General features: G+C 39.6%; 2 protein-coding genes and 1 long non-coding RNA gene across 4 annotated transcripts; 2 read left to right on the top strand and 1 right to left on the bottom strand.

Moving 5' to 3' along the window:
• The first annotated feature begins 68,261 nt into the window (after positions 1 to 68,261).
• Positions 68,262 to 76,784, top strand: tbx3a (T-box transcription factor 3a). Of its 2 annotated transcripts, none has more exons than XM_079364236.1 (7): positions 68,262 to 69,283; positions 70,465 to 70,732; positions 71,229 to 71,375; positions 72,273 to 72,349; positions 72,887 to 73,044; positions 73,411 to 74,054; positions 74,965 to 76,784. In XM_079364236.1, exons 1-7 carry the CDS (start codon positions 68,892 to 68,894, stop codon positions 75,412 to 75,414), a joined length of 2,136 nt encoding a protein of 711 aa, XP_079220362.1. In that variant the 5' UTR covers positions 68,262 to 68,891; the 3' UTR covers positions 75,415 to 76,784. The 2 variants fall into 2 exon arrangements, with proteins under 2 accessions (XP_079220362.1, XP_079220361.1); XM_079364235.1 differs by having other exon boundaries at positions 70,465 to 70,747.
• A 13,173-nt stretch (positions 76,785 to 89,957) lies between these two features.
• tbx5a (T-box transcription factor 5a) lies at positions 89,958 to 111,034 on the top strand (the record flags this gene model as incomplete). The annotated part of the gene is made up of 9 exons (XM_079364239.1): positions 89,958 to 90,020; positions 95,021 to 95,193; positions 95,967 to 96,061; positions 97,240 to 97,359; positions 98,341 to 98,488; positions 104,409 to 104,561; positions 107,480 to 107,571; positions 108,905 to 109,137; positions 110,442 to 111,034. The coding sequence occupies exons 2-9, from the start codon at positions 95,050 to 95,052 to the stop codon at positions 111,032 to 111,034; spliced, it is 1,578 nt and encodes a 525-aa protein (XP_079220365.1). The 5' UTR covers positions 89,958 to 90,020; positions 95,021 to 95,049.
• On the bottom strand, positions 109,047 to 143,664 carry LOC306836890. The gene is made up of 3 exons (XR_013780824.1): positions 143,437 to 143,664; positions 134,798 to 134,875; positions 109,047 to 109,120 (listed from the first exon to the last, which is right to left on the bottom strand). It is a non-coding gene; the product is annotated as an uncharacterized lncRNA (long non-coding RNA).
• Between the last annotated feature and the right edge of the window lie 515 nt (positions 143,665 to 144,179).

Here is a 144,179-nt window from a genome sequence, read left to right as displayed (position 1 = left end):
GTGTGTGACAACAGTCTCTGGATGTGAATTGGCTGGTCCATTTTAATTCAGCAAGTTTCACATTTCATTTCTGACCGTGCAGGTTACAGAGGCCAATGAGATTGGTGGTAAACAGCTTTTGATCCGACACTTTTCTGATTGAACTGGACCTGGACACTTGCCAGTTTATAAAATGTTAGCATGAAAAGCCATAAATGTCGTCACTTTTTCAAATTGACTTCTCAATCTTTTTCAATTCTCTTTTTCTTGTTCTTCAGCAAATTATGATAAGACAGTGGAAATGTGCAGTTGAGGACAATACAGGACAAGGACTGCTACTAGGGCTGGACTGGACGTACTGATTAGCCGGTGGGCCATTTTTTTAGACAGGGCAGGTGGTTTTTGAGTAGGGTGGGTATGTCTTTGTTTTTGTGTGCGTGCACTAGCAATTAGCATAGTGAGTGGTGTGCCTGTTGCAAAGACCTACGTTACTATTGAGCCCCTTTGCTGACTTTGCTTACAAGCCAATAGTGACACTTAAGATTCCGTTGGCAAGACCCCCTACTCACAACACACAACATAGTAACATTTACAAAATAAAATCTTAAAAACTTGGCATATCCTGTTGTGATGTGAAGAAGTGAAGATGGAACACTCAATATGGCCTCCCTCTCATTTCCACCTTTGCCCACCAACAGATTACAGGGCCAGAGTCTCTTGTTCAAAAATTTGTTTCAGAGTCATATTGAATGTTTATTCCCAAACAGAACCTAATCTGATCAAACCAAACCTAATCTCATCGACAGTGATCACTGACAGGAGGATCGGCTCACTACAACCTCACTCAGCATTATACCTAGGCTTAGAAAGGGATCATTGTTGACTTTTTCTTTTTTATTATTGCTTAGCGAAAGTTTGGTCTGAATAGAAAAACACATTCTGATTTTCAAAATGTAAGGTGCTATTCTAAATTCTGTAAAATAACATTTTTTATTTTTTTTTAGAGAATTACCAGTTATCCATTATTTGAAACATGGATTTACTTCTGATTAAAATATATACACAAATGTCTTCTTAGCAATGCGGGAGATTGGAATGTCAGTATAATCTAATTTGCACAGATTTGGGGGCAGAAAAGATTGTTGCCTTGATATCAAATCCTTGAATATCCCCAGCAGAAAATGATCATTTTCAGTCCCCTTTGCACCCTGATCTCCCCTTTCTTATTTTGAAAAATCCAATCAGACTTGTACTTTTTGTGTGATACAGTATGTATAGTTGTTGAAGCTGGTGCACATCAATTTTGATTCCCAGATCCAATCCAAACAGCTTAGCAGTGATGAGATGCTATTCATCGCAGATGTAGCCACTCCAGGTCACAAAGATGATCAACTTGGGATCCTGATATCTGAGACAGTCCACTCCTCCTAAAACCCACTTTAAAGCAGTGGTACAGCTTGTGGCTGTGATTGGATTGGTACTTATTACAATTTCCAAAATAGTAAATTGAAAGCTTTCTGAAATATCAACACTAAGCGTCTTTTAGTTGACAAGCAAGGTATACCTATAATCCATTCATGCATGTCTGGAGATTTTTCTGACCAAAATTAAAATTGTATGTGTAGTTTGGCATTGGCTGGCATTAAGGGTTTAGTATTTTGATCTTTTTAGGGGTTTTTTTCCACTTGAACAATGTTTCACTTCTGCCTGGCTTGAGACATGGCAGTTTGAGTTTCAGTTGCTCAACCAGGCACTTGGTCCTAACAGAAATCTCAACTTCAGGATTAATTGCTATAAAATTGTGTACAGATTTTCATAGTTTCTAGAGGAGTAACCTTGCAGCCATTGAGAATCATCTGTCCTTTCTGGAGCACAGTATTGATGTAGTCATATTTGTAGTTTATTGCAAAAACGTATCTCAACAATTAATTATGGATCATCTTAAAACTTGGTACAGTCTTTCATGTCCCCCATAGGAGGAATTTTGAGAACTTGGGTGACATCCTGACCCAGCATTTTGTTTAACAGTAAACTCAAGATGTAACTATGGGGAAAACATTCATTGTCCTGCAGTGCCAACTGAATGGCCAACATTTGTGGCTCTGAGAGAAGCTGTAAGTGTGGGCTAAATTTGATCATTTGGATTTGAAACAAACAATACAAGCCAAATCCAACCTGTACTCACTGCACTATTGCTGGTTGTTAACATCAGCAGAATTCAACCACTCTAGAATGTACTGTATACCTCTGAATGATCCAGATAGACTTTCTGTACTCTGTTCAACTTTTTTCACTTGTAAGGCCCTTTAACCTACAATGACTTATACCCCTCTTTTTACTTCTCTACTATCTCTGTTTCAAACACTAAATAAAAAGAAGTCCTTAAAACTCCAAACAGCCCAACTCCATCCCCTCTGAACCTGATCTTTGACCTTTAGGAAAGTCTGAACTCCCTTGAACTCACTAATAACTCCTTCCTCTTAGAACCTGTGTCCACCTACCCCCCCCCCCCCCCCCCCCCAAGACAGAACCTATTTCGTTTCTTCCTGCTGCTTTGAAACGCCTGCCTGTACACGCAGAGATGACTGTAAAAGAGGAAAAAGTGCATATAAAAATAATTTTTACGAGATGAAAGAAGGAAGAGGAAGCGTTGTCATGTATGAATCTGACCTTATTGTACCTCCTTATTTTCTGCTAAGATGCTTTTCTGAGTAAAGAAGACTTGCTCAGAAATCTTATTCGACACCGGGCCAGAAGAGTCAAAGTTATAAAGTCATCTGCACCAAAAACAGTAGACACATCCCCCTATGATTAAAACAATAAATTTGATTAGCCTCCTCCTTCTTCCTTTTACAAGTACTCTACGATGTGTGGGAGTTTTGTAACCCAGTTTATTTCATTCCCTCCCCACAGGTGTGCCCGTGCTTAACGTGAAACCTGAGAGTGGATTAAAGTGCCAGCCCCAGAGAGCAAAAATGCTTTTAGAAACTTTTAACTGTGTTTAACAGTGTGTTTTTAGTGCCCACTAAAACCAACACGTTGCAACACATGGCCAAGATGGAGGGATGCAGCATCCTGAAGTGTGCAGGAGAGGAAGGGAGGGAGATAAAGAAAGGGGGGAGGGACTTTGTTGCTCTTCATCAGGAAATAGCTTCATTCTGCTGCCCTTTTCTTGACACTAGGACTGTGTTGTCTTGGTTTTAATCAAAGACAAGCACTGTTGTCTCATCCAATGCTGGGTGGTTATTCTGTCTATGTATTTTTTTTACAAACCTCTGGTCTAGACTTCCAACAGATCTTTCTATCGAATCTGCACTCCAGTGGTGATTTTGAACATTTGATGCTTCAAAAATGTATCACATTTTATTAATATTCTTGTCTTCCTTGAAGCCTTTCGTAACAGTCATCATTTTTGTGAAGTCAGCTTTATTTATATAGCACTACAAGACCACAACTGTAGTTTAAATTTGAGTCAGTTCTAATATTGTCTTTCTTTTACTGACATGAAGGAATTTCATAATATGTTGTCTGAGGAACATGTTCATCATAGTCTGCCTAATAATATGAGAATGAAACACTACCTGGTTTTATTCAGTGGCATGACCATTAAAATGTAACTACAAAGAAAACGTATTAGATGAGTTATTTTATTTCAATACTTTCTTGTAATGGCGGGGGTTTATGCCTTCATTTTAGACACAGTACAATGGATAAGGTCGAAACCTAGCGAGAGAAAGAGTGTGAGGTGGGACATGGGAAAGAAACCATAGGTTGGTTTAAACCTAGGCCGCCCGCATTATCCACTTATCATAATAAAGCAATGCTTTGGCAACTTAAAACACTTCCAAATGCATCCCTGTGAGATTTTTCTGATGATCTGATATTCATCTCAATCAATCTGGTTTTATAACCAAAAAGGTATGGAAATTGTGTACATTTTAGTGAATTCATGAGTAATTTGGATTTTTTTAATGGATTCAAAACCTTTCATTAAATTGGATGCATTACATCAAGAGTATCCTCCTCTCGTCTACTCTCAGTCCAGTCAACTGACAAGGTTTTGCTCCTGACCTCTTCATACCTGTGCTTTTAAAAGCAGCCACAGGGGTCCCCAACAAGTGAAGAAATGGAAGCCATGTGACACAAGACAGTGCCTATAAATATGGCCAAGATCACAGAGGCACTTAATGCCGGGGTGGGCAGACTGCTTTTTTTACCAGCGCGTCTACAACATCTTAAAAAGGTTCTGTCGTGTCATATGAAACCAATAAAATCCAAACACTTCCTCCCGGCAGGGAAAGGTCTCCTAACCTACCACAACTCACCGTCTGCTGTCCTGCCAGAGCACCCTCTTTCTTTCAAGTCATGTTCAGTCTTGCATGCTTATTTTGGTTTAATTGTCTTTATTTGGTGCAATTGTTTATCATGGCTTGAAAGTGTTATTTTTCGTCTTTTCTCTGGCCATTTGAATTGTTTTTATTCTTTCTCTCAATCTTACTGCTTTGATTGCAAGCAAAAGAGAATATTCTACATTGGTGACAGGAAATGGGTCTGAATACATGACTCGAGAGGATTACAGTAAAAATGATAGGTCAGCTCTCCTTTGAAAAATTACGGAAAGAAAAAGCAGAAGATATAACCCTTCCTTGTTAGGATGACTTGGAAAAGAAAGAAACAAAAAAACACATAATACACATGTGTGTGCTATAAGAAACATTATTTTAGTTCAAGCCCTGTGAAGTCAATTGAAAAAACAGTGTAGCAGTATATATGCTGTTGTATTTTTACATTGCTTAGTAAATCACTGGTTGCAATGTCTTAAAAAATCAGAAAACCTCACAGCTCTTCAAAGGTGCTTGTAATGACTAATGTAACTCTGAACTATTTCCTATATTAAAAAAAACAAAACTGTTTTAATTAAAAAAAAAAAATAAAAAAAAAAAGAATAATCACATGTCATGTTTTCATAATGATAGGCCTCCACACAGGAGCATGTAAGTAGACATATTACTCATCTATCATAATTATAAATTATTTTATTTCCATGAATCAACAAAAAGACCTTCAGAATGTATTTACATTTATGACATTGACATTATTATATATAAATAACACCTCCTCTAACAGTAACAATATAACGGAGGGGAGAGTTTACTGAATGTGACTATCACATAAAAACACAAACAGTGCTGCTTGTTTGTGGAATGCATGTCATGCTGTTGAGATCATACTCGTTTCTGGATCTGTACTCTCTCACCATTTCGGTCTGACACATGATAACATGCTTGTAAAATGAAGATATTGTTACACCTGCAATTCATGCTAATTATTGTTTGAATACATTTGCATATTAATGTTAACACAATCCAAAATACTGTCTCAAAAAAAAATGTGTACATTAAATAAATCGGGCAATCCGCTTTGGTTTGTTGACACATGCTTATGGCTGTACAAACTTCTCGCCTGAAATAAAAACAAAGCAGGGCCTGGACTGTGTCGTGTGGATGCAAGCCGCACCTGATGCACCGCTTACAATGAGAGAGGAGGATTACAGATCTTTTATCATGAGCCTTTAGAACAATGACTATCTTTAATCAGACTGCCTTAATGACAAGAAGCAAGTTCACATCCAGAGAGAGAGGAAAGTAATTTCTGGAAATTATTACAGACTCATTTCCTTGTTTATCCTTCCTTTTGAAAAGGGAAAGAGAGAACCCCCCCCCATCCTACCCTCCACCGCTTTAGGTCCTCCACTTATTGAGTCACAACTGTTGAACCTTCCTCCCCCCATCCTCTTCTAGCACCAGTCTAAGGCCCTCATTGGTTCGTCCTTAATCACTCTCACTCTGTACTCTTTCACTTTTGCTCCAGTGCTTTGGCAGATTTGTTTCACTCTTTCAATGAACTATTTCCTCCGTTCCTCAGTCCTCTCTCTCCGTCCGTCTTTCCTGTGCTTGGCTCTATTGTGGAATCGAGAGTGCCCACTTGTAAACAATTTCCCCCATACGAGATCAAGCTGGGTCCTGTCCCCCTTTTCATATCCAAGCTCCAGCCTGCCCCGGTCCCCCTTGTCTGTTTCAAGTGGGTGAGCTGGCTCTGGCTGAAGTTAATGGCTGAAAATCTCTAACTACCCTCTCCAACAGCTGTCTCCGGAGTCCCCTCTTTCTCTTCCTCTTCTTTTAACCATGTTCCTCTTGCTTTTCTTCCCCTCCCTCACTCTTTTGCCCTGTACTTTGCTGATTGGGATTAAAAAAAGAAACTTCAGGAATGTCTCCGACATTTGCCTTTTCCTCTAACAAGTGGCTCAAGCCCGGAAGGAAACTAAATAGGCAGAACAGGAGTGAAAATTAGGCTCTGAGGCTGCTTTTTCCCCCTCTATATCTCCCTCTCTCTCTCCATTCCTTTCAAGCAAAAGAAGAATAAGAAAAGACCCTCCAAGGGACATGTCTTTCATTTTAAAACAGGTTCAAAAGCACAGAGAGATCTGGATTCTTTGTCAGGGTTTAAGGGTAATGACGAGAGGGGGGAAACAATGTCCAATTCCAAACAGCTTCCTGGCCTATTCTGAACACAGTCTCTCCAAACCCTCGGCTGCAGAGCTGAGGCCCTAATCCACACAAATCTACACGAGCTGGAGAAAAGCTGTTTCCAGTCTTCAAGTGGCTGAAAGTAATGCTGGAGTGGAAGCCGCTGGCTGACTGCTGAATCCTGCCTGTTTAGCTTTCAAGCAAACACATAAAAGGAAGGTCAACAGCCCCTTTGGATTTATAAAATAAGTTGTATAATCGTGAAGGCAACAATGAGTGATGAAAGACGATTAATAGCTGGAGGGATAAGACATGAAGTTTTCATGTTTTCAAAACAGATTTTGAAAATGCTCCTCTTTGAAGAAGTTAGATTAATAATTCTTTTTCACTTCCTATTTCCAAAAGAAATTGAGAAAGATGTCTATGAACACTAGACATCGACGAGCAGTTCATGGTCTAATGAATTCAAAATGAATTACATAGACGTCTTTATTTTGATTATTCCAGTTTCATTCAGAACTGAATGTCCATCCATCCATGTGTATAGTGTTTATCCTGTTTCGGGTCAAGAGGGGGTGGAGCTCATCCCAGCTGTCACTGAGTGAACGGTGGAACACACTCTGGACAGGTTTCGAGTCACATTGCTGATGTATCGCGACACGACTCCACAGAGAGCGCTCGCTGTCTGTGCAACAATGCTAACAACTGAGCCACTTTGCAGCCCTAAAAATATCAAATATGCTTGAGATGTAGAGATAATAATAACATTTTATATAACACGAGCAAGGCCAATACTGATAGCAAACAGGTACTTTTTGCCATTATTATCTATTGATTTCTGAATTATATGAAAAAAAAATCAGAACATCTTTAATTTGAAATAAATGTATAGAGTTGTTGATCTAATATTTCTGTTTTGCTAATACATTTGATAAACTGCAGAAAACAAAACCAATAGTTTATTAATGACATGATCTAATGTATTGATATCAAAATAATAACTAATTAACAGCACACAATTTAGGCTATTCTTCTAAGGGAACTCTGTGTTTCAGGGTGCATGTATTTTGTTTTGTCTCGTTTCGGTTATGAGACAATTTATTTATCTCCTCCCTGTGTGATGCGAGTGGACTCTGCCTTCCTCAGACACACAGATGCCCTAAAGAGACAGGTGACAACCGCCCATCATGCCACATCACGCCCTCTCTGCGCTGGTGACACGCTTAATTTGGCCTGGCAAGTAAGCGTTTAACCTAATCTTACTTTAACAAACATTCAGAGTGGGCCAACTGGCACACAAAGACGACTTAAGCACCCACATGCTGTCAAAGCTGAGCACGGAAACAAATGAGAGAAATACAAACACAAGGGTATGTGAGAAAAGATTATGTCATGTTTCTACATTTATCATATAAATATGTATTTTTTCTTTATTTTTCAATTTTATTTATGATGTATGTTTCCACTAAATTCGGCATAGGATCACACTTGCACATGTCCAAGCATGTGGCATGTAGCAACTACTTACTTAATATCAAAAATAACAAATCACGCCTTCCATTAAAATGTATTAATACACACAGACACAGAAACACATGCATGCACACTCACACAAAACACACACCCTGTTTTGTCAGGCCAATGGTGGTCACAGGCCATGAGCACTGATGAGCAAGATCTTGGCCGACATGCCCTAAAAGAAAGGATTTTTTGTCCTCCTCCCTCACACCTACCTGTTTTTTCACACTGGGCTTCCTCATCCATTCTCTTTCTCTCTCTGACTCCTTCAATCTATTTATTTTTTTTCGCTTGCAGAGCAGATATTTCGTTGCCACAGGACCCCCACCCCCACCCCCCCACCCCCACCCGTCCTTCATCAAACACACGGGCACCAGCTCACACTGCCACCCTCATTCCACCTGCAAAATAAAAACAAACCCTCCTCCACCACCTCCTCCTTCATCTGTCCTCAAACAAAGCCCCCCCCCCCCCACATCTTTTTTTCCCCCTGCACTGTCAGGGCTGTCCAGCTTTTCACTTACAATTAGCCGCGGCGGCCTTCGTATTCATCAACTGTCGTGAGTTTAGCACCCAGTCATGAGGGGGGCATTGACAGATCAAGCTAAGGCACCCTGACACCACTGGTGTGAAAGAAGATTCTAATTCTGGATAATTAGCTGACGAGAGCATGTTAGAGTGGAGGGAAGGAGGGGTAATGGGGGAGGGATGGGGGGAGCTGAGGCAAAGTGGCAGTGCGTCGTAAGCACTTTCTGTCAACTTACTGTTGATCTCTATTCTCTCTCGCTGTCTCTCTCATCCGTCCGTCCGTCCATTCATTTCCCTGTCTGTCTCGCTCTCTCCTTTACCTGACCTCATTTACACTTCTCTCTCTGGGAGCAAAAGATGACATAGCCCAGATAGGCTATAGGTCATTTTAAATAATACAACTTTTCAAACTGCTTTATATCCATGTTCAGAACCCATACTGAGCATCACCTGTTTCTATATTTAGTCTAATGTCTGAGTACTGTTTTTGATTATTCTGTTTGTACATTTTCATACAGAATACATCTATATCAAAGAACAACACAGTACAATTAGACATTATTTAAGGAGCAGAACTGCAACAATCAGCATCCATTCATTCATCTAAGGTAACCTCAGAGAGGTTAACCAAGAATTTGACAAGAGTCCGTTCAGAAACTTGTAATTGAATACCAGGTTCCTGAGAAAAAATAATCTAAACTCAGGATTTGGAGTGCTTCCGATTTTTTGGGAAACACTGTTGCTAGTTCTATTAAGCAAAACATATTCTAAATAACCAAAAAGTGCAGACCTTATTATATATTATGAATGATTTTCAAATTGAACCTCATATTGTAGTAGAATTTACAATACATTATTTTGCACTACAATATTAAGCAAGCAACTGAAGCAGGGTTCCCGTCCCAGCAATTTCTTTCTTCCAAAATGAGTTGGAAAAATTAATTTGTTCTATACCAAAGAGACGAGACGTGTTGGTGCGTATGTGTAATCAAGCACAGCGTAACACTGGATACTCTCATCAAAATCTAGGCACTCAACTCATGAATGACCTTTTTATTTGCTTGTGGCATACTGTCACTTGGCAATTCTGCAAGCAGAGGGTGTCATGTGCTGTTTGGATGCCCTAGATTTGCTTGTAAAGCTAACAAATAGAACAGATGATGCTGGTGAAATAGAGTGATCCATCAGGGTCACAAACACAAGCTACAAGAGACTTGTCAAAGGTTGGCTCTATGTGTATGGTATATACAGTGTGGAAAAATAAAAGTAGCTTAAATATAGCTGTGCATGATAGAACCAGGCTGCAAAAGAGGAGAAGAGAACAAGCAGACAACATTCGTGATTCCTCAGATAGAAAAAGGGTAAGTAAAGATGTTAAAAAGCTACACTGTATACATTTTGATATGCATGCACACAAACACACACACACACAGTGGCAGAGTGCCACGCTGTCTTGGAGGGAGTCTTGACGTAATGATGGCCTAATGCAGAGTGACACTTGTGATGTCAGATTCTTTGCACCACCGGCTTGGTAGTTAATAGCCATTAGTGGCTGAACAGAGGCTCTGATTGGTGTAGGAGGACAGTGTGACCCTGTTTGTGTGTGCATCAATGACACCTCCATGTGCTGGCCTGCTGAAACAGCGACCCGACGAATCAAGACACGGACCATATAAGATGTCAGTGTGTTTATCCCTAAATCTCCGAAATCTCTTGCACACATGTAGACCCCCCCTCACATGGGTTAGACCTTGTGCCTGAACATATTCTCAAACATCCACTCAACGCAGCTCTATGGCCATATCAACACATTTACAGAGTTAACCATCCATGAATGTCTACATATCAGACCATGACCCAACAGTTAAGCCCGGCGCCGAGGCCCCTGTGTGCTGCACGCAGAGTACAGGCCCATCCAACCGTGGCCAAGGTGGGCCCCAGCCACTGGCTGGAGCCAGACACAATGGGCAGGACGGATGGTTTTTGAAATGATATCTATTACTGTTAGTGACAGCAGTCCCAGACAAGCGCACTTTGATGCTCCTTCAGACTGACAAGCCAAGCAGAGTGACGCTGATGGCTGTGGGCACAAATCAGAATCGCTTTACTGCATCACCGCTATGCTATCCCCTAACCCCAGCCCCAAACCTCTGCTTTGCTCTGCTCTGCTCCAACGTCCCCCATAAACTGAGGGTGAGAAGGAAAAAGGATCAGGAAGCAAGAGAAAGTACCCAAGCCCCAAATCTCTGTTCTGCTCCGCTCCAATGTCCTCTCCAAACTGAGGATGAGAAGGAAGAAGGATCATAGAGTGCTAGGAACAGAAAGTACAGGGAAAAAACTTCAATTTTTGTATATTTAGAAAGAGGAGTGACAAACTTCTCAGCACCCTTTAGAATGATTATTTTATTATCTGTCTTTTAATAAACTTTGACCCACACCCCCACTCATCTCAACACCCTTTTATTCTTTTTACTGTAAGAAACACATTTCCATATGTTATGTGAGGGATAGAGATTTAGCAGGAAGGTAAAGGAATAAAGAAATGAAAAGCAGACATTTTGTCAAGATGTTGAGAGCATCTCTTTTCAAGAGAGGAATAAGTACTGAGTGCTACAGGGATGGATTCCTCTGTGGATAAAAGTTTATCCAACATGTGTAAAATGTATGAAACAATCACCTCAAACAATCATGTTCAAGCCACAAAAGCATCAGTTCTTTACAAAATGAAACGACTTAAGCATTCACTAAAGTTAAATATGAGAAAGCAGATTAACTGTACCTATAAGGAACGATTCGCCTTGTTCTCACAGAGATTTTACAACAGTGCCGTGAATTACACTGAACCATGCCACATAATCCATCATTTGGTTGCAACACTGTGAGATTTTACACTGTGAAAGAGTGTTGAGGAGATAAGACATGCCAGAGGCGTAGACACAGAAGCTCTGATTGCGCGCACACGCGCACACGCGCGCGCGCGCGCACACACACACACACACACACACACACACACACACACACACACACACACACGGGTAACAGTTCAATCTTGAACTTGCTGTAAAGAAGGTTTTACTAAAACAAAATTCTTGCTAGCTAGCAGCTACCTGCAAGCCAAAACTAAATCCTATGACAGAAGTATCTTACTGTCAGTTAAAGATGCAAATTTGAAACAGGAATAGATTCTCTATACCTTCCTTTTCCTCTTCATAGTCGTACATCTGTAGCAAAAAAAAAAAAAAAAATCGCCACAATGTTAGCCTCCACTTTGGTTGAAATATTCTGATGTGATTTCTGCAATTTGTCAGAAATAGTAAAATGGCTCATACTTGTATAATTATTACAAACCAAATGCGGAAATGGCTCGACAAGGGAATTAACTTAAACAAGAAACTGTTGGAGTCATGTATGTTACTGTTGTCCTTTATAACAAAAAAAAATTTATACAGTTTTATTTTATTTTATATATATAAATGCAAGCCACATAGCTGTTGTAATCTGTGTATTACAATGTACAGTTTTAAATGTGTATATTCCAAATCCCGCTGCCTTTATGTTTGCTATTTCTCTATATACTGTGGTGCGCCTACTTCCAACATACGCTCTTTATTTATAGCTACACACACTGTTTATCCTACCTGTCATGTATCATGGACAGTCTGCCCTCTGGCACCCTAAGAAATCTCATCAGTTAAGTGAAACTGTTGTCCCAAGATCTAAGCACTGATCAGAGGTAACATAATAAACAATGAAAACACACAAGCGAAAGACCAGACATAAATATGTATCAGTGATTCAAACACAAGCAGTGGCACACACAGCTGGAGATAAACACGGTGGAAAGTGAATGCAGGCGGCTATGACTGTGTGTATGTGTCTACATCTGAGCACCAGCTTGCAGCTCCGAAGAGGAGAGACAAGGAGAGGTGGTTGTGCCCGCTCAGCTGAAAGGCCTCTGGCCACCATGCCAGCACAATCTCTTCAGCACTTCGGGACCCCCGTCGCTCGCTGCGTCTCCTTTTCCTTCTCTGCCTCTCGCCTCTCCCCCAACCCACATTTATTTCTGTCAGCTTCCATATTCTTGTCTTCATAGCGTGTTTGCCCAGACTCACAAGACATTTCTAGTCCGTGTAGACGACTGCGGGGACCCCTGGTAAGATGGTAAACAGGCACACCAGCTTCTGCAGGCTGGCTCCCCAGTTGTGCTCAGGGCCCTGGGGACACATTGGAGTCAGACCTTCCCCTTCTCCTTATTCTCTACAGGGACGATCAGCAGGCCTGTTAGGGCCCTGGTGTGACACCGCCTGTCCCATACAATACACCAACGCGGCACCCAACTCTCCCCTGCAGTCGTACGGCCTCCATATGCACACATCACTACAATGAGGGTTCTTCAGTGAAGGCCCCAGCTTTCCCGATATCGCGGATATTATCTGAAAGATTAGCCATTGGACAGCAACAAAAGGTCAGAGGCTCAACCGCTGATCTTGACCATGATAAACACAATGGAACACAAAGAGAGAGAAGCCTTTGCAGTATTAATGCTGCAATTTACTTCAAAAGGAAAAGTGGTTCAACCTGTAAAGGATTCTCATCAGACGTATTCTATGGTATGTTGATGAAGAGGTAAACATGCAGACATGAACCTCTTGTCATTCAAGAGAGTAGTTTGTCTCTTTTTGTATCCAGAGAATGAAGGAAAAGGAATTAATGCAGAATTTGAAAAGGCAGTTCTAACAATACAAATAGCCTTCTTTACATTAACGTTTTTTTAACTACTTTGACTAGAAAATTAACATTGTTTATAAAAAAAGACTGACAAGTCTGTATAACTTTTTGAATTGTATGCATTGAATTTCCTTGTTTTACTCTCCAAGAAGGCAACCTCTGTTGTCTTGCAGTGTAATACAGAAACTCCAAAACCAATGGAAACTGAGCAACCTCAGCTTGTGGTTGTCCCGATCTATAGAGGCTTGCTGTTAATTTCAGGACACCTGACTTTAATCCTACAACAAATAACCGTGGTCAATGCAGTAACAGACTGTAAGCATCATTCGTGTTAAAACCATATGGGGGTGTGATGAGGAGGGAATAGTGCAGGTATAAGAAAAAGAAAAGACGATCATGATTCAAAAAAGTGGTGGTGACCGAAGCAAGAAAGCTGGATTGCATGAAAAGGTTAACAAATTAAAGAGACACATTCAACATATTTTTGTCTTATCTTGCAGTACAGTGGGTTTTAACCAACCTGACTTAGTCTGTGTAGTTTCCTGTTTGTCCCTCTCTGATGGCCATGCTGGGGCCATCAGGGTTGTTTATCTGCCTTGTAATGAGATGAGCAGGAGGGCGGGATCAGGGATTGATCGCTGACATTCTTGTAGGTCCCCTCCTGTACAACAGTTAGGGGAGGGAAAGACTGTATTTAATGACCAACCCCAGTGTACTGATTTACAGCACTGACCCTTACAGCAGAGACGATCGTCTCTACACAAGGAGATGAAGGAGCATAGAACAGATCCACGCGACTGGCTGTTACCAGCGCTCATTAGGTTTAAAGTAGGGAAGTAGCCATGTCCGTGTGATGGCTGAGGGATAAGATAGGATGCAGACATCAAGAGATTTAACTGGTTGTTACATCTCTTGAAGTCTTTAAAGGCTAATTCAATATGTCTGAATATCTGAAAAGCCTTTATCTGAATAGAAAGTCTGAAAAAAAACTGAAATGTTTCCTGAAATGTGTATGCCAACAAACCCTTGAAATGGGTCAGCTATGAAATTTTTGAAGGTCTATTGGCTCTTCTTTTAGTATCTTCATACTGCCGACTTGTACCATATCTCCAAACCACCATACAGACAATACAATGAAGGACAAACAAAGGCATATGACAAAAACCCCATTGAAGAGGTGTAGACACCACTCTGCTTTTCTGAGAATATCTAATACTTTAAAAATAATTGTATAATTATAATAATAATTAATAATAATAATAGTAATTTGATCTAGGATGTATATAATAATTAATAATAATTTTTACACCACATTTGGATCGAAACGCTACTGATCAGAGCTGATGTGTTCAGATGTGAATTTCCATTAGCTCTTATACTGTTACATTTAAAATAAAATAAAATGTAAATAATAACTGTGTTTCAGTACAGTGAGTCCACAGAGTCACTGCTCAGGTTAACTTTAGAAATACAGTAGGTGAAAGAAACAATCAGTAAAATAGTAATCAAACACGAAAGCTAAAAAGTTACATAGTAATGTCAAATCTAAAGATGTTGACTAATTTTTTATTTTATTTTTTTCCCTGCTCTGGCCAGTTGGAGCCACTCAGGAGACAACTTGTGTTCCTCTGCTAGATGTGGACCTCCTCAGCCTCCCCACAGCCAGTGTTTTCTGGCAGGTCGTAAAAGATAATTGCGTTGCCTGGGCTTTTTAAGAGTTAGCCAACGAGTCCACCAGGGTGGTCAGGGGGACTTAGGGTGTGTTTACCACAACACAGAGACAGTGAGACTGCACCTAACTGACCGCTAGACGGGAGATAAGACATCAATCTGCCCCACCTCTCCAATTTAGGGAAGAAGGAAAGGAGGGAAGGCAGGAGAGGAGGGACTGGTTGAAGGATAAGTAGTGCTCCTTGAAGTAGCCACTAAACTTTCGTGTGAGTGTATAACCGTGTGTAACCGTCTGCATGCAAGTGTTCCTGTGCGTGTGTGTGTGTGTGTGTGTGTGTGTGTGTGTGTGTGTGTGTGTGTGGCCCAGACCTCGCAATCTGCAGGGAGTCATTGCCCTATAGCCCCACTCCTGCTATAACTTCATTAGGTGTGTGCGGAGGTAATGGCACCGTGGTCCAGGAGCTCGTAATGTGGAGCCAGAGGCCCGCCACCCATCCGCCAGCCTGGCCCACACAGATACTCCATTGCTTTGTTTTTTTATAGAAGCTCCAAGATTAGTAAGGCACTATAAAATAATATTATACGGTATATACAAGTGGTAATCATTGCAATGTTGCTGGGTAATGTGAAGAAAAACTTAAGACAAGTATAGAAAAGGTAGAGTAATTGATTCCAAACCCCATCAATCCATACCGTTCACACCACTGATGTAATAAAACTGTTCAAGAGCAGTCCAAATATTGCTGACAGACACATTGTACTTACTGTGTTGTTGGAGTCAATGAGAAAATGAGCAAAAATATTGCTGCATCTTCAAAAACATTATATTAAACTTCCAGATAAAGCAACCTAATCTTAAAATGTTGCACCCTCAGGTGTAACAATCGATTCCAAGTGGAAAGGATTAAATTGCATCATGTCATTATCTGTAGCACAATGTTTTGTTGGGTGTCACTCAGAGTTGGCAGTGGGCCAGCTGAACACAAAGTCAGAGGATAAGAAAGTGTTTCTGTACACCAGGTAGATATTTATAGAAGGTGTAGCCGCAGATACATCCTAGATCAAACCAACATAAAGCTGTTGGTAACACATTTTATGAAACTTTTTTTTTTTGGCATCAAACACACATTAAACGTTGTTTAGCAGAAAGCCCAGTTATTGTATGAAATTGATTTTTTTGATTTTTAAAGTTCAACTTCAAAATATCGTCAAACTTTTTTTCACGATATCTTCTTTAGTTCAATGCTACTAAAAATTCTGACCTGCTTTGGAACTACTGCAGCAACTAACGCAAAACGTGAAAAGAAAAACTATCTCTCATCTAACCTCTTTAGATTTGGTTTGCTTCTAAAAATAGAATATTCAACGTAGATTGAGGTCTGACATGGCCCATTCACCTTGAAATACTTTTGATATTTCTGGTTTCTTTTGTACAGCTCATTTAAATAATTGTCCTGGTCTTACGCAGACACACTTATACGTGCACTGATAAAGTTGCACCTCCCTTTACTGGAGGAAGCCTGCCTATTTATGTGCGATATGTCTGAACTTGCCCGTCATGATACTGTTGGTTATAAGCCAGTCAGAAAGGGGCCCCCTTATTAAATCACTGGGCTCTCCTGCTGCAATGAGACCATCCCACAGATCTGTGGTAACACAGAGCCTGGGGTGGAGGACAATTCCATTAGTGATGGACTGGGGTTGCATGGAGCTGATGGCGCTGCAGATAGTCTACTCCTTTCAATAATGTCTCTTGGATGAGTAGCTGTCTACTTGTTTAGCCTGAAGTTTAATAGAGCTGATTACTACTATTTGCACAAGCCTGAAAAAATCTATTTCTTGTTCCTAAGATAAAGAGATGTACAACACAATGTAACTGCTTTGATCTAAGTATGTATAGTTAAAAGGAATTGCAAACATGCAGAGAGTGATGCAGCATGTTAGCTGCTTTTCTACAGTTTAAGATATAAGCCTTATTGATAATAATGACACTGTGCTCACAAGATGAACTAAATCTGAAAATGTGTTGAGATCAGTCAATGGCAAAACAATTTAAACTGTCAAATTTGAAATAATCTTTAAGTTTAGCCAACCTTACAGGGAAGCGTAAAACATGGTTGGAGTTGATATTTGTACCAAGAGCACAATTTTAGCCATCATTATCATGCATTTCAACAAAAAGAGCAAACATTTGAAACCTGGCCAATGGAATTGGCTATTATACCCCTCTCTGCACTAACCAACCAAATAAATGCTTAACATATGATCTAAACTGACATTGAGCAGTTATTCCAAATGCCTACATTTGGAAACTTATCCTTTAGCTGAACTAAGATGTATGGTATTTTAAACAATCATCTTTTTCCTGATCTACTATTGACTTAATAATGTTCTGAAGCTTTTATTGTTGACTTGTGACCAATAGTATTTTTTGTATTATTGAACTAAGCAACATTGCCACATTGTCAGATCAAAGCAGTCATATTGATAAAGGAAGTACACCAGAAAATTAGAGGTGAAACGATGACAATAAAGCCCCAAAACAGAGTTATTTATAAGTAATACAGAACACAATCAATGCTGCGTATGTTTTTGAAATCACTGTGAGCAAAAAGCTAAGTTGATGTTTTCCTTTCAACCTATACACAGTAAGGCCAAATGAGTGAGCATGAACAGGCCAGGCTTTGGTAAAGCCCGTGATGAAAGCCCACCACTCTTGTTTTTATTGTCCACTCTCCACCAGGCGGAGTGTTGTGGGAACTCTGGAGACCTGTGGCTGCTGTTTGATCACACCACGGGAGTCTGACCTGTCACTAAGTGGTGGCAAACATGGCCCACACACAGAGCACTGAGTCACTATGCATGTACATGGGTGTATGTGTTTCCCACACACGGCGCCACATACCTCACCAGTGGAGGCAGGTCACAACGTGTCAGAGTGTTGAGGATCCATAATGGCCATTTAGCCTTCAACAGCTAATATCAGCACTGCTGATTTACAAGCAATCAGACTGTTTGGTCGCTGGACTGAGGAGCTGCCTTTATCAAACCTGTTGAAGATTAGTGTGAACACAATGCTGAAACATCATATGCATATACATGTTTTTATGTATTATAAAAAGATGTAAATATATATATATATATATACACACACACACACAATAATACATAAAAAGATGTATAGTAGTGGTATATGCCTAACCAGTTCTCAGTACTGGACGTCACACCAGCATGTACCATACATCTATCTCTGCTAACCAGCTGTTTCCAGCCAGGCAGAGTGACAGGGGGACCCGAGGGAGCCACAGAAACTCTGCAGGAGTCTGACAGAAGCGTGGTGACAAGTGACGACAACGCCCTCCCTCATGCATGTGCATAGGACAGCACCCTCAGCAACGAGACAAGACGGAGATCACGCACCATGCTAGGCTAATAGCCACGATACGCTCCGCTGAAGTCAACTCAGATCGAGGGCCAACGCTGTGATCACTGCTGATAGGGGGAACAATGTGACTCGTACATGTCAGATTACATATATAGAGAGTGCAACTTCACTTGTCTTGTGAAGAGTTCCCGTGTCCAACTTTTGATAATAATTTGAAAAACTACAGAGTTAGATAGAGCAAACTCGCTTGAGAATGATTATCTGCAATATATGACCTCAGATTCACATTCGCCTTTAAGTGTTTGAAAATATCACCCTCTTATTAATGGAGACTGTGTTTGTTGGATCTATTTGTTGCAGAGGCAGGATGAAAACAACACGTGCATGAAGCTTAGACACAATTTGGCTCCTTAAGCCTCAACTCTTTGCACACAAACATAAACAAACTCTGTTTACCCCATGACCAACTGGAGACCAGAGAGACATTGACATGACCCAGATAAAAGGCCTTAAGTCTTGCCTCCACAATTTGATCAATTTGCAGTTTTCTTCACAATCGGAGCCACTGTGCTGTCCCCTGCAGCTAGCTAGCATGTAGCCACCCCCTTCCTCCTCCTCCACACCCAGGTCATGTAAGACGCTCTGCTCGCCACGGTAAGATGCTCTGCCTTTCACCCCTTTTCCCCCCAAATCATCACTAAGCCTGCCTGATGCCTGCTGCTGGGACACTAACATGCTCTTGCTCCTGTCATCTCTAAGCAAGCACAGACAGGAGGAAAAAAGGCTGACAGTTTGTCTTGTACCATATGCCACGTGGCAGCAAAGCCAAACTGATACGGCCGGAGTTTGGGCCACAGCCAAAGGCTCTTTTTTTTTTTTCATCATTTCTATTCTCTTCTTGCCTTGCATGTGCCTGAGTCTTGGGCGGAAATGTGAAACAAAATCACTGTCTGGCCCTCACCAGGCTGGATTTACGGTCTGGGCTGAGCCAGAGCAGGGAGCTACTTTGATCGTTATTTGTGCCATATTTCAGACAGTACTCACGAAAAGGTCTCCTCGGCTCATGTGAGATCTGCTGTGCTGAGGAGACTCCAAGAAAATACAACCCCTTTTTTTCCAAAGAGGAAAAAAAATTAAAGTAAGGAAGTAACCATCCCCTCCCTCTCTTTGCCTGAAGACATGTTAGTCCTCACTTAAGCTCCTCAATCATGGCTTCACCTGTGGGGTCTTTCCACAGACATGGTGCAGGACTGGAATTCTAGTAAGGTTGTCAATAGCTTAGAATTTACTCGTGTGGTAAGCTTAGTGAAGGGCAAATTTGTTGCTGGTGATGTGTTTAACCCTTGAGGTGGTGCATTGCTTTGATCATTACTTGGAGTAGAAAGACAGAGCCCCTCAGGCCACCAACACATTTCAGAGAAAAATTAGGTGTTTGTTTTCAGCTGACAGGGCTGTGGGTTAAGAGTTATGTGTGAGAAAGCGTTGGTCTTCTGAAATTTTGGGAAATGATAAGCGTCAACCTTAGATGCTGCTTTGTGATCAGGAAAAGAGAAAAATGTTTTAATCATTGTGAAAGCTTATATGAAATTGAATCAGAGGGACAAATATGTGTTTTTAATATTCTTAAAGTTCACATATTATCCTCTTTTTGAACCAGTTTATATTAGTCTCAGTGCTCCTCAAAACCTGCCTGGGAAGTTTCTTGTATTTTTCTGTATTTTATCATAAAGCCCTCTAGTCTAGCCCTCCACAGAACAGGCTGTTTCTGTGACTATAGCTTTAAATTAAAGTAAGCTGTGTCTGACCACACCCCTCTTGATGGTCTTGGGTGGCTCTGACTTTCTTGCACCATGCTCAATTGTTTACCATGAGAAGGCAGACTCAGAGGGCAGAACAAACACCTAGCTGTAGGAGTGTCATCCACCCTGGGGAGGGCCCTCTTTTAATTATTTTTTATTTCAACAATGTCAGTGATTTATACATTTTCTATTTCAATGTTTCTTTTTCCTCTGTCATGGTGTTGTAAAATGAAACAATGCAAATATCTCATTGGACCAAGTGAATAAAATAGCAAGCGTTAAGAATATAAATGTAGACTTCATATTTTTTATATTTAGCTTTCTTTTACATTGTCAGATTCTTCTGGTCTGCAATGTCTTGAACTCCAAAGACAGTGATGGGGCTGTCAGTCAACACCTCCTCAATGTGTCATCCTCTGCCGTGGCTAAACCTGGAACTGGGACAAAATGGTCACCATTTTCGCTTCGATGGTTCTCTTCCCGCCTCGGACATGGCTGCGGAAGGAAGGTTTAGAAGAAAGCCAGGAGTTGATGAAATAAGTGACAGGTGAGTGACAGATGCCTAGAGGAACAGGAGGTGGGAGGGGTGGGGGAGGGTAAAAGCGTGCGAGCCAACAAGGTGAAGTGTGGTGCCACAGGTAAAGAGATGCCAGGGCGAAAGATTGACGCACCTTGATGGCACTGGCAGGCAGATGTGACACAGGTGAGGGGCAGAGTTGGGGGACCTTCCAGGCTCCTCACAGCTGCTTCTTTGCTCCTCTGCGACAGATGCACATCAAGGCGGCCTCACACCGGAGACGACGCAATCATGTGTGTTCATTTGCACAAGCACGCTCACACTCACAGACTTTTATAACACAATGTGGAATAACAAGTTTCATTTTGCTTTTCTGCTGCTTTTTCTTCTTTCCAAATGCTTATAAAGTTTGCCTTTTTGTTCCTATTACAGCTTAATTATGAGTAATATTTATGTATACACATTGAATTTTAGAGTTTCAAATGGGTTTATTGCCAATTGACCAGCACTCAACCTTCTTTTTCCTCTTTATATCCTACTTACTTCCTCTCCCGTTTTGGAGCATCAACAGGTGCCATTGACCATACAACCCCTCCCACACTAAAACTCTATTTGTTTCTCCTTCTACACCCATTTTGATTACATTTTATCTTAATTTAATTCCAGATAACCGTAACATTTGTACTGGTTTCTTCCCTTCTACTTCGGCCTTAACTGTGTTTACTGTTAATTCACTGGGGAGCCATTAAAATCATCTGTGAGCTGATGTCTGTGTTGTTGGATAAAGTTGTTCCTCTGGTGCCATTAAGTTTTGTCCAGTGGAATCAAATGTGTTTTTTAATTTCTTATTTAAAATGATTCCATTTGCTTTATCACAACACTAAGGCAATTAAAGTTATATTTGTTTGAACTCAAGAACATTAAAATAGGAAAACAAAGGTTTTTCAATGCAGGAGAATTTGACCAACATGTTTTGGGAAATTAAGGTATTTATTTTGTTGGTATGTTAAAAAATAAAGCAAAAGGCCAGCATTAGACTTAGCTTGGCCTGTTGTAAAGTCTTGAAATGGAGGAAATAGCAATAGGCAGAAAATTAGATGACCATAAGTATTAACTAAGTAGATTGACAACATGTTCTTGTCAGTTAGCTAAAAATAAAAAAAGAAGAAGCCAAAGCCATGTTAGACTTAGCATTTCATAAAGTTGAATTAGGGGGATTAGCCAGAATATCTGTGACTGAAAGGTAAGAAAATCCACCTAGTTTAGTGTGTAAAAAATGTATTGCAAGAACAGCAATTTATTTGTGGTTTCAGACAGGTATCAGTTTGGAAATATGTTTGGAGTGACTCCCTGCTGTAACACAGACAAGCCAACAGTGATTATACTCCAAGAGGTAACCACCCCTGGCCAACAAACAGTAGCAAGATCATATTTAACTTAGAACTACAGATGTATTGATCTTTTTGTCTAACTCTGGGCAAAATATCAAATGTTCACCCCAAGATCTACTTCAGTTCGAAGCCTCAATAGTATGAGGAACACAAAATATCTGAAAATCTTATCATTAGACATCATGTTTTCTCACTCCTATACTTGATTGATCTTATTAATTTAAATTATTTATTGGGTGACTGTACCAGCCAAAATTGATAAAAAAAATTATTGATTCAATAATGTATTATTTTAGCACAATTCTCTGAATGACTGAATCAACAACATATGCCATCTGAGGAACATCTAAAAACAATCATACTTTCTTCCAATGCAGATGATGTATGAATTAATCAGAAGTGTGATATTTTATTCAGAGGGCCTCAGTAGCAAGCGGGGAACCCATCTGTCTCTCATCTCTCTAGTCAGCCATGTCATGTGGGACTGAAGTGAAAGAGAAAAGAGAGCCTCTCTGATTGCTCGCCACCCAGCTCTTTGCTGCTGCTCAGTGTCACTGCCACTCACGCGCTATTCTGATGTGTGCGTTCCTCTCCCCCTCCATTAACATCACTCTTGGTATACACGCTTGCAAATGGAAAAGCGTAGAGGCTTCCAAAAAGGGGAAAAGGAAAACACTTCATTTATGTTTTAGGTGTACATGGACACTTGAAAGGCAGAACAAGAGTGATATATCTATTCATTTTCTTAAGTAGGCTTGCATTAAGAAAAATGTCTTTGAATTTCAGCTCTAAAATGTTAGTCTCGTACCCCGAGGAGATGGTCTTCAAAAAGAACCCTCCAGTTGTTATCCTAGCAGGCTAGCTTAGGTCCTGTTGTCGGTGAATGGAGATGTTTCAAGCAGACTGAGTGATGAGGTGCATAAGAGGTCAGCATTCTAAAGGGGCTACCAATTGGATCATGACCCATGAGGGACAGATATGGGCAGAGGATTTAGCCTGAAAGGTCGCACTGGGGTCAAGGAGTGTCTTGCATTCCAGACTCCTAATCCTCTCCCTGCAAGTCTGGAACGCCAGCCTTCGCTGCTGCACACATACATGCCCACACACAAATAAACACATACGACTCTTTACATACTCTGTGTTAAGGCCCTTAGAGCTCTTTGCACCAACAAGCAGAGGATGTGCTGAAAGATTGGATAAAGAGACTTAAAATAAATGTATGTGTCTTGTGTAGAGAAAGTGTGGACTTCGGGTGCCCTCTCTGCTCTACTCCCTGACCTTCCACTTATCCACCCAACCTCCTACTGAGCCAGCGAGTTCCCCCCATGCTGAGACCCTAGAGTGCCGGGGATGTGGGTAATTTGTAAAGGCAACCCCCCAACACACACACACACACAAACCCTTTACATGCTTACGTGTGTCAGCATGCAGGCATGTGCATGCACCAGGAGCTTTCTCCGGGAAGCTCTAAGACTGTGTCGCCAGTTCAGGCTGTCCCAGACGAGTCAGTGTCAGTGTAAGCAATGCTAATGCTAGTAGTGCGTTCTCTAGAAGCTGGGGCGTCCTGGTGACGGCAATCTGAGCCATCCATCAGCCCAAATGGGACGTGCATGCCATCCAACACCATGCAGCATTTGTTGAAGACATGGTATACAATGAAGACTGTAGACCCTGGATGATTATGGAACCTGAACCGGTTGACATTTGTGCTGCAAATCCCACCACACTCTCAAAACACACCAACTCTCACAGTGACAAAATGACTCTGTCCAAGGCCATGGGGCTGCACGTAGTACAGCAGTTTGTGTGCAGCGAAGCACCCCAGGCATCAGCCTCCTACTGTTTGTGTTGGAGTGGCCCTCCTTCTGGTCCTTCAATTGTGCCCCCCCTCATCCCCCTCACTTCCTATGCCACTACTCTATACCAAACAGAGCCAAATAAAACACAGGCTAACATAATGTAGCAGCATGTCAGTGGTTGGCCCTGGAGCAAATCTGAAACATGAGCCGCTCTGTACCAGCCATTAGGACAAGACGAAACTCAGCTATGGTTTCTTGCTAGCTATCCAGCCCTTATGCTGCCCAGTGTTGAGCCTCTGTGCGTGTGTGTGTGTGTATGCATGTTTGTGTGTGTGCCAGCAGCCGATTGAGTGATGTATCCTGTGTGGTTGTGGTGTGCTCAGTGGGCCAGAGAGAACTCCCAGCAGGGGACTACTTCTCCCTTGGCCCTCGGGGCACTGCACTTCATCAATCTCTCTACTGGGAAGGGCCTGCCACCGGATCGCAGGAGTTTCACACACAAAAACACGATTGCGCTCACATGGAGAGAGGAAGCATCATGCAGACGAACCAAACAGAATCAAGGGAACATGACCAAAGTGTTTAGTATAGTTAAGAAAACACTAGGGAGGAATTTGTTTTTGTATTTCTAACCTTCCTTCTTCCTTTACTTTTTTCATGAATTTGTTGTTTTTTCATTGTCTGCCTAATTGTTTTTTTCTTAATTAACCTCTCTTTAGATAATTGTTAGATTTTTTTGGTTCAATTTTGAAAAAAATAAATCATGTTAAAATGTGATGATTTCCTGACGTACAATCAGAATATTACATATTACACTGTTGTCCACAAATAATTGTCTCAGATATTTTTTATTTCTCATCTACTTGACGTAAAAATTAAAAATCCAGAAGTCCTTTAGACGAAGTCCTTAGCTCATATTTTGACAAAATAGCATGACAAAGACCATTTGATTTCACGTGTTTCTTTATACTGCTGATGTGGTGTAATTTCCCACTCAGTTGGTCAGTCGGCCTATGTTTTGAGTGTTTGGGGTCAATCCAGGCTCTGGATGCTATAATCGGCTGTAATGCCATTGATGAGGTGAGAGCTATTAGCTGCTGCGTTCAAGCCAAAATCTTTTCAGAGTCATAAAATACCCTTCTGTCTACTTGTGGCTCTGACAATGATCTTTCCATGATTTGATTTATTTTCGATTTATGTGCCACAAGATCCAAAGGCATTAAATGTAAAAGAAAGGAACAAAGGTAAAGGAAGGTCTGGTTTACTTGTCACCATGTGTGTAGCTGCAGCTAGAGGACTCCTAAAGATTTCAAGGAGAAAGTTGAATTGAAGCACCACAACACACGGGCACATGAAAATACACAGACTCTGGCCTTTGATGAGGGCTTGGTGGACAGATTCAGCCAAGGTGAGAAATAGCTTGGCTCCTCTCTTGAGTTGATGATTACTTCAAAACATGAGAAACATGCAGGGAATTTCTCCTGGCTCAGTGTCACTTGTTTGTGGGGCCTTTTGCATTCTAGTTTTAGAAGTCTAGATATACCATTGACAAACTTCAGAGTCTGAATCTGATTTATAGTTTGTATTTTTATAGCCTACAGTTGACATGATATGATACTCACATGCATAAGGAAAAGGTGGATATCAAAAATAGAACAGGAACCTATGGGACTTTTTCAGTCATCCATTCCTGCTGATCAGCTTTAAGGAGATGATTCATTGCTTTGTCAAGTTCAGAGGAAGCTGTGGAATGAAAAAAAGAAAGCCTGAACAAGCTAAACGGAAAACAGCCAGAGTGGGTGAGGAGAGTTGGTTTACAGTGCAATCAGCATTAAGGAAATTGGTTTGCACTAGCACCGTGAGTGGAGAGAGGTGATTGATGCTAAGCTAGGCTAGCAGGAAGGAAGTGGAGAAATTAGCAGCAGGCCAGGGCACTGAAATCTGTCAACTACTTCCTGGTCCATCTGGGGTGTGAAGTGTGCTTTCAGTGCCAGTCCTCACGTGCCACTGACGCTAGTGCAGATTTGCACACAGGCAAACACACAATGTAAAGTGAGTATTCAAGCAAAAAAAATAGGAATTTTTAATTTAGTTTGAACTGTGCATTTGGAGCAATAAAGGGTCATGAAATCTGGAACTTGACAGCTAAGCATTATGGAGACAACAGCAAACTATGTCACAGTTGTGCAGTTACACAACAGTTGTACACATTTTGATACTGCTCCAAGTGTAGACCACATAATGTGCAATTTATTTCAGATTGAAACTCTTATCAAGCATTCTAAGTTCGGGCCAGTTATGGGACCTGTTTGTTTGTGTAATGGCAACTTCCAGTGTAAAGGAACACCAAATATTTGGAGAGACACCACTACCATTCCAATTCCGGATTGTACAAAATCTTGGGGAAAAAATCCAAATAAAACTCTTTTCTTTATTCTCACCAAATTTAAGTACATTGGATGAAATGCCTAATATAAGCATATCCACTGCAAATTACGAAAATGTGTCTTAAAGTTCAGGGAATTGCCTATATCTTTTTTTTTTTTTAATCGGTCTTGATTCTACCTACCACATTTCACAAATTTAAGTTACACTTACAGCTACTTAGATGAAATAATATTTCTTCCTTTTTTCAATTGCAACGTCTTTCGTGAACTCTGCCCTCTTGCCTCTGCACACAAGCCTTCAACAGCACATCAAAACAACACAGTGTAGTCTCCAGGGCATGGTGTCAAAACTTGGCTCCTTGCATGCCAACAGTGCAGCCACGTCAAGCTCTTGACAATTGTAGTAGTAGTGTATAAGTGTAATTAAGCAAGGCAACAGAGGACAGGCACAGAGGAGGAGAAACAAAGATGCCCTTGATACTCGGGTGTCGACGCTGACAGCATTCCCTCTGACAGCTTCATCTCGTCGGCCAACACAGAAGCCCCTTACGTCTCCTGACATGTGCTTTACTCATCCCTGCCTTTCTACACTGATGTCTCAACATGACAGGAAAAGAAAGGATGGTAGGAGGAGAGTTGGACAAGGATGGAGGGAATATGATGGATAGTGGTTTGGTTGGTTTCAGCGGTCAAAAGTGAGTCCGTGGATATGCTTGTCATTGGACTATATTGGGTCTGAGAGATGATATTTGCTACTTGTATTAAATATTGGCATAAACCTTTTGTTAATTTTACTGTAAACTTCTGTGCGCAAGTTCCTTAAGTTTTGAAAAAGAGTATTATTATATGTGGTTTTTTATATTAATCTTTTATCTATAAATCCAGTAAAACAGAAAATGGAAAATGATGGAACAATAACACAGGTTTACCATTACTATATGGTATCAAATGTGCAAACAGAAAATCCAATTTAAAAAAGGAAGAAAAAAACACAGCTTTTGAAGTAGCCACTTCAGATCTGCTCAGAACTAAAATTGTTCCAATACTACTGGTATGGCATAAAATACAGTATTAGGTATCTGTAAATATGCCAATTTACTAATCCAAAACCAAAATAAATAAATAAATATAAGCCACACCCAAAATTTCATTCTTCCAAATTATTATGTCACACCATGAAGAATAACAGTGCAGTACAGGTGAGGAATATAAGGTTTGTCAAAGCTAGTAAATGTTAGCAGTAAGTGTTTTTAATCGTCGGCGCACTCAGTTTCTGCTGATTTTGAAGTCTCAGTATATCTGAAGAAAAATGGTACCAACATTTCTCCTTTGAACTTACAGGATGCCTCTTATTTGGGGGGAATTATTTTAAAAGAAAGTCAGCGGAGAGAGACAGACTGAGAAGAAGACTGCTTCATCTGAGAAGAGATGGCCATTTTACGGAGACCCATCCTTTACAAAGCACTTCATTCCTCTCAGCCGTGCAGGATTGAGTTAACGTCCCTTTCCTCCCTCCCCCAACCCTCCCGTTTCGCAGTGACTTGCTGTCTTGATTTATCTGATGGAAGGAATTCTGCAGAGGGCTCTGGCTCTGGTGGTATTCCTATACTGTAACCTTTTCCCCCCACCAGATGTTCCTCTCTCAAAACATGGTAATGTTCTCCCCCAAAAACCCCCGTACAAACATATCAAGTGGTCGCAACATGTTTACGTGGGACAGGGCCGACAGAAGTGACAGGGACAGTGACATGAGTTTTGGGTGTTTGAAGAGCAGGCAAGAAGGATGAGGAAATAGAAGACAGACAGACAGAAAGACAGAGGTGTTGGACATATGCTCCCACAGTTGATGACACCAGTATGACCCTGAGCAGTCAAGACAGACTGGGGGAAGAAAAGAAGTTGATAGCTCCCACAAATGTTGTAATAGTGGATACGTTCAGTTCAATGGTTTGCCTTGATCTGAGTTTGTGCGCTGATTTATTGTATCCTACCTTTCTTTATTATAAAGAACTGAAGGTGGCCTTATGGAACTGCTGTATAACTCTGTTTATACCATGGCAAGAACTTGACATACTAAATAGCTGTGGTTGTAGATATTTAAAATAGAGGGGGAGAAAATGTATAACCCATTTAAGCAAACTTTAGTTTTGAATATGTGTTTCCTCTGAAAGTAAAAGCAAGGTAAAAACAAAAACAACAAAAAAACATTTGTCCTTTTCTTTTTTTGATAGGCTATAAAGTATGTGATCCAATTTCATGTCACTAAACCAGAAATAGGATCCATGGGATTTTCATATTAGTGAGACATATAACATGTTGTCTACTTCAGTGTCATAAAGTAACTATGTCTCCAACGATAGTAGAAAGTTAATGTGTTTCATTTGCTTGCATTATAATCATCAGCGTTAGATTTTATATTTGTGTGTTTATTTTATCTGTACACTTTTATCAGGAGACTGGCAAAGAAAAAAAGAGAAAGACAAATGAAGATGATGACAATTTTGATGATGATGATTGAGAGTAAGCTCTGTCAAGGCTGCTGACAGCTTTGACCGCCTTCGCCAATATTTGTCACTTTCAGCGTACATGAATTCTTGATTTGATGTGCCTTAATTGATTCAGCTCTGCCTGGCACAGTCTGTCTGTCTGTCTGTCGGCTTGCTCCCCACCCCCTTTCTCTGTCCTCTGCCATCTACCTTTCTATTTAATTTTCTATTTCTCTCTCTCTCCGTTTATTATAGTGTAAGGAGACCAGGCAGGCTAAGATGAATGTATCGGAGGATTAAGTGTGAGCAAGTCTGCCCTGTCGGTGACCTCCTCCATGACACAAGGAGCCCCAAATGGCAGACATGACGGAGGATCAAGTGCTTCAAAGTAAGCCAGGCAGAGATAAAAACCCAACAGGCCCCCTTTGGATGATGAACGAGGTTTGTAGCAGGAAAGAGCCATCATGTAGCTAGCATGACACCTGGTCTTTGGTGCACAGGCCCAACACATGTCACATCATGTAGCTTACAGGAAGAACAGAAAGCAAAGGGTCCTCCATGAGCTTAGTTGTTAACATTGAAAGCATTGAAGTGTATTGTATAACAGGATTAAATGTACAGGAAGTTTTAAGATGTCAACAATACATGTACAATACATGTACTTCACAAAATAATTGTGCAATAAAGGGTGAGCCTTCAGGGGTTTTCTTTGATTTCCCCCCCCCCCCCTCATTTAATAACCAATTTTCAGGTCTTCGCTTCTTAGATTAGATTTGAAATATCACTATCAGCTCTAAGTGCCCTGTTTCCATGGTGTTCAGACCAAGGTTAGCCATTCTACATTCTTCTGTTTCACAATGTGTGTCTGTTTTTGCAGGCTTGAATTGTTGCGGAGGGCATTTACCTTGGTTGTTCTCAAATAATCTCTGCACACCACAAAAAGAAGCATGGCCAAAATTGATTTCCTCTTCCTTTATTGTAATGGCTGAAGCATGCAGGGGTTTGAGTGGTTTCCCACTAGAAGTGATGTCCTCATGCTCTTAGCCTTGGAAGAAAAAAATGGATTAATGGTGTGTTTGTGTGTGGTACGTAAACACCCATGGGTGTATGTGCGTGTGACTGTTACAATGGCAACTAAGAAAATATTCAATTTTACTTATTGATCATATTGGACTGAATTATTGTACAAAACACCTTTTATTTCCTGTTAGAATGACTGTGGGCACAAGCTACTTCAAGGGACATTGTGTGTAAGCAGTGCCTGTGGCAGTAATTTGCCACAAGTCCTTCGTGAACTGACCAACAAAAAAGGCTCAAGCTGCCGAGACAAGAACTGATTAATGTGAAGATGCTCGCACGCATCTCACAGAAAAACATAATTCAGCTTTATCTCCTGTTTCATGTTGGGTCCATTTAAGTAAAGTGAGATGCCTTTAATCTCAAGCCAGGGTGCCCCATTTTATGATGAGTTGTGGATAACACTCGAGTGGAGAAACATAGGGAGCACTGCTTTCTTCACAATAAAAGCACAGAGGGACTTTGCTGAACCTGTCAGCTTGAAATTTTAACGCACACTTGATTTCTCTTAAAGTGGGTGCCAGCTGATTTCCTGCCACAATGTTAAGGCTTCATTTGAAGAGTGGTAAAAGGTTGTGAAGAACGTATTTCAGGCAAATGTCAGGAATCAGAAAGAAACAAGTTGTGGTTCTATTAAAGAGAGCATCTTGTGATCCCACCCCACTCCGCTGCAACCCCCGTGCATTATGTTGCTGTGCTGATGTCACATTGATTATGCTGATCGTAAACTGCCTTTGTTTGTCCCTCGCTCCCTCCCGTCAGTCATCCATCTGCAGGGATGAGCAGAAGTCACACTAAAAGCCATCTTTTGCATGTTTTCTGCATTTTTTAGGTCGTGCTGCAGATAACGCCGGTCCCACTGGAGACCCAGGCGACTCTTCTTTCTTTCGCACTCTGGTTATATTAATTGCTTTTTAATGTTTCCCTTCTCTCCTGAAAGTTGTTGCATACTAACAATCAACAACAATAAGGTTCTTTTTAATGTTGCGGGCCACAGCCAGGACTAAAAGGGTGCAGTCACTGAATAATCCATGCAGGGCACACTGGAATGAAGGCTTCAAGCTGGAGTTTGAGCAGGGGCCATTTGGCTTTTCTTTCTGTTCCGTCCCAAGTGTCCTCCACTCCCAGCTGTGCGAATGTTGCAGGATGAGAGTTTGGTGCGAGCGAGGACGTGGAGATGTAATACTGATCCAACTTATCTAGCTAACCCGATGAAGCATTGTGACATGCCCCCTCTCTTTGGAGCCACAACTTGAGGAAAAAAATGAGTTTTTAGCATCCATTTTTAATCTGTGGAGTTATAAAGAATAAGCTCCTTGTTCTGAAGAGCCTTTTAGATAAAGTGTAACAATATATTATGCTGAATTTCAGGGAAATAGATGGAAGCATATGCTGGTACACATTATATTTTAAGTAGAAAGGGGAAATGGCCTTATTTTGCAAGAGTCCCTTTATGTATGAAATGATTGATATGCTTGCTTTAACATTATATATTTAATTTTTTTATTATTATTGCTGTACATCATACAGAAGAAATTGCTTTTAGTTTTATATTTTCAATGTGACAAATTACATTATGAAGAGATGGCTAGTGTTCACTATTCTGTAATAAACAGTCAAAGTATGTATGGGTTTGTTTGCTATACATCATAAAATAAATGCTACATAAACGTTAGTTGTCATTATCATCCCTAGATTGTATTTGATGGGACTTTTTTGTTGTTATGTTTTTAAAGGGATTAATTCATTATTTTGAAATGGCTCAAGACACATATCGAAAAGAGGAGAGATTATTCAGTTACACGAAGTAGCTGCAAAATAGTAGGAGTTAACTTTCAGATTTTATTTAATTTTATGTTTTCTTACAAAACAACTCTTACCACACGTCAACTTTTTCCAATAATGCACCAGCTCTCCCTTATAAGGGAAACTCCTGCAAGAACATGTCTGCTTACGAACTATGGGATTTAGATAGTCATCTATTCACGTGATAAATGAATTTGTTGTAGGCTTAAGCTGCCCTTTGATTTATCCTACAGATACAGTCTGCAGCAGAAATAAGAGGTCCCTCTGCTTAAGCTGCTAAACTACGACTTGCCACTGCCTGTAACATGATTCTTGCTCGTAATATACTAATGAAAGAAGGCAGAGGTAACCAAAGGGGCTTAACATTTTGTATTCTAAAAGATCATAACCTAACTACATGCTATACATCAAAATATATTTTTCAAATGCATGTCATCATTTTCCATTAAACGGCATCTACTGTAGTGACTGCAATCTATACATAGGTATAGTTTAGGGGGTTTATATCATTATTTTTCCATGGCAGAAACAGAATATAAAAAAGTGGAATGATGATTAAAAAAACACGAAGTAAACTTGTGAGAGATAAACCTTAAAATAAAAATAAAAAGCTTTAATCCATGTTTATCAATATGAGGGCTTAAAATGAGTGTAGTGTAGCCTACTATTCCTGACTGTCTTTTTTGTGTATTGTATATGTAACTTTTTCTTTCACTATTCAGAAAGTATGAGTACTAGTAATCTTGAAAATATCAGTTTGGCAGTGCACACTGTAGCAGCAACATTGCATTGAGTGAGGAACGCGAAGGGTGCAACGGGGGTCATCAGCGAGTGTTTGGAGCTTGAGTTACAGGGCCAGCATCTGCCATCCGGCCATCAGGCCCTCATATCCATCACTGGCCGATGGCGTGGTGCAGCCCGGCGTTTGTAAAAACACCCAGAGGAAATGGAGTCTCTGGGCCAGACAAGAATAAAATTAGCTTGATGACTAAGTTCCTCCTCAGGTCCCAGCGGGAATAGAACTCTGCCATTTGTTTTCATTACTTCCCCTGGCTGTAGATGGGAGGACGTGTGTGAGTGTGACTATCTTAGTGTGTATGTTTGTTTAAAGAAGAGAGTCTGTGTTTATGCCTGCATTATTTAAAAAAAAACAAAAAAAAACACAAAACAGACATTTTGTCATTTCCAGTACTGTATGGGTTTAATCAAACATATTCACTCATAAACAAAACTCTTGGATTGCAAACCTCATTCCATGTATGATATTAACTTGGTCTGTGGAGGTGACATTACTGTTTGGATCTGTTCCACCAACCTTCATGGCACACAGTATTGGCTTTGGCCACTTTACTGCATTAGCCTCAGAATATCTAATAAACACGCAAAGGTTATAAAAATTGATTTGCTCGCAAATGTGTTTTCATTTCTTCTCAGTGCAATGACCTAAGCCAAGTTTTGCTGAAATAAATGTGCAACCAGTAGGTTTTTGGTAGCTGATATGAATGCTAACACTCTCTGTAACATCAAACCATAGACATCCTTAAGAAAGAAAAAGAACAAGAATAAATGAGAGATGAAGAAAAATACAAAGAATGTATAATAAAACATGTGAAACGTAACATCTTTAGACCTGTTGATGCATACAGTGTATATACACCATGAAATTTCTGCTGGAAAACATTTTTATTAAAACAAGAAATGCAAATAAATTGCAGCAAAAACCAGAAAGAGGATGCTCTGCTTTTGCAATTGTAAACAAAAGGACACACATCTTATCTTAAGCTGTACAACTTCACCATCCTACTTTGAATATTGTTTTGTCTTGTTCCACGCCCTCTCTTGCACACCCTTAAACACACACCTCTAAGATTATTTCCAGCTTTTACCCAGGCTGCCTTTTAGAGCTGAAGTTAAGACATCTTGTACTTAAAGCATGAAGCATTAACACCTTTGCCCCCTGTGTAAACCCCAAGTAGTGACCCACAGCAGAGAGAGAAAGTCGCACAGCTCTTTGGGAAGCAGCAGTAAATATGTGTGTGAAATGAAATCGTAGCACAATTCAGTTAACGCTCTGTAGCAAAGGAAGGAATCAGGAAGGATAATGTTGAAGGTGATATTCGAAAAAGAAAGTGTGTGTATGTGTGTGTTCTGTGGGAGCCATGCTGACTAAATAAGCCAAGAGGCTACAGAGGCCTTGAACCAGAGGTGTGAACAGAAAGATCCGCTTCCAACTGCCATAAAACTAGTTCACCTATTTGTAGTTGGTTTCGTCTGCTCACATGTAATTAGTTTGTTTTGAAAAAAATAATTGAAGGTTTAGTTCATCAGAATTTTCAGAAAAAGATAAGATGATATCTTTGCGCCATTAAGCTATACACTTTTTTTCCTAGGTTCTTTAGACGGATGCACACCCCACCAAAATACCAACAGAAGTTTGAAATGACTGAAAACTATGCAGGAAAATCAAAGGCTTGGACAGAGAATTACATCATGCACAATGACATGGACCTTTGGGCTGCTCTCAAACTGAAGCTACTTGCTCTGTACATGGCTATTTATTATAATGATTTGTTTTCTGGGGGGAGGTGAGAATTCATATAGTGCTGAATTATGGTAAAGAGCTAATTTGCTACAAAGCTAACATCAAGTTAGTGTTGTTATGTTAAAGGCAGAAGTGTATAGTGTGACTGACTGTGTGGAAAAAGTTGATCACACATGAAATGTGTGCTTAAACATTTGTCATACAGCCAAATTAAATACTGACTTTGACTGGGTACTTTCTCGAGTAATCTGTGTAAACAAGCAAACCGTTACTGTGGTAATAACAACCTCATGACACGGTAACATTAACGTATTACCCGCTTTGTCGGACGCATATGTGGGCGGAAACCACAGGTGTGGAAAAATATAGCAACAATACAACAACATTCTGCCAAAGCAACAATCGTTAATTTTAAAATCTTGTGAGAACTATCTTTCCAAAGTTCACCAAAATAATGCCTCGTTTTAGCTTTTGAATTTGCAATACAAAAAAATAATAATAATACCACATACATACTGCTTGATTTCTTTATCTGTAATTGTTACTGGTGCAAGCAGCATAAAGGAGCAGCATGAAGGATTGTAAGTCAAAAGCGGAAACACTTTTGGTCTACATAAGAACAAAACAAGCAGTTTGTAATTGGTTTAAAGTCACTGGTCATCTGTTTTAATGTGGAGGGTCCCATCTAAAGTAAATATAAGTAAAAAAGAAAATAGTGTCAAAATTGTAGATTTTGCTAACCAACACTGCATCTCAATTCTTAATAGAAACAGACACATTCGCAGACTCACACAGCACAAAGTATGTTGTGATCACATGTAAACCAGCCATAACATAATGAATTTAAATCTGTGTTTATAGGAGGAACAGAGACGGACGGAAGCATTACAAGACTTCCCAGAACCATCGCTTGCTGAAAGGGGGAAGTGATTTCCTCTAATGTATCTCTGTGTTGTGTCCTTTGTCCTCCCACGTCTGCTCTGCAAATCAGTTGGGGGGGTCATTCAAAACTAAACGTGGGTCAAGGCCAGTGTGCGCATGTCTGTGTTTTTGTTGTTTGTGTGTGTGTGTGCGTGTGTGTGTGTGTGTGTGTAGGTGTGTGTGTGTGTGTGTGTGTGTGTGTGTGTGTGTGTGTGTGTGTGTGTGTGTGTGTGTGTGTGCGTGCGTGCGTGCATGTGTGTATCACAGATCAAGAGAAAAAGAGAGCGAGGGAGGATAGAGAGTTTGCCAGTGACAGGGAAGTCAAATAAAGGGAAGAAAAGCTCCATTTCCCCAGCTAAATGTCCCCTAGGGAGGAATAAGGGAGGGAAAAGGGAGAGCAAGAAAGAGAGAGAGGTTATGAACCGACAATACTCCTGCAAGGCTCCAGATTTACAGCCACCAAGACCTGAGAGCTCTGCCATGCTTATTTCTATAGCCAGTTAAAACTAATTGCAGCCATGTTTCAATCACCCACAACTACTTATTTTGCTCATCTGCTGTATTATTTCTCTCTCAATTACTCCTAAATAAATGCTTTCCCCCCGATAGTGAGGCCTTCATCATATGCTGGAAAGTCCCCACATGCCGTAAGCACACTCTAAATGCTCTCTGCTCACTTCTTTTCTTCTCAATTTTTTTATTTGGAGTGACTTAAGATGGAAATCAACACTGTTTGGAAAAACTGTCCACACTTCTGATTGTGTTTGCTTGCATTTTGTCATCAGTGTAAAACATTTGTTTTTGGAGACCAACAGTTTGGCGTGATCTTTATTGAGTTATCCACTAGCAAAAATGAAAGCACCCACCGGAAAACGTGCAAGTGAGATTTCAAACGTACAGAGGCATGGCCAATAAGGAAAGAAGTGAATAAATACTCCCCTTTCTTGTGTATGTTTGATTGCAACTTGTGGTAAAGACGATGTGTAACCTGATACACTGTTTGATTTAAGTTGAAATGAGAGCGAGAGAGGGAGAGCGAGAGATGTTGGGCAGACGGAACGAGGGGAGGGTAGGGGGCTGGAGGATGGTTGGGGGCAGGTATAGGGTCACAAGAGTGTCTTTTTCATGTTGCAGATTAGAAGCAGATGTCGGTGGGATTACACCGCCAGTGTCATCACTCACTCCACAGCTCAGCCTCCGTCCACCGAGTCTCAGCACATCCACACACGTACAAAAAAAAAAAGTGTGTGTGGGAGGGAGAAAAGTTTTACAGTGGCCTTCGAGGGGAGCATGGAACATCAATGACTGATATGATGCACGGCGCTGTCTCAAAATGTATGCAGCTCAAACGACACAAACTGCTTTGTATGAAAAACATATTGAGCATAGATGGCAGATCAAATCCTTTAATCTAAAATGTCTTTCGAATGATTCTATTAAATAAGTAAATCATGTAACCAAACACGCACATAGTCCTTAAATAGAATACTTGAATGCATTCATAGTAAAAAAAAAACTATGTAGGAATATGATGTACATGGAAGGATTTAGCAACTGTATACTGATTGTTTAACTCCAGTAAAGTTAATCCTATAATTTGTACATCTTTGTTGCTTTTTTTGCAAGATTGAAGTATCGCCAGGGAGGAATGGATATTATTACAACTCCAACAATGCATCTAAAGGTCAGGGTTTTCTTTTTTTTTTTTTTCCATTCTTCCTTTGGGATTGTGGCATAGCCAAGGAAAATCTAATTTGTGAATGAATAGCTCAAATTCAAACAAGTACTTTTTGGATGATGTTTTGAATGACTTGACGGAACTGAATCAAATTAAATGTATACTTTTTTCTTTTCAAGGATTTGCCTTTAATGGTGTTAGCACTGAAAAACTAGATGTCCTTATTAATATTTATGTTGCCTTCCAAATGAAAGTCTCTCATCTTGTTGCCTCAAAAGACGTCAAAATGTCCCTATTTGTTGACCTCTGATGGCTTTTCTTTTTATTTACCATAACGGTAATGCTCTCTTACATTTCCACATTGTTACTCTCGTCTCCCAGACCAACCACTGACCCCAGCAGCATGCAATTCTAAGGGCCTTGAAGTGGTTCTGCAAAGGAAGATAAATGATGTGACTGAGGAACGCTGTCTTCAAAGAGCTTATTGGGATCTAATCCTGAGATTTGCAGAACCCTATAACGTCTGAACGCGTGTGCCTGTGTACATTTTACAAATGTAATAAAATAACACTATCTCTTTCTGTAAACAAAACCTCGGATTGTAGCTTCAGCAGGCGTGTTTAGCTTCATCTAAGCTGTCTTGTCAGTAGAGTGCTGTGGTGTGGTGTTGGTACAGACTACAGGAGCCTGGAGGTGCCTCAAGAGATAGCTGTGAGTACAAACAGAAACTCACTGCACTTATTGTTCCTGACAGTATCCACACTGAGGCTGTGAGTACAGTCACAGCTGCTAAGAACATTACCACATTACAACATGGTTTTATTATTTTAACTACTGCAAACAGCCAGAGCAGCCTGGCAGCATCTTTCTTGTAGGAGTCAAAAGGTCAGGACTGGATGTCAGCGGTAAGTGTGGATCAACTGTTACTGTAGGCATTCATAAAAGACAAGTTGTTGTATGAACAGGGGAACAGCTTCTCTCAGGGGAGGGAGCGTTCAATAGGGTTTTGTTAAAGGGGATGAAAGCCTTGGGAGAACGAGAAAAAGTATGGCACGAAATAAAAATAAATAAGAAAAAAAAAGTATACCCATGTATTAATAGAATGACATACAATCACGGATGCATTCTGTATTATCAAAGTAGCCAATAGCTCCAAGAATCTCAGATAATAAATTTACCAGATTGGCCTCTCCCAACAGTTAGTGTAGGAATCTGGGGTGTGAGGCATTTTAAGAGGTTAACTGAGAGCACCTGTAAAGATTTTAATATGGTCTGTCATGTAGCCTTGTTTTTAAATCTTATTTAACTTGTATCGGAGCCCTGCCTGAGTATCAGAAATTGTATTTCCATCTGTTAATTGGCGCAATCCTTAATTTATGGTACGTTGAACCGCTGTTCTTCAGAACTGTAATGTTAAAACTAATACATCCAGTGTACCGTAAATTCCGGACTATAAGCCGCTACTTTTTTCTCACACTTCGAGCACTGCGGCTTCTACTCCGGTGCGGCTAATGCATGGATTTTTTATGGGGGACAATGAGCTTCTGCCGCAAAAACATTTGACTTCGTCACGTCGGATCTTAATATCAGTCATTTTGCGCTTCATGCACGCACCCGCATGATGGAAAACACACGGAGAAATACATATGATGCAGCTTTCAAGTTAAAGGCGATCGACCTGGCTGTCAAAGAAGCTAACAGAGCTGCTGCACGTTAAGATGACACTGACAGCGACAACAGAGACTGAGGAAGTGAGTAATGAAGTCATTCTGAGGCAGTGAATGGATGGACTTTTTCTTGTGAAATATATTACGGTCATCTTTTTCATCAGCCGTGTTACAGACACCGTCGGCTAGGCTTCGTATTGTAACGGTTCATGTTGTAAAGTCAGTAGTTGATAATGTGTTCATAATTCCGATTATGTGGAGAGTCAGTGAATGCACCAGCGAGAACGTGTTGAGTGGCTGTATGAGAGAACGCTGGGGGAGAGTATTTGCGGATGTTACCGGTAGCCTACGTCTGTGTAAATAGCTCTTGTTATAGCGTGGACACCTGCGGCTTATAATCAAGTGCGGCTTATATATGTACAAATACATTTATTTACTTATTTTTAGCCGGTGCGGCTTATATCCAGGTGCGCTCAATAGTACGGAATTTACGGTATTCATTTGCTCATTTGCTGTGAATACATCTCATTCATTGAGAAATAAAAATAAATAAATACTGGCTGCATTAATAAAGACACAAAACAATTACATTTTAGGTGTATCTAAAAGTTACACAGCAGACCAATTTATTAAGACACAACACTTATTAAGATTTCTTGAAAGTGAATGTGTGTGTGTTATGAGGTCACACAGTGTGAACACTTCAGGGTCTTAAGCTGGATGCAAATTTGGAGGTGCTGTTTCTGCAGTAAACAGACTTGTGGAGATGAAATAACCTAAAGACTGCAAATGTACCAGACACATAAAAACCATGCCATTGATTCTTTTCAACAGTAAACGGTTTATTTGCTGCATCATATCCTTTATACTGTTTTGTTCTCCGAGTTATAATGTGGGAAATCTCCCCTCTGTTGTATGACTTTACTGTCCAATTCTTTCATCCGTGTACTGAATGATAAATTAAACTACAAAAATGGAGATTCGTGCAGTGTAAAAATCCCATGCTATTCTGTATTTTCCTGCAAAGTGTCTGTGCGGTCATAAGATCATGTTGTACCTGATGCTTCTTTTTGTTCTCTCTCTCTTGTTTCTCTCTGCAACAGATGTTAAAACACTTCAACAAACAAAGTCATGTACCAACAACTCTCACAAAACCAGAAGACTAAACAGAACAAAACAAATGGGCATGAGACACAAACCTTAATGCTGCTTGCCATGACCTATATTTAGTTCCAAAGGGTAAATGTGTCCCCTCTTATCTCCTCCACTACATGGTGACTGCATGCGAGCCCTGAGTGCTTTCTGAGAACAGCCCTAGAGCCCGAGAGCCTCCTTGAGTGACTATCTCCATGCACTTGACCCAGGCGTGCAGCATGCAGACAGCCTTTACCATGGTAACTGATGTACAGTGGCAAAATGTGGCCCTTAAAAACTCCTGTTGAAGTTTTTCACACAGTTCAGAAAAAGGGTTTCAAGTGGTTTGTTTGGGTTGTTGGGAAGAATCAGATAATTCTATGTTGATGTATTAGGAAACATAACATGAAAGCTAAGAATAACCCTTCATAAAAGGAACAGAACAAAAAGCCAATCAAAGTGCATTATACATGGACAGTATTGAAACACTATGGCGTTGTGTAGCACCACTGGATGATGCTTTTGTATCCATTCCGTTATTTCAGGGGTATACAACGCAAGAATGCCCAACTCTCTTCGGCACACAGTCCAGTCACGTGCGTAACAAAATCAACAATGCTTAGATTTCTTTTTTGTTGTGCAAAGGGTATAGTTGCACAAAGTTTGTGTTTACCTAAATTTCGGTCATTATTTTCTTTGTACAGATCATTTTGGGTTGATATGAGTTATCTACTTTACTGGCAACTGTTAGGCCATTAACCATTGCTCTTCCTGTCTTTTGAAAATAAAGAAGAGCCTATATGCCCTTATGCCCTATATTGGACTTGTTATATTCTATTGTACTTTTAAGTTAAAAAAAAAAAAAAAAGCTTCATATTCAAACTAGAATTTTTATTTTAAAATCTTATGTGGTGAGACATTGACAAATGGTTTTGGGGGCACACCTGCATCCCACCCCAACAGCAGAATATTGTTGGAGCAAAGTGCAGATGAAGGCAATTTATTCATGTTTAATTCCTCTTCAATGCCTTGACCTGCACCCGCATCAAGGATTTATATCCTAAATCTGCTCCCTCTGACCTACAATTAACCTAAACATTATCAGAGAGGTATTGTATGTTATATGTCCCCCAAGTGTGCTTCTGCATGCACATGCATGCATGCATCTATGTCTTCTTTTAGATCCTTCATGTTACTTTTCAGCAATTGAAATCAAGGTAATGACTGGGCAGGGAAAAAGAATGTTCTTTCAATAGATAATTAGGGAGATTGGTTTACCAGGGCCACTCAAAGCCCTTTCAGAGGCAGGGCTGGGGCTGGGCCTTGTTGTCTGCTGAGTCAAAAAGGCTCCCAGGAGAGGCATTTGCCTTGGCTTCATTTCTCAGAGCAGGTGCCTGGCAGGTAGTCAATGGAGACGGCCAGTTGAGATATATAAGGGACCCATCCCCCTGGACATGGGGTCAACATCACAGGTCAGGGGTCATGAGCAGAGGTCACAAGGTCAATGTTTAGCACACAGGACTGGCCAGATGACTGGAAATGCACTTTGGACAGGCAGCTATCAGTTCTATCACTCAATGTGTGCCGGAAGGGGAGGTACAGCTAGTGTTGACTGACACTTTTCTGTCATCTCCTCTTATACATCTTACTGACTGTAAATAACACTATTTAAATCTTTAAAGAGTGTATTTTTAAGGCTGAGCTAAATCTGTTTGATCTAAATCTCTTCAGCCAATAAAAAAAATCTGGTTGTGACTTTTGATTTAACTGTTTTATATTTGAACCTCCTAAAACTAACAGTGTCAGGGGGGTGTAAATTGCAGGGTATGAGTTTTTTTTTTTTGTTTTTTTTTCCAAAATGTTTACCATGATTGGGTCCTATTTTTAAAATCTTGGACCTTTTAAATGGTTTTCATTTCTTCAAGTTTTTAATATCCGACATGAACTTGATAGCACAGGAGGGCACAGAGTGTAACCATTCTTGACATTCCTTTAAATCTTCATCATGAAATCATTTACAGCTTCATTGGAGCTTTATTTTTTTTATACAGTAATGCAGGCATCTGCTTCGCAAATATGCTTAGAATTCCTCTTCATAGGATTAGAGGTCAGAGTGATATGCACTCTGATTTCTCATTAAATTCTAGAGTGGAAAAGTGATCCGTCATTGCTCATAGGTTGCTATTGACAAGCAGCTTTGCTACCACAGCTTCACACGCAAAGGAATGAAACCACCACCTCCATACCGCAACAGCCACATCACCCAGGCTTCCATGCCCCCTCGGTTTCCCTGGCTGTACCCCAAGGGAAACACTATATTAATGTCAATGTCCCAAACAACTGCCACTGAAGTAGTCATAGACATCATGGAGTATTTTTTCCTCACTGTCACTCTAGTGGTGGTTCCTGGAAATGCAGCAGTGATTTAGGGTCAGCTCTTCTTACATAGCAGTGGACCTGAGCTTCTGTGTATGTAACTGAAACTCTGTTTGGCTCGCAAAATGAGCACACCCAATCTCTGCTGGGTGTGCATGCACCCATACACATGTAGAGGAATGATTACAGAAGGTATAAACAGTATAGAGAAAAATCTAAACTCTAACTATACTTGTGTACACTGTTCAAATATTCCATTAGCATGTGTGGCTATAAGCATGGCAACATATCCAATATGCATGTCAATGTTTCTCCCTCCAATCAAATAGAAAGCCTGTGAAGTAAATATCTATTTTCTTAAAGCCTGGCTGTTTACAACATGGGGGAGCTGCTATATAACCAGTGTGGGGCAAATGAAGAATTTCTTTTAACATATCGGCCTGTCCAGCATATGCTAGATATAGGAAACCCATGGAGTCATTGGCTCCATATCGGCTGCAGAGGTCAAAGGCTAGGTAAGGTCAAAGGTGTCATCCTCCTTTCTCATCATGAAGTGCATTAACATCCTCTCCCAGTCCTGCCTTATCCAGATGGCTGAGCAGGCCACAGGACAGATGCCCCCATTTTAAAATATTTCAGGGATCTAAAATGCACCATCGAGAATAAATATGGCTTCATCTTTAGGACATCATATTTCAAAGGAATATGGAGACGGCTGGATATAGGGTGCATCGGCCCAGGCAGTGTTAAGCAGGTCTTAATTGATTCTTGGCCCATTTGTGACAGCTTGCTCTCTTTGGTTTGTGTTTAACCATAAAATGTTCAATCGTATTTTTAGAGAGAATGAATTATTCAACAGTTTTTTTTCCAGGAATAAAAAAACCTTTCAAAAAGTGTCAGAATTTATTTAAAGTCATCCCAACGTAAGTAAATGTTACTATTGAAATTATTGCTGCATTCAGGGTAAAAAAGTAATAGACATTTAGGATTAGACAAACTATTATCCTGTCACAGCTTCTTAATTCGTGATCTATTAATAAGCCAATGAGCAGTGAAAATCTCAAGATCACAGCGAATGTTAGCATGCAGCCTTGTACAAAATAACATTCAAACTATAGCTAGGAAGTACCCTAAAGTTAATAATACTGTCTGATAGTTTCTTTAAAAGTGAGTAAATTCCTAACTAGTTCAGCTTGAAATGTACTTCCTAGATAAGTTCCCAGCAAACTTTAAGTTAGCCTCATGGTTAATAGTTAGCCATAACCTCTAAACAAGGGCTCAGTTGGCTTTTCCGTTGATCAATAATTTAAAAAACTATGATTTATAACAGCATATATGCTTCCCATCCAGGGCATAACATCAGAAGACATGGACCTTCAGGGTAAACATTGTAATTTAGATTTTTTTGGTTTTTGTATTGACAGCAAATCCTGATTAATTTTCGGAAAGAAGAATCAGGACTTGGACAGGAGGACATTACATATGTACTTAAGTCATTAAATTGCAGGTTTGTCGAGTGCTGTTTGACATTCTATCACTGTTTTCGTGGCGAATAACAGCCTAAACCACATGATTGACGTTTCAGAATGATAGCCAAATACAGTGCTATAAAGGACCCACAATGGCCGACAATAAAATATCTTACCAAAATACTTCAAGTTGAATTTGTCATCAACTGTTCCCTCTTCAACAAATCAACACAGTTAATAAACAGATGATCCTTCCTGTCAGAGCCTGCCATTATTTTAACAGGACCGAAACTCTTCTCAGCATGCTCTCAGTCAAAAGTATGGAGTTGCTCCAAGCCAAACAGACCACGGCACCCTGCCGGGAGCTTTGGGTTGGCTCACTTCTGCTGCTTCTCAAACATACACACACATTTATGTTTGCTGAGAGCAACAGTGACTTAAACATACTTTCTTACACACACACACACACACACACACACACACACACACACACACACACACACACACACACACACACACACACACACACACACACACACACACACACACACACACACACACACACACACACACACACATACACACACACACACACACACACACAAACTAAAATGGCATGCTACCCTGCCCAGAGACCTCTGACTTGAACCTGCTGCTCTCACTCAGCAATACATAAATCACTGGGCTCTCAGCGGCACTGCTGGCCCTCAGTGCCATGCTGAACTTGACTCCACGGGAATAAAAGTCTGTAACTGAATACAAAAACTAATCCCAGGCCAGAGACAATTGCTGGCATACGGCAGCCTGAGAGGTGCTGATACCCCAGTGTGACAATATGCAGTGTATGTCAGGAGGGCTTTGACTTCTGCACTCAGGCCTGCTGGGTGCTACTGCTCAGAGAAAGAGAGAATAAGTTACAACATAATTGATGACTTAAAAATGACGAACTTAAAGGTTGCATATTATTCCCTTTTTGGGGTTCATATATCTCATTTATGTGTCTACTGAAGTACGTTCTCCATTGCTACTGTTCTAAAAGTGTCTGTTTTCATGTTCTCCCACTCTATGCATGCTCTCTCATCTGCCTCTGTTTCTAAGTTCAAAATCCCCCACGAAGAGAAAAAACAAAAAAAGGCTCCCCACCTGTGCCAAGTCTGATCTGATTGGTCAGCCGATCTACTCTCTCGTATTTGTCCTTCGGCTTTGTTCTGGGATATGTCCCGCTCCTTTTACTATATTGGGAATGCTATGTCTTTGTCTTGTGATATCAGTACACATTTTCAACTGAAGGAAGGCTAGGGACCTAACGTTTCAGGCAGCTATTGCTACTGCTAACAGGAAGAGGTAAGAGAAGCCACATTTCCACAGACTTTGAATTTTTGCAAATAGATGTGCCTAAACATGCCAACACCTGAAAAACACACTAATTAGCATATGAAAATAGAAAAAGCATTATATGGGACCTTTAAAATATAAGTTACTATTTCAATTGACATTATTTAATCCTTTAACATTTATTCAACTGCACAGCTCCTAAATTATATTTCACAGAGACTGTTTTACTATATCCCAATGTATTTTGTTTGTATTTATTTTTCTTCTAAAAATGAGTTTTAGTTGAAAAATATGAGCATTTGGTGAATTATAAACTCCACAACGGTTCAGTGTAGTCACAAAATATTTACTCTACTGAGCTTCTAGATTTCATCAATTTGTAATCACAATCAAAAACTTGAAAATTTAAAGGAGGCTTCTCTTTAGATTCTTCTCTTCAGCTTCTATTTCGAAAAAATGAAACTGACAGTATATGGAAAGTGACTTTCATTCATTTTCCTTTTACTTTATTATTTTATTTCAATGTTTTTTTCTTCTTTTCTGCCCTTATTGTTGCATGCCAACTGTGTGTATGTACTATTATTTATAAGTGGTTAGTTGAGTTAGTTGAGTGACTGCCACTTTTAATTTATTCAAGTTTTAATTTATTTTAATTTATTTAATTTTAGGAGTGAACTGGGGTGGGGAGGATCGGGATCTATGGATTGGCTTTGGGGGAGGGAAGCACGGGGGCTTATTTTATTTTTAACCTATAATCAAGTAAAATCGCTCTGTAAAAATAATGTGTCAGTTTTATGACCTCAACTGCTTTAAGTAAACAATGAGCATGACAGTATAATAGTAAGGAATCTTGTCTTTGTTATGGAGAGATTTATGATTGCATGCTGAAATTCTAAACTTATTTTGACATCCGGTTTTTGCCCTGTTAGTCGACTAAAGCTGGCACAACAAAGCCCTAATAACACCCTGCTGTAAATAATCCAACAACACAGCAATGTGGCAGCCTCACACACGCTCCCTATGCTCCTGCAGCACTCTGAGGTTCATCCAGGCCCCTAGATGCAGCTAGAGGCCTGACAGCAGCTCTAGTAAAATAGGAATGCCTCTATACTCTTCTGCTCTGATAGCGAGGCCACTGTTTCACTGTGATAACATCAGGCACCAGAGCCTGCACAGCCAAGAGGCTCCGAGACACACTTTTATGACTTGAGTATCTCAGACTGATATCTGCAGCTCAATACACCCTCATCACATACTTACAGAGACACTCAGAAACTCTTTCTGTATCTTAGAGATGGTGTGTGCGCGTGTGTGTGTGTGTGTGTGTGTGTGTGTGCATGTGTGTGTGTGTGTGCATGTGTGTGCTGGCGGTAGAACAAACAGCTAGAATGAGGTTGTGTGCACTGTGCACATGTGCATGTTTGCAGGGCATTCTTGGGAATGCATAGACACATAAACGCACGCACGCGCACACGCGCACACACACTGACTTCTTGTCCTTTTGACCAAATTCAATCTGTAAGAAAACATGAAACTGGTCCTTATCCTAACCAATTAAACCTAATCTAGTAACTTAAATGTAATTATCAACCTGACTCTAACTGTATTGATGCACCAATACTACATCAATTGCTGAATTTTCAAACCCAGTAACCTAACCCTATCACAAAGCAAACTTTCTTCATATAAAAAATACAATTTATCTCCCTTCTTATTACCAATTTAAAGACAAGCACGTGATGAAGAATAGAACAAGAGCCTCTTTCAGTGGAAGATGCAGTAAAACATCAGGGACTTTTCAGATAACATGTCTTTATTAATAACATCTATTCGATTGGGGAAAAAAATCTTACTCAGAGTATTTCAAGACACAATATGTGTTTATACATTCATTAGGGTTAATAACATCTTCGACAACTGTTTTCCTGACTATTACAGACTGAGTGGTCCTTAAATCATGAAAACAGTGAGTTACTAGGATGTATAAGATTTGTTTTAGGTTTAGCACATAAATTATTACAAATATGATAACTCAAAATAAAGTTAGTTAACATCGGCAGCTATACTACAACTTGCCTTGTTAATCTGATGCATCCAGGTAATGAAAAGTCAAGCCTTAACAACCACTGTAACTACTGCCCACTGTGGAGGCGTCACAGATACCTTCTACTCCTCTTTGACCCAAAAAAAGGCCTTTTGCCTTTTGATTGACAGCACTACTTCACTCCCCCACACTGATGGTCAGTCACACAAACAAAAAGAGGGATGAGATGAGTTTCTCAGGGGAGTGAGGATAATAAAATCAGGGTGTCTGTGTGTTGTGAGTGGGGGCCATATTTGATGCTCTAACAGAATGAAGGTCTTTGGCGGCCTGGTCTTCCAGTCTTTTAGCTAAAGCAAGCACATTTCTTTGAAGCCTGGCCACCTTGGCTGAAGAGCCATTACTCCCGAGGTTTTCTTTACATTAACCACGCTGCTGCAGCAGCACAAGTGCATTACAGGCTGCCGCCCCGCCAGGGCCCAATTGTACTCCCTCTTGTTAAATATTAGCCCAACAGGGCTTTTGATTTTATTGTCATTTTTTTCTCCCCATACCGCTTATCCTCCTACCCTCTCCCGATCGGATTAGGATCGATTGCTGCATGGCAGAGTCTGCCCAGACATGAGGACCAGAACAACGCTACAGAGCGATTGTGCTCTTCAGGCCCCGCCTTGGAGACTATTCAGGCGACTAAATAGAATGATTTGCCCTTAGATGTCAAATTTCCTCAGAGACAAGGATGTCAATACCAATTAGATTGTCTGCAGTTGCCTTAGTTACGCCAGCCTGCCCCTCACTGCCACCGCCACCGCCACCCCAACCTCTTCTCCTCTAAAGATACACTCACTCTCTTTTAACATCTTGCTCACATCTCTCTTTTTTTTGTAAGCAGAGTGGTGGTCTCGGCACCAAGCCTTTAGCTTCAAATCAGTTTTATGGCTGGCGCTGTGCAGACATTAGGCTAACTCCATTAGCCTCTCTAAAGGAGATGGCCTGAGGGGATACTGAGGGGCCAAGATGTGACTGCTTAGTGTATGTGTATGCGTGTGTGCATGGTGAAAGGGTGAAGGGGTAACATTGTCATACAGAGTCTTTTGGCATCTCCTTAAAGGTCACTGTCTGCTGGTCGGAGGAGGCTAAAGCCCACTGGAGCACGAACATAAACAAGAAAGAGAAGTAGGCAGAAAATGGATTAATGAACAAATGCAATTAGGAGTAAGGGGAGGATGGAGGAGGTGGAAGAGAGGACTCTGTCTCCACTTAGTATCGTGGCTCCTGCAGGCGCTTAAGTGCTAACATGACAAACAGATGTGGCCATGGCTGGCCAGACATGGGGCCACACACTCACATATATAAACACAAGCGAGGGAATATACAGCGACGCACCGTCTTCTCCTAAGCGTTCTTAAAATGGACTACAAGCTTGTGAAGCGCTTTAAGTAAAAACATACAATTAGGCTTGTTTATTTTCAAATTAAGGAATTAACTGTCAAGATACTGTTTTATCAGGTTAGCTTACAGCATGAAGAAGAGTTATCGAGATGGAAGATATCAGTATGTCGTAAAAGGAGGTACATGCACATCACATAGGTGCAGGGCAGTGTAAAAAAACAGCAGAATGAGGAAGCAGATAGGAAGGAGACTTGAGGTATTCTTCAGGTGACACATTTTTAACAAAGGAGGGGGAGCACACCCCTAAATCTGTACAGAAAAATGTCATAGTATTAACTAAAACGTTTAGTGGCATTGAGCAATTCAGGCCAATACTCCTACACGGATATATCAGTATGTATAAATGTACATTCTAATCTAAATAATCAAAGGTGAGATCACAAGTCCGAGGCCCTAACATGTTTCTTTTCAGTATCTAAACAAATCAATCAAATTCAAATAAATTTAAAGCTGATGATACAAATGTTGTAATTGAATTGGAACTATCTAAGATATTGTAGCCTTGAATATAGCAAGACAATGCTTGTAGTATATGTCATTTACAAACCCTTCAATCATATAAATAGAATCATAAATGGTTCATTCATTCAATGGTTCATTTGAAATTAGCTACAAGATCAGTAGACAAACTACTACTACTACTCTAGATACACCTCAGACAGCAAACAGAGCTGGAATTTGCTATAGTTCTATCAGTATCAAACGTGTCTGTTTTTACTGCACAAGAAATGTTTCCAGAAATGTCTAAGAGGATATCTACAAATAGAAACAGAGTCATATGCTTTGCTCCACACCAGAGCTCATGACCTTCTGCTTTTTCAGCCTTTGATCTATCACGTCCATCCAGTGATAGGAGCTCTGTGGTCTTTACTCAGCTGTCCAACGGCTCTCACTGTCTCTGTGAGAGCAGCACCTTGTCTGGATTTCAGAGTAAAAGCGCAGTTGGTGTGCTGTTAACAGCATAATGGGTTCAGGAAGGAACATCCTTGATGTGTTGATGAACCTGTTACATTAAATATTTGCTTAAAGGGCTACATTGAGTGATTAATAACTCACTTCTGTTAAGTGTACATGTCTGGTGCTACAGCTGAAACATTATACTTTCTTCAGGTTTCAATTAGCATTTACAGTCATCATTAACCGTTTTTAAAGGACTGAATCAATATCTTCCCAGAAAGCATTGAAAAGAGCAAAAGATTAAGTCATCAGCTCTATTCTCTGCCTATGGTTACAGTTAAACATATAACTGAGCTTTTTTTCTTTTCAAAGAATATGACACCATCAGAATCTTACAGCAATTAAATGATCAACAACTCTTGTCGATAAACATACTTTACTTAAACTGGAATTTTGAATTGTTTAAGAAACACCCAAAAGCTGACATGAATATTTGTTCTGGTGTATAGCATTTCCAATGTAACACTCCTTTTTTCCCTTTCATACTGTCTGAGAAACACGGCACAACCACCAGATCTCCTTCTTCTTTTCTGAGAGCATACAACATTTCAAAATCAATTCTGCACTGAGGAATAGAAACGTAACTTTGCACTTTTAAGTTGGTTTAACCTTGCAGTGACACCTATTGCGGATGCTTTCAAATGGCTGAGAAGAATTGTTTCCGCATGGGAGGATCTGCAATTGGGCGGCACATCTGCACCAGCAGCAGCAAAATTGAGCAGCCTTAAAAATCCAAATCTGGCATGCTCAGGGGCCCAGTGTTGGTTGGCAGCCAATACAAACATTTTCTCACCACATAACAAAGAATAATGTTGTGAGAAGAATTTCAACTGTTCAATTAGATGTTAATATGGAGCAAGAGAGACTCAGGTACAAGTCCCAAAACAGGACAAGCAAAACAAAGTGAGGAAGAAGAGTAAACACAGGGAATCATGGGAGAATAAGGGGGGAGATAGTGACAGCCATGAGAGGGATATTTACAACCAAATCATCAATTAACCACTCCAATCACAATGGATCAAGCCATTAAATGTGAATTTCTTCTAAACGACGTCCTGGCTGACAAGGACCGCAGATCATGATCTCATATTGATGATTGTTGGAGCACAACACAGGCCCAAAGTCGGAGAAGTTCACTGTTTGTCATTTAATTCAGCACAACGCGGTCAGGAACAAAACAAATGTCTGCCTCCCTCTCAGCTTACATACGTCTCATTAAATGCAATCCAGTTATTTCAAGCTGCAAGACTAATGCCTTGTGCTCTCGGGCTGGCATGTTTACCTTGCTCTCGTTTTTCTTGTGCTGAATAAGCACAGAAAGTGACCATTAACTATATTGCTGATGGGGAGACAAGGGGAGGGAAACATCAATATTAAAGTGACCTGGAGTTACTGCCGAACAGGTTGCATGATAGGCTTTCCCTGTTTGACGTCATGTGTCGGTTAGAAAAAGAATGTGATGAATTTTCACACTAGGAAACTAAATGTTGATTATGATTTTTCGACATATGCTCATGTTTCTCAGTCTACTCAAAATTTAACAACAACGCTCCAATTATTATTTCACTTAGCTTCTGTGTAAGGAAAAATGTTCAAACAAAAGTATCTGATGTGGTTTACTCCATAAACTCCTACTTTCAGCACTTTTAAAGGGAGGAAAGGAGACCCTCAATGTTCAATTATGCCAGATGTTTGCGTCCAGTGTTAAAATGTGGAGACATGTGCTCGCCGTGGGCCTGCATTAATGAAGGTGGAGATCTATCAGAGGGGGGGCATGAATGCTCACCCGGTCACATGTGCTAGCAATAAGTTAGCCTCTCTGCCACTCTGGTTGGACAAGCAGATGGAGCTGGACTGAGGCTCTGTCACTAAGATGGGAAGATTGCCCCATTTCAGCAACCAAAACAAAAGTCACTTCAAGAATTGTACTTTATCACAAAATACTGTAGCTGTTGGGTCGCAGAGGTTTTACATATTGACATTTCTACTGCTCTAAAAGTTTACAGTAGGGGAAACTACACATGATTTTTTTTGTATTTTCAAAGTAGTAGGAAAGTATCTGTTTCCACTATATCCATGTGTGTGTGTGTGTGTGTGTGTGTGTGTGTGTGTGTGTGTGTGTGTGTGTGTGTGTGTGTGTTTATTTATATATATATATATACACACACACACACACACACACACACACACACACACACACACAATGGGTACTTCTAGGTTAATATTTATGAACTTACTTTTGGATCTTTCAAAAGTGCTTCTGGAATCATAAAAGTGTGTTTTTTATGGACATGCATTATGCTTTTTGACCAAAAAGTGTGCCTTCTCAGCTTTCCACTTCAGCTAAAGTTCGAATTCATCTCACGCCAGGCTGCTATTTTATTGTGTAATAATCATTAATCTCTCTCTTTTGTCTTGTCATGTTGATATTGTTTCACAAAGTGCAAAAACAGAGTTAAAAAATATCAAGCCACAAAATTATATAAAACATTAATATGTAATTACTGCATTGAGCATTCATTGAAAAACTTACCGACATAAACTTTCCAAAATGAAACTCTCAATGTGTGCATATCTGTTTGTTTGTTTGTCTGTCTAACTTTCGGTGTTCCGTGTTAGAATTGTTGAAGAAATCGAAAGGATTTATACAGGAAGTTAAACAAACAGACGTGTTAAGAAGCGGATTAGTAAGCTGCTCTGGTATTGCGTTGGCTGTTAGACGTTGTATGTTTTTCTGTATGTTGTGATTAGCTGTGCATTTCACAGACCCTTAAACGTAATTAGGGATCATTGCATACACTGCAGTGTGGCTCACATCTTTGACATGGCAGTGTAACGCTCCAGGGCATGATCAGGAAAGCATGCAGAATGTTGAGGTGCCAAACATTTTGAACATATATCTGTCAACGCCGAAGACATATCTTTTGGTTTACGTATATTAGCATTTTAACATAAAAAGAAAACCCAACTGTAAAATAAGAGAGGAGTAATGGCAGGGAGAGCGAGGGTGAATGGAAATGTAAAGACTGCATGGAATGCTCTAGCGTGAACTGTAAATGAACTCCCTAAACCCTGAGCTCCACCTGACAAAATGTGTTCCTTACGCTGACATACAACCACACATGAACGCCATGTTGAGATCATAATTAAATGTCTCCATTTTTGAAGAGTTTTTGGGGAATGGATACATTTTCGGACCTTAATGCTGTAAAAGTGTCAATCTCTGGCTATTTTGGGTTTCAGTAAAAACTTTATGGCCTTTTTATCGAGAGAGAGAGAAAAAAAACATCCCAAGAGGAAGATGTTTATGATTTCAACAAAATTAGAAATAAAAATATTGCACAAGACAAAAAATATGAAAATTAGCATTTGGGACATCTTTCAAACTTGGAAAAAAAATAAAAGAAATTCCCACTTCCAACAACTTTGGACCACCTAATATAAACTTTAACACCTCTGACTGCATCATTGGCTGTCTGATCTCTCTCCAGCTGTCATCTGTGACACACACATTCAAACTGTGACTGAGCTGAGGTAATGATAACCACAGTTGCACGTTTAGAATGGCATTTAAGCAGCTTAATGCCCTGTTTGTTTTCCTACGTGCTCTCCCAGTGGTGCTCTCAATCCAGCCAGAGTGTGTTGAGTGCTGTGATTGGTGTGTGTGTGCATGTGCTCTGAGACACTCCCTCTCCTATAAGCTGGGCAGGTCTTTCGTTGCGTCTGTCACTCACTTTCCCCTCACTCGCTCTTTTTTCTTCCTCTTTTTACTTCCCCTCTTAATGTCTGCTTGTTTCCTCCTCCTACTCCTCCTTTCTTCTTCTGCTTCATCTCTCCTCCCACAGGGGCTGTGTGCATTCCTGCCAGGAGGGGCGGAGGTGTCTGTGATCCAGGGCTCGATAAGGACCAGGCCTCCCCTCCCCGCCCCTCCCCTCCCTGGGAAAATGGGTGCACCCTCCTCCCTGGCAGGGCACCTACTCCCCCTTTCAGTGCGCTGCCAGCCATGGCAGCAGAGACTTACCATGATTTGTTTGTCTGCTGCTGCATGTTTGCAACAAACCCCCCTAGCGCCAACCCCCATTAACTGCTGCCTTAGAGCCAGAGGAGAGGTCTGGTTAGTGGGTACAGATCTGGAGTCAGGAGGCGGGTAGGGGGGGAGTGCATAGAGCGGTGTTTAAAGATGGGGAGGTGGGTAGAGAAATCAGGGTTAAAATGAGTTTAGAATTTGATCCGCAGACTGGAACATTCAAAGTTTTTAAAAATGGCCTGGATAAGACACACACACACACACACACACCTACACCTACACCTACACCTACACACACACACACACACACACACACACACACACACACACACACACACACACACACTCATCCAATCACAAAGTTTGCATTAACAAAGACTGTTTTTCTTCCTTTTCTCTCCCTTTTTTTTGTAATTGGTCCGCTTCCTGGTGGAGCGGTGGACAGCAGGCACAGCAGCAGCTCGGCCCAGTCGGCCCATTGATCTTTCATCAGCCCATAGAGTTAAAGTTGAAGGCATGAGGGGAGAGGCTGGAGAGAGGCGGCCCACTCTTTTTTATGGCAGCCCGCTGGAGCCTGCCGTGGATTGTTCCCTGTTTCCTCAGATTGTTTTTCATTTAGCCAGGGTGCAGCGCTGTGCCGCTCTGAGGAGGTGAGGTGAAGTGTTGCAGACATTTAGAGGAGCACGTAACAGCCACAGTCTGGGTAGGTGGATACAATGGTATACTAGGGCTATTTGCTGATAGCAGTTTTTGGTGTGTGAAGGTGTGTGTGTGCGCCCTGTTCCAAAGCGCATATTCAATAATTTATAGGCCTTTGTTTATGAAGGTTTTGGCACCTGCATGTTTGATTAAAATCAGTGTTTTAATAGTCTGAAAAGGACCGGTTTAGATTGTGTTTGATAGTGAATGAAGGATCTCTTTTTTATGAAAAGTAAACTGAGGATGTACTTTTCCTTACACACAATGTGTTTCCTTTTTGGGATTTGGGATTTTTCTCCGAGTTCCAAAACACAGATTAGTGACCAAAAGTTCTACGATCAAGAAGTTTTCTGAGCCAGTTGAAGTGTAGCTTATGAAGTGACTTTTGTAAAAAAAAAAATATCCACCCAGTTAATAACAACAGAGTTTCGAGGTGTTTATCAAACCAAAGTCAAGGGTGTTGACAGTTTTTGGCTACCCTTTTTAGTGTTTTACCACACTATTTTACTTTCAGTTAGAAAGCACAAACATAGTGAACTGTAGGCCATGTGACTAGAGAAATATTAGTGTCACTTCAGGTATGCTAACCGGTATTTTTTTGTAAAATTTCCATTCAGCTAATAAAGAGTAAAAAAGAGTTTGATTGTGTTTGAAAAAGATAATTTAAGGATTGTCCATGAAGTACTTGTCATTCTTTTTCAAGGAGATTATGCTGAAGAAATCTACTTATCCTTGCCTGAAAACTGAATTAAAGTCACATGAAAAACAAAAGCGCCACTAATTCAGTGGAAGAGATACATTAGGCTGCTGCACTTGTTAATATTCCTCCCAGGACTCCCACACGATTAATCAAAACCGATTTATATTAAGAAAAAAAAAACAGCATGAGCTCTTAACGCAAATCAAATTTCACTTAAGGGGCTCAAATTACCGTCATCAATTTGCATGAAAGCCGTGGTAGTGGTCAAGACATCCTTGTGAGATCCAATCAGAAGGTCTGATCAGTGTGTGGGTGTGTTCCTTTATCCCCAACAGTGTTCCATTGATCCGAGCTCCAGGACAGAGCTGCAGCAGGTCCTGAACTTGGTCATCTCACTGATATGTGATATTAGGATTCTTCTTGGAGGCTGCTCCCCTGGGATCTGGAAGAAGAGAGACAAAGAGGGGGGGGGGAAAACAGACTTCAGTTTAGAAGATCAATTTTCACTGGACTTTCTGAATATTTCATGTAAGGAGTCCTGCAACAGACAAACCGATGTGCTATAATGTGCAGTCTCACACAAGCGTCTGCAAATTCTTGAAAAACACAAATAACACAAACATTTGTAGAAAAAAGATATATGTTGACGTCTGTGTGATTCAAAAACCCCCAAATGAGAGAATCACATTAGTCCTAAAGTACACTTAAACCCACCAACCCTTTTTTCCACAAACTCAACTAAAAGCCCAAATTATTATCACAACATTTACAAAAACCTCAAATTCATTGTAAAATTCCAGTCCAAAATGAAGAGGTAATAGTTTGTTGTAGCGGACAAGAACATTTCTGTGAGAAGATGCTGCACAGGCACACACACACACACACACACACACACACACACACACACACACACACACACACACACACACACACACACACACACACACACACACACACACACACACGGCCATTTCACCACAGGGGAATCATGTCTGGAACATGTTTTTTTGTCCGGGGGAACATGTGGTCGATGTGAAGCTGAGATATCGACTCAGGCTCAGTCTAAGACATGGACATGAAGGACAACAAGCAAAGACTCTTTCTCTTATCTAATACATATACCTTTTTAAATGTGCCAAGTTACTTGTATATTTTATGTTTTCTGTTCAATTACCTTTTGTCATTTAATCCCCATTGAATAGAGTTAAACATCATTCTGAAGACAAACTGAAATGGACAGTAAATATGTCCGGAGTATCACCAGTGACAGTGCATAACCCACACCTGACCCCTAAACCTACACACACAGAAAGGATGCTGTTTCACCGACTGTCTTCAAATACTTTCCTCTCCGAGAGACATCAGTGAAACCAGAGCATGTCAGCCTCTGTATTTGTTTATTAAGTATGCTCACGGACTGGCTTACTCCCAGGACGGCTGTAACTGAGAGATTTGTTCATGTCAGCATCAGGGCAGGCTATCAGTGGTGAATTATTTATTGAAAAAAATCTCCCCTTGCTTGACGGATGAAGGAATATGTAGGGCTGCTCTCTGACTATGCCGAAAGGAGCGATGAAAACACGGTTAACCGATGCACTCTGACGTTGAATATAGTGGGGTTTTCTTTTTTGGAGAAAACCTAAAAATAATTGATCATGAAGTTGAAATTGAAGAAATAGGAAAACATGACCTGCAGACAAACATTATACTGTAGGTATGGCTTCTGCTGTAATACATCGTATACACCATCTTAATGTTCAAGCACTGATGTTCTTTTTTTGTAGTGTAGCAATGTAAGCATGCACATGCCTCCCTTAAAATTTATATTTACTATTTTACACCGTCAAAAATGTTGAGGGTTGCAAAGAATAGCTCCTCCAACTCTTTTTTTTTGTTCAGTAAAAAATATGAAGAGAAAAAGAATAAAAATGTTACGAGTTCCTTCAATTCAAACAAAGTTACCATGGATATCCCTCCCTGCCAGTTTAAAATCACAAATGATTTGTCCATGTCAGAATAAATCACATTTGGTCAATTTTCTCTGCCTCCGCTTTATTATGTTGCTTTTCTGGTCTGCAGCAGTAAAAGAAAGAGAGACAGGCAGAAGGGGCCTGGCTATTGTCATTTAATAGCCAGGCCATTTTGAAAAATCAACGATCTCGATTGGCTCCTGCTGCCTTCCTCTATGTATTCCCTTATGACTGCACTGGATGGAAGGCTTCCTTTTATAATTTCCAAGAACACCCCCCACCCCCTCCAGAAAAACGTAGACATGTCAGGGGCTGAGCTCATTGACTGAATGAGTCAATGATGCAAATAAAAAACAATGAGGGATGGACTGTTTGGATAGTATGTTCATTAACTTTCATGGAATCTGTAGCAGAAGGATGCATCTATATTGATGAATCTATTTCACTTGTTAAAAAATTGTTAAACAGAAATAAAAGGTTGGGATCTCACAGAATGATTTACAGCTGGGAACATCTATACATTGGTGTTTAAGCTAAAAGCTGCTCCATTAGCTGAAAGAACTTATAATTGTGACCTATGCCTGCTCACTCAGCAAATAATCAATCATGCTTATTTAGTGTGTCCAAACCGGGATTCTGTAAAGATTTAAAGACAAATCATGGCAAGTTTTCCAAACGATATGGATGTGCAGCTTTTAAAGCAAGACTTGAGAGATAAGATGTAGAACATGCTTTTTTTTGTGGGTATGATGCTGGTTTTGACTGCATTTTTTTCTTGGCCCATATTTCAAGCATAATTATAAGACAAACATGGCCATCAGTGAGTCAGCATCCTCATGAAACAAAACACACAGGGGCACAGACAAAAACGAGTACAACGTACGGTAGATTCGCGAAACAAAACAAACAGAAAGAGCCAGATAACTGTGTGATGAATTCAACATATTCATGGTGAGAGTAAGTTGCTTTTGAAGACAACCTTATTGGCCTCCTTTGTGTGCACTTTAGAGGACTTTCACTCTAGTTTTGCATTTAAGGTTTAGTGTCATAAATGGACAAACATTTAGATTAGAACAAACATAGCAGGAAATATAAATGAGAATGATATTTACTTACACACACACACACACACACACACACACACACACACACACACACACATACATATATGTATGTACATAGACAGTGTAACGTTTATTGTAGACAGTAATACAGTAATACATATTTTAAAGGTTAGGCAAAAGGTGGCTTCGAATACAGGAGGTAGACTGCTTTTCATTAAATGTGATGATTTTGTAAGCTAGTTTGTTGTGCCGACATCTCCACATAATAATTACGTCATACCAAGGGAGTATATTCTCACCAATAGGGCATGAAATCTGCTGGACAACTTGTTTGTTTCCAGGCAAACAAAGTGACCACTGAAGTCTTGTGCCAAGGTCTGCGAGTGTGAATGTAAATTGTGTATGAATGTGAGTAGTGTGTGTGTAAGAGAGAGAGAGAGAGAGAGAGAGAGAGAGAGAGAGAGGAGAGAGAGAGAGAGAGAGAGAGAGAGAGAGAGCAGAAGGAAATTCAAGAAAATGTGTGCGCTTGTTTAGGTTTAGAAAGAATAATGTGTGTGTTCTTGATTCTGAGAACAATTTTAAGGTTTTGCCCGATTGCAAAATTTTAACCAGAATTTTCTGAATTATTTGTATTTAATTGTGTCCTACTTCTCATTCTTCTTATCACTTTTTCTCACACTAAGGTGAAGAATGTATTGAACTTTCATAGTTATTCTAATCCAGCTAAAGGCATAGGGTACTACTCTATCTTATGAAGCAGTTACTTAAAAAATGTAACCTGTTTTCCATCAATAACTTGTTACCTGCATGTGAAGAAACATCATGTGATGTGCCACAAGTGATGACATGACAGAGATCGCTGGAGGACACAGGACTGAAAATCCAGATCTGTATGCTGATTAGCACAAAGCAATGCACTAATGATGACAGTGTGCACTCTAATGTGATAAATTGATTTCACCAGGTTAGGAGCAGACCTGTACACACGATTATCTGCAGGGAAATGAGAGAAAACATAATGTAAGAATACTTCAACATGTTGTAACAGCAATGCTTTAGTGTGTAATCCTGAAGATGGACAAGAAGAGATGGATCACTACAATAACAGGTAAAACAGGGTTCAAAAGATGTTGTGTTTAGGTCATGTGAAAACGATTTATTCAAGAGAGAAACTGTTTTTATTAAGCTTTTTAAATCATACATCTGTTGTAATTAAACTGTCCTGTTTCATATTTAAAAAGGTTTTCATGAAAAATATGAGCCAAATGTCACTCTTCAGCCTCCCTAGAGTCTCCAAAACCTACACAGCAGCCATGAAATCAAACGCTTGCGAGTATTTACACGAGCTGGAAGTGTTAAAAGAAGTAGGTGGGTTTTTTTTGTTTTTTTTTAATAAAGATGACCAAGCAGGGCTGCAACACGTGGCTGCGTCTTAGCCTTCGGCGCGCAGTTTGTGCGCCAGGCGCCGAGCAGAATAATCTGTTTACAATGTGCGCGTTGATGGTCATTTTTTATGATGTTGTTTAATCCACAGTGGATGAGGATGAGGGGGGTCGGGCTGCCTAACAGAAAAAAAGTCCAGACAAGCTGGCTCCAGCGGCCATCTCTGTAGGCTATAGGCTTCTCTATTTGAGCAGAGACAGGTGTAAATCTCTCCCTGCGATCTTTACTCTGCACTCTGTGCGACACTCACCTGGAGGTAAATAAATGGTTTATGGCCGAGTAAATGAACCACTTCTCGAGGCTCGTGCACGGAAAGAAAACAGCCCTGGGGTATTATTGCCATTGCCATGCACTGAGTTGAAGCCTTCTAATAATGTATAGATTTATGTCGATTTAAACTTTTTTTTAAAAAGACAACAGTTGATGTTATTCCATCGAGAAACTTTTAAATGTTTGGTCACATGCTTAAAAATGGGAAAACGTGGATTCATATTATTGTCATTAGCAATTAAATCTACTAAAACAACAAATTGAACATTGTTTCTCAAACTAAAAACTGCAATGCCACTATTCGACTCCAGTGAGAAATTAACTTCGATATAGCTTTTAACAAAAGGACTTCTACTTTGATATCGATCAAATATTTGCGTGCCTATAACCTAGATTATGTTTGGCTGTATGTGTATGTGTTTGAATAGGGATTGGCAATTGCATGAGATGTTTTATGATACCAAAACAGGGATTCAAAAATCCAGGATCATATTGCTGCATTTGTCATCCAACGTCACGCAAGGACTCTGTGTGTTTTGTGTATATGAATGAATGTGTGTCTGAGAGTATGTGTATGTGTTTGCAGTGAGAGCAAAAAGAGAGAGAGGGATGGGGGTGGGGGAAGGTGTGTGGGGGGGGGCCATTATACTAAAGTTCTGCAAAGTAGGTCTGTGCCACTCCTGATTAGGGATTGTTCCCAAAGATGGTTGCAGACATGAGATAATGAGGTCCTGTGATAACGCGGGTCTCCTTTAAGTTTTTCCCATGAATCGAGACTGTCGCCAGTCCACAAAACGACACTGTGCATCGGCACCACGCTACTCACTTCTCATTTGGCGAGCACAAAAGCTGATCCAGCCCAAATCCGCACTAACAAACCAGGGCCCGGGAGCAAATCATATAATGTTCAATCGTGTTCACTTCGCCACTAATTAACTGGAATCCCACCTTATTCTTTAATACAGTGACCAATTAAAGCGCCATGTATGCCAAAGGTCCCTGGGGCCACCGTCGGTCGCCAGGAGCATTTGTGAAGGTCTGCGGCTTCACTATAGGCAATGGATCTTATTAGGTGGATGACCCCGACGAGGAAAGGTTACAGACTTTTTCACTGCCCTCGGTTGGAAAACTAAGATGTTTCCTAATCGGATTTTAATTGGTTGGTTGGTGCCTGTGTCCTATTGGTGTATGCAGTGCGTGTTTGGATTTCAGCGCGGATCCACAGAAAAGGACTGACGTAGTGAAACAACATAAAAGTATATATTATAATAGTGTGTATCCATAGGCGTGTGAGCTCTTATTTATGAAAACACAACAGGTGGTAACTTTTATTTTTGCAAATAATTTTGTCGCATGTCGGCTGCGTTGAAACATGCTCTTTGTGCCCATTCGCATTTTAAAACACACTTACATAAAGTTACAAAGGTGGCCATAACCTAATTGTTCGTCGTTTCTACCCCACTGAACGGGCCACAGTAGTATTTTCCAACGTTACATGTAATGCAACTGTTTCCCAGGTTCAGCCTCTCCCGTGCTTATTCTAAGTCACTGTAAAATCCTTCACGTTATCCAAACAGGTTCAGCTCACGTTCAAATACTCTCATTACACCCCCCCCCCCCCCACACACACACACACACACACACACACCAAAAAAAAAAAACGTCTTTATGCAAAACATATGTAGGAGCTTCAATAAATGAAAGCACAGATTCTTAACCGCATCCTATACTTATTTCGAGGTTTCATGTGGTTTTCGTGTATTGTCTAACTCGGTAAATACGGCCATGCAGACTCATATTTCAAATGTCACAAGTCCTCTGATGACGCACAATTTCAACATGCAAAAGCAGCCAAGGCAAGCAGTTAGTAAAAATAAATAAATAAAGGCGATAAAGTGGCTTTCAAACCGTTCAACTTGAGCCATATTCAGGCCTATAACCCATAATATATCTGAAGAGAGAACTACGTTTTATTCTGCATCGGATGTAGCTGAGTGTGGACTATTTTAAATGAATACCTGACAGTTTTATATCAAACATAATAGACTATTATCTTAACTGATAGATCCTACAGGAGGCTTTTCAATCCACATAACCCGTGTAAACCAGCCGCACGCGCCCATATCTGTGTGCACAAAGCCAGATAAACCTGTTGACGCACAGCATCAGCGGCAACAATATGAGCAACTTTATCTGTTTGCAGTGCAAACACACAGGATATTATTTTCAAACACATTATTAAAATGAGCCTTCTCAAATTGTGTGTAATTTAGGAGTGAGAAATTAAAGGATTAAAAAGGACATCTGAAAAGTTTCAGTTAAAAAAAATCCATACCCTTGACAAAATGTGCAATGGAAACACTGTATTGAAAACGCTTTGTTTTCCCTATGACTTATTAGAAAAAAAATACTTGAATATAGACAAGGCAGTGACACTGTTTATTAAATTTTAAGGTTTTTTTTATTTTGGTAATGAAAAAAATCTCAACACTAAGCGCAAGACTCCATAGGCTGCCTAAAGGCATTTTTACGCACACATTTACAAGGCTCTATACAGTGAACCAAGAGATCCATCCGTCGCCCACAGCATGTGGGGGATTCAATTGACCGCACTCAACTTTGCCGCCGCTTGAGCTCGCCGCATACACTTCGAATTGTTGTTCTCGCTACTGACAAAACCGTTAATTCACCCAGAAACGGGAGGTCAAGTTTCAGCAGGAGTGAGGGGGGGGGGGGGGGGGGGGGGGGGGGAGTAGCCACCAAATTCACAGAAAGCGATGCGTCAGACCTCATAAACAAAGAGCCCTGTTTACTTACACGATATATGAATAACATCATGAACATTTGCTTTTCTTTTTAAAACTCAACAAACAAAAGCAACAGGTGTCAAAGTTTGGGTTTTCAAGAAGAACCGGTTGACATTTTAATTGTCCGTTTGTCTGAAATAAATACTTTTAAAAGGAGGATCTGACCATGAAAATCCCATTTTTTTTAAAAAGATATTTTTTGACACATTCAAACAATTGCTTTACATTAAAAGGTAGAGTATCTGTATGTCACATAAAGCTTCTTTTTATGTAATGTCAGATAACCTGATGAGTTTTATATGTAAAGTAGAATTTAATAAAATAAGTTTCTTTTTCATTTAAAAAATGCATTACATTTTATACCTTTTTTTTTCAAAATATGTTTTTAAAAAGTGCTTGCCACATAATCTACTTTGTTTCTTTAGCTGCTACTTTAGAACAACAAACTGAAGTGGCAGGAGGTGCATGAAGTGAAATCCACAGTGAAAAGCTTGGATTATGGGCTCAGGTCTGAACACAGCACCTGGAGGGAGTGGCTGCAGAAATTTTCCAGAAATAACCTCCCCAAAAAAACCATCACAACAGGTCTGCAGGAAGGTTTCACAGACAAAAAAAGATCTCCTGAAACATAAATCCAAGAAGATCTGACTTTACCAGGTTGGGAACTGACACCTTTTTGAGTTTTTCACAAGGTCATTTTGGGATGAGTTGCTGTATATACTGCTGTTTATGTAGCAGGAGTCCTTTAGAAGCTGCCATAAAGCCACAGTCACAGCTTATGATGCAGTATATCTGTAAGCATAACCTTTATATTTCCGATTGAATGTATATATCTAGCATAGCACTTATAATGGATTTACTTTAAAGATTACACTTGATCCATTTACCAAAATTACCATTCTCTATTATAAAAAGTCTGATTGTAAGGCAGAAAAGACATGAAAGACATGTATTCAACCATCCCATCAGTGGAAATCACTGCTGGTTTCTTTTACCCGGCCTTTCAGATTGCATGCCACTTGCTTTTCCGCCTATGGTTTTCCATTTCAAAGCCCTATGTCTCCATGTAAATACCAAAACACAGTAATCCAATCTGACCCCATTGCAAATTTTCCAGAAACTATAGGGGGGTAGAGGGGTTGACATGAGCCACACACTTATCCCACTTAACCTCCAGAAAGAGAAGCCACCCTATAACCCTGTAGCCCAAGATTCCCTCGCTTTGAGGAATGTGCTTCTTTATACTGCTCTGCTCTTAAAAGCTCTGGGTCTTGAGGTTGGACTCAATGGCAAAAAAAAAAAAAAAACTTTAGAACTTTCGTGAGAGTGTAAACTCAAAGCAGCACGACACCGGTGCCAACGGTGGCAGGGATAAATAGACAGCAGATACTCACATTAAGGACAGCACCCTTCCCACTGCAAACTGCAAATCCAAATACTTTTTGATTCACAGCCTCTAACTGAAGCCTCTCATGAACAAAATGGTAACATATTTACATTGTGCTAACTTGATTACAAATAACCTGAGGAATGATCTGCTTCCCATTTACAATTGTTTGTTTTTTTAGTATGCACATTTGTCAGGGTTGGAAATACATAATAGAAAAGATGCTTATGTGTGACGTTGGCGAGCGGTGGCACGTAAAGGCAAGCAAAAGACTTTTGACACATGGCCTACATGTGAGGCGTTTAGCATCTTGATCACACAGCTTGTAGTGCCTGGCAGCTGTTTATGGGTCTGAGCAGACACATCCTCAGCATTATGCTCTACAGGTGATGCATGCCACTGGACTGGTTTGTTCTAATGTAGCTCAGAACAGTTCTTCCTCTATTGTACAGCAATAGGTGATAATGAGCAAAGCTTGTTTTACGTGAAAAGGAGCCATTAAGCAAGTGTTTGGTGGGTTTATTACCAGATAACGTAATGCAATCTTGTTTAGAATCAAAAATGTACTTCTTATGCGTTTTCAGCTACAGCTTAGTTCACCTCCCAATGTTGATACTTTAAAATGTGTTCTGGTTAAAGTTTTTCTCCTGTGAATTCCGATTCACTGACATTGGTTCCACATCTATCTGTGAGTAAATCCAATTGCTCTTAAAACTAATGCAGGCTTCTGTTTAAAGTCTGTCAGCATCTAAATGTGCCATATCCAGAATAAGGATAACGTGCTGAACATGAAGCATTTTTGTTCACTTTGTATTGACTTTTTCTGTACCAGAGATGCAGAATTGGATATATAAAACTGTCCCCTCTTAAAACATTGGCCAAATATTTAAAACATCATCTTCTCTCTCTTCCACTCGATATGGTTTGCTTGAAGGTACCCAATGATTAAAAAAACAACAACACATCAATAAGGCAGTCGAATTCTTTTTAGATTGTGAAGGTCACGCAGGAAGATCCACACATTTACAATTTGAATTAATTGAAGAAATTGATATGTTTTTCTTTGCCAAAATAGATATTTTAAACCTGGAATGGTGCATAATAAACTACATCACAATTTTGGAAATAAGGTGTTTAGCTTTCCTGGAGGAAGAACCGCATGCAACAAACCTCATCCATAACAACATGGTATGGAACTTAAAACTTGGGAGACACCTTTGTGGAACACTTAACTATGAGACCACGCTGCAATTTTCACTGTCAACCTGTAGTCAATGCTCTGCCGTCAATAAATACATCCCCTAATTAACTAAAATTGTTTTTCATCAATAGCTATAACAGAAATTGATGAGCGCAAGGGTGACTTGACTAAACACGCGAGATGGAGACAATGCATCGACAGGTAAGTAGTTTATCACTCCTTCTGCCAATTGACTAAAACACGTCTGATTCTTGGAAGTGCATTTTCCAATCTTCAACCTTTTTTGGTGCAATATTCCCTCAATGGATCTCAGCTTTATACCTACATCTTTGGCAGTAAATGGTTTGCATTTAGAAAGTCATTATGCTGTCAATTGAACATCTCCCCCTCCACTTTGTGCCAGGATGTCTTATAATGAAGTTTGGAGTCATTATGTTAGTTGAATATACTAATCTTGTGATGTTTCCTTTCCCCCTATCACGTCGTGTTAGGCTTGATGACTCTCAGCAAAGACAATCTGGTCCATTCAGGAGCGGTGCCACCAAGTCTGTCCGCGCTTATCATTAACAATCTGCAAATAAACAGGACAGCATACATTACATCACTTGCAGCTCCATGATCAATTCCAGGAATGTCTTTGAAGCTTTGCTTAATGAACCTACACAGTATAGCTGTTGTGTGTGTAGTGCAGTCAGGGCTGTGAGGCTTCATAACCCATGACCTTAATGCAGTTTTTCCTTATTGATAATATCGGGAGGTTAGCAGAGAGGGTAACAGGAATATTGAATAAGAACATATAGTGGTTGCAGCTGAAATTAAATGCAGCAGAAGCATATGAAAGGAACTGCATTATATATAATTTTAAAAAAAAAACGTTCTTCAAGGCTGATTCCTGATGTGCACTAAATGCATGATTCTTTTACCTATCAGGCAAGTTTAAATTACTCCCCCCCCAGCCACGTTGAGTGACAAATTTGAGAGCCTTTCCTGTCAACTACATTTTCTTTTGATATCTCTGAAGATGTAGGGGGAAAAAAGAAGCGCTGACAAAGTTCTCTTCATCAATCAGCAATGTCAGCTCAGACCTTTTTACAGCCTACCGCAGTCCCTGAGAGCCCTAACCCTGTAAAAGTTTATATAGTGTATTGACCATTCTTCTACTTGCTTAGCTAATGAAGCCAGCTTGGCCGCAGAGACTGAAAAAGGGCTGCCGCCGCAGTGTCAACTCTGCTTCCTATTTGATGACACCTTCCACTAAATTGAAATGTGCTGCTAATGAGGGTGAGTGTTTAAAGAAGAGAAAGAAGCTGCAGTAATTGACACAGAGCTGACCTCAGTTGCACAAACAGTAGTTTGATAGGCCCAACACAGGCTGCAGAAAAGAAGCATGTTAAATTGTCAGCCAGTGGCTCAGCTCATGAATTTAGCTTCTGAAGCTAAGTTAGATGTAATGCCATTGAATGCTACATTTGTTGCTACATTTGTTTTTCCCTGTAAATCAAAACCACAAACATGAGGATGCAGGTGTTAGTGGTTCACCTTGCCAAATGTACACTAAAGAGGGCAATGTATAGGCCTAACTCAAATCATCACAGGCAACAATTGAGCTGCAAAGAACAAAACATGCCTACAGCAGAGGCTCCACACTAATACTTGCATGCATGAGCAGTGCTGAATGGAAACTCAGTTTGCTTTCAAAAGAGCTCCCAATATGAGCCCTGAGGCATTTACAGACTTTTTCCTGCTCCAAATTTCCAAATCAAACCAACTAAACAAAAAGCTTCAAACTATTGTACAACATGGAATAAATAAATAAATTTTACTGGTGAAAAAAAAAAGAGCACATTGTATAGGCTGAATTCTTTTGTGAGACTTCGCCCATATGGTCTCCCCTCAAGGACTTTGAGACGAGCCACCACAGCTTCAGTCCCCGTGTGGATCCACAGGAGACAGACAATTGACTGATAATTGATGGTCAATGTTTGTCCAAGGTGGTTGAGAGGCCAGGGCTCTCTCGTTTACTCGTGAATTTGTGGTTAAATAGCATTTTAGTGAGTACTAACCTTGCGTATGGGACGCATAGTTCTTTAGACGTTTTGTAATGAGACATTAGCATTGCACCTACAAGTGAGCTTCTGCAGAGGTGTAATTTAATTGGTAAGCTTTGTATACAATCCATAAGCTTTTATTTATAGGCTCAGCTTAAACGGAGCAAAAAGAAGACCAGAACTATGTGGGCTTACCTGTTATAACTGATGAAGAAACTTTTATTAGAACTGTGCTAAAGTAGGGTACAAACAATTGTCTGTTTGTAAGATTAAATCAAAAAAGTGTCTCCTATTTCAGTTCATCTATTTTGTGCGACTGTCACTCGCCCCTAACTCTGAGCCAAAATGCGCGTAAAATTCAACTCGTGAAATTATTGTGCCCGGAAAGCGTGCTGCAGAATTGACTGGAATCACTCTAAAAGGATGTATCATTGATGATACGCTTTCACCAGTGAACACATCCTCTCGTACTCTGCTATTCTGCATGTATACTGTTAGACTGCATCGCTTGAGTTTCAAAATTGCAGCTCCAGTTCCAAAGGGAAAACATGATCTTCTTCACATTGCACAGATTCTTAAATGGTTCCAATCACAATGTCTCAAACACAAATTTAGGCTGGAGAAAAAAAGGGAGCTGATTATAGTTTCCCTAATATTGCATTAAAATGCTACAACTAACATGATAAAAATACTAAAAATAAAACTACTATAAAAAAATACTAAAAATACTAAATATTAAGTTGACTACACCAATGTAAATATTGAATATTGTTATAAACAATTATTAAGGATTCATGCGGCAGTTATTGACATTAAATAAACTTATGATCGCGCGCCTCATCCCGTCTTCATGCAGCTATGTTCTCAAATGAAGATGTTACAGGAAATGCCAGCTTTGCCGTGCTGTTAAATCTCAGGACATTTAGTGGTTTGCAAAATGAAATCGACGACTCATTACATAAACATGAATTCATACAATTCTGCGAGCGACTTTAAAAGAACAAAAAAAAAAAAGTGCTTCGCTACAAGGACAGAGAAGCGAGTCGACAGCGGAAACAATCACAACAGCTCGCCCGCAGAGCGTGCCGGCTCCCCGGCTCCGCTTGTCCGCTCTCTGTCCCCTCCTCCTGCAGCTTTCACAGAGCGACCGATAGCGCAACTTCTCTAACGATGTTGGCATATTCACACAACACCGTCCACAGAAGGGTGGTGTTTCACGGCAAAGCCCTTTCCAGTTTCCAAACACCTTTTTATAAGTCTGAAGTCTGTCCCCTCCACCCGACCTGTTAAAACCACGCCTACGCAGCCACACAATTGGTCCGAAAGCGTCAAAGAGCCAATCAAACGGAGCGCTGCTACTCGTAACATGCAACACATCCATACAGTATGAAGCCCTATGGGCCACAGAGGCGCTAGCAAAATCACGGAGCTGGGACCTTACCACCTCTCTCTCTCTCTCTCTCTCTGGCCGTCAGCGGACTCCTTTCTCTGCACACGTCTTTCCCTGAAATGTGTGTGTGCGCGACAGAGAGAGCAGGAATAAAGTGTGTGTGTGCGTGTGAGGGTGCATGTCCGGAGCAAGTAAAGGCAGGGGGATTATTCGGCGCTATCGAAATATTTCAACACGTCGCCCTCGCTGCAGGACTGAAGCCAATAAGAAGGAACGCATTTTAACAGGAATGCCGATATTGTAAACAGCAGCAGAAGAGAAAGAATGCGCCGCAGTCAATTAAGTGACTCACCCGAGTTGCTTTAATTCGACTAATGTCCGCGAGCCAGCGAGACGCAGAGAGGTGTCCGATGCGCGTCAGTCTCTGAAGTAAATCGCTCTTGCAGCACTTGTGAAGGATCATGGAGAACTTTTTTGACATTTCTCTTTGCTGACTTTTGATACAAATTCAACAAACGATTGTAAAGCTTTCCTACAACTCGTGAAAACACTTGGATTCTTATTTCAGCCGTTTTAGGGAGGAATTTCCAAAGCGTTTCAACTTTGTTTTTCTTCTTTTTTTTATTGTTTGCTCCTTTTGAGCTCAGGCTTCTTTGACGGTAGAAACACTCTCTCAAAATCAAACCAGTCGCCTCCATTCGTATCCAGCTCTTGGATGAACTTCCTGATGAGAGATCCAATCATACAGGGATCAAGTATGGCATATCATCCGTTTATACCTCACCGGGGTCCGGAATTTGCCATGAGTGCAATGCTGGGGCACCAGCCTCCGTTCTTCCCGGCCCTGGCTATGCCTCACAGCGGCTCGCTCTCTCTGCCGGGCGCGCTGGGGAAGCCGATCATGGACCAGCTGATGGGAGCTGCGGAGACCGGCCTCCACTTCTCCTCGCTGGGGCACCAGGCTGCTGCCGCCCACCTCAGGCCTCTGAAGACCTTGGAGCCTGAGGAGGAGGTGGAAGACGACCCCAAAGTTCACCTGGAAGCCAAGGAGCTCTGGGAACTGTTCCACAAAAGAGGAACTGAGATGGTGATCACCAAATCTGGAAGGTAATATTTATTTTTATGTCTTCTATAGAAATCTTTATATGTAATATAATATGCCTAGGAGGGTTGTCCATATTTTTTATTATTGTTATACTGTGACGACTATAGGCTATACTTTACATGCCACTTGGGTTAATATTTCCTTTTGGACAATATCAGAAATCCATGCATGACCCTTTTGTTACCATTTAATTTGTTTAGTTGTATCAATAAAAAAGAGATTGCAGTACGTGTCATTCACTTATCGTAAAGATTTGATCCTATTACGGGTACATAACTTTTCCCAAAAAGCAAAAATCTGACACTGCTCTTACAAACATCTACAGATAGATTTTCCTGAGATTATTTTTATGTTAATAAAAACGGAAAAATTGAGGAAATGCCAACAAATCCTGTAAATTCACGTCATGTCCTTCAAGTCAGCGCTGAACTGAACAGACCTGTGAAATACGTCTTTAAAATGTGAGATTAAAGGCCAATAGGTAGGCTTTAACAATATATCTGGAAAAAAAGGGGGGGGGGGAGTGCAGTTTACCTGCTGGGTTATAAATATCAAGAATCTGATAGCTGACAGTGGTCTTTTTTCTCGGATATAAAATTAGGCTGTTATAATCCTATTGTTAGTTTTCACGCCCCGTTTGTCAAAACGTTGCATTGAAGGATTACTTCATTGATATGTCAGTTTTGAATGTGTGGAGCTCTGACTAAATTATTTCCGTCATCATGACAGTGACAGTATAGGCTACACAAAAATGGCTGCTCTGTGTGTGTGTGTGTGTGTGTGTGTGTGTGTGTGTGTGTGTGTGTGTGGTGTGCTCGAGAGTGTATTTTCTAAAGGCTTTCAAAATAAATGTAAACTGCGTTTGCGTGATGTGTTTGGCCTGGTGTCAGATAAAATATGCAGAGAATAGGCTCCATGTTATATTGTTAATAGACTATATATTTACACGTAGTCTAAGCTGTCTCCAATTGACTTGAGCAAATACCACAAGAGTAGGCCTATACTACGTCCCCATAACTCCTGAAACACTTTTCTTACTATTAAATAAACTTTACGTTTAGGCTACATGTATTAAGCCTATACTGCAAGGCCTATTTACGCATTCGTCAGTCTAAATATTAAAATTGTGTTTTTCTTTGAAACTTTGTAACTTGTGCTCACGATTTGTTTTCCTTTCTCGCAGACGGATGTTCCCCCCCTTTAAAGTAAGGTGCAGCGGTCTGGACAAAAAGGCCAAATACATTCTCTTGATGGATATTGTTGCTGCCGACGACTGCAGGTACAAGTTCCATAATTCGCGCTGGATGGTGGCCGGGAAGGCCGACCCCGAAATGCCAAAGAGGATGTACATTCACCCGGACAGTCCGGCTACCGGCGAACAGTGGATGTCAAAAGTCGTCAATTTTCACAAACTTAAGCTGACAAACAACATCTCCGACAAGCATGGATTTGTAAGTTCAACTAATGTATGTCAATTTTCCTATTTATCAAAATACCAATTTAGTTAGTCACATGTCTTTCCTAATCTGATGTTGATACTTAATTTTTAATCCATTCGCATAAAATGTAAGAATTGTTTGTGTGACCTAGATCACGCCAGATTAAAAAAAATACTGAATTTGTAAATGTTATTATAATGCTCTAATTACTAAGTGCTTAATGTGTTGGCTTTTATTAGCCTATCACTTTCAAGCACCGACCATTTATATTTGTTTGATAAAACTTTTTATAAAAACAATTTAAAGATTACTTTGACAGTTGTTGATTTTTGATATTGTAATTTCTACAAAACAGTATTGTGCACAAGCTCGTATTCCTTCTAATTGAGTAGACCAACATCAGATTTAATAAATAATTTAAAAACCCCTAATGAAAATGATGTAACACCGACCACAAATTAATCACAAAGGGAAAGCTAATGTGCTGTTTTCTGTGACTGTGTTGCAGACCATACTGAACTCCATGCACAAATATCAGCCTCGCTTTCACATCGTGAGGGCCAATGATATCCTCAAACTCCCCTACAGCACCTTCAGGACTTACGTTTTCCCTGAAACGGATTTCATAGCCGTGACTGCTTATCAGAATGACAAGGTAAGCCCAATTCCTGCTCGTGGCTTTAGCCTTATAGTTTCTCAAATAAGAGCTCGATCGTCCCATTAGCCTGCCAGGCGCGCTTTGCTCCCCTTGTCGCTCACTCTGCACCATTTTGTTGTCATAAAATATGAAAGACGTCATATTTGTTTGAGCCTGTGAGAGTGGGGAGACATCGTAGAGGAGAATTGGTGCCATATTCAACCAGTTTGTGGCAGTAAAGTCATAGTTCTGAGGAATGTTATGCAGTTTGTCTTCCTTACATTTAATCACGTGAAAAGGATTTGGCACAGACCCAGACTCTCCCTCTTTCTCTCTCTTCTTTTTTTTGCTCCCTGTGTATGAGCGTGTGTTTGTGTGTATGTGAAAGGATTGGGGGTTGAGAAAGTAAAAGCAGACGGTCAAACACATGCGACTGGATGGAGAAAACAAAAGGGAGGGGGTGCGTTCTTTGTCAGGCTGTGCTGCATAGTAACATTTAGTTGTATGTAAGAAATAAAAATAATGCAAATCGTCTTCTATGCGCTTTGATTTTGTTGGGAGACGCTGGCATACACTCACCCTCCCCTTGTGTGTGGGGGTAACGCTGCTTCAGATTAAGAGGAAGTGGTTTGGAAGTGAAGTTTTGAAAAGTTTACACTGCCGCATATTTCAATATGGCCAATATGAAGACTCGTGCGCATGAGTGCTCCTGTGTTGTTGTTTTTTTTGTCTCTCTTTGTCTCTCGCCTGTAAAACCAAAATCACAGTTTTGGCCTGTTGGGACAGTAATCTCCATGTATTGTCAATTTGCACAAAAAGTTGCCCCATCTTTCAGTCTGTAAAAGCACTTTTGGTTTATGATGGAAACGTTACACTTCAACACCTTAAATTAACACTTAATTTCAAATATTTCAGATAACACAGCTGAAAATTGACCATAATCCATTTGCCAAAGGATTCCGTGACACTGGCAATGGGAGACGGGAAAAGAGGTAAGACAACAGGAGAAAGTGTGTTGTGACAGCAGGAAGAAAATAATCTCAGATGTCTTTGGATTTCAGCAGCGATTTAAGCAGTGATCTCAATGGATTAATCCCACGTCAAAGCTTCCACATTTACCCGCAGGGGGTCTGGATCATCACAGTTTCTGATCACATTGCTTAAGCTAGAAATCACAATTATCCATTAGTCTTAAGGAACAGATACGGAAACGGTGTGGCTTTTAGTGTAGTTTTAATTCCTTTCTTCTGCATTATTATTATTTTTCTAATTACTATTTATTTCAAATCTTAGACAAATAATTACAATTCTCAATTAATTCAAAATACACAGGGCTCTTAAAACAAAAATGTCTTTTATGCTCTCATCTACCGCATAGGTAACAATTATAATCTGCTTCACCAAACCCTAATCATGTCTGGTGTCAAGTCTGCATAATCGCTGATGGTGCTGCTAATACCGTTTCTGATCTGAAATCTGTGATTTACACCCATGGGTGTGCACACTAACCGTGTATACTTTACGCACAGGAAACAGCTGGCTCTGCAGTCCATTCGTTCATACGAGGAGCAGCAGAAAAAGGAGAACGGCGCGTCAGATGACTCCTCTGGAGAGCAGGCTCCCTTTAAGTGCTTCGGCCAGGCCTCTTCCCCCGCCGTTTCAACTGTGGGCCCCCCACACCTTAAAGGTAGGACGAGGGACCCCACAGTCAGTCACACATGCACCGATCACAAGTGGTGTGGAAAGTCGTAAAATACCCACTGTGACAAAAGTGTGTGCCACATATAGAACGGTTGATATGTAGAAGTAAAGTCTTAACACTGGACATGGGGAAATATTGATTGCTCAGTCCTCTGCATTCAAATGAAAATGTGACAACATGTATCATTTCTTGTTGTAAAATTATGTAAGATCCAAAAGTATGATTGGAACACTTTCTGTCATACGTATAGGCCTTTACTTTTCTGCAGGTCTATGTATTCTTACGGCAACGTTGCTAATAATGCAGGATTCACCCATGTGCACACAATTTACGTTCTACTCTGATGTTTAGATTTCTGTGACAGCGAAGAGGACAGCGACGATGAGAGCAAAGACGGACAACTTAAAGACGGTCCAGACTCCAGCAAGATTTCCACAACCACGGAAGACGGGAAGGACCACGAGGCTAGCCCAGCTAAGGGGCATGCCTTCAGCAGCAGTGACAGTATCAGCAGGAGCAGGGATAGCAGCGCGAGGACTGAAAAAAGCCAGGCGGACTCGCGGCAGAGCCCCATTACGCTCATCTCAAGCACCACGCGCTCTGGAGATGAGCTGAAGAGCCCGAGCTTGGAACAGCCCAAAGCGGACGATTGCAGGCCGATAAGCAAAGACAGTTTCATGCCTTTAACTGTGCAGACTGAAAGCGCACACATAGGCCACGGACACTTGCATAATTTTGGATTTCCAACGGGCCTCACAGGACAGCAGTTTTTCAATCACCTTGGGGGCGCGCACCCGTTTCTCTTGCACCCCAGTCAGTTCAACATGGGAGGCGCGTTCTCAAACATGGCCGCGGGCATGGGGCCATTATTGGCAGCTGTTTCCTCGGGAGGGGTGAGCACCATGGACACGACAAGCATGGCATCACCCCCGCAAAGCTTGACGGGAGCGCCGGGCCTGCCCTTTCATCTGCAGCAACATGTCTTGGCATCACAGGTAAAACCTGTTTTCTTTGGCCTACACGCTCCTTGAGTAAAGCATAAATTGGGCTCGACTATCCGGCAGACTGTGGGCCTTAGAGGCCAGCGTGCCTCATTTAATGTGTCAGCAAATGTTATTATCTTTAAGGCTGTCATCGTCTTATCTCTGGATGAGATTTTTTGTGAGAAAGAGGGTGTGATTCTTTGTGTTGAAGTCTTTGCTTAAGTGCTCGTTGAGACGCGCGTTTGTTTATTTTGTTTAAGAGCAGAATAGGCTAAAACTCAAAGTAGATTTGCGCAACTGTATTTAGTCTGACTTTGCTATAGGACAAAGTGTAATTTCTTTATAGTTGTTGTATATGTTTGCTTAACTAGCACGAATTAAGGGAGACAAAGACCGCCATGTTGCAGTTTCAGGAGGACAATAGTTTTACGATAACTCGTTTAATCTGTGGTGTGACACCAGTTGCAGATTCTTTGCTTTATACATTAAAAAGCACAAAACTCCTTTCACCTGCGATATGATATGGCTTGAATGCTAAATATTCTTGAACTAAAATCCTGAATGGAGCCAAGCACTGAATGCAGCTGATAGATACTGTCGCATTTAAATGAAACTTGTGAAGTCCAAAAGCCAAGTGTCAGACGTGGCCCTAAAATTTGAAAGAAGGCATAACTAACTTCTACAAAGGTAAACAAATTATTTAAGCTAAGGACATCAAACGAACTTAGTTGAAAGTTGTAAAAAATTATATTTTTTAGTCATGTTTCCATGTTTTTTTTTAATCGACAAAATGTAGCTACCGATCTAATACAAAAAATAAAAAAAGTTTATCACCACTTTATTATACACCTCCTTTATTGCTATGGTTTGCAACTTTTTGACAGCTTTGTGGCTCACATTTAGTTTCTCCATTCCTCCGCAGGGCCTTGCCATGTCTCCCTTCGGCAGTCTGTTCCCCTACCCATACACGTACATGGCAGCAGCTGCAGCTGCTTCCTCCGCAGCCTCCTCCTCGGTGCACCGGCACCCCTTCCTTAGCGCAGTGCGACCCAGACTCAGGTACAGCCCTTACTCCCTCCCCATGACAGTACCGGACAGCACCCTGCTCACTACCGCCCTGCCCACCATGGCCGGCAGTGGAGCTGATCTAAAGGGGGACGGAATAGTCCCCGCGAGCCCCGTTTCCGGTGTCACCCTGGATTCCACGTCGGAGGTGACCAGTCACTCGTCAACTATTTCCTCCGGCTCACTTTCATTGTCCCCAAAAACTTGCATCACGGAGAAGGACGCCGCAAACGAGCTGCAGAGCATACAACGCCTGGTCAGTGGACTGGACTCGAACCAGGACAGGGCACGGAGCGGGTCCCCCTAGGCTTTGCTCCATTTTTTTTTCTTTCCTTGTTTTTCTGTGAACGCACCACCTTCTTGTTTCGTTGTTGTCATGAAAAGTGAAAAGTGTTGACAGTGATGAAGACAAACATTAGGAGGACTCCCTCATAGATTCATGCAGCTTTTAAAGAGGAAAAAAAATGAAAAGATGAACTGTTTGACGTTTTAGTTTCTGAAATGCACTTTGGTTAATACACATCTGATATGTATATTTTTTATTTGATTTTGTTAAATTAAACAACACGTTTATCCTGTCATTTGAATACCGTACAAGTATTGAAACTAAAAAGCTGGCATGGGGGTGACTTAAGAGATTTTTAGGAGAAGTTGCTGCTGTGTCCTATCTCCTAAAACTTTCATTGTACATTGGGAGAAATGTGGTTGGATATGCACTCTAAATTAATTGGACTCCTTTGAATTCACTACCATTGGACCTTGGAAAGACTGCTGTATCTTGTTGTTAACTCATTCTTTGATTGACCAAAAGTTGCATGCCCCCTACAACCCCAACGAATGTTGTTTTAACACTAAAAGCTGACACGAAAAATATGCTTTCTTTTCCCTTAAATTTGTTTTCTATTAGGTTTAAAAATTCTTAACATAAACGTGTTTACTTCATGCCTTTTTGAAATCAGTATAAGCCTGGTGCTGCGTTAAAAAAACATGTATAATTAAAAAAAGAAAGAAAGAAACTTTGGCCCAAGCATGCGCAATTCAGCCCAAATGTCCAGCAGGCAAAGGGAAGCAGAAATTTAAATACTGAAAATAATGAATGGTAGTAATAAATAAAAGGTGTACATAAGGATATATACAATATTTATGTAATTATTTCATATTGTAATTGCGCGCGTGTAAATACAACGGAGTAGTTTGTTTTTAGGGATTTGTTCTAATTTATTGTCGATATAGGCCTACCTGTGTAAAGATAGTTTGTGGAATATTATCCTTTTGTTGCCATCTACATAACCCCCACCCCACCACCCCTAAAATATGGACTTTATTCCACCACCCAAATATCCACTGAGCTAGTTATTCACACTCACGTGCCATTGTATTTTTATTTTCATTGTCCCCGTGTGTGAAGTGCTACTGTTTCAAAAAGAATGACAAAGCGACAACGCACTGCACCAATGGCTTGAGATTTTTTTTGTTCAGAGAAAAGAAAAAAGAAGTGTTTAAGTGTGGAAAAAAAGTGGACTTTTTTTTGTTCAGATGTTTTCGCGTTAAAGTGCCGCATTATCGAAAAGATGAAGGTTTTTTTTTTGTTTTCCTTAAGTTGTCAATGAGTTCTGTTGTATTGGAGTTATGTCTAGTTTACGACATCGACATCGTGTTCTTGAAAGTTTCAATAAAATATTTAAATGACGATGTTGTAGTGTGTCTCCCTCGCTTCTCAAAACAATAAACCCGGAACGACAAAATATTACCTTTCAAAGTTTCAATTGGCCTATCTGATACAAGGCCTTTAGCATATAGGTAACGAGGCTTCCTGAGATCGTGGCCTAATCGCTGTTTTAACTATGGAAGACTTTCTCTACTTAAGTAAAACGGGAGTGCATTTCAGATAAGTCGGGTCGAAACAAAGACTCCCAAAGACGCTCTAAGCTCCAAAGATCATACCTGGGATTCCTTCCTGGACAAGAGGCTCCGCACTGGAACTGATTGTTTTATTGGTGTCATTTGCGTAACCTTTCCAAAAAAAATATTGTTTTAGGCTACCACCTTATCACAACTAAAGGTGGCCCAATGACACCTTAGAGCGGATCGACAACATAGGCTTTAACACTAGTATCAATAATGGAAAGCCATGAATACTCCATAGACACAGCTTTATTTGAAAAGACAGAAACTTTTCGTAGAATCAGACATGATGATGGACAGCCATCTCTCGGATAATATAAAGCTAGTGTCAACTAAAGTTAATTATGGTGGTGGAAAATATTAAATATGTTATGGGATGTTTATTAAAACAAGCAAGATGTGCACATCAATAAATCTGAACAATATGTCCTCTGAGGTCCGTCTTTTTTTTTATCACTAAGACTCAATAGTAATTTGAGGTCAACCTAAAGTGATAGCTCCAAAGTTCCCTGAAAGCATCACCGCAATATGTGTTGAAAGTTTTGCTGAAAGGTGACATCATAAACTCTTGAAGGGAGGCCAGCATCGCCTACTGAAGAAGTGTCACACAGGCCAGAGGTAAACCTGCTAAGATAATGAAATCCTCCTGATTACCCTTCTCTATTGCACCTCCAGACATGAGTTTATCAACTCCATATCTTTATTTGTATATCGTCTGGTTAATATGTAGCAGGCCTGGCGCTGGAGAATAGGTGTAAACATGATACTAGCTGTCTCAATTGGTCTCTCTTATTGCTCACCTGGCGCCTACGATGGTCATATCTTGCATTTTATTGCACGGAAGGCGACAATGCGTCTGTAATCAAAGCAACGGACGACGCCCCCAAGCGGCAACAGGGCAGCTTTAATATCAGCAACAAAGCAAAACAAACCAAAGACAAATGCTGAGTGATATCGAACTCAAAGTTGGCTACACATAGACTCTCTGATCTACTCACACGACGCAAACATCTGTAATGTGTGCTAGGCCTACTCTAAAGTTAATAAATGCCCCTAAACAATAAAAAATATATATATATTGTTCCAAATTAAAAAAAAAACAGCATTAAGTTCAGCTCTCCATATCAATGTCCCTGTGTGTGTAACCGCTGGAACCCACATGTTGGACTACATGTATTACAGGGAAAAAGAGATGGCATCAAATATATGACAGAAGAGAAACAAAATGAGACTCAATGACATAATCCTATCATTTCAAACACGTCTTTGCCAAACGTGTCTACTCTCTAACACGTTGATATAGGAGAGCATTAAAATGAACATGCTTAAAAGTTGGGACATGTTTCGAATGATGTCACCTTGTTGATACACATGAAAAATGATGAGATTATAAACAATTTTGAAGACGTAGATTTAGGAATAGCTATGTGTTTGTTTAAAACCCGTGTTTTCCTGGCCTCTGCTTGTTGCAGGTCAGAGATTTTGTTGAATATGTTTTGCTTTATAGTTTTGACCCGTTTTCCTTTCCAGCCAACCAAACAACAAATTGCTTCAAATTATGACAAACTTCGAAGTCCTGCGCGTCAATTGAAACTTTTGGGAAGTTTGATTGCACTGACATGATGTGTCTTCTGCGTTTTCACTGCACAACAGGCTTCAGTTTGTTATTTATTTATTTATTTTTTAGCTTGGTCTAACAGGTTGCTTTCAAAAAGAAAATACATCCATTTTATAAGTTTGGGGCGCCATCTGGTGGCAAAGTAAGAGTAAAAATAAATTAAGCAAATATGAGACACCCAGAACGTGTTTGATTTATTCCTTCATCGCTTACAGCACTAAACCATAAATGACTGAATAACTTTCCTGCTCTCTTGCAACTTTCTGTTTTTATAACTTGCTGCTGATCTTCTTTAATCCTTGACTGCACTTTCAAGAGCACTTTACTTATATGGCTACCATCCCAGTTAAAGTTTTAACGATCAGTTACACTTTTTATATTTCTTGGTTACATTCCATCATTTGTGTTGCACTGTCTTGTCTTTTTATCTGTTGTGTTTTTTTGTCCAAATTAGATTTGTTGCAGTAAATCAAATTTCTCTTCCAGGGACAATAAAGGTCTGAACTGAACTGAGGGGAAGTGTATGTCTATTAATGCTTATAAATATACCTCCCAGGCTGACTTTTTGAATGTAAAGTGGAAACACACAAGACATGAAAAGTCTTCATTGTAAACTGTGATTTTCATATAACAGGCCCATTCTCAAAAACTGTTTTAGTTTCTAAACAGATTAATCAGTTTAATACAGATCATCAGTGACATCTCAAAATATGCATTACAATTGGGCATTTAGAATAATAAATCCTCAAAAAAGAAATTGATCACAGTTACAGAGCAACAACTGAGTGAGAATCTGACAGAAGCAACAGCGTCCATTGCCAATTATTCATTTGAAGGTGACTGCTGCTTCCCTTTATTAGAAAAGGAATAAGTAACTCAGTGTAAGTGAGTGTATAATTGTTAAATTAGCATCTGATTTTGAGGTTGTGCTTGTTTCATTCGTTCAGTTGCATTCCATGAATGTGTTTCAACACGATCTCTGATTTGAGATGTTCTACAGAATCATAAATTACTTTTGGATTAGAAGGTGTGTCTGGACGTAAGTGAATGGAGTGGCAGAGAAGTTTAGCTCTCCGTATGCATGCTAACTGTATTTATAGAGACAATATAGCTAACACAGAATAGTACTTAAAATGAGTAATATTTACTGTTATCCAATATAAAAGTCTTTGACTGTACCACCATTAAACATGAAACACATAGGGTGATAAGAAATAGTTGGATTGTGCAGCACAGCTTTTTAATCTATCCATTGTAAAATGATAATCACAGTAATAAGGTGTTCTATTTTAAGTCATAATCTATAGGTGTGCCTGTGTATAACAGAAGTCTGTTAACATTGTTGGCCAACATAATCCTGCCAGAAGGATAACAGTCTATGGTATTACTGTATAATATGTGTACTTTAAACACACAGAACAGACAAACACCCTTGCACATGTTTTACATGCACATCCTCATGATTGTTACAAATAGTTTCTTTGAATGACTAGAATGCATTTTTAGTTTTAAGTTTTGTATTTAAGACTAAATTGTGTCACTGCAGCATGCAAGAGCCACTTGGTTTGTGTAAAAAATGTTTATAATAAAAGAGAATGAAAGCAGTGAAGCGTCATACATGGACACCAATGCACTTTGTCTATTTAAAGGTTGAGTGGATTATTAGAGATACCTTGGCAGATTTCACTTATACAATATTGCAGCGCCCTCTAGTGTCCAAAGAAACATACTGCAGAACAAAATACTAAAGAGAAAATGTTCCAAGAGGGACATGTGGTCTTTTTTGAACGACATTAGTCTTTTACTTTAACATTAATGATAATATTTTGACATTCTGGTTTCCTTTTAAAGAAGGGAGAAGAAGGAAGGTTCAGAACACATGCAGAACTTTTTGGGGAAGCATGTGCACAGCATTCAATATCCACAAGATAAACAAGGTTTAGGAAACAAAATAAACATTTATGTATTTTTATGAATTGATGCATGCTTGCAGCACTGAATGTGTTCTTCATTTTAAAGCACATCTAAATATGCAAAAAGCCCTAAATGCCTATGTTTGTAATGTCTAACAGTCACCCTGTTTATGCTATTTGCACCTTTCAACGCACTACCTCACTTTTTAGCTTAATCTGCACTCTGTTTATGTTGTTAATATTTTAATTCATCTACATTCATACTACCTCATAGTGAAATACTCACAAGTGCCCTTGTCTGTCGATTGTCTGTCGTTCGTTATTTGTTGTCCAAATGTCTTCAGTTAAGTTATCTGTTTTATAGTATTGTTTTTTTATTGCTAGTTTTTAGTGCTCTTCTTTAGCACTGCAGGTTTGCACTGGGGTTGGGGGGGATTGCAATTTCATCTGTGCTGTATGTTTAACATGGAGCATATTTGACAATAAACAACCTTGAGTTGAAAAAAAAAAAAATACGGTAAGCTTATTCAAATGACTCTTCTTGTAAAGTTTTTATGAGACTATTGAAATGGTTGAAAAACTGCATTGTCATGATTATTCTCAAGTCCTTCAATTTTAAACTGAGCTGAAATATGGTTCATTTTTGTCCTACTTGTTTTTGTCCTAAAACATGAAAAAGGTACAATAAAATCTTGTTGTTGAAATCTTGATGGATAAGAAAAACATTAATTGCATATTTTATAAAGTGTTTCCAGAATTGAATAAATAAGAGGCATGCACAAGGACTAACAGCATCAAAGAGTGATGAAGAAACCTGAGAGCCTGATCTCTGACTGTCTGTTTTAAAGAAAAAGCCCGGGGGGAGTAAACTTGACATTGGTGTTTTGAGAAGTTTCAGCTCAAAGTATCACTTCTAAGGATAAAGTTACATTATTCTGCAGCTCACTGACAAGCTGAGCTGTCAGTCAATAAAACTCTCCATTTCTGCTGCTGTCAACCTGACTTCTCCTCAGTCCTGATGTGCTGCCCCAGAGCTAGAAGTGTGTTACGGCTCGCTTAGGGACATGATAGCGCACAAAGCTTTTGTTGAATCTGTTGTTCACGTCAGTCCATATCTTATAAAGAAATGCAGTATACAGAGAACATTGTCTGCAGCTGTGCCCATTTTCTAAGTTCTATTGAAAAATATTGAAGAAAATAGATGCTAAATTATTCCTCTGTAGTTTATTGAAAAAATATCTGCTTTGGACACATTTTTTAAGTTTGAATTGTGTCACTTCTTGGGTTCTGTAAAGTTCTCTTTGGCTGTTTTACTTTATTTTTACTTTCTCTGGAAATCATCCTTTTCAACGTGTTTTCTTAACTCCACCATGCAACAAAAGACAGTGCAGCAAGAGATAAATACAGACAGCTAGTCCTTGGTATCTCCCCATTGATCCATATGACCCTGAATAGTAAATATTGACAAAGGCCTTCTACTTTATGTATGTGTTATAAAAAATGTAAACATGAAGTTTTATATAAGTATCAGCAATATGCGAATAAGTCACATGATTACAGAAAAGCTGACCATGAAGAAATTCTTTTTTTTATATAAATTACATAAACATTAAGCTTCTAATACAATAAAAACAATTATTCGCTACACTGAGGATGATCTGTATTCATGAAAAAGAGAACATATGCTTCCCACAAACAAAGAATTTGTAAAAATCCCGAGATGTACCCTTTTCTTGAATTTCCCTCGGGATCAATAAAGTATCTATAAAGTAATCAATAAAGTATCTATCTATCTATCTATCTATCTATCTATCTATCTATCTATCTATCTATCTATCTATCTATCTATCTATCTATCTATCTTTTCAGATCTGTAGACATTCATTTGTAGAGATGAAGATGGCAAAAAAAAGTTCTTAAACATTAAGAATCCACCAGTTAAAAATGATTGTTCAATGACCTTTCCTTAAACATCTGACAGCAATAACAAAATAACATCTTATTTAAATTGTACTCATTGGTTTTAATAAATCTAATCAAAACATAATAAATATACCTGACATTTGCAAACCCTGAAAGAATGCCAGATGCAAAAGAAAAGTATGCCATATGTGTGGTATGTCGTGTGAGGCCCGATACATTGTTTGCACACGCAAACCCACTGCCAATCTTTTGTCTTGGACTAAATGGCTTCTTTACATGCTTCTCACTCATTCAAGTTTCTTAAATAGCAGCCCAAGTGTAGCCGCAAGATCCTTCCTTCTAAGAGGCGACGTTTAATCTCTACCATTGGCTGGAAGTTTAAACGAGCTGTGGGGAAAAGGAGAGGACAGTCAGCTCTGCCTTCACAGGCCTAATAGTCTTCGCTGTCAGCAGCACTTCATACACAACCAGCGGCTGGCAGATTAGAAGGAAGGCTTACCACAAACACAGGCAGACACACGCACCACCGTGCAAGAGAAATCGAGTCTTATACATGTGCTTCTACTTAAAGTGGGTATTGAGGAAATGCACAAATTATACTCTATACAAATATGTTCACACATGATATTCTAATGGGTTGTGTAGCAATTAGCCAACACAGACATGAATTTCTTGAGACGAGATTCTCTTCTTTGAGTTGCATGACAACTGCTTTGGACATGGACTTTTTCTTGGAAATTGATGACAACATTTCAAACTTATACTTGCTCTAAAAAAAAGCGTTCAGGATTCACATTAATCCATCATTGATCGACAGACAGGTCCGAGATTATTGTCTGACCCCTGTCACATCTGCCAATCTGACTATGACCTTTTACCATATGAAACAGTTCAGCAAAAACTTATCTGTGACTATCCCAAGCAAAAATGAAGTTTAGGTGTATTCAGCCAAGCCAGGCGCCTTTCAATTCCATTAAAAATCAGTTTGAATTACCAAATCTCCCACTTTCTTTCTGCCAGTGTGTTTAACGTAGGCTAGTAGCCTGAGCTAACACCGTTATCAAGTTGAACATTTCCTCCAATGCCATACACTCCATCTCCTCTGATCTTCTCTAGTTTTATTTGCAATAATTATTAAGTATAATCAACTGCTGTTTATCATCTCCAACATAATACACTCTCACAAACAATCGGGTAATACTGGCAAAACCAGAAAAAGGCCATAGAACTAGCATAGAAATCACAGAAACAATAAGCACTTGTGGATGTATTGCAGAGCAGACACAACAGTAGGTAGTACTCACAATGGCCTATGCCACTACTGTGTAGATATGGCATTGATTTGTCGCAGAAGTATAAAACAGGCTTTAGCAATCCGCTCGATGGGAGGATCTCCATGGACACTTATTGAAAAGAGTCAAAGCCTCTGGGTGCATTCTGCTCGAATGCAGATGCCTCGGGCGAGTCAAAGTGCTCATCAGCAAGAATTGGCATTTTGCAAACTTTTTGTGATTACCATTACCAAATGTTATTTTATTTATTTAACTGGAGATGAGGAGGACACTAAATCAGGTTGTGTTTTGTGCCCTGACTGGCTAGTGAAGCTACGAGACCTGCCAATTTCAAAAGACATTTTGAAAATAAGCAAACGGACTACAAGTTTTTATATCTTAAAAACTTGATATATCACCCATCCATACTTGTATTGATGCACTTTCCAACCACCTACAACTGTGATGTTGGATTTTCTACACAGGTTGGTCTGAAAACAAAGCAATGCCACCAGATAAACATGGAACTTGATGTGAAACTAAAGTTGTTCACTTTGGAGCCAGACACTGGTTTGCTGATGTCTTAGAGATATCAGCAACTGTAGGGTGTTTGTTGTCTACTATAGAGGGGCGGCCTGAGTTCAAGCAGAAGAAAGATGTTGACTTACTATTTGCACACTCAACATGCTTCCATTGAAACACATAAATCAGTGCAAGATTGTGAAATGGGTGGCTTTGGGATTGAACATTTCTTCTCGACTACCGGTAATTCTAATTACTACAGACTCATAAAGAAGAGTTGTAGGTGGAAAACTATTTCATACCATAATAAGACATAAAATGCTATTTGTATGGAAGTCCCTGATTTTGAGTTAGGTCAAGATGCAAGTCAACAATTCAATATGACAAGAGGGAGTCTTGGAAGTCGCTTAATACTATCCACTCACTACAGCTGAATACCTTCTATAGACTATAGCTTGATCATCATCAAACACTTTCATATTCTTGCCAGGAGAAGCAAAAACTGAACCAACAATCTAATGATTAAACAAACATGCACCACATCCCAAGCAACAACCACAAGATGCAAATTCATCAAACCAATCAAAGTCTTTTCACAACCCCGTTACCATACCATATATGTCATGTACAACATCTGCATTTGCCTGCTTTATATCACAACAATCTCTCCCTATAGACTGGTGATTTCCTGACCCCATAGAGAGTTCTTTGGTAAACACTCCTTTGAGCAGTCTTTGTCTCGGGAGCAAGAAAGATCATTGTGGAAATTCACAACTGATATTTATTAAGAAACATGCTTGTGTTTACTCATAGATACAAATGTGGTTTTTATTTCACTTAATCTTCATAAATCCATGTTTTACATAACTCTATAACAAACATACTTCTTGTCAACGCCAACATGCTGTCCAGGCCCCGATACTTTAAAACCATTGATATAAAAACATAGTGGTCAATTAAATGCATACTAGTATTTCAAAGATGTGGGAATCAACCAATCACTGGACATGCATAACTGTGCTGGCTGCACTCAATCAGACAATGCTGAATCCACCTCAGCTCACCCAAGAGGATTAGAGCCCAATGCTCAGTTTGCTCCTCCACTAATAAAACCTGTGCTCATATTTCTCTGTCAAGTGAATCTAAATAGTTTGATAAATCATTTGTTGCATGCTGACCTAATTTATTGTTTAATTGATGCTCTCTCCTGTGATTTTTCAAGAAGACATATTTAGCTTGTTAAATGAGTATAATTTACTGTTTTGTTTTAAGAAACTGTGCCCCACCATAAAGCGTCCCCAGTGACACATAAGATTAATCATATTATATTTTAGGAAGTACATCATTATTTATTGTGACATCATGCCTCAGTAATCATTCAAGCTCTAAAGCTCAATTTAGTGGGAAAGAGTGTTTTCTTCTAAAAGCTTTGCTTGCCCAGTACAAACATTGAAACCCTTTTTCTGCCATTCAACAACACAAGTAAATGGGAAAATGGCAACCTAAGTTAATGTATCAGGTTCTTTTTAAACCTAAGTTACCTGTAGTGTTATAGGGTTCATCAGCAGGTGAAAGCTTGATGCATCTCTGATGTTGTATAGTCCACTGGTGGGAGAGAGATTGTATTTTTTCTAGCAGAAGATTTGGGGCTTTTGATTGAAGAAGAGAAAGGATCAATAGGCAGCCACTGAGGGTGCTAACAGCAGCTGTAGTGCAGGTTGCCTTTGTGACAGTGTCTCGAGAAAGTCTTCCAAGTCCTGCTTTTATACCTTGTAGCTCCTCCCACTATACAGGAAACAACAATTCACAAATCAATTAAGTGACAATTGTCATGACTTTTACGAAATACATACATATCATAGTTTAAAAGTAAAAACATCTCTTAAAACATTGTAAACTGATCAAGTTGACCCCTTAGAAACACTCAAAATTGATAGTTTAACTAAACTAAACTAAACCAAACCATAACACCCCTCCACCTGGTGCACAATTGGCACGTTCCAACAGGAACACCTCCATAATAGCAAGTCACATTTTGTCAGTGGGGTTTGGGTGTTTGTTTCTACTTTTGAGAATCAAGATGAGCAAAGAGGTTAGGTAAAGGACTCACATAAACTGGTCAAATAAAGTGTGATAAAGCCTAAATGTGTCATATTTTCTGAATAAGAAGCCAGAGCCTAGACTATCTGTGATGTTTTGCTAATGATAGTTATCAAACTCTAGGCTATATGAACAAGTTATAAAGTTTCATAAATACATATACATATTATTAATGGAAATGCTGGCGACATGAGCATCAGTTGTGAGTGGTGGAACAGCAGAAATATATTGAAGAAGCCAAGTCACCTCTAAAACTTAAAAACGGATTTTTCCCTCCAGTTTATTTCATTTGAATTTCGATTCCTTCTTCTTCTACTCAGTCTTTAGCAGCTTGGTTTTCCTGTAGCTGCATTACTGCCACCTACTGGTGATATTACCAATAAAACGGAAATAATGCAATTCATCTCGTCAGCTTACTCCACCCTTCAGAGAATAGCTTACTTTTTCTTTTCTGCCATCACATTTATTATAAAGGAGTTTATTTTAATAAAAGCACATTTTCAATCTTCTCCTGGTTCAGGCCTTTTCCTTGTGTCTTGCAACTGCGAATATAAACTGTAGTTTATTGTCTTCTAAATCTTTATTAACCAGCTTGTTTCTCAACTTTTGATGATATAATACCAAGTATCTCCTATCATAAACTACTCTAATACTGAAAATCTTGAGACATTTCTCCAAACGATTTACTTTTTTTTTTTAGAATTCAAAAAGCTCAATGACTGTGGACCATTTTTTCTTATTTCCTCTCAGGAAATGCACATTCTTATACACTGAAACATTTTCTTAAAGACATTGTTTTCTCATTTAAGGTCAGGATTGGCAAAATATTTGACATAAAGCGTTTATCTACAGCATGTTTCCTGTCTTCCATGAGCCTGAAAGAAACTACTCTGGATTCAAGACTGTTCCTGGACAAAACAAAGACTCAAATGAGGTAGGGAAATACCTTACTCATAATTTTGGGAATGACAGAGTCATAAATAGTGAATCTGAACAAGTCATAGTTGAAGGTACTTTGACCTCACTGAGGTGAGACATGATGGCCCGCAGGCCTTCACGGTCTGTGAATGTGGCTGTGCTGCAGGAGACCACACCACATGATTCCCATGCTCATTACCACAGCTCTGTAGGTGGCTGGATGTCTGCATCTGTTCTGCAGTCAATGTCAGTGTCCCTGGATATGTTTTCTATAGTTGTCTTATATGTGGCCTTTTTGATGGTATGTTACGAAGGATTCATGACACTGCATGCAGGTTTGAGGTTTCAAGCCACATCACATAACCAGCTTCTCTTTTTGGCATAGCCAGAACTTTACAGAGCAATGTGGTGTAAAGCTCCCATGTTTTTCTTTCTTTTTTTGCTTGAATAAATTAACAGTGCTGATGTATCTATTAACAACAGTGTTCTTATAATGATCACTTAATCATGCCGCAAACTCTCCAGTATACAGCTACTGTATCATACTTACATAAAATATTGAGTAAAATGTGATACTTGTGCTGTTTCGTGTATTTTATTGTTTTTTCACGTTCAATTTTACATTGATTGTACATCTCTGAGTCTGTGTCATTGGTAAACTTGTCAAAAAATATCACTAGAGGGCAGCAGAGGACTTGCAATTATGCATGTTCTTAACTTAACTGACTGGTTATCATTGTTAAAGTGGAATGGATCAAGATCTGCTCTAATGGTTTTCATTTTAATGAATTAATTTGAACTGAGTGGTGATATAATCTGTCTCTCCTGTTCTTTTATAAATGTTTTCTTTCTGTTTTTCTTTTTTTCTTCTTTTCTTTTTTTTTAAGTTGTGCTCATTTTTTTTTAAACCACTGATGTTTTGCATATCAATAACATTTTTCATAAATAATTCTGATTTTCTAAGCCTAAAATATTGACCAGCAAAGTATTCCCCGATGCCTGCACAACTCCAACCTGCTGTGCAAGGAGAAGGACTGGACAAGTGTGTGTGTGTGTGTGTGTGTGTGTGTGTGTGTGTGTGTGTGTGTGTGTGTGTGTGTGTGTGTGTGTGTGTGTGTGTGTGTGTGTGTGTGTGTGTGTGTGTGTGTGTGCGTGCGTGTTGATCAGGAAGTTGGAATGCGGGTCCCTGTGTGTGATGTGATTGTTAGCAGAAACGTGTCAGCCCCAAGCCCCCACCAATAACCTACCTCCACCATCAACCCTGAGCCCACAGGCCGGATCAGGTTGTGAAATAGAGCTCTGTACTCTTCTGTGTGTGTGTGTGTGTGTGTGGAGGTAGTGGGGGTGTACACACGATTTACCTCACAGCCCTGACTGCAATAGAGAGTCAGATACCTTATCGCTGCCTTCTCTAGTGGAACAAGGGTAAACTCACTCACGAGGTATGGGGGGGGGGGGGGGGGGGGGGCGCTGGTGGTGGTGGTTGGGGGCAGACCACAGACCCATGTGTGGCCATGCAGGGTGAAACCATGCTGGATTAGGAGGGAGTTTACAACTCCTCATTTTTATGTAAAGAGACTGACAGACAGAGCATCTAAGAGGAGAATGCGCATGTGTTTCTCTAGTAAATGAAGCATCTGTCGGCGTACAGTTGTTAGGATAGCTCAAGCTGCATTATTTCTACTGTTCTCCAGGCTCAAATTAGTTGTTTTGCTTTTTTGTGCTTCTAGTCTTTCAGATGAAGTCATTTAATCCTGTTATTTCTAATGAGATGAGTCATATTTTCAAACACAAAAATGAATGCCAAATGTATTATTGTTAACTTGAGGTTTGAATACATTTTCATTAAATGTTCAGACTTTAAAGTACCTTTCTGTGTAAATAGGAGTATTCCTAACTTCTTCAGCTCAAATTGAGCCATGACTTTCCTCTGTTACATTGCATACATAGTTTTCATATTTAAAAGGAAAGACATCAAATTCATAATCATTTTATGAAATTCATTCACTTCAATGCCCCACCTGCAAAATATTTTGGAATGCCCTATGCAGCTTTTGTTTTCCTCCACTCCCTCTCTTGTCTCCTCTCCTCCGGCTCAGCTCCTCAGAGCCAAAACCCTGAAGGTGTTTTCAGCCACAAACCTCACAGCTGCTCTTTGCTGCCGAGCATCTGGGCAGGTTTTTTACCCTCTCTCCATCCAGGAGTCCTGCCTGCCTGTCTGGCTGCTGGCTGGACTCGTGGTTAGCCACACCGGGGCTTTCATCTGCCTGAGGTCTCAACAGACTTCGAGCAGCTCTAAACAAGCGGTAACATCAGACCACACACTCAATAGTACTGGACAGCCAGGAGGTAGGGAGTGTGCATATAACCCCTGTGTATATGTGTTTTTGTTTGTACGTGTGTTTGTGTGTGTGTGTGTGTGTGTGTGTGTGTGTGTGTGGCATTTTGCACTTCATATTCCTTTATATAAGCTCACTGCTCCAAATGTTTTAATGTCCTCCTGCATTCTTTGTTTTTTACAACTTTTTGGCACTTTGTCTTTTTCTAATGGATGCTGGGATTTTAAGTTCTTCCTGAGAAATGTTTGATTTTTGTTTTGCTTTTATGACTTTTTAATGTGATCATTTTTAAGCTACAATCCTGTTTGACTTCAGACACTTTTTCTTTCAACAGTTTGTTTTGAATGCCCAGGAGATAAACTGTATAACGCACCAGCAGTGGGAAATCAGCTCAGATGCCACTGGTCAGTATTCTGTTCCTCTCTGACTTTCTGTGGTTCATGCATTGTATATCTTCCAGGCTACATTTAGATTTTATGTCTCAGAGTAAATACTTTTTAGCATGCAGGGTCACGCAAATGTAAAGGTTTTTTTTAGAAGCGAGGACAGGTTTTATGTTCTTTGCAGTTCACATAAATAGAGAGGCTCTCTATTCCATCACAGAAAAGATCACATTCACTTTTTTGTAAAAAAAAAAAAAAAAAGTAAAGACAGTTGTCCACAGATGCTGGCAACATTTTGCTTTCAAGATTTTTTTTATTTGAACTGTTTGAACTCAATTAACTGTGAACAAAAATGTTCTGCCATGCACAGTAAATAATTGAAATTAATATATTTCATAACTGTAAGATTACTTTAACTTCACCATAGTGTGACCTGCTGCAACTGCAGGATGTTTGTCTGTTTTTAAAATTGTCTGAAATGTTTGCCGAAATTGTGTAATATCTGATGGGGTGCAAATTGTGGGGTGCAATATGTTCAAATAAGAGATATCCCTGAGTGGTTTGTCTTTGAAAAATTACCCTCTCTAGTTTTGAGAATCAATTGTTTTCTTTTGTTTGTTTGTTTTTTCTTTTCATCTGCATTTTCAATGAAATTTCATGCATGCCTATTTTCAATAGGAAGTAGGTCTGAGGAAACCTTTTACTCATTAGAATGTGTGGTCTCTAACCATCCGTTTTAAATTGCCTTTGATACAATAGGCTAAATGTGTTTGTGCAAATACGGTGACCTCTTTCCGTTATTCTTTTGTTATTCAATCTAACTTTAACTGACGCGCAGGTGAGCTATTCATTTTTATTTGATTTACAACGCAAAACCAATGTTATTTAAATCAATTGTGGGATTCTAGTTTACTTTTCATTGCGCATTAATCATTTAGTTTACTTTTCTTTTGTTAATTCTGTTGCTGATTAGTCATTATTATCATCTGAACTTAAATGATTACTAAGTGGGGGTCACAACCCAGCATTGTTCTTTATGATTAAAGTGTTTTAGTTGATGTAATTTAATGTACAAATCGAGTCGTTGACCTTGTAGAAAATATTTACAGATACTGTATACCATCACTAAAGTTTTTGTTGTTGTTGTTTTTGTTTTATTTGACGAATGTGTTTAAATTAGACACTTTAAAATCACACTAAATGCAGTCCAGTTGTATGTTGAGGTAGCCACATTCACGTGCTGAAAGTATTTCGTGTTTCCTCTAACGTCATTATCTTTCTTTTTTGTAAGTTTGGTCAGAGCGACGCCGCGTGAGCGAGCGCGTCTCTTCTGAGGCAACAAGTTAATTATAGGCTGAATGGAGCTTTCAGGCTGAATTTCTTCATCTACGTCTCAACTGTTTGTGTGACTTAAGCATCATCTAAACAGTTTCTTCTGTGCTGTTCAACTATTGTTTTCCCAATTGAACTTTCTTATTAAGGCCTTCGGTTGATTTTCACATACGTTACTTTTCAACGTTCACTTTCAAGAGTTTCAATTTCACTGTCAAAGTTTATTCGAGTTTTTTTTTTTTTATTAAATCCAGTCTAGTTTTATTTATTTATTTATTTTAACCGAAATGCATTTAGACGAATACAGTCCTGTTTTTCAATTCAGTTCAATTTAATTACATTTAAAAAGCTTTATTTGTCCCCAGGGGAGCAATTCAAATGAGTTTGAATCCTTACATCATTTCTTTGTGCATTTTAGAGGGCTATTTTTCACGTCTGGCAATCAAACTGGATTTAATTTTACCTGAGATGTAATTGAAAATTGTAGACGAGGATTTAAGTTTATTATATTTATCTTACAGTGTGAAGTTTAAGTTTAATTATGTAATATCTCTTGACATACCTTTTTTAAGTTGAATCAGAAGAAAAACTATTCAATGACATACTTTATTTTGTTCCTTTGTCACATCATCTCCTTTTCCACAGGATGGTCCTTTTTTACATTCCCTTTTGCGCATAAGAACTTTTTGTATTGAACAAGTGGGTTTGAATTATCGCATATTTTATTGATATATGAGGCTACAATCAATATCAAACTACACTCCAAAAGGATCGCTCTTTCGTTCAAAGATCTTGGGCCAGGGGCCGAGATTCAAAGTCATGTTCACATTCTGTTAACATTAGTGCAGTCTAAGACTGTTGCCATTTCAAGTTCTGTAAACTTCTCGTTATTTGTGTTGATTCAGTAATGGAGACACACGCCTTTCACATCCCCCCGAGCTCTGTTTGCAGCTGCAGAGAGAGAGAGAGAGAGAGAGAGAGAGAGAGAGAGAGAGAGAGAGAGAGAGAGAGACGCTCAATAACTGGTTAAATTAGTCACAGTACACATATTTTATTTTTCTTTCAGCCTTTATATGTCAATATAAGTTACAGTGTTTTGCTCAAGTGTTGTAGCTTTATAACAAAATTTTATTGGATCACATCTACTGTAGAGTTTGCGTCCTTGATATCTAGTAATTTTCGATATGTTTCCATTAAAGCTCTGCGTCAAGAATGAAATCTATCTGTTGTACTGTCTACCCTGCTTTCTCCAGCAGATGCTCTAGTGCTACAGATCTATATACTTTGCTTTTTAGTTATCAGTGTTCATATTGACAGCATGCTCATAGACCAACATCCCACACGTGCTGACACTTTAATCGCTGAGGAAAAAAAAGACTTTGTTTGCGCGTGGATATTGACGCCTTTTATACAAATTTTAGAGCATTTACTGCATCAAAGCAACATTTTTCCCAAATCAAATATCCTCAAATCAAAATGCCCAGTCGAATTCTAAATCCGACTGTCACCTGTGCAAAGTGTCATTTTCGGCTTTCGGTATTCAAATTCAAACATATTTCAATAAACATTGTCATTTTTACATTGCATGGATGAGTGTGTTTTGCACTGTCACGATATGAGGTGAGCTCATACGCAGCTGTTGCGTGCAGGCTCCGTTAAGGCAAACATGGCCCCATACCGTTTGATCTAAAGAGAAACTTGCGGTTTGTTGTGTTTTTTATATGTTAGGATATAAGTCCACTAAACCTGTGTGAAGCCACAGGCCCAAGCACAGCCTACAATGGCTGCTCCAGCTTTCTATTTTTTCTTTTTATTCTTTGTCCCATTTAATTGCTTAAATGTTTACAACCTTTGGAGTAAGGTTTTAGTGTTGTGTTCTGCGCCTTTTTCTGTGAGCTAAGGAGAATTGGACAGTGCAAGTGTAGCCTTTTCATAACATTTAGGCTACAGTCAAACTTGAGCCAACATACCCGTAATTGATTTCGTCAATTGCACGGACTCTAAACTAGAACCACAGGCAAAATAAAACACGGTCGATTACTCATTCAATTGTAGTTATTCCTTAGTCCCTTTAAAGACACAATGTTGACCCACAATATCTAATGATGTACTTCAAATAAAGATGAAGGTTAATGAGGTTGATGTCTGCTGTCTTGAGGCTGTGGCTGTGCAGAAGATGGGGTTGCGCGTAATGGCGCATGAAAGCAAATATTAATTCCGTCCACCAGTGCTGGATTAGGAAGAGGTTTAGGGGAGAAACTGGGGTGGGGGTATGGAAGGAATTATTATGTGGGGTATAAACCAGTGCTATTCCGACGCAGACTGCTCCCCATCTTCCCCACCCCCTCTGGTCTACATCGCGGACCCAGCTTCCGCTTCGCACGGTTGGTCATTGATGCAAGAGGAGGATTGGAGAGGGAGGGAGAGAGCGAGCGATGGGGGAGACGTAGTTTTGACAGTGCAGAGAGGCTGTGTGTGTGTGTGTGTGTGTGTGAGAGAGAGAGAGAGAGAGAGAGAGAGAGGAGGGAAGAAGGAGGTGACGGAGCTGCTCCTTTGGGACTCGGATGCAGCGTACATTTGGGAGCTATCGACAGTGTCGACCCACAAAACGGTCTTCGGTTGTAAAATGCCCCAATAAGGCACCGAGTAGCGCCTTGTAGCTGTCACCGAGCTCCGCGAGGATCTCTCCACGGTCGAGGCTGTGCTTGTGGGAAACCTGGACTAAACTGTGAGAGAGAGGAGGAAGAAGGAGGATTCATGGAGATTCTGTAGTAGCTGCATCGAGGAAGACGTCTGGATTATCTGTATTTGGACGAGGGATCGGAAGTGTTGTTTCTCCGATGCGTTATCGACGAGTCCAACTCTAGCCTCCGACTTGTAGCCTATTGTATTTTAGGTAAGCTGACCCTGCTTTGATCTGGGTACGGGTATCCTTAATACTGATCCATAGCCGTTGACATCGTCTCACTTTGCATTGCAGGAATCGCTGCTCTTTGTAGAAGTTACAGCGTGTAAGTGTGGAGGATTATTAACGGACCTTAATATGTTGTGGTTATGAGAGTATGGGCTACAACATGTCGCGACATTACAATAAAGCTCACGTCTTTCCATTGGGGGACATGAATTAGAAACAATGTTTCCTTAACGCGAGGAGCCTTATTCAAGGTTCTGAATAAGGCTGTTATGATAGAACTGCTATCGACACGATGCGTAATTTCTTTGTGTTCTACGATATTATTGTCTATTAATTTAAAATATTATGTTCTGTCATTTAGATTCTGACATAAACTGAACACAAATTCAGCTTGTTTGAACGGTAAAATATAGTTTCAGTGTATGTTTTCACTTCCTCTAATAACTTTATTTTACAAAATAAATGCAATTGAATGCTGTGCTTTTGTTCAATTATTTTCATACTGATATCCCAGCGTTGTAGTTACTGCCCTGTAGTAGTTGTATATAGGGTAACCTGTAGCATATACGACACCTCCAAAAGCCGCAACTTTGTTTATCCGTGCTCCGTATAAACGTATTTAAAACTGTTACTTACTATTTTAATGTGGAGGTTCAGACCTCCACCAAACACACGCACGCTCGCGCGCGAACGCACACACACACACACACACACACACACACACACACACACACACACACACACACACACTGACATCTCTGTCTGGCTCTTGCAGCTGGGACAGTAGTTTTCGGAGTTCTGGCCATGGCGGACCAAGAGGAAACTTTTGGCCTTCCAAACTCTCCTGGTGGCTCGGATTCAAGGGAAGTACCGAGCGAGAATAAATCAGAGAAACAGAACGGGACCTCAAGCAAATCCCCGTCATCACAGACAACATACATTCAGCAGGTCAGTATTTGTATTTGTATGTGTGTGTCTCTCTCTGTCAGTAGGCCTCGCTTTCACTGAATCTACTGTGACGAATCGAGCCCGATGAAGACTTATGGGGACTCATTGAATGTAAACAAAAAAAATAGGAACAAGAAAAAAAAAAAAGTATAATGCACAATTGTCTGATGACTGTTAAATCATACACGAAATATTTCTGAAAATATTTCAGATATATTTCTGCTCATTGTAATTTTTGCAGAGTTCTTATGTACATATATGCATTTAAACTCTCTCTTTGTTTTCATACTATACATTAAAGAAGCTGATTTTATTGAAATGAAATATCAGAAGAGTTTTGGTTCAATTTTAACAAGTTTTTATATTTTGACGAATTCAGTGCAGCGATACTTCAATTGTTAATCGGTCACCTCTTATCTTTGTATGTTGTGGATTTTTTTAAATCTATAGCCTTAAGGATCAACAGGGTAGAATAACACACATCTTAACTTACTGAATGCTCACACAAAGGTGACATTTTCATTACAGGGCCTATATAATTTCTAAAATGGCCCTTATTGTTTGGTGTGCATTCTAACTGTTGTGTCTTCATAATTTAAACAACTTACTCCTTACATAGTTTTTGGCACCTAATGCACATGACAGTAACCTATTTCACATTTCCCAGGCCTCGACACCCATCTGAACATACACATCTGCGTACAATTCGAGAACAGGTCTGGTACAGCATTGCTTGAAGAACTAAATCGGTACTAAGATGTCTTATTTTGAAGGGAATGGAGGGAATCAAAGTCTACCTGCACGAGAGAGAACTCTGGATGAAGTTTCACGAGGTGGGAACAGAGATGATCATCACCAAAGCCGGGAGGTAAGTTAAACAAAACAAAACAAAACAAACACACTATTCACACTAGTCAGCTATTGGCTGCATGCCTGCTTTCTTTCTTGGATTTCTTTGTATTTGTATTATTTGGAAACCTACTTTTGCGCTCTGCAACACCAATACAGCTCTGGGTGGGACTTTTTGAGGAAAGCAACACTATCGACAATGAGCACAAGAGCGCAAGTGCATTAAATAAAGCCCACTCTGACTTATTTAAATCCATATTTCTTTAAACTCAGTAATATTTCACGTTTAAACGGTAAGAACCTCCATTTGCAATATCTCCTGTGTATTTGCCGTTTGTGCGTAATTCTACGCAGACATTTCTTGCAACTTGTTACGCAGACAGCGTATGTGTCACGCTGTCTGCTCCACAGTCGCCCTCAGATTGCATCGAGTCAAAATAGCGCCCGTCGGCTGAGTGTGAACGTGCACATATGCATGATGGTGGATGGTGTCTGCTGCTGATGGCTCTGATGTGGGAGTTAAAAGTGACGAATATTTATAGTTTAACACACAGCTACATTTACCCTGTGAGTACTGGAGGCAGTTATTTTCTCATCTTTATACCCCTGTCATTACGCTCTTGTTTTTTTTTGTTTTTGTTTTTTTAGTGAGAAATTAGCATCACACCCCTCCTGCTCCAATTCATTATTCTTCCTCATCTGTCTCTCGTGCTGCTTAACCTTCCTTTGATTAAGTATTTTTTTCTCATATGTGACAGCAACAAAATAACCGAACGTTTTGCAAAACGGATCCTGCTAAAATCTGACCCACAGTGAAAAAAACTTTTTACAAAGTGAAGTCTCGGCGCCCTGCCCTGGAAATAATCGGTACCTCTCCAAAGCATAGACTCATTTATTTGACATTTAAAACCACCCCACGTGAGATCACTTTGCAATAAAAGTGGGTTCGCAAAATGAGAAAATTAGAAGAGGGAGACAGTAGGCTTTATTCTGAATATAGCCTACCCTTGTTAATTACAATTTGGCCATAGTTTGAAAAGTAAGTTTGACAAGGCCTAGAATTGGATTTACGTTTCTCTTACTGAACAGGCAACCATGAAAAACGCACCACAGTCTATTTTTGCTTGCCTACTGTTTTTCCAGTTTGACAGAAATACCATATATAGCTCTATAAAGCGTCTCTTTGTCCTTTTACAGGCGAATGTTCCCCAGCTTCAAAGTAAAGGTCACAGGATTAAACCCCAAAACTAAATATATTCTCCTGATGGATGTCGTTCCTGCGGATGACCATCGATACAAATTCGCAGATAATAAATGGTAAGAGAAAATGAAACGTAACAACAATGACTTTTGCTGCATGAACAAACTTTTCCTTTAATTTCTCATTACTGGGTGTCACTGTTAAAGGGGTCGCCGCAGCCCTTGTCTGTTGTGTTTACTTAAACAGTCAGATGTATTTTGTTGTCCTGATGGACGAGACTCGGAAGCGAACATATTAATTCCCAGAGAATTATGAACTGTGTGTTTTCTCATGCGTGCCAAGAAAAGAAGTCAGCTGGGAGAAATGTTTCTGCTGGAGCTGACTTTTCTGCGCTTATTAAATGTTTTTTCTACCAGTTTTGCAACAGGGCTTTCTTTCAGAGCAGAGCACAAACACGGTTATTTGTTTAGTGTCATGTCCATCTCTCTAACCTTGGTAAGGAATGTCTTGTTTGGGTCAGCGCCTCTCAATGAGGACTTACCTAAAGAGGATAATCACATGCCAATACTGCCGATAATGACCTGTCCAAAGCATGCCCTGGAACTAATTGTCTGCTTGATCCAACGATGTTGTAAAACAATGTCTACCAGCTCTAATCTGACCTCTGACAGGACAAAACCAACATCACAGTGTTGTTAACATCGCACTGAGGCACTGGGTGTACTTGTTTATAAACTTAAAGAACTCTAAATGAAAAGTTTTACAGGTAAAAATTGCTTCTGTTTTTTTAATGTAATTAATCTCTAAATCATTGCAGGATAACTCTTCAAAATATGCGTCAAACAATTCAGAAAATTTTCCCCCTTGAAAACATTCTGCATCCAGTTCAGATCGTATTTGTCATTTCAAGAGTTTCCATGAAACATTTTGTATTCTCTTCGTGAAATCTCTACGTTATTTTTTAGATTTGTGTTTAAGATAAGTAAGACACCGTTTACTTACATGATGATCAGGAAACGTTCTAATGAATGTTTTCGCCTCTTCAACGTCCATTCAATTCTAGGTGTTAACAGTAGGACTATGTTGCTGTGCTTTAGGTCTGTAACCGGGAAGGCAGAACCCGCCATGCCCGGCAGGCTCTACGTGCACCCGGACTCTCCCGCCACGGGCGCTCACTGGATGAGACAGCTCGTGTCCTTCCAGAAACTCAAACTGACAAACAACCACCTGGACCCATTCGGACACGTAGGTGCCTATTGGCCTATCATCTTAACTTTTTCACCACGTGTATGTGGTGTGTTTGTGTGTGAATGCCTTTAAAACCTGCTGCTACATATTTAAAAGTTGTGTGTTGGTCCATGGCACATGGACGGAGTGTGGTTACTGTTGCGCGGTTTCAGCAGTTCTGTCTGAAAAAGAAAGTAGCCTATATAATTTAATTATAAAAGTATTGTAATAATAGAAACTTTGATTAAATATATTTGGGTTACATTTGGAATTGATTAAAACTTGATACACTTTTTTTTTTAACTATTTCACACACTATTGCATGAAACATGTTGGATTATTTTTTTGTTGCTTTGCTCTTTAAAGTTCCAGATGAACTTTGGAGAATGTTCAGATTTATGCAAAGCTGTATCGAGAAGCTTCAAAAAATTATGTTTGGAAACTGTATTTTTTCCCCTCACTGCTTTCATAAAGTTTAATCTTGCGATGGTCAAGGTCGAAATTTCCTCCGAAAACATTTTAACTCTTTATTGTCCTGCTGTTAATGAAAAGTCAGATGTTAGAATATTGCTTGTCTTCCAAAAACTAAAAAAACAATTCAAAATATGTCCCCGTTTTATTCGAGGTTAAACGTTTAGCCCAAAACAATCCAGTGAGGTGTTTCATTAATTGTATAAAATATCAGTATAATGTTGTCGAAGTTATCCTCTAACGAAATAGAAGAGAGATTACCTTAAAGGACTAAGTATTAGTTTAGTTTTAGGAGAAAAAAAACATGTTAACATACTTGAATTAAAACAATGTTATTTTGAAAAGGCTATGTGATTTTGCACTTAATTGAGTTTAATAAAAAACAAACAGAAACTGTAATGCTACTAAATTAATATAGATTCAGATTCTATAAAATAGTTAAAATAATGTCAAAAAGGATTTGATTTGCTTCAACCTCAATTTCTGTTCTGATAATTTTCAGTATGGAATTATTTTGAATTCTCGCTCTGCTATGGTTAAATATGTGGATAAACAGAATGATATGTTTGATTTGTTTTAAGCCTGGAAACTCTGTAACCAGGCTTCATTTTAGCACCCCCTATATGCATTCAAAGTTGTCGACCCCCTGGAAGTCAGCCTACATAAGTAAAAGAGAGCTGTTGGGTACTTTTTAGCAAAACGGAAAACTGTAATTGCATCCTCCCAGCACCGCTGCCCTGCCCCCCTCCTCCCAAACCATTAGTAGTATGGTATCAGTATGGTACCTATTTTCTAACTTTAACTCCTCATTATTGTAAACTCACTATCCAGCCCCAGGCCTTTGTGATTCCTTTCTTTACCCAAAACAGAAACACACAAACATCACTTACTTCATCTACAAATGGGCCTGTTAGCTGCACGTTTTTGAAAATTACAACTGGATGGGAAACCCAGACCAAAATCACATGTAGAAACAAAAGTTTTAACATTAGTTTTTCTTGCTAATGAGCACAGGATTAAAAGGGAAAAACAATGATGGGGTTGGCAGAAGTGCAGCGATAGTTTTTTTTAAGGACCTGGTAAAATTAGAAAAACACAAGGGACTGGTTTAAGTTAAAATTGGTCTGTTAATGCTAATCAGAGGTGTTCCAATCTCCTCATGAAGCAGTGAAATAACTTTGTTTTTTCATAGGTGTATTTTTAAAAAGCTTCACTTAAACATGTTTTATACGATTTGATTAATTTCATTTATCATGCCTGCTAAATGGAGTTTGAAAATTATGCAGGTAGTGACATTGGTGGTGAAGCTACATTTATGTTTTATAGTCCACAAAAGCTACAATTAAAATGCATATTAATCTCCACACAAACAATCTACTATCTATCCGTCCACATTGCACCTATAAGGACTGTAGCTTTGCCAAAGCCCAGCTGCTGAAATGAAACGGGATCTGAGCAGGAATGTGTGCAGTGTTGTAAATTTTTGGTTTGGAGTACATTTTTGATTGGTTGCAGCGGTTCTTGGCTCTCCTTGTTTCGTGCTGGGAGACAGCACCATGGGATTTATAAATGAAATGTGTTCCATCAGCTTGTTGGTCCAGCTGGTTGAAATAACATGTCGATGATTTATAATTACTAGCAGGGAGACATTAGACCAGAATGTATAGCCAATGTCGATTGGAGCATTTTTTTGAAAATAGAGGTTTGAAGAAGTCGTTTTTCTCCAGAACAGTTCAGTAATTAGACACATGAGTGAGCAGGGTCCAGCTCAGTAGATGTGCACTGTTGTGAAGGAGTGTAAAGGGGGAGTTGAGCTTGAGGCATGGCTTGTGTGCGGTGCAGATTCCACTTTTTTAATCCAAATGATACATCTTCAAACACATAGCAAGTGCTGCCCTGTCTTCAAAAATCTTGTTAGCATAGCTAATTAAATTCTTTCAGGAATAGGTTGTTTAAAAAGATGTTCTTCCTGTCTCTGAATGATTGTCTGTTTTTATCAAATTCATATAAGGATTGTTTTCATGTTGCTTTTAATGTTAAAGGCACATTGGGAGTAATTTTAACTTTTTTTTTTTACTCTGATCTTATTAAAGTCCTCTGTTGAAGGTCTCCATAAAGACATATTTTCATTCATATTTTCTATATCATTGGAACAATTCTGCACAAATACTTTAATTTTGGACACTTGTGTTGCACCATTAAGACTTCAGTTCTGAACATTAAATGCAGGACTTATTATAAAGTTTATTGCAGGATTGTTCCAACTGATGGAAATACTTCTTTGGTCGATGCAATTTGGGCTTATGTTAAAAAAAAAAAAAAAATCCAAAAAAACAACTAAAACCTAAAAAGCAATCCATTCAATTCAAGCTGCTAAGAAGTATTTAAGGAGAAACTTAACATTTATTATCAAAACACTTAATGCAACTTCAGGTTTACTTTCAATTTTTTCCTCTCTTTACTCATTTTTAACATGTACTCATTTTGCCTACAATAATTCTGCCATCTATCTTCAGTAAAATTGCACGGCATTAAATTGATGTGAAAGTAAGTGCTAAAGGATGTTTAAATTCCTTAAAGCAATGCACTACATTGCTGCTTTGGTCTCACTGGTGTAAATCATTCAAATTGGTGTGGCTCCTGTATTTAAATTCCTAAACTGATTGGTGGCTCGTAACAAACTGCACTTATTGCTTCAATCTCTCTCTAAAAACGTGCAATCCTCTGTTATACGTCTGCCTTTTCTCTCTTCGGCTCCTGCACTCGTCCGCCCATCTTCCCACACATGTTTTTTCGGGCCGGGCGGTCGGAGTGTGAGGATTGCACTGTTTATATTTGAATGGCAGAGTGCGTTGAGCAATAGATGATGGTGTACAAAGCCTGCTGATCCCACGGCTCGCGGAAAACTCTCTGATGTGGTGGAACATGAAAGCAAAGGGCAGCGGCTCAAGACCCAAAGTGATCCCTCACTATCATTAAATACTATCATCCAGAGGCTGCAGAAGGAGGGAGGGGGTGCAGGGATACAGGGAGACGAGGCGTGTGCCCCAGTGGGTGGTCTAAATCTACACTGCTGCCCCCACTAACACACATACTGGACTTCGAGGTCCCAGTTTGTACAAGGCTGTTTTCCAGAGTGAAATGTGTGTTTAGATGTTTCCATGCAGCTCCTAATGTGTCTCAGTGGTGGAGGTTTCTAACTTCTAAACCTCTGTGAATGAGGGGTTTGTACTAATGGGTTTATTGTTGTGGTTTGTCCAGATCTTGGATGCATCTTTACAGACCTCAAAGTAAGCCATTAATTAATGTGAGCATGGGAAAATGTTCGATTTGACCTTTTTTTCTCTGAACCCACATGCTTGGAAAGCTTTGAAAAGTCTTCCTCAGCCTTATTCTTCAATTGTTATTATAAAATGTATAAACTAAATGTTTGTGCTGCTTGAAGTTAGGACATGTGAGAACAAAATATTTTGTTATTTGCATAACCACATAACAACACATTATACCAGGCTACCGGAACCTGTGCTATCCTGTGCAGAGCTGCCCGCTAGAAATCAGCAGCAAAATGTATTTTTTGTAGCCTCAGGGTTTTTTGGAACACTATTTCATCTCAAATCCAACAAGAATACAGCCCTTTCAAGCTAATATTTTAGTTCAAGGTAAAACTAGCATAAGCTGACTCTTCAACAGCTTGCGGTTTTAAGTGTTACAATCGACAGAGCAGAGTCAGGATCTTTCTATATACAGTATATGTATGTGTGTGTGTGTGTGTGTGTGTGTGTGTGTGTGTGTGTGTGTGTGTGTGTGTGTGTGTGTGTGTGTGTGTATGCTCAAGGAAACAATGTTGGAACACACGTTTACCCAGTTTCTGCCCATTACAAAAACCTACTGCACCATGAAATGAGATCAAGTTCAGCTGGAAATTGATAAAGGATGACAATGGTATGGTGTATGGACGCCTGTAGGGTTAGCATGGTTCTCAGAAAGGACTCAGGGTTTTGTTTGTTTCATGCTACAGAAGCCCCCTCAAGTACACAGGGGTTTCTTGTCTTTTCTTCTGTGGCAGTGAAAGGCAGGTACAAAAACAAGCTTTGAGTTAACAGATAGGAGGAATGCCTGTGGGGCAAAAAGTTGGGGTTAAAAGAGTAGTCATCGCTCGAGGAGGATGGAAGAAAGACAAGAGATTTATATTTTAAATGTAAATGGATCTGATAAAAAAAACAAAAACTTTGCATTTTCTCAAGGCTGGTGACCAGAACTCCCCGCTCCGTCAAAACAATTAGACTTAAAAGGCACGGATGAGAGGGCCTGAAAAGAGAGGTTCAAGGCTCAAGTTCAGCTGTGTGGAGCGCGTCTAAATGTCGCCAAGCTAGCCACTGGTAGTAGTCATCACTTAGCTTAAACTAGGTTAGTCAGGTTAGAGGGGCAACAAGACAGCAGGCATACTGTCAGTCTAATAATCTGCTGGAAATGCTCATACTCTGTGTGGAGTCATAGCCTTTGTTTGGAGTTAAATAAAAACCAAGGTTTTGTGTCAGGTTTGGAGAGAGAAGAGAAATTAGGACTACAACAACAAAGACAAAATAAGAATGCACTTTGACTCATTTAAATACATCATAAATATAAATTTGTATAGCAATCAAATGCCATAAAAGTATATTTTGTTCTTTCAGATTGTTTGTCCTCAAAGAGCACATTCAGTAAGTTTCCATAAAATACAAGAAATGATGATACATGTGATTTTTCCTGACACTTGGGGAGACATAATTACAGAGGTCACACAACACAGACACAAAGTTGATCAACAGTCTACACACCACAGATCGGATTTATTAAAAAATAAAATTTCTTTTGCAAGGTTTTTTCTGCAGGCGCAGCAAAACTAGAGCTTACAGTAAACCTGGAGTATATCTTAATCAACCCACGGTTATATTTTCATGACTTAGATCTTAATCAACCCAGACTTAGATCAACCTCAATCAACTTAGATACCTTAATCAACCCACAGTCTACCTTAAAAAATGGTACTAAAAAAGGTGAAGCTGCAGGTTCTGCCTTGTCTTTTCCTTAGCTAATGTCTGGTACACATTTTGCTGCATTAAAGAATTTCATATATTACTCATATTACTCTCTGTATCTTAAAAAAACGAGAATAACCTCCAAACAAAAAAAGGTTAATTAAAATTCAAACAATTATATTAAAGTGAAATTTAAGATTACTTTCAACAACTTCAACTTACTTGTAGGCCTATATATGTGGGCAAATAAACCTTGGCCTAATCTTTTTATTTATTTTTCACTCTAGGATGTTTCAAAGAAATCTGAAGTTTTCATTTGCATCTGATTCTGTGTCCTCTGAAAGTTTTATTCGTAGAAAGACTGTTAAAACAGACTTTATTAAACAGCATGACAACGTGTGTATATCATACCATACTCTAAGGCTCGACTCTGTTTCTCTTTCTTGTAGATCATCCTAAACTCAATGCACAAGTACCAACCGAGGATCCACATCGTGAAGGCGGATGAAAATAATGGCTTCGGCTCCAAAAACACGGCCTTCTGCACTCACGTTTTCCCAGAGACATCCTTCATAGCAGTCACGTCCTATCAGAACCATAAGGTAAGTGCTACATGGGCTATAGGCCTACTTTTGGATTTTTCTTTCTTTTTTATTGCCGCCCATGACTCAGTAAAAAGGCATTTTTAAATTCACGGAGTTTTTTTATGAGGCGATTTCATTTTTACAATGTTTCCGACGTGGCAGAAAGTTCCAGAAATACACGCAGAGGCCTATGCACATTAAAACTCAAGCCAAATGTGGAAATAGGATCTGTCGTACACAACACATTAAAAAAAAAAGTTTCTTTCTCAGCAAGGGTTTTATTATTTTCTGCTCATTTTTCATGGCAGGAGAGAAAATGAAAGGCAGGCTTCTTCTGTAAGGTTAAAGTGAAGCCTTGTCACTGTCAGCTGAAAATCTCTGATATCACATTGAGCCACTGACAGACGAGGGAAAACTTGAGATAACCGACTAGACGACGTCTGACCTCAAGGGACTTTTTGAAGTTCCAGGCCTGCAGCGCTTTGTAGCGCGTGAGCAGCGGAAGAGAAACCGGAACAACCTCTGGCGTCACTTTCTGACGTTTTCGGTAGCATACGACTGAAGCCTTCATTTAACGCTCAACCTTTTTATGTTCTGAAGAGTTTGACTTGCAATTGCAAACTTTCGTGATTGATATTTTAGATTTTTTATTATTATTATTATTATGTTTGCAATGAATTAGGTATTTACCAAATTATTTAGAGCCACATTATCTGTTCCTTTTCATGATGAAAGTATTTTCGTAGTTACAGAAGATACGTAATAGCCTATGAAACGGAAAATAACAGGGCTTAATCTAGGCCTACTTTTAATTTAACACGTTGTTTTTGCGTGTTTGTTTCTATTTAAACGTGAAAGCAATTCAAGCTGGTACGTATTGGATCTGTAGGCCTTTTTTAAAATATGTAAATTCATCTTTTTTTTTTCTCTTTTTCTTGATGTCAATTTGCCTCTCAATGTCGTTAAGTGTAAATTAAACTGCGCTACTACAATCTTGAAATCTAAAAGACTCCTTTCTGGAAACAGTGGCCAATAATCGGCCGAAAATAGATGCTCGTTAATACAATCTTAAGCTTCTTCCGAGAGGCAGCCTAACAGTTGTTTACTCGCTTGTTAAGACTTGTGTAAAGATGCAGAAATTAAAACTCAGTAGGCTATTTACTCGGAGGCGGGTAAAAAATCTAGGGAATACAGATATGTAAACAACGTCTGTTTAACGTCATTTAACCGTGTGGGCCTATATGTTTTTAGTTTGGGAAACAGGGGAGAAAAGGGGCGAAAACTCATAATGTCCCCGCAGCCAATGAGAATTCTAGTGCACTTCTGGGAACAGGAAACGTAAATGACCGACTTTCTGTAGAAGCCATTCATTATCCTCAAACATCTTATTGGGGTCTGAGATCATAACCCCGGGCTAATTATTGGGGCTTTGCAGACCTGCAGAAAAGCAGGCATTTGTGATTTCAAGGCACTTTACCACAACTGTCTAATCAAACAGTCTAACATCTGCCAGAGCAATAAGAGCTAAAGGCCTGTGTCCAATTCACCTGTTAGACTTGGGGTAATGAAAATGGTTAACGTCTTTGGTTTCAGGTTTTTCCTGTCACATTTGCAACTGAAATATTTTTCAAAATTGTGTTTTCTTTAAAAAAAAAAAAAAAAAAAAAAAAACCTTCCTGAATAACATGTTTAAATCCATACCTCATATCTGAATTACATTTAATACATATTTAGTTCTTTTTTTACTTATAGAAGCCTAACGTATTGTCCAGGACATCTGGGAGTATGTTGAAATAGGCCTCAGTTATTTTAATGAGTATATTTGGATACATTCTTGTAAAACTGTGCAGTCTTTGAAGTCGTCAGTTTTTGCTGGATTGTCTAGAGTCTACACCCAAATTTATTTTTAACAGCATTCAAATCCTCTTTGCGATTATTTTAATCCCGTAGGCCCATTCAGAAGAAAAACACCACAATGTTTTATTTTGTGCGAAATTCCTTATTCCCTGCTCCTGTAAACTGAACTCACGGTTTTACTTCAGAAAGAAATAATTATTTGTTACGTTTTTTGGGGGGGCTTTTGTAAATGCCCAAAGGATATGAGGAGTTCATCAAGGCTCTGAACTTGTTACTTCAAACTTTTTTTAAAGAGATGAAACAATATATATAACATGTGCCAGGGTGCGTATTAACAAGAAACTATATAGTGAAGTGTCACACAAGATTTTACAAGGTTTGGTTGACGTGTCAGCCAGCTTACAGACTCAAACTTTCAGTCTTGTCAGAAACTGGAAGCACAGGAGAGGTGCCAACTAATTACCTGCCAGAAACCGCTGCTCATGAGAGGGCTCTCCCCGGATTGTGTAAAACCTCTTTGGGATTAATTTAGTCTTTCAGAGTGGCTTTAGGCCTACTGCACTTTATTTTTGCTTGATATTTACAAAGACATTTATTACCAAAATATAAAGTCAGATAATAAATCACATTATTTGCATCTGTCAAACATGAGCCAAATATCTGTTTTGCCAGATGCTGTCACATTATAAATAATGCAATGCAAATATGTCTTATTGAGATATACTCTTATTCAATTTCTTAGTTCAGCATCAGTTAAAACATCATACATTTTTTTGGGAAAATCTATTATTTTATTCTCTTGGTTTATTTCTGAGCAGACAGATGTACAAACTTTTTTCAAAAGAATAACATGTTGTAATACTGTCATTGTATCAGCTTCAAGCTGGCTTTTATTTAGCCAAATAATTAAATCTTGCAATTTTTGAAAAAACATTTAAAGCGTTCCCTTTGAGAAAAAAAGAGTTTAATTTATGACATTAAAAAATAGTTGAAGATGTTTTAATGAAGTTGCACAACCTTTATAACAAAAATACTTACATGGCATAATGCATGACGAATGGTGTTTTTTGTTGTTTCAGATAACCCAGCTGAAGATTGAGAACAACCCATTTGCAAAAGGCTTTCGTGGAAGTGACGACATGGAGCTGCACCGGATGTCCAGAATGCAAAGGTAGCTTTAGCTAAATCTTTATTCTGAAATGTATGCACAAAACAATAGATTTTTAATATTGGCCTCGTTTAAGTAATCTGCTCTGATACTCGGAAACACTGACACGAACTAAGTGATGTCGAAAGAGTTGGATAAATGTTGTAGGGATTACTGACATCCTGGTCACACTGTCACTTAACAAGCCCCTTAACTTTAATCCTTCAATCATCCAAACGAGAGCCAGTTGTGAGTGTTATTTTCAGTGAGTGTTATTCTCAATGATGTAAGTGTAGCTCTTGATCCACGGCCAGCTTTCATGCTGAAGACTTTTATGGCTGATCTGGCAGAACCTCTGAAACACAACTGTAACATCTCCCGTCCACACGGCTGTTTTTGCAAGGATGTTCCAACTGCTTTAGTGTGTCTACTACGTGTGTGTATGTATATTTGGAACCAATGGTATCAATTGGTCCAGCAGCCAATGCAGAACACAACCACGTTGCTCTTTTTCTGTTATTCAGACCAGATGAGGGAGGGAGCATGCGTCCATTGCTGCTTGGAAAACACATTTTCAAAGGAGAAAATCTGGTTTTGAAGAACTCACAGCACACCCCTACCCCCATCCCTTTTGCAGTGGATACAAAAGTGCATTCTAATGTAGAAATCCCAAATCAGGAAAATCATTGTGGAATAGCTGTTTGGCTCTTAGACAAGGTGCTGAAATGTTCCTCCTTCCCATAACCTTTAAGTTAGAGCCAGAGAATAAAGTTATTTGTAATTAAGCATTTCCGATTAACGCTGTGGCTTATTATAAGCAAAATCTGTGTAAATCATGGGCTGCATTTCCTTCACTTTCACATTCAAAATGGCACATTTGATTGTATCAGACACACGTTAAGTAACTTTAAGTAGGTGCGTGCCACAATTTAATACGACATTTTGAGTGAAATGCATTTCATCTATCAAAACTAGCGAATGTAAAGGACATGGTGAAAGTCCAAACCACACTATCAATCTTACTCGCCTTTGTGCAGTCCTGCAGAGTACTGTATAAGCTACGCACGTCTGCTCCTGGTTACGTTTCTGAAGGGATGGCTTATTGCAAAACCAGGTCACTGTTTCTACCCCGGGCAATCCTTGAAATCAAAGACGCAAAAGTAGCAAAATGATCTATTGACGGATGCCGAGGATTAATAGGAGTGTAACATGCTGCCCTGTGTAGTGGAAAGAGTTTTTCCCCAAGAAGGGGGGGGGGGTCTCTCTGAGTGTCGAAGTATGAAGTCAAACTTCTGAATTTCTTGTTTTTAAATGTGTTTTTTATTGATGGTGTTTGGGTGTCTTGTGTCTAATCTAGTACCAAGGAGTATCCGGTGGTACCTCGCAGTACAGTGCGTCAACGGGTGGGATCCAGCCAGAGCCCCTTTAGTGGGGATGTCCAGGGTATGGCCACCCCAAGCACATTGAGCTCCCAGTATTCCCAGTGTGAAAACGGGGTTACCAGCACCTCGCAGGATATGCTGCCTCAGTCAGGCTCCTACCCACTGCCACATGAGCCAGGCCAGGAGTACCACTGCATCAAGAGAAAAGGTAGGAAAAACTGCTGAATGGATTAAATGCGATGCATCCAATGGATGAATCTGTCATATCAAGAATGGCAAATTGATTATAGCAGTTAGTATCCAATGATATGAGGGCTGTGGTTGTATTGCACTATTTTAAGCATAAAGAGGCATAAAGAGGCAGCTACGTGAAATGTGTTGTCTTAAATTTAGCCATGGTCAAAAGGAATCAGTAAGAGTCAAACTGTATATGATGTGTGTGTTGTATGTTTAAGGGGCCTGTTTAGCACAGATTTTATTCAAAGGCCTCGTTGATTGAAAATGACAAATAAATTATGCCCGAGTTTACCAAATCTGACTTATTTTTATCTGCAGTCCCCAATTTCTCTACTGTTCTATGGATGCCAAAAACAAACGTATCTGTGACTTGCATTGATATTGAACTTCCTAAAACATACCAGACTTTTTTCAGTTGCAACTACTAATTTAACTGGATTTTGTTGGGGTTGCAGGTAATTAAACAAGACAAATAGTCAATAATGTTTAAGTAATGGACAAATGCTATGAGGTTTTCAATGTTTTTACATATCAACGTACTGAATGGTTAGAGTGCTATGCCAACTGTCAGCTAAGATTCAGTGCAACCAATCAACTTCAGATGTATACTTTTGCAGCGATCATTATGTGCATGAAAGGGACATTTCAACACTCATTTCAACAAAAAGTTGAAGTGTACTCATGTACAAAGGAAAGAAAAAAATGTACAACATATTATTATTTTAAATAAGTTTTTTGTCAGTTAAAGGCAGGGCTGGTAATTTAAAAAAAAAAATAGTATGACTTTGAAAGTAGAATTCTTTCCGTGCTCCGACTTCACCCACCCCTTCCCTCTGTGCTCCCTCAAAAGTCACGCCCCTCACTTACATGCATTAGTGCCATTGGTCCAGAAGCAGATTGCGGCTCCTGTTCTGAGTGTGGGCTGTGCAATGCATGCTAAGGGTGGAGAACGAGTAGGGAGACAGGGAGGCCTGATTGGTTCATAAAACGTGTACGAGCGCGGACATTGGTCGACGTTTTTACATGTTTACAACTGCTACAGATGAAGGACTGTATTCATTTGTTTTTCAGAGCGCATGAATTATTAATTACTGGCAGGACTTAAAGGCAAAGTGTATCATGCAGGAACTGCCCACCCTGCCTTTAATGAACAGATGACTAAAGTTCATCAGAGGTTGATAAAATCAACATAACATTAATACTGTGAACTTTTTGCTTAACGTAACTGATATATAACCCATCAGTAACATTGCAATTCTCTATTTTTATCTGCAGTGGAGGATGACTGTCACTCAAGTGAGCACAGCTATAAGAAGTCCTACCTGGAGAGCTCGTCCAGCGAAGAGGACCATTACTACCGTCCTTTAGGCTACGCCCAGAGCCTTGGCCTAGCTGGCGGGCCATACCGCAATGAATCCAGCCAGCGGCAGGCCTGTATGTATGCAAGCGCCTCGCAGGGCGCCGAGCCAGTTCCTAGTTTGGAGGACATCAGCTGCAACACATGGGCCAGCGTCTCGCCTTACGGGAGCTGCTCCGTAACCACCATGCAGCCAATGGAGCGGCTGCCGTACCAACACTTCTCTGCACACTTCACCTCAGGGTCTCTGGTGTCCAGACTCGGCGGGGTCGGGGGCCACGCCTCTCCGCAGCTGGCCGACGGCCATCATGCTGCAATGTACCAGAGCTCCATGACCCACCAGACTCTGGGCCGCCAGTGCAGTCCTGGGGCGGGGATCCAGTCACCCACAGCAAGTCTGCAGGGAAACGAGTACCTCTATACACATGGCATACCACGTACACTATCACCACACCAGTACCACACTGTACATAGTGTCAGCATCATGCCGGAGTGGAACGAGAACAGCTAAAGCAACTTTTCCCATGCTCAATAGATAGAAATATCAAAAGGAGAACCATTAAGGACCAAAATAAGGCAGGATTGAGAGGAATTTATATTTATATTTTTAGAGGATGCAGTTTTTGATCATCTTAATAAGATCAGTGTTACTTCGCTGACAGCAGTGGATATTTGTAAGACTGCCGAGTAAGAAAGCAAGCATCTTATCACTTAATCTGTTGTGACAGTATCTGCACTTATATGCAAAACATTAGCATGAACAAAAAGGAGCCGGATCAGAAGATTAGGAAGGACTGCTGGAATGCAGAGAAATTGAAAGACAATGGAAAATCAAACAGTAAAAGGAGAAAATAAAGTTTTATGGGCTTCGCCAGCAGTCGTCATGTTGATGGTGTCCTTGTGCGGTGGTGTTATTTGGATGTCAGTATTTCAGAGACGAGTGAAATTGTTCCCATCAAATTTCTTGTTTTGTATCAGTGTCCCAACATTGTGTAGAAAAAAAAGAAAGTTTGCCTTCTGCATATTTTAAGTTCTTGTTTTGTTTTGTTTTGTTTTTTGTTTTTGTAATTAACAACTTGCGTTAAAAAGATTACTAAGCAAATGGGGCTTTTGTTGTTGCTCTTCGATCTTTAAGAAGGTTGACCCTCTGCCCCATGTTTACGGGTATATTCACACGTAGGAAAGCACTTCAATAAAATCACTTCTTCATGCAAATTAAGACATTTCTGACAAACACTTTTATTCAGTGTTCAAGTTGGTCCCGATTTATCCAATAACATTAATTTGACAAAGATAGTAATAACTGGGTTTTAAATCCCAACCTCCCTTTCCCTGATTTTGCCATTATCATCCAAGATTGTATACATTTTGTATACCAGTTATGTTGAAACAACATAAATAGTACCCCCAAAGATCAAATAAACATTCTATTTATGAACCCTAAAGTACAAGTCAAAAGACACAACTAATGTTTTCCTATTCTTTTAGTATCGTGGAAAAGGCAGAGTGAATGTGTAATTGGGCACCAGGTTGCTTGCGCATTGTAATTTTATAAGGTGATAAAATGTAAGGGCTTCAGATTTGTCATTTTGTTGTGGCATTCTTCTGCATTTTACTGGTCAGTTCAATACTAATGATTTGGCACAAGTAAAAACCAGCCAGTGCAAAACTTAAATTCTTGATCATGGTTAGACAAAATACAAATCTGATTTTTACAGTGAACTATTTCTTCCATACCATATTATTCTTTTTTTTTTTTTTTTTTTCAAGAATTTCTTGTTTTAAAAGAGTCCTTTTCATACGATATTTAAATTCAGCCTTCGGTCCATTCAGTATTAACTCAGAGATATAATGGTCTCTATGGCTTGATTGGTTGGCAAGTTCCCATGGACTGTGTCTAAGCCTGGCAAGCTACAGAAATTGCAAAGATAGGTCGTTGCTCACTAACTGCCTTGTGGGTTATCACGTGTAAGTGTCCAATGCAGATTATTCTCCCATGCTGTACTCGGTGAATGTCTTTTCCTTAAAGTATCTATCCCCAAAATGGCACTTCATTCAAACAAACAATCAAACACAATGAGGTAACGGTTTCACCCTACAAGAGAGTTTCTGTTAGAGCTTTGTTTTACATGTGAGCAAAGGCTAATCTTTACATGCTTGTAGTTGATAGAATGCTATTGTCAATAGTATTTATTTTTCAACTATGTAAATCTGCTTGGTTCAGCATGTATCAAAGATAGATGGTCCCATTTCTTTTTATAGCCTGTTTTTGTATTGTTAATAGGATTTTCTAATCATTCTTATATAGAAAACAGCAGATTACTATACAGTAGGGATGTAAGAATATCAAAATCTCCCGAGACAACGATTTCACGATAACAATTCCATGGTATGATATTAATTGTGAAAAACAATCTTCTCAGTTTGACACTGAAACAGGGTACGAGATGAGTCGGCTGATTGGTCGGTAGACCAAAATAAGATGACACGCCTGTCTAGCTGAGTGAAATAACAACAGAAATGACACTATTTCACTAAAATGTACACAGAAATCATCGTCGATTGCCTGTTTCATGAGAAACTGGATCCAGACAGTCTTTGAAAATATACTGATCTTCTCAGTGGAATAGAAAAGTCCAAGGAAGTTGTAAAAACACAGAAAGTGTTTCACCAGAAAGCTATACATACATATATATATTATATATATATATATATATATATATATATATATATATATACATATACACACACACACACATACACACTCTCCCTCCCCACTAAAGCTGGTTTCCCCATTTTGAGGCAGCAAGCAGAGCACAAAGGATGATGGTCTTGGTAGGACCCGTTTCCCTCCGCTCTACTCCACTACGGCTGAAACAAAACAACTTTTTGCCCAGAAGACCTTCTGTTTCATACCATCACAGGTTCGAGAAGATGTCAAGACACTTGTGTTCTTGCAAGATTGACGATACTGTTACATCCCTACTATACAGCTGTCAAAAAGTATGAAAATAAGATAAAACAAAAAAACACGTGGCTTACTTTGTAAATAAACATGTACATAACAGAATACCTGCAATAAATTCAAAAACTAAGCTGCTGTTCTTTTGGCTGTTCTTGCTTTATTCTGTCTCGTACTTAATGTACATTTTATCAACACTCGTATACCTGACCTGGCGAGGCAAATTATACTTTATCAATATTATGCCATGTTTCTGCTAGAGATTGATTATTAAGATGGGGGAGGGGGGGGGGGTTAATATCCGTTCTTCAAAAGGACAGATACAGACAGGACAGATTTCCCTTTTTGACATTGTAACATTTTTTCTACCTAACTTTTGTGCAGATAGGATTTTGAAGATTTGGAAGTTTTTGAAGATTTGGAAGTTTTCTTCATGTGATGCAAAAAGCGTCATATTGCATCACATGAAGAAAACTTTCAAGCAAAGAAAAACACATTTTTCTCGTCTCAGGGCAAAATGAGGGTTGGATTCACGACCATTCAACACTACTACCATGTTTCTAATGATACACAGCGTCATGTAAATGGGTGAAGTATCCCTTTAACATCTGTTCAATGGACAACTGATGTGAAAGTACGATAGTCACTATTCTTTACATTGCCTTTTGAGTTGTGGATTACTGTGTAGGTGGAATGTAATGCTTCAGCCATGCAATCCCACATTTGTTGCTTTGGATCACACAGCTGTTTTTCAAGTCTGGATTCATGGATTTTAACCCAGTTTGACGAGGAACTCCAATCTGTAGTTTTAGTTGTAGAGAGCATGACTCATTAATTTAAATTGTAATTCTCATTCTAATTCTCTTGATAGCCCTGCCCACCTTCAATTTAAGTAGGGATCCTATCAGAGCATCTGGGAACACCTGTGCGGATATGCAGGGCCAAACTCCACAGTTTGTGTGCAAAAAAAACTTGACTTGGCTTTGACATCGACAACACTGTACATGTGTTAAGATCGTGTTGTTTGTGGGTGGTAATTAAACTTCATTGATCTTAACATCCCTTCGGCCAGTACATAATCCAGGGGATTAAATGTCTGCTGTCTAGACAAACTCCCTATCCTGCATCACTTAGGAGCTGCAACCTTTGATGAATCTTATGTGTTTTAATGTTAAACAAATGGTGGAGTAAATTCTGCACTGAAAGAAGGTAAATATCTCGCCTCAACCAAGTGGTCCATTGGATGTTGCTTTTTAACTTTGGTTGAAGTTTAGCAGTGGAAACAATAATGACACAGCAGATGTAGAACTGTCTTCAGTTTAGTTGTCTTCTCAGGAGATTAAATCATTTTACTCTGTTTGGTTTGAAACTTTGCCTGAAGCATTATTTTTCAACACAACAGCTGTATTTGTGATTGTAATGGCAGATTGACTGTTCTCTGTGTGATTCAGTTCATACATTATATTCTCATTTCAAAGTTGCAGGATTCTGTTGCGATGTCACAACATTTGGCTAGTGATACACAAAAAGAAGGCACCTCTCAGCGTCTGAAACGTGCACAAATAAAGAACATTTCCAGCAATAGTAGATGCTCAGACTACTGAGTCCATTGCAAAAATAAATAAAAAATCAACAATGACGTTAAACCCACCACATGTTTTTTTCTTCCATATTTACAAACAAGGTTTCACTGAAAGAAAAAGGGGAAAACATGACATCCATTTGTACGAGACGCACAAGGGATGCAAGAAAGCCCATTTATTTATGATCTTGGCTGAGAAATCCATCTAGTAAAATACACACAGCAAAATAAATCACTTATTTTGTTGTAAACTTTGTTTTATTGAGGTTGTAAACTTTTTTGATTCAGTTTAGTTACTCAAGAGAAATATAAACTATCAGTCGTAATGACCAAGCTACAGTGATACAAAACTAAAGAAGCTATTTTTATACTTACAAACAACTTCTGTCTCATCATGCTTGCAAACAATTTCTCTTTCCCACTTCTTTCGTCTCAATTTTGAAACCACCATGAAAAAGTTGCAAGGCTGTAACTTGTCCTGGCAAACAAATATACTGCTGCCATTTTTTTTGCATTGAAATGTCACCAGTTTGAATTTTGACGTGATAAAGCAATTACAAAGCTCCTCTATACAGAAGAATAATGCTGGCATTTGCAGTGTTTCATGAATCATGCCCTCTCAGCATGTTCCTGTAAACCAGAAATGTTCCTCACCTGCCAGATTGAAATGCAAACCCTACAATGTCAATTTCCCATCCCCCACTTGACTTGACCCTCACAGTCTCTGGCTTTCTCTCCTATTCATCTTTGTCTGTCTCGACCCATCTCTCTACCTCTTCATCTCTTTCACTCCCTGTGATCCTGTTCCCAATCCCTCCGACCACCCCTCCACTCTCTCCAACCACCCCATGGCCAAACACAGTGACCTAGACTCCCAGCCTCCTTTGATGTGAGCAATGTGACCCCTGTGCTCCAGATGCCCCTCCACCGCCAGTCTTATCCTCTCCGAAGAGACGGCATGGCCAAGAGAGAGAGAGGGCCAGTCATTAACCCCGTACAACCGAGGCCTCCCCTCCGCTGCTTAAACACATGATGTATTACTACACCCGCTCCCCATCCCGCAACGATTCACCCAAACATGCATGTGTGGGTGAGGACCGATGATGCAATAGGCTCTTTAAACATTTAAAGAACGGGTCAGCTTTTCAAAGGGAGGAGCTGGAACCTTTGGCCACTGCTTCAGTTATCATGGTCAGTGGTTGAAAGTCGGGTGATGTGTCAGAAGAAAATAAATGAATGTCTAATAAATGGGAAGCCTGGATGATGGATGAAACTTCACACTAATACATTGCTAGTTTGTTTAGATTATGAGTGCATATCTTTGTCATACCTGTGCTAATAGGGTCACGTAGGATTCAAAGAAACAGTGCTTTTATCTAACAGCTGGTTGAGTATGATAAAATGATGGAAAAGTATGCATCTTAGGAGATATGTCGACATTTAAACAGAGTACAAGTGCACTCCGAGGGGCACAGAATAATAGCCATTCAGGAAAGACTCTTGATCTTCTTTTACTTCTGCAGAGAGAGAATTAAAGCAAGTCATCTCAGAGTAATGATGAGTCATGGCCTCAGTCAACCTTAAATGTGAAACCAAAACAAATCACAGTCTCAGTGCTCCCCACGACAAAGGAGAAGAGTGCAAGAACAAGAGCATTCCAAGGGGTAGAAAAACGAGTGCGGGGATTATTTTATTAAGATGTACTGAAACACAGATCGCCCCAGATTGATGAGCGCACAGAGAGGCTTTTCAGAGAATCAAATCCATCTCGTGAAGAAGTTTTACACATCTGTCTGAAAATTCAAACTGTTGCAACTATTGGGTCTTTCATCACAGAATGGGATGCTCTTAATTTAAGAAACATTTGCACACCAAGATAAAAAGTCAATGTCAGATGGCCCTCCACGCTGAATAAGACAAAAGAGAAAGGGACAGAGAAGTGGGTTTGTGTGAGGGTTTGTGCTTCGCTATGTGATTCTAATAAAGCTGCTCCAACATAAGCCTCAATTGGTAGACCATCTGGGCCAACCACGTAAGGAGGAAAAAGCTAATATTGCTCTTACTGGTAGATAAAACAAAGTGTAGCACACTCTTCTTGGCATACTCCCAGGGCAGATGTTGGATGCCTGGCCTCAAGCTTCTAGTGAGATGGCAGTTGCAAATAAAGAGAAGCCTTCATCAGATAACACATTTTCTGGTTCATGTAAAGATGTCCGGCATCTCAACAGAGACATGCATCAACCTGATGTAAAATCTGCGTCCGGTCACAGAGGTAAAGTTTTGCCTCTGCAGCCGGCCTAGACGAGTCTCAGGACGGGAGCGCTGAAATGGGAGCACAGACCCTTCCATCTCCCACCATTCAGTCTTTCAGCACCACTCCTGGCCAGAGTCCTGGTACAGAGTGGGAGTACAGGGGAAGGAAGGGAGGCAGACAGGGATGGTGTTTGGTTGATAGGGTGAGAACCAAGCGTGTATCAGAGCTTGAAAGCTGTGTAAAAGCTGTTAAGCCTTGTCCAGACAGTAGCAAGGATCTTTTGCACATAAAAACACTGTCCTGTTGGGATACATTTGGAAACTCAAATTTATATTACTTCTAGCAGTTCAATCCTCTAACTAAAGCAGACTATCGTTATTCCAAGCCACAGGACAATGACTGCTGCAAGCTAGAGTGGGCGACATTGTTCTTAACAAAGTCAACATTTTGCAAGACTCTTGGGATTTGTCTGAGGCTTTTAAAACTGGAGCAATGTCTTTTAATATAAAATCCTTGCCATGACTTTGGTGATTCTACATTTAAAGCTTTAAGGAGAAGAATCATTTTCCCTTTAAGAACTTGAAACAAACACACACTGCAATCTATTATATCTACAGACTGGATAACAAAGATGTCCTTTATGCCCATACGACCATTACTCTTAAAGCACTGAAAGCCAGTTGTTGTAATGCCATTAGAGTCATTACTCAGGATAACTCCCCTCAGTGAGTAATATGAAAAGGTTGGATGGTCATCATTGACATGTAGAAGGTATCCACATTCCTGTGTCTCTTGATTAAGATCCTAAAACAGTTCAAGTTAACACAGATGACACCAAATCATAGTAAAGGTAGGCTTTAAAAGTTTGTTTCATGACTAGAAAAGACTATATGTCGCGACTTACTACCAAAGTAAAAACAAGTGTACATTTTAGCAATTAATTCCTCTGCAGTGCTCAAGGTACTTGAATAAAAAAAAGACATAACAAGCTACACAAGCATATTAGAAAAAAGTCTTAATTTGACTGACAAAAGAAATTGGAGGGTTTTCTGTGCAATGGGACCTTTCAAGACACAGACCAAAGTACTGTAGAGAAAAAATGTTTTTGTCATTAAAGACGAATACTGAGAAACCTTATGTGATTCTGGGGCAAATTCATCTTTAATATCTCAATAAGTCTCTCCATGACAGATAAATAATGACAGTCCACCCTTTTTGTATCCCAAAAGCTGGCTCACTTTGAAATATTGTTCTGTACCAGCCATGCTATCAGGTTTAGTGCAAAGAACACACATGTACTCATCAATTATCCAATGACATCTTTGCAGAGACTCAGTTTAATCACAGCCTGCATCAATCAAGATTTGATTTTAACATTATGTTTTCATCAAGCAAAAAGGATTCACCGCCCAGCAATGACAGCCCATTTTTAACCAATAAGCTGCTCTCAACTCCGTCTCCTCATGAAAGATAACCAGGAGTGAGTGAAATTAAAGCATTTGCTCAGTAAAGCCATCATATCAGATACAAATAAATTGTTAACATTGCAGAAGACTCATCCATCTTTGTCACTGGGAGACCAAGCAGGGTAGAACATAAGTGTTTCAATGTCAAAGCTAGGCTTAGATGGAAAATGGCCTCCAGCTGTGCCATCATTAGACCTGATAAGACAACGCAGCCAGACTCCGGCCATTCCTTGCTCAGGCTGTGGGAATTACAGGTACAGACTGAAGATAGACAACAACCGTTTCTCTCATCCACCTGGATAATAATTCCACATCTGGAACAAATTTAGACTTTTGTCAGTCCTTTGAGATCTTAAGCATGCTGGTTTGTTTCAATCTTAACATCCCCATCTGCTCTGTCCAGGGAATGGGAAGATATTGATGTGTTGTATTTGTTTTGTTTCACACAAAACAGATGTTAATAGCCTTTGATACAAATCGCTAGATTTTCCAAATGTTTAACAGAGAATACCAAGGGGGAACAATTACAGTAATTGATTGCCTTAGTTGATTATCATAAAAATACTTAGGGCCAGAGCACCGGACGGAGTGCAAGGACGAAATTGGAATGCAAAAAAATATTCTATTTACTTCGTCATTCTTTTCCACAATAAACTTAAACATGCCCAAGAGCACCCTTCGACATTTTTAAAAGGGGGTCCTTAGAGGTTATTTTGACCTACAGTATGTGTTAGAAATATCTTAGTCAGATTTTAGACTTAGGGGAGTTCAATTTTGCTATAACCTAACATACACAAATAAGACCAATTTTAGAATTTTTTGCTCATAAAATGCAGGGTACAGTAAAAGCAGACGGTGTCTATTGTCCAAAAAATAAAGCAAATCCAAAAGCTAAAAAGGCAACGGTTGCGTCACAGAGGGATGGCGGCTGTCCAGAGGTCCTTCAAAAGCAGCCCACAACGGTTCCAACAAGGAGCCGCGTTTACAAAAGCAAAGATAAGAGGTGGAACAGCTGGTGACACATACAGGAAATCCTCTGTAGAGCTGAGCGGTCTATACAGGCTAGGAAGACTGGGTCGATGCTAGGTTCTTTGAAGGATGCTACGATTTTGGTCACAACTTAAAACACAAGTAAGTGTATTTAGATTTTAGTAAATGTCTCCAGTACAACAAATCCTTATTTTAAAGATCTGCTGTTCATGCCTTTTAGTTGACCACAAAAAAACATAGCAGTGCCCACAGAGACACAATTAAAAAGAAAGGATTAAGAAATAAATAGGTAACAAAAAGGTCATGTTGAAAACATTGAAATTGATTGGGGATCCTGCTGGAACAAGGATGCGTGAACACTGATCATTTCTTGTCCAAGCAACACAATACAGATGGCGGAAATAATCTGGTCATTCAAGGCTGTCAGATGAGCAGCCTTGCCTGCTGCATTTAAGGTGCTGTCTATGGGATACTGTTGCCTGACACCAGCCATGGCTCTATAGGAGTACTCAGCGGGAAGCTCTGTAACTGCAGAGGGATCAATACCATGCCTACAGAGTAACTGATCCCAGGGGTAAGGAGGAAACAACTCTGACTGACCCCTCTGTGCCCTCAGAGAAAGTGTGCCAACAGAGCAGGTCAATACGTCTAGAAGCAGCAGTATGGTGCCGTCACATTTTGGGACAGTAAATTGACTTATCATCCGTACCAGAGAAACACTTATGAAAATTTTTCTATCTAATCATGTTAAATCAGTCTAACGATTTTAAACCTTGTATTAAAGGTTATAATTACCTGCAACATCAGTTTTAATTACTGCATGTTTGTTGTTTAGACCAATGGCTCCTAAAGTGGGGGTCGGTACAACGCGGGAGGTCGTGAGATTCCTTCCAAAAACATTTAATAATGGAAAAGGATTTAAAACTGTAAATTTGACCAATTAATTTCAGAATATTTATATAAAATGCCATGTTGTTTTATATGTTTATATGTTATATGTTTGGAGGGGCCTTATAATGTGAGTAGCTGTGTGTAATTTCAAATATTTAACCATCTCCAGGGACATTAGGGGTCCCTAGTCTCTAGCATTGATATATTGGGGGTCGCGGGCTGAAAAGTTTGGAAACTCCTGGTTTAGACAATTTGTCTTTTTTGAAAATTAAATGTCTGACTGTTTTCCATTCAAAGGTTTAAGGGTAAATGATTTTAGAGCGAATCAGCCCTCTAGCAGAAGGGGTAGTGGTAGTATTGTTTTTGTTGCTGTTTAATCTATGATACACATTATTACTGCCTAAACAAAAGCTAAATCAAAAACTTAAATGTGCATAAATGGTTTTCTGTCTTTTATTGGGATTCACCTGATGGTTTTTGTAAGGAATCAAACGACATGACAGGAATTTGGAGGGATCACTTAATTTAAAAAAAAACAACAAACATAAAAATAGAGCTACCTCATATAACCCAACAACCTAAAGCACTGTGTGACTAAGGCCTGCACAAATCCACTAAAATGAAATAGCATAACATGCTAACTGAGAGCTGAAAGCAGGAACAAAAAGTGTCATGGATTAATTTCTGTTTAAACTTAAATAGATTGGATGCATCAACTTAATTATGACGCTGACTTTCAACCAATTTACATTATAAAGTGACAGGAAAGGTTGACCTCTTGTTTGAGTACTGTTGGTTTTGAAAACATAAAAAAGCCGTTTCAAGTAAAGAATATCAGCTCCTTCTATTTACACCAGTTCCAATCAATAAGTGCTTTCCTCAAGAGGAACTGTGGTCTGTTTGTGGCAAGGTATTGATCTCCCTAAATGCAGGTGTCTGCATGTTGCTCTAGCAGAGACACAGTTGCCTCTCAGTTTTCCTGTATACCCCAATGCCCCCCCTTCACCCCTTACCCCTTTGCCCCTTGCTTTCACTCCCCGTCTCTCTCTCCTGCCGGCAGAGCTAAGCAGCCAGCGTAGCACCTCCACAGAGGCCGATGTGTGACTTGATGCCATCAATAAAACCCTCGTCTGAGATGGACTTCCATCGCGCCCCGCACAGTTAGTCGGACCCTCTGCAATGAATCACCTTGATAGAGGCAGGCCCTTGAGGAGACAAACACTCAATATCTCACCAGTAGGTTCTCTCAAATCCATACTGGGTCATGTTCCTGGTTTTATCTATTTTTTTCTGCCCTGTGTTTTAGGTCTTTGGGGTTCTGGGTTAGTGAGAAACAGTACACTAGATCAGAAGTTTTAAGGTTAAAAGTGGATAAAAAGTAAAGTCACAATGACAGCTAAGGCTAGGTCACTGAAGAGAAAAGCTTGGGGGAAAGTATTTAAAACTAAAACAGCTGAACACGGCCTTTGATTTGGAAGATGTGAAGTTTTTAAAGGAAGTTGTTCTTATTGCAAGAGTAAAGGTGCAATTCAGGATAACCAGCCAGAGGATTACTAAGATTTCTGCCTGTGAATCAGCTGTTCTGTTTTTATCTTAACCCTGACAGGTTGTTTGGGTTTTGTAACAGCCTATTATCTGTGTGTGAAAAAGGTCACACTTTGGTAAGTGTGTGTGTGTGTGTGTGTGAGAGAGAGAGAGAGAGAGAGAGAGAGAGAGAGAGCGAGAGAGAAGGAGAAAAGGGAATGACAGAGAGAGAGAGAGGAGGATATCATGCTGGTGGTCTTTTTTTCCCTCACACTTGAAAACCAAACAGGCCCTTTGGCAAGTTAAATCCTTAATCTGTGAAAGACTAATTTCCACTTTTACAAGATCAAGCATCAAGATGCCTCTTAAGTAGATTTTGTAACCCATGGCCTTCTGCTAGAGGATTTAGTATTTGTTGTATAAGCCTTGAAAAAAAAGATTTATCTGGCAAGCCAGGCACATTTTTCTTGCTAACGGCGAGTTTGGACACAAATCAAACTGGGCAGAAGCCAGCTTTTCCTTTAATAGTCTGCATCATTTTTTTGGAAGGTAAAACACAGGTTGATGGCTCGCAATGGTGAGCTAACATCTGACAGTTGACGGTAACAATGTGGACGATACCCCACTGTCCCATATCAGGACGAAACTTTCTATCAAGATGGATGGGTCTGAAAGGACACTAAAGGGTTTAACTGACTGATAGGACAAGAGACGGACACCAGCCGTGACAGCCAAGTCTTTAAATACTGCACAAATGCACGACTGTAATCTCTAAGTGTCTTTTAGACTTTGCTTGTCTGGTTATGTTAAAACCTTAACTTCTAGATTCTGGTGATATCTGAGAAATTCCCTCAATAATCCCTGTTAAATCTATGTATTCCTCTGCTGGTGTTGTTTATGTGAGTTTCCCCCCCCTTCTCAGACTGTATAGGTAACCTAATTCTCTCAGGCGGAGAACTGCTACAGTTCACAATGTAGCTGAGATTGATGAGTGTACGACAGCTCTCTCTCTCTTTAGCCTTTCTATGGGAGGCCTGCACAAAGCCATGTGGAGTGTGTGTGTGTGTGTGTGTGTGTGTGTGTGTGTGTGTGTGTGTGTGTGTGTGTGTGTGTGTGTGTCCTGGCTGTATAAACTCACCCAGAGGGACCCCAGGCCTGTGGGAGATAAAGAGCTCTCCTAAAATGTAAACACTCTGTGAAGTGGCGAGCGAGGCAGCTGTAGTTGCACACACACACGTTTAGAGAAATGCAGTTTCAAGGTCAAGGTTAAGCGGTACTCTCTTTTAAGACTCACTTTCCCTCTTGACCCTCCGTCATGCTGTTGGATCGGCTCAAGAGTTGGGGTGCTGAAACACGAATTTGCCTTGACAAAAGAATAAGAATTGAGAATGTGCAGAGGGCTTTTGGTATTGAACCGGGGTTCCAGCTTTAACAAAGAGGGACATAAACATTGAACGGAAAAATGAAAAAAGCAGCAGACATTTTAGGCTTTAATGTGTACTGTAAGCACATGGGGTATGGAAAAGCCTTAAAGCCATCTATCAAATGGTCATATAATGGACCTCCAATTTTTTATGATGTAAGAAAATGAAGATCGAAGACTAAGTCCCTACATGTCCCACTGTACATTCCCATCTCCAATAAGCATCCTCAACTAGCATACAAACAATGTAATCTTTAAAGCATACTGTCCTTAGAATCTGTGGAAGACAAAATACTACAAACACCATTTGTAGTATTTATTTATATTTAGTTGGTAAATATGGCAGAAATCAGGAACCACAGATCGGGGTTTAAGTGCAACCAGTCTTTGTGCAGTAATTTGGAATTATCATTCTTCTTTTCTTGAAACTTGATTAACAAAAAATGTCCCTCACTTCGCACATGTATACATTGACAGATCATAGTGCAAACTAATAAATCAAATAAAAAAAACTAATTTTGACTGGCAATGTAATGCAAGTCCATTTTTGTTGGACAAAATCCGACTTGCTGTAAAAGTAAACTATTCTCCAGGTTGGAGAATAGATAAATAGACGACAGACAACAAGTGTTTGAATTTGTCATTCAGCTGCATTTTAAGTTCAATTCCATTTAAGTATTTAAAGACATATTGATACGATTTATTCCAAGGAAAAAGATCCATGTTGTATTAAAACCCAAGTAAATCTTAACTATGTAGAAGTGCGCAAAATTGTTGGAACTACCCCTCGATTTCCTCGAGAATATTCTCCATTTCAAATGTTCAAACAAATGTTCCCAATAGCCAAAAATACACACAAACACTCACTCGAGTGCTGTGTAGGTGTGCGATTACCAGGGTAATATGTTTGTGTACACAGAGTAACACACTTAACAAGTACTTAACAAAGTACCTTTGAGCGTGCTGTGAGAAATGAGAGGGACTTACAGGAATTGCCAGTAATCTGTGCTGGAGTCCATCTTTATTATCTTGGTCAATAGACAGAAGTGGATCCTGAGGTAAAAATACCCGAGCCTGCTTCTCATCAGTACGATGCTCCTATCTGACATTTGAAATACATTCAGCCGGATGAGCCAGTGCCCAATGCAATGACCCGTATGGCTGATGTTGTGTACTGCATTTGTTATCAAAGGCTTTTTGTAGTTGAACTTTTTCTCTCTTTTGTTTTTACATCAAAGTCAAAATAGTCTCTCTGAAATTTTAGATCAATTGTCATGCAGCTGATGATGAAGTAAATTAGAAACCTGCACCCAATGTCTCTCCCTGTTTCTCCCCACGGTGTCGTTAGTGGTGGTTCAATGGGAAATAATGTTTAAATATATTAGAGTTAGGTTTTTGACCTCAACCAGCTTGCAAACTAAGTGATCGGAAACATTTGAGGACAGGAAGTACTTAAAGTTTATTTTTGTGACTGATAGGCAAAGTAAAATAGTTAATAGGAACAAACATTTCCATCTTTTACATCAAGAGCAACAGATATCAATCCAGCGCAGGGAGCAGACAAGGCATTGCATTAGCTGTGTTTCAGAATAACAAGGTGAGAAATTGCTGCTCACAGTTGACAATAGTTCCACTCTGGTGAGCTATTGATTCTGTCCCCAGTTTTCATTTGCTCCGGACACTCTAGTGGCTCTTTCCTTCTCCTCTGGGATGCAGACTGAAAGGACACCGCCAGAGAACAAGTGACTAAAATGCGTGGCGCATCATTCAGGGAAACACCTCCAGAGATGGCTGCACTTTATTTAAACTGAGACAATGGTCCTTTTTGTATGCTGCTGCATCTCTTGAGTAGCTTAGGGATGCAAACACTTGCTCTGAGTCGGTCAAGTGCAAAAAGAAAGAAGCAAGGACTCGAAAAGAAACAGGAAATGAGTAAGGGGAATGAAAAATGCAATAAGTGCACCTTGTAAATACAAACACACACACAGTGTCAGTGATGTGCAACGAGAAGAAAGGATGAGGACAAATAGAACAAAGATCATCTACGCCAGTGGTTCCCAACCTGGAGCCCCGGCACTCCTTTAAGGAAGTGCCAAAGAGCAAGGGGGGGGGGGGGGGGGGGTTAAAGGCTTTCTCTGCTCTGAGGTTGTTAAAATTAGAAACAAAGGTCTTTTGGTAAAAACAAGTACAAATGTTTCTTCTGTTTGGACCGCATCAATGAAGACGATTAAAATTAAAAATCAATATTGATTGTTGACAGCAATGTATTGCTTTTTTTCTAGTGGGTCCTACGGAGGTCTCTGCTTTTCTTCAAGTAAAAAGGTTGTGAACCAGCGATCTACACCGCTGACATGAACACTGAAGCAACCAACATTTCACCACATCAGTCAAAGAAACTGATATCACTATAACAAATATTAGTAACAGACAGCTTCTGCAACGTTGAGGCTATGAAAATGAGTTATATTACACTATACTTCATTTTAAGCACCTTCGACATCATAAATTAACCTTCAATTGGATATAATCAAACATACAACTATTTGAATAAACTTAACAACAGGGATTAATTGTAAGAAAAGTAAAACCTAATTTATAAATAAAGGAAAAGGGAGAGATGGCAGGAAAATGATTAACAGAAAGATATCACGATTGGTATAATAGTTATAATGTAGTTGGTAGTTGAAGTGTATTATTTGACAGGTTATTTTAGTATTTGAGAACCATATTACACAGTTTTTTGTGTCATTATTTATGTTGCTGTATCAGGAAATAAAAATTGGAAACCTATTATTTAGATGCAGATGAATTGGACATTATAATTTCCCATTTTAGTCAAATATAAGACAAATATTCAGGAAAACAAACAGCACACTATTTCTATGTGACTACTGTTAAGTTTGTCTTATTTAGGAATCTTATATCATGATTAAGAGACTAATGGCTTTAATGTCCGAAATCACAGTTTTATAAATGTTAGCTGCCTGAAAACTCGTACCGTAGATGTTCCTGCTAAGCCTGTTTCACAGAAGAAGAAAAAATCCCAGACATTTTACAATATTCTTGAGCAGCTCTTTGAACTTTGATTTTCTTAAGAGTTAATCATGTTTCTCTTAAAGAGATTGCACCATTTAAATTAGCCTCTGTACATGGACTGGTCTTATGTACAGCAGTAGAACAGCAGCAGCAGCATCAGCAGCGGGGTATTAAGGCAGCAGCAGGCCGGCAGGCAGGCAGACGGGCGGGCGGCAGATAAAGACGACTCTATTAGTCTCGGCTCATTGTGCCACTCTGATTTCTTTCTATTTCCTAATTGGCTGGCTTCTGTAGGCTTGGCAACCATATTTCAGTTTAAAGGGGAAGGCTCCATGGGTCACGGGAATCAAGGGGCCTATTTGACAGGTCAGCAGGCTGATGTCTACAGCATAGTCTTAGGGCAAAGGTCAAACTAACATCAAGATAGGCTGTGGCAGTGTGGGTCAGCTCCTACACCGCACAGCCGTGTAAGTAAGTCTGCAGACTGACTGGAATGTCGTAGCTTAGCATTTCACCAAGAACTTTTTGTAAGAAAATGTCATGTTTAATACAACTTACTATTCTAAAAAAGGACTTCAAGCAATCTCTGAGTTTTTTGTTTTTTTAAAGTACTTTTCAGGCAGTTCTGAACTTCAAAACTAAGTTACCTTGAATGTTTTTCATCCTTGGTGAAATCGAGTCCTGGCCGTCTATGTGTAAATGTTTTATCTGATCACTGTATTAAATCTTGAACATACAGTATGAGTTAGATAATTATGTAAAACTCTGAGTTTGATGCTGTTCTTTGTCAGGTTTCCATCATAAAATAGATTAGATTAATGGGAGAAACGTTTTAAATGAGTAACAAAATCTTACAGAAAGTGACTGTAAAAACTATTTCTTTAATCATTATAATTGAAAAGATTACAGCAATATTTATATCATATTACTTTCAGATTCTACTTTCAGATTTAATCAAAATCTACAATTAATGATTGAGCCTACAGTTTTCTCTGGTTGTATCTCTCGACTGTAGTGTTGCACAATGTTTACAAAGTTCTTCAAAGTAACTCTGCAGGACATGGAGAGTCAAAAAATGATCTTCTGTTAACTTTTTTGGGTTGCACTTGGTTATAAAGCAGCAGTGAGACTCTAAGGTTGATTTTAAAATGCTTACTTAAAATGAACTGTTGATCATATACATTATTCTATACACTATGGGAGCAAATAAAGGCAACAATAGCTAAAGTAATCCAATTATGAGTAATCCATGAGTTGCAGTAGTCAGAGGGCTTAAGTAACTGACAACAGTCTTTAGGAGGGATTTGGTTCATACAACAGATCACATTGGAATCAGCACCCTCCTAACTCGATTAGCATTAACGTTCACCTCTAGGAAATGAGTAGCCCGAAAACATGAAATTCACCACGCACATCTGCACACTCCCATACACACTTATTCTTGTGCACACACACACAAATGCAGGACAGTCTGCCTGGCACCAGACAGCAGTGCACGGCCAAATGAGATGTGTGAGAGCCCCCTGCTGCCAAGAGGCGGACAGGAAGAAGAAACAAACCCTCTCTAATGGAGACATGACATGCTCGCCGGGGCGGAAACTCAAACAAACGATTAATGGGCCATGGAGCCTTCAGTACAGCAGCAAATACCTACCACTGCTCCCCCCTCTCTCTTCTCCCTCACTCTCTCACTCTGTCCCATGTTGGCCGAGGGGGTCTGACATTTCAAGACCCATTCCTCTGTCCCAAGGCGACATATTTCTGGCACCCCCTTACCCCAATTCTGCTGACATCCCTGAACTGAGTGACAACACAGCAGCCATATCATGAACATTTAAGGGAAACCTCATGCACGAAAGAAATGATTCAACAGGACTGACTCCTGTATTCTTATTTACTGTGTCCAATGTTTTGCTTTGTATTTCAGGTTTAACACCAAAGAACTTCTAGATTTTTGACTGATATCCAACTTTTCTTTGCACAGGCCTCGTTTGGGAGACAGAGAAGGTCTTTCATTATCAAGAAAAGACAAGACCCTTCTGGTAAAGAGCAGTGTAACTACATTTGACCCCCTGAAGAGTAGCTGACCTAACAATAGTAACACAGAGTGAGACTACTGTATCAGGCCTCCGCAAAGATAGAAAGCAAAGCATGCCCTGAAAGGAACGATGGACAACTGTAGCAAAAAGACTTGTCTTTATAGTGATATCAGTTTCTAAATCTGCCTGGCACATTGTCTAAAATTCAGTTATATGTATCAGTAAGTTGCTTGACAATGCATTATTTTAAGAGCAGAACCAATTCATACACTGACTAGTATTAGTTTGCTATTGGCCAGGACCAACAGAAGAATCAAGGTATAAATATTGACACTGGTATCGTTCTCTGTATTGTCAGCAATATTGATATTGATCTTGTTATTGTTTTGGTACTGGTTTCAGTGTTGGCACCATTATTGGTATCAGGAAGCAAAAATGTAACCAGTACCTCTATAGTTATGTTAGAAGTTATGTCAAACTGATGCTTAGGGGTCACAAATTTGTTTGATTTCAGCGCTGATGTGCTGTCTGTTGGTTGTTCTAAGTTAGTTCTCGTATTTGGTCCATAAATGTCGCCATTGTTGTATCACAAAGTTACTTAAAGGACGGTGAAGTCCGCTGGAATAGCTGAGGGGCCTGAATGAGTTGAGGAAACTGGTGTTCTTCCATTCTCATGGGGCCAAGGAGGCCCATCCAGTCCCATAGCTGATGCCCTGTCTTTTGTCTTCCAATGTCCGATCTTTGTAAGGAGCCGCAAAAGAAAGAAGGGGCTGAAGAAGGGAAGCCCCTTACGTTCATGTGTTTTGATTAGCAGGTAATGATCTTTGATCTAATGCGCTGACTGGGAAAGTGCCGGCTCCCATTGAAATCCGGTGGATGCTTGGCCGACCTGGAGCCAGTGTCACTTCTCGTTAGGGCCTGCAGCTCCATGACCTCCCCGTTGCCAGTCCCAGCCCCCTCCTCGCAGCATGAGCACCCCGCGTAATGATATCAATAGCAGCAGGGGTGCAATGAATACAAATCCGCGTGCAGAATGTTTGGACAAGAATTCGCTCACAGCCCCCCTCCTCCTCCTCCTCCCCCCGCCTCGCTCACCGTTCAACCTCTATCCACGACACAAAGAGCTAGGTTAGGCTGCGATCGGGATGGTTGATCTCACACGAAAAAGTCAGCTACTCCGAAGAAAAAATGCCCCCTGCTGGTTGACTATAACTCCATAATGTTTTATAAAGTTCAAGGCAGCTTGGTTTCAAATACCCCCTGTCCCAAGCTGATTTTTGAGCCATTTCAGGCTCGGAAATCAGCGTGTGAAAATGTGTTTGGTGGCATCGAATTGTTTGAATTTATTCATGCATGCAAATCAAATCAGTCAAGCTGAAAAGTAAATGATAATGATTATTGCATGCTTACTTGAAAGAATACAAAACTCAATTGTCCTTTTGCATGAAATAGAGCAGTTCACAAAAAAAAACCTTCAATTAGAAAAACTGCTTGTTTGACATCTCAAATGAGGATCATTTTCCACATAATGTAATTCAAATCATTTATAATCAAAACGTCAAAGGACAGACATATTGTTCTTATTGCCTCAGTACAGTGAACAACAAGGGAAAATGGAGTTCAATGGCCCCAGGATTTCTAAACAAACTATGCAAATAAAAATAAAAAAAACACAAAAGTAAAAAACAAATACAATAGAATACAGTAATTCAGCAAACCAAATGCATGTACACATTTTCTTTGTACAGTATTTCCTGCACAAGAAAAATTTGAAAACCTAGCTCCGCTCTGCTCCCCCTAGAAGCATTGAAGCACATTCTTTGTGATGACTGGAAATGCAGCCTTTTTTTAGGCTTTGTAAATTTACATCATTAATGTATTTGCAACACATTTTTTGTTATTGAATTGTGTCAGCAGCACGTTTTGTTTATTTCTGTATGATTCAAAAACATTTTATTGCAGGTTGTTTATAAATCACTTTGTTTTTGAATTTACGACTGATTCCAATAATATGGTCATTTCACCTTCGTAATGTATTTCCCCTTGTTAGCCACCATACCTCACTGGAGAAACTTTTCTTTTTTTCTTTTTTTTTTACTGTATACCATATCGTAAAATTTACAACACCAACTGGCTGTGAAAGAGGAAACTGCTTAACAGTTCCGTGACCAGGCATGCAACCATACCCTATCGAACACTCTGTGTAGTGTTGGACCTGACACAGCAGCCACCTGATTTCCGTCTCTGGTATTGACACAGCCGTGTAAAGCAGCCTGGCCACCAGTGCCCATAACAAAGGTATGTTCATAGAACCAGCCAACGAAAGCCTCAGTTAAATCAGGGAGTAAAAAACAACCAATACATTTCTTGACTGAAATTAACAAGACTGGAACAGCTATAAAATCTGGGCTATGAGACCTGTTTATTATCAATTACTGCAACACAATGCAGCCACACTGTGAACGTACATACTTTTGCTGCAGCTATGAGCCTCTCTACAAGGATTGCATGCAATGTGCACATGCCCATTGCACACACTCAAACCCACCCACATACACACAGAGAGGTCCTCTCTTCTTTACTGGCCTGGTTCATTACTGCTGTCCAAACACACATTTGTTTTTGTTTTTTTTACAAAGCACTAGGGTAAATGGTTTTATGTTTGATATGCTGTGAAATTAAACTGTCTCAAAAGCAAAAATCCTCTTTTTAATTACTGAAAAAATAACTAGCCCTTCTGGGATAAATAAAAGTTGTCTGACTCTGAATTTGAACATTTCCTCACACATTTAGTTAATTTATTATAATCACATGAGGGCTCTCTTCCAGGTTTTAAATCATAAGAGCTTCGCTTAACCTACTAACGACAAAAAAAAACAAGACAAAAAACTGGAGGTGAAATTGGGCAATACTTCAACATTAAAAATGATTTTGTAACCAATTATCTACAGTTAGAAAATGGCTATCTCTTAGAAAATATATGCTACATTTTCTGACATAACTTTAGCTTTAGGAATTAGTGCCTGTATGTGTAACATGTTCAATAATATGTTTTAAACCACTAAGTTTATACTTGTATCATTTAGGGAGTTGATGAATTTTATGATGAAACTTTAGCTGTTTTCAAATATGTACTAATGTACATTTTTTTACTTGTAATATGGTTAAGTGTTTACTGTTTCATATATTTTCAGTTGCTTATCAATCCAGAAGTTGCAACATGACAATTGCTTCCCACCGTAAATGCGTATAGTGTTACATCAGATCAGTAAGATATTAAAACAGCATTCCAGCTAACTTCCTGACCATGGCATCAGAGGAACGAAAGCCTCAGTCTTAAGAAAAAAAAACACACACACACATGGTGAGAGATAACGCTGATGTGAGCCGCATCAATCACAACATGCTTTATATCTTCTTGCAACATCAAACAACAACCATGAGCCGAATTAACATCCATTTCTGGGGCGTCGTCTTTGCCACAGAAGCTTGAGGTCTGTCATCACTGAAGTTGACATCATTTAAAATCTGTTACACATAAACACACAAAAGTGTGCATGCTGTCAATCTGTGGTACGACTTTAGAACTCCTCCTGAAATGCTCCATGTGTTAAATACCATGCAGTCTCTTTTTTTTTTGTTTGTTTTTTTTTTACAAACATTACACATATACCCATTTTTCTATCATTTATGAATTTAGATTCATTTTTAATAAGGTTTGCCAGACTTTTCAGACATTTAGATATTTAAGGAGTCACCAAGAGAAGACCCCAGATCAGTGGAGGGATTAATATTTAATCATATAATGTAAGGCCACTTAAACAATCCCTGCTTGACATTTACACCGGTGTGAGAAGTCTCATCTCCTCTCACTCAACACTCAGGGTGTCTTTGTCTTGAAAGCTTTTTATTCCGCTACATCTCAAATGCATTAGCATTAATATGTCTACAGGAAATTAAATCTTTATGTGTACATGAAGAAGCTTCCTCGGGTCACACATCTTTTGTCATACAGTGTCTACGGCTACAATCGCTCCAATTTTCCAACTATTTCGGGTTATTTTAGAAGCAATCCTGATGATGTAGTCAACACTTCCAGATTATTTTCTCATAACGACACGTCCCTCTGATGTTTGATAATGTAATGAAAAGTGAAACAGCCTCCAACTACGTATATCCCGGCTAAATGAGAGGAAAGATTAAGATGAATAGCTACATCTGGCTCTCACTTGGAACTCTAAAGGAAGTGGAGATAACCGAGGAGGGCTGGGTTATTCATCACCATCCAGACATGTGCGCCTACACAACAGTAACAGCTAGGAAAAACAGACAGGATCTCACCAGCCGTGCATGCCAGAAAGCAGCACCTGACTAAGGGCCCTGTTTTTAAACAAAAAAGAAAAAGTTAAGAGTCGTACCACAGAGGAGCAGGAGGGAAAGAGGTGGATTGACAGCTGGGCCAGGAGGGCACCTGGTTAGTTTCACCTCTCATCCAGACCCTTAGTGCCCCACACATCCCCTTGCATCTCTCTCTCATTCGCTCTCCACTCTTTTCCTCAGGGGAGCAACTATTCCTCCAGATCCTGACTGACATAAACCCCAGAGCCTCAGACCCCAAAAAAACAGAATCGGCTGCAGACCCCGGAGCTGCTTGTCTTCTGTCTGCTTCATCTATCTCTTTCTTCCACCATTTCCATCCCCTTATACATCACTGCCTTTGTTCTTTCACTCGATCGATGCACCATAACTCAGCCAGCCTCTGGTGTTTGATGTCTGAGCTCTGGATATCATTTCAACCATTTTTTGTTTAACAAGTGAACCACACTGATAATGTAGCGTCTTACACACACAGGCGGGCAAACGCATGCACACATACAAACCAACAGAGACATATGGCAGAGTATACGCCTAGCAATAAAAAATGATTTTGAGACAGAGGTATAGCTTTACTTAATCTTTATGCTCTGTACACCTGAAAACAGTTATCGATATTTCCCAAGATTTAGCGTTCTGTACAGTTCTCGGTCGGAAAAAAAACAGTCGAGCAATCATTATTAAACAAAAACAAAAAACTCAGCTAATGAACTTCAGATTGAACCGACAACTTATTGTGGTTTTTTTTAATCAACTTTGACTCTTGTAGAAAATGTTAAAGTTAGAATGAACACAAGGAATAGTTAAATGCTTGGTCCAAATAAGACACGTACAAGATGACAGGATTTGGCCTGTGTTCCCTGAGAAAAGAACAACAACACGCCAGGTTGAGCACCGTCATAACAACCTGTAAATGACATTGTCATGCGTAGTTAAAGTGACTTTGTCATATGCTCCTATAAAGGGTGTGTCTGTTCTTATTATAGCAACTTTGTAAATATTAAGCATTGAGTCAGTAAAATCTAAATCCTTTTGGGGAGCATTTTGTCATCTCTTATAGTCATCCATCCCTTATTATCACATCCTCTAATAAGACTCTGCTGAGATGGCGTCAATATGTTCCAATCAATGTCAAACTCCGGATGCTGTAATGATTCAAAAAGGATCATTGGTTAACGTATTAACATTATTTTTATTTTGCCTCTTTGGGGTTAAGATATCTGGGGTTTTTTTGTTAATCGTGACTCTTCACAAAACATTTAAGAGTTATGCACCAGTTTAAGGGATTTTTACAACAGAGAGCACTGTGAGCTGGGATATCTTCAGCAGTCTAATTAAGTATGCTAAAAGTGTAACAGTTACAATAACTGCTTTCTTTGTTTAGAACCATTAGAACAAAAATAAAGGAGATTGAGATTTATAAAAAACAATTATTTACATTTCTCAGGTTGATTAAGGCCAAAGTGTAATTCTATAGAAATCAATCATTTCTACAGCTCCTTTCTCAGCTCTGTTGAAGAAGCCTGATTCACCAAAGCGCAGCAGCTAGAGATCCAATTTGACCTATCATGTCATGAGATGGAGGAGTGTGTTCAGGTGCAATGAGCTGGGAGGGAGTGCACTTGTCATGTTCTCTAACGTGTAGCAGGATGTATTGCTGGCAGAAGCAGCAGGGGAGATCCAGCGTCTCTCCTGAACACTCACAGCCTCATGAAAGAATGATGGTTGATTACCTGCAGGAGATGAGCTACGCCGACCCTCCAGAGTCGCAGGATCGCACTTCAGCGCGACAGAGGCACTGCTGAAGTTGGCTGAGAAAGAAAGAAAGAAAGAAAGAAAGAAAGAAAGAAAGAAAGAAAGAAAGAAAGAAAGAAAGAAAGAAAGAAAGAAAGAAAGAAAGAAAAAAGGAAAATACATCTTTGTCCTGTTTGTGAGCTGAGTTTTTTTTTTCAAGAGTTGTCAAGAAAATGAGACCTCACACAGTTAAATGGAAAAAAATTCAGCTTAGTTTCATGCAAAATGTGATGTCAAATAGATTTGTATCATTTCTGAGTTCATTACCACCGCAAAATGTGTATTTGTCAGTTGTAAAAGTGATTTCTGAGAGAAAAGTTCAACAAGAAACAGATGTCACTCAAAATCTTGGGGTCAAAAAAATAAAAAAAAACTTAACAATATGACCAAAAATCTAAAGCTGTGATTGAATAAATGGCAACTTTAAATGTCAGATTCTTTTTTTTAGAGCTTTATAAATCAACAGATACACCTCAATGCCTGAGATTGTTTATACAACCAAAATGATTATAGTAGAGACGCGAGCCAACACTGTTAATATCACTCTTTTCAGTGGTTCAAAAACAATAAATTGAGACACTTGAGATTTGACCGTTGATACTGTTTTGTACCACGGCCTTGCTTTCTTGGAGAACAAGGACCAGATGGGTTGGGGGGCCCATCAGTTTCCCTCCACCAGTCACTCCGCTTATCGGCAAGTTCACTTCACTTCAAGGAACCACTGACAGCTCTTTTAATTAGCACCTTTAGCGTTTTTTTTCCCCAAACATGAACAACACCAAGACAACTTAACTTCTGTCTTTTTCTCACATAGGTAGCACAGTTGTCTGTTTTTTTTTTACATTATTTTTCATATTCATAAAGTAGTCCAAATGAACCAACTAAGAACAACTTTTCCTTTGGAGAGTTATGAGAAATGAATGGGCCAAAAGTTGAAAGAGTCCAGGAACATAAATATCATCAGATGTGCAACAAAAGAGTTATTTTGAGTTAAAAGGTTTAGAGACAGCTTGTAAATTTGTTATTTGCCCTTTAAGGATCAGATAAAGAAACACTTATTAAAAAAAAAAAACATGAACATGAAGTTAAGTTTCCATCATATCCAGATGTTTGTTGTGATAGCAAAAATTGGAAACACTGGAAAAAGCCTTGATAATATTTGGCAGTCCAGTTTTATATTGAGTCTGATAATGGCAGCATTAATAAAACTATTATTAAACTTGAGTCAGTATAAATCCGTCATCTCATCATTGTCATCCCACCACTCTCATTGTGTCATTGGCACAAAGGATCATTTTTGTCAGAAAGTGGAAGCCATAAGACTCAATTCACGGCACAGCAGTGTTAGTCTGAGGTCAGTCTGAGCCCATGGCCTCTACCCTTAGCGGAACTGAGTTCCTGACCTGATGGTCATTTGTCCGAAGTGCAGGTTTGACCCCGGACAGAGGAGAATCAATCTGGAGCTTTGATCTGCTGTTACCGATTGGGAGTAATGAAAGTGCCAATGTTAAATTACAGTGGGGTTCAAAAGACTAATAAATAATCATGTCTATCAGCTACAAGTGGCTGGTACAGATCTGGGCCACGGTCTGTAATTAAATGGCTAACATTGTCATATGCGGATCAATAGAACATTAAGCACAGAAATCCATGTTCAAATACTCACACAGTCACAGTCTCACATTTTACATCCAATAACCTGAAAAACAAAACATAGTTTCCAAAGTTTTCTGTCCTTAAATAAAAATGAAAATAGCACACAAAATGCATTCCCATATGTTCTTAATGGCCAGGAGTGATGGATTATAACTTGGTAACTTGTGTAGAAAATAAATAAAAAATATTGTTTAAGTCCCATCTTCCTGTGTGTTTGAAGTGGTCAGTTAGGGGCGGGACAAAGAGTGTTGATTGATAGCCAATTGGCCTATAGAGGCCGGCTGAGCTTCCTCTAGAAGGTCATGTCCTGTCTGGCCCCTGTCCACTGCACACTTCCACAACATATCCGGGGTCTTAGCCCTCCAATCTGGTTGAAACACACAACATATGCACACACGCACATGCACACACACACAAAAAAAAACTCTGTACCCCCTCGGCGCCATGCTGCAGCGGTGGTCAGGGCCTTGCGTGCCATCCAGGGTCTGGTGTGAGGGGGGAAGGGGAGGAAGCGTTAGAGGGGGAGAGTTGGGAAAATAGTCCTCAACCAATCAGAACCCTTGATATTTTCCTTATGGAAAAGTTTACAGCACCCCTCCTCCCTCCTTATGCAGTCACTATAACTATAATTTTTAGGTCATTCTGTCCTTCACATTCATATTACTCAACACACCAGATGTAAAATATATAACCTGTTAGCTCTGCACCTGGCTGGATGTAAGTATTGGCCTTCAATGAACACCTATAACCACTATGCCCCCCCCAACCAAAAAATGGCATTGAGAAGTAATTTTGCAAAGATGCTAAGAATTGCTAGCTAGCTCAGAGTTTCATCTGATAAATGGCTCTTTAAAACACTGTTTGGCTTCTTTGACACCACAATCCCTTTAAGTTAGCTTACAAACGTGCAGAACTCCAACAAGCATGGAGAGCCTAGTGAGTTTAAAGGTTGTCAGTCTTCTGTCTTACTTTGGATCAGGGCTGTAGCACCATCTTTTGGTAGCAGAGGTAATTGCAACAGAAAATGAGGACTCGTGAACAACCTTTTCTTTGGGCAAACACTAAAAACACTTTGGAAAAGCAGGTTGATTAGAAGACAACCTGCCTTAAAATTTAACATAAGGAATAAAATGTAACAACTTAATATTGCAATACTTAACTTAACACTTAACAATACTTAAGTAACAATACTTAAATAATTCATTGTATTTATTGTTTATATGAGTCTGACAGGCAAAATATTTATCAAGCCTATTTAATACCTCTCACAGAAAAGTTTATTAGAATTTTAGTGGAAAAAAAGTTTTGTTTTGTTTTTTGTAGCTCCTTATCTTGGTTGCTGTAGACCTCAGCAAATAGCTAGATCATTCAGATTTTAAAAGCCTATCATAATTTTTACAAATACATTTTTGATACCGTGACAATAATGTGTAAAGTCAAAACACTGGTAAAACATCACGAATAAAATATGTGTTTGGAGCAGCTATCCTTCTAACTTCCAATACCATCTCTGCTTACCCAGAGTTCCTCCTAACCTTCCTTCTACTTCAGTGTCCAGAGATTACTTTGGATTTTTTTTTTTCCTCTGATCTTGGAGAAGACAAATGAAGTGTGTAACCACAGAGAGACAGAGCGCTCACAGAGGGTGAAAGAGAGTCTGGGAAAACATTCCTTAGACGAGAAAAAAGAGACGGAAAGAAGCGGTAATAACATTTGTTAATATACTCAAGCTTGTTAAATATCAAAGAAAACAGTACAACTCAGATACACAGGTACCAACATACGGTAAATGGAGTGTTATGATAACAAAATATAAAAGTCAAGTCTTTGGGTGTAAAATGTTCACTTTCAGATTCACAGTGCAAATGCATGAACTCATACAGATTGCCGTTTTGTACAGTCAGAGATGTCACGTTGTACATTATCACACTTAAAGTGGAAATGTAGATCTTAAAATGTACATTGATGTTGATTTACATTGAAGCCTTCAGGTTTTCTGTAATGTGGTCAAATTAAAGCACTTCCTGCCAAAAAACCCCCAAAAAAACATGATCATATGAAACAGGTCTAAGAAGAGCTTGGAAATTATTTTGGATGTGACAATTAAAAAATATTTCAAAAATCTAAATCTGTTTTTATTTTGATTTAACTGTTGATGTTGCCTTTGAACAGTATACTGCTGTGTGCTTCTTCTGCAAAACAAACGTCCCCATGTTGGACAATAGAGAACCTGAATCCAAATGAGAATGAGAGGAAGTGTAGAAGGAGAGGATTTCAAAGTGCTCAGTAAGGCCACAGGTCGCTTCAGGAAGCCAGGGTTCGGATCTGTGCCAGAGAGGGGCGGAAGGTGTTGACTAGATGCAAACGAGTCAGCCCATCGAGCAGCGACAGCAAGGCTGATAACCCACTTTCCACCCGCACAGAGAGGAGCTCTTTATAAGGACTTTCTGACGGGGCCCCAGGCACCTGAACATGCCCAAAAATATCCCTCTTCTAAGTCATGATCCTGTGGGCTGTGGCTTCATGCCAACATGTTTCCCCCTTAACAAGCACAACACACGCCAGTCTCTGTTGAACCGAGTCATTCATAAAAAAAAATGCCTCAAGTTAGCGTTTTTAGAATGATGGATTCTCTCTTTTTTTTTTCATTTATAAACTTTTTTTTAAATTTTACAATACATAAATACAGACAGAAAAGACAAACACAACAACAACAACTCAAGTCACCCTGCCACCCTAAGAAAAGAAAGGGAGTACAGTTCCAAGTTGTCCAAAAGTAGATTATAGTGACCTTTGGTGCATTGATGATCAGGGATGGAGTCCGCAAAAAAAAAAAAGACAAAGCAAAACTGAAGGAAAAACAAAGCCAAGGCAGGAGAACCAAGAATCAAAGAAGAGCATTACAATACAATCAGTTCACATTTTGATTTCTCTCCTTCTTAATATGCTCAATGAAAGGACCCCAAATCTTGGGACGCATGTTCAACTGTTCACATTTTTAAAGGTAGGAGAGAGTATGTTGCTTGGGCATCATCAAGGAGGAGCTTGAAAAGGAGAAAAGATGTGCAAATAAAGTGGCCTTAACGTGCTGACTATATCATTTACATGGCAGCGGAAAAATGTAGTCTTGCAGCTTTCTTTAGACTTTTTAGTCTCCACTGTAAAGTCCATGTGCTCTCAGAGAAGCCACCAACCGATCATAGCAGAGACTTTTGTTTTTTACGATGGAATACGTTTATGTTACAATTTGCAGGTTTTGTTTAGGAGGAATAGATTCTTGAATATTTAAGAAGAGGGTTATAATGGGATGGTAGAAAATGTATGTCTTAATTTGTTCATATTCATCAGTTTAGATTTAAGATGTACTTTTATTTCTTGTCATTGTAACCTTTAACTTAACGTATGTCTCGGGCACAATTCAAGCTTTGCCCATGCGACATGTTTTTGCCAGTTTAGGCGCCTACTAAGAGGGCATTTTCATCATGAATGATTAAAGGAAACAAAAGAATTAGTTTGATATGCAGCATGTGAATAAATGTTTTGAAGATGTTTTGTGGAGGGTCATGTCTCACACAGCATATTTTTTCTTCACATTGGGTTTCAATCGTCACTGTTAGGGCCTTTTCCAAACTCCAGCTTGTCACACTTCATTATAGAAATGTCAGAAATTTCAAAGCTCCTTAGATCCGTGTGATCATTTTCCCAATCTGGTTCCTATTCAACCTACAGCCAATTCAACCCCAAGTGACTTTTTTGCATTTCTAATTGGGAAGTTGTCTGGGCCAGAGGCAGTCCCACTGACTACACTTCTTCCCTTGTCATTAAGCTAATGCCAGTTCCCTTCAAGCATGTGCATGGCAGGTTGTTCCAAACATCTTCATGAGCTGCATTTTTTCCAAAACAAAGCCCACACACTGCACTGTAATTACAATATCACAGTTAACCCAGAAAATAGCCAGCAGGGGACGCCACTGTCTCATCACCACCCAGTTTGACAAAGCGGCGCTGTGTGACCTTTAAAACAAACACATACGGCATAGGCCTACACATTGACCCGTTCGTTAGTTGTCAGCCGTTTACATGCAGGAGAGAGAATTTTGCTGAGACGAGAGCGGCTAATGTCAGTCATGTTGGCCCTGCCATTCCTCAAGTGTCCCTCTGCTTTAGGAGCGATAGCCTTCGAATCTTATCATTAGAGGAGAGCACAGAAAGAAGAGAGAGGAGAGCCAGACTGCAGAGAAACAGACACAACAGACTCACATATCTGAAAACTGATAATTGCTTTGATAGTGGATTAAGATTCAGGAGATAACTGCGGGAAAACATGTCATCTGTGTTGTTTAAAGGTTTTTGGAAGTTGCTGGGGTTTTTTCACATAACACAGCTTTGCACTAAGAACCATGCAACCTCATGTCACGTGTAAGCCCTTTAACTCTACATCATAACCATGATATAATATACGACACAAGACAATATCATATGACTGGTTATGATACAAAACAGTACCAGACTATGCCACACAATACTGTGCTGCTCTCACATAAAAAAAACAGTACAATATAATACTATGTGATACATTGAAATAAAATAGATGCTCTAAGGTACGGTGGGCGGTAAGGGTCAAATGCTCGACAACAAATAGAAAAACGTGCAGCATATACGTAAACTCTGCACATTCAAAAGCAAATGCAAACTCCCGAACAAATGCATGGACACAAACGCACAGCATAACAAACAATTCCGCTGCAAAAAGGCAAAACAACTGCATAAGGATCAAACGTGCTGCAAGTACAGAGACAAAACTTTAGTCAAAAACCGACACGTTCCGAAAAGAACAACAAATGCATGCACTGCAAATTCAGCTACAACGGAAGTGCTCTAGGCCTGTCGGGGCAATCGTGGATGTTTATTTACAGGAGAGAGTAAAAGAGACGGAGGTACAGAAAGTTGTTGAAATCCACAGAATAACATCAGTAAACACAGAGAGTCCAACCGGGTTTAACTGGCTGCTTATCTCTTTTCTACAGTTTAACATAACTCCCTGTCATCAAAGAATGACACTTGACTTCACCCATGGAGACCCCGCTGCACCGGGGCCTGACAAGTTCAAAATCCTGGAGGACTCAAACCGGGCAACAATGCTGGTAGCTGGGCAGCAAATTTAACAAAGCTACCTGTCAACCAGACCTCTTTTCTTTTTGTGCACACTAGACAGTGGGGCATATGGCCCCGGAGAAAAGCTGCTCCTGTGGTGTTAATCAGTATGTGGTTTGATAATAAATCCACTTCCCCGTCCTCCCACATCTGCAAACGTCCATCCGTAGACACCTCAGCGGAGACTCAGTGAGCGCAGCCACAGTGTGCCTGGAGCCAAGCCCAGCACCTCGCTATGGTCCTCCCCAGAGTTCAACAGAATGTGCATCGTTTTCAACTCTAATAAAACTACAAAACTTATAAACCAAGTAATACTATTGATAACAAGCATTCTCTCACATTTGCATTTAAAAACAGAGAACTCTGGTGCAATGAGTTTTTTGCACTTCAGGAAAATGATGACAACAGCTGGCTGTATTTGAAATTAAGGTTTAGATGGACCTTATATAATAAAATGATGTATTTCACCTGCTGCAAATATGTTTCACAAACCAGAAAGGGCATACCCATACTAAATTGTGATTGGTATGAAGTCATGTCTAGTGATATTCTGCTCACTCACCGGAGCGGACACGTAATGTACAGTAGACTATCTGGTGGAAGTTTGGGGTTAAAGACAGCCTAAACTTGGAGCAATTAATAATTATAAGTGTATATAATTGATGCGCTTAAGTGTTTGTTGATGTGCTTCAGATTTTACTTTGATCAGTCGGACTTTAGATCATTTGAGAGATGTGTTAAAGTTAGCTTAGCATGACAAGCAACAAGTTCTTTGTGTAAATAAATTCTAATAAATCTTAAGAATAATTAATTAGGAAATAATTCAAACATTGTATTTGGTACATTGTACTAGTAACAAAGAGAAAACACACTTTGTTGTTTTTTACATTAAAAAATGTTATTCATTGTAGCACATCAAATATACCTTGTTGGTCACCTGTTGCTCCACTGCCTTGCACTGCTCTCAACCAGGGAGTGTCAAACACAGCTGTACCCAGCTTTGGGGGTGTGTCAAGTGGAAAGTGTTATGTTTGGTAGAAGTGGAGGGGTGATTAAAAATGTTATTGAAAAGGCTGTTTAAGTATTGACTTAACTGTTATGTATTTTGACATCCTTTAGGCCTAGTTACAGAGAATATGTGTTGTTTGTAAAACAGGCTGTCATTGAGATTAACACGTTTTTCGAAATAGTCGTAATTCCATCAGTTACCGAGCGTTTGACCCCTCCCAGCCACTGTAATATGGTACAGCACAATTCAACGCGAATTAACAAAATTTGATTTTTTAACAAAATTTGATTTTTAACACACGCGAATTAACACAAATGCTGTGCGTAAAGCCAAATTACAACACAAATATAGGTCAATAAATACACCACACAAACTTGTGGCCAAAAGTGATGGGGTAAATATAATGGCCATAATGCTTGGAAGGTGCAGTGAAGAAGAAGAAGAAAAAAAAACCTAAAAAAAACAAACACTTTTCCTTCAACTTCAAAATGTAAACATAAAAACGCTTACTGTCATTGCGAAAAGGTTTAAAAGTTATTTGTATTCAATGACAGCTTAATGATTTTAATGGTTAGCTAACTACAAGATAAAGCTCGCTAACATTAGCTTGTCAATGTTACTGTAGCCATTTAGTTCATGGCAATAAACAAGGCCTTTCAAAGTTCATATTCTCCACAAATATATTTTACGTAGTTCAGATAAACTCACTTTATTTCATTAAATTAGACACCATCACCACCATTAAATTATTTTACTTACCATGTAGAACTACACAGGAGCAAGACTCTCATCTCCTCTCCTGTCTCTCCAACAGAGGTGGGTGGAGTAGACAAAAAATGTTCTTAAGGAAGAGTATAGTTTCTTTAGAATAATATGACTCAAGTAAAAGTAAAAAGTAGTCATCCAAATAATTACTTAAGAGTAAGAAAGTATTCAGTGAAAAAAACTACTCAAGAACTGAGTAACTTCTGATTTATTCTTTCAATAAATAAAAGCATGAATGTAATCACATACACACAAACATAAAATAGCAATGTGGAAATTATTTATTAAAACAATGAATTACATTCCTACAAAATAACTAAAATAGCATTAAAACATAAATCAGGGCAAATTCAGCCACAAGAAATGGTAATAACTTTAATCAACTTTTTTTACTTGAAACTCCTAAAACAGCACAATAGGCTCAGACGGCAGAGATTATTTGGAGGAATACGAACAGAGTTCTCCGTGTCAATAAACTGTGTGTTTTGCTGAAAATGTATGTTCTGTCCCAAAGAATCAGTCAGTGAAGTGACTGTTAAACTTCAACAGTAGTTGGCTCTCAAGGTTCTTGCAGTGAAGCTGTGATCTTTCAGCAGTGAACAGGAGACCTGCATGACTAAAGAGTCTCTCACAGGCTGCAGATGCTGGAAGACTCGTGTTGACTTTGAGTGACAGTTTCTTGATTTGAGGAAAGGAGTGGAAGACATCCATACCTCCGTTGGACAGACATGAAAGGT

The sequence above is a fragment of the Symphodus melops genome (genome assembly GCF_947650265.1).
Source record: "Symphodus melops genome assembly, chromosome: 16".
NCBI lineage: Eukaryota > Metazoa > Chordata > Actinopteri > Labriformes > Labridae > Symphodus > Symphodus melops.
This window is presented reverse-complemented; position numbering and strand designations above follow the sequence as displayed.

Excerpts from the sequence above, each read along its gene's own strand:
- tbx3a (XM_079364235.1), top strand. The coding sequence starts at position 68,892 with ATGAACTTCCTGATGAGAGATCCAATCATACAGGGATCAAGTATGGCA. Across the intron at positions 69,284-70,464 it reads GTGATCACCAAATCTGGAAG|ACGGATGTTCCCCCCCTTTA; the intron begins GTAATATTTATT and ends CCTTTCTCGCAG. Across the intron at positions 71,376-72,272 it reads CTGCTTATCAGAATGACAAG|ATAACACAGCTGAAAATTGA; the intron begins GTAAGCCCAATT and ends CAAATATTTCAG.